Below are 124055 nucleotides of genomic sequence, written 5' to 3'. Positions count from 1 at the left end.
TTAATCTCTCGTAGTCTTCTTGTCCTGCCGTATCCCATAATGCGACATTATATTCCTGGTCATCCACCTTGATAACTTCCGCGTAATTTTCAAATCTGAAAGTTAGCCACTATACCTACACTTGGTGCAGTTAAACGTTTTACACTTACACTGTCGGTACGTACTCTTCGGGAAATTGGTTGTCTTTGTACGAAATCAACAGACACGTTTTTCCAACCATTCCATCACCAACGACTGTAATTTTGACATGTTTTATTTGCGAACCCATTTTATAAGTACTCTAAAAAAATGCGAATAATATGGCCTTGCACACTATTTGCAGTTAAAGCACATTTTATGATTATTACGCTGGTTTAAAGAATGCGGTATGCAAAAATCACATTTTACGTTTATCTAACGGAAAGTGAAAAATGGGGCGTTTCCAGGAGTGAGTAAATTCCTTTTATCACAATTTACACTAAAAAAAATTAAATCCGCAAGTACCGTTTCGAAAAAAGCGCGCACGTAAAAATAGACTTCATGCTTGTACTTTTAAGCTGGTAATTACAGACTATCCATCCGAATGAGCCGTGATGAGAATTCAAGAGGTAATGACTATCACTCAGAGGAAATTCTTATCAGCACGTTATCTAATCTCACTTAGGACAATACTCACTGCTTTTTTAGCCCGCGATAAACGACAATTTTTGGTGTTTTTTTAAATACCATTTTATGAAAACGCTCGCACTAATTCCATTCCTCGTATGTTTTTTTGTGCCTTTTTAAATACTGCACAGTTTCCTTTGATCTTTGTGAATGGACTCGCGGTTCGTGAGTCATTACAATTATTGTATTTATTTAATGAGCGGTCATTTGCGATGTCATAATTTTAAGTGGCCGCGCTAAGCTTTGAGAATTGGGCCATTTTTCTCCCGCATAAAACGCGACTTACCTACTGAAGTAATTAAGACGGTTTTGGGTTCATTAAATTACAAGCACGCGAGAGTTTACCTTTATTCAGTATCGCGCGCGTTGCTCTTGTCGGGACCGTCATAATTAACATAATTCTGCAGTAACAATCCGGAAGTTACATGTTAAATACATATTTATAACCTCTAAGAAGAAAGAGCAACACTTTTATAAGTCTGTCTGAATTGGAATAGGCAAAGTAGCTCAAAATAAGTAATAGAACCCTATAGATAAGATCAAAGCAGAGTAGAGATAAGTACACCAACCATTTTCGCTTTGCGAGTGCCCTTTTAGAGGTTTGGCCACCAATACCCACTCGCCTTTAGTCCATCCGTCCGGATAGCTGTAGTTTGATCAAATTTTAATGGAGAAGCGGTAATCACACTTTCAAAATGGACCAGACAAGACAAAATTTAGTTTAGTAGCTGCATACTTGCCTCCTTTACCTCTCTGAGACCTCTATAGATTAAATTATTATCAAAATAAAACAATATAACAAATTCTAAATATTTCAAGAGTTAATAATAAACTAGTATAAACTGTGCACAAATCTTGTGCAAATAAAGCGCATTTTTTTTTAACCGAAATAGCTTAGTTGGGTACTTGGTACTAAGGCATTGAATTTAATAGTTATAAATTCAATGGTAGTAGCAAGCTATATTTATTCATGTTTACCTTCCTGCTAGATGATTAGGTAGTGGGGAGGTTTCTTTTACACATAAACATTCAAAGGCCGCCTAGTATATGTACATTCAAAATCTACGCCATACAGTGCGTTCGAAATGAGAGGGTTACATCTCTTTTATTTGGAGCAATAAGAAAATTTATTAAATATAATTTTATATGTGACATTATCTATCTGATCGCATATTCAAACTTCTGGTGTAACCGGAAATCGATGCAACTTTGTTTTTCAAATGAAATGCCTATATTTTTTACGATATTTCAAAAGAGCAATCAATTTGCTATACGACAAAATAAAATGTGCATTTGGTTGATATACAAAAAAATAGAGAAATTTGTTTTTCGCGAAGGATCTACGAAGCCTTAGTATAGAACACGGCATGCTAGATTTTATAAATTTTCTAAATATTGCATCACGAATTTCTCCATTTTTTTTACATTCACCATATGCATATTTTATGTTGTCATACTCTTTTTAAATATCGTAAAAAACATAGTAGCATTTGAAAAACAAAAGTTGCATCGATTTCCGTATACACCAGAAGTTTGAATATGCGATCAGATAGATCGTAATGCTACCTATAAAATTACATTTAACAAATTCTTCGTATCTCGCCAAATAAAAGGCATATTGAGGTGGCCCTCTTATCTCGAACGCACAGTATATTGCAAGATGAATGAAGAATTCCCCAAAATATTGTTTTTCCCTTTGTATGTACAGGTATACTCTCCTCCAACATTTTCGGGGTATCACAATTAACTGTTGGTAGTATACTTTTTAGAATTCCCCGTGTTATGCATGTTCGGGAATGAAAAAAAAATGTCTCCATTACCCGAATTTTGAGGGCGGTCGCCATCGAAAAATTTTTTTAATGACAACATGGGTCATTTAAATTCTTTTTCATTCCGATATATGTTTAACATGTCTCTTTAAAGTCCTCCAAAATGCAAATCAATGTGTCGAACCATGTTCCTTTACTATCAGATAATGAAAATCTAATGTTTTTCATTAAAAAAAATTCAAATGTTTACATCACTAGAAAGAGACAAGAAGACGCTTTCAAATGATGACACATGGCCCAGGTTATCACCAAACAAATGCAAAATGGCGGCCGCCCTCAAATTTCAGCAGGAGAGCCTTGTCCCATTACTTTTTACCTATACCCTGTATAGATGTGCTTATTCGAAATGATTCAATTTAAGTAAAGCACGTATTTACCCGTTTAATAGTTATGCCATGGTCATACCTCTGAATGTACATAATCAACGACACCCATTTACTCCCCTACCGACCCCCTGGAATCCTCCCGCCCCCGTGGGGAACCCGTGGACTACACCAATAGATGCGTCTCGTCCAGATGATTCATTTTGCCTCTTTGTGAGTACTTTTCCCCGTATTCGCCTTTAAAGTTTATCACCAAGGGGTATATTTCTTCCAGGCGTCCCGATCCCTTCCTTCGGCAATCCGCTTTTGAGATATAAGATCTGATCACGGTATGGGGTTGAGGAAGAGGGGTATAGTTGGTAGGAATTCATTTTTTCATCGAGACCTTTCTTTAGAGTACCATGAAGAATAAAGTCAGTGCCCCCCCCCCCATTTCCTTCAATTTTGATAAGGGGTAAGAGATAATGGCGGTAGTTAATTGAAAACAGTTACTTTCATTGAGACCTTTAATTCAAATACCGTGAAAGATAAAATGAAATTCGACCCCCCTCCCCCTCACCCACTTATCTACTTATCTCGAAAAGGTGTCGCGCAGGAACGTTATAATTTGTAGAAACCAATTTCTTTCTACGTGACCGTTCATTAGAATACCATGAAGGATAATACGTGCGCTTACCCATCGCCCCCCCCCTCCATTTTCAAAATTGTTAAAGCGCACGGCTAGGGGCATGCGTATACAAAATCTGAGACAAATTAATTGTCCCATGGCTTTACTTTCAGAAACAGAAATAATTAGGGGGGTGGCCTCCCTTAAGACAAATTTGATGGCCGTCTGGCACACCTTAAAATTATAGGCTACCAATCGCAAAAAAATTCCAGAACTCTAGAACCATTCACCTAGAAGTAGTTCAAAACGGCAGAAGTCGGACGGACAAAAACGCAATTCTTAAAAAAATGCGCTAAAAATAAGGGATGGTGTGGTTTTAGAAGTATTTTGATGTGATTGACCTCAAAACTAGTCAACAGCGACAGTTATTGGTGACGCAAGATATATGAGGTCGCGCAGACGCTGACCTATACCTGTTATCGCTTCCCCTAACAGCTCATTCGTTGGCGAAAGTTTAAGCGGTGCGTTGTGTCCATATAGCGTTGTTCCAATGGTAAAATGGGGCGAATGGCAAATGTTTTTCCTTGAAGAGACTCAACTAATAAGGTGAGTTTTTATTTTTGTTTAATTAGGATGCATGTAAACCGCAAAACCACTTCTACTCTGAACGCCAAAACGACAATTTTGATCAAATACAAAAATGTGACTAGACTATATTCAAAAAAATAAATGTGGTTTTTTGAATCCGCGTTTCTGGTCCTTTTCTAGTACCCTGATCGTAACAGCATTAGTCAATTCTACCACGTCAGAATTTGAATTTTGGTTGCTCATGAGGTGACGTAAAAACCCAAAAAAGTAATTATTCGTAAATGCGATTCTATACATTTTTCTTTATCAAAAACTTTCCAAAGTGTGTGTGTTCATTAGAGATAAGGACGTTAGTTATTAACAGATGTGCCGTTGAAGTAAACTATCTAAAATGATGACATTTTTACTAAATAAAAATAAATTTGCTTGCTTTTTATTAAGTACAGTTTCAAATTGCATATTTTTTATGTAACTGGGGGCGGATTTTCCAAAATGTTTAAAGAACGGCAAAGGTTGGCCAAAAAGAGACTGATTTCTAAGCACTATTTTTTTGTACCTACAGAAACGCTAATGGGACTTTCATAAATTAAAAACGAATACATGTCGAATAGACCAGACATTTTAAAAATTTTAATTAAAATTGGGTACTTTAAAGACTTAAAATAGTACAATTCCAAATCAGGTTTAAACTTCGTCTCGAATCGGACGAAAAATTTAGATGTGATGTTCTAAATGCCTAAAAAATGGTATACTTTTTGTGACGTGACGACATCTTCGATTTTTTCATTTTTGACTCTTTCAAACTCTTCAGCTTTCCAATTCATTTACCAGAAGCTGTGAAGCAGCCTTGATTTTTTTAGAATTCGTGGGTTTCGGTTTTTCTGGCATCTTCTGTTGCTTTTGTTGAATTCGTCACTTGTCTCTCCTTCTACCGGCGCGACATTTGTATAGATCTTCAAAATAATTCTTCCGAAGGAGAATCAATAGACAATTGATTGTGGGCCGAAGTTGGTCATTAAGACTGCAACTGCAAAAAACGATGTTACATTATATCCTTCTAACGGGCGATCAAAAATGAGTTGCTGTCGAGTCGCCTTTGGAATTTTAAGTTAAGTACGATTTGCCATGTAAACAAAAATTCCAAAAGTGACTCGACAGCAACTCATTTTTGATCGCATGGTAGTAAATAAGACAGCGATTCCTCTGATTTAGTGACAGTCTATTTAGGATAAGAACCTAGTTCACATACGTATTTTGTAGTGTCATTTTTTATTTAAGAGAACAAATGGTTTTTTTTTCCTTTAAATTATGTATTTAATAAATAATAGCTTTTTAGTTATTTATTAGACAAGATGATAAAGGGTCGTTTTAACCATCGAGTGAAAGTTATTTCACGAGGTGGTTAGTTTCGCTGTAGCTGTATAACAGAAAACTTTATAGCAAAAGCCACATGCTTCTGAAAATTCTATAGGTATTTAATTTAGACGTCCAAAATAGCTTCCGCGTCACATTTTTTTAAGAAAGCCAGATGCAATTGGAATGCACAATGTTTGTTTCATTTTATTCTTACTGTTAAATGAATAAAATATGAAGGAAACGCTTCGACTTGTAAGTTTCAATATAATTAAATAATATATAATAATACTGCAATCGGTTCTCGACTACTCGTCTTCTTTAGATGCTTAGTCAGCCGCTGTTTTTTCTGTGTCTTTTCGGCATCTTTCCCTTAGCGTTTCTTGGACATGTTGAAATATTTCAAGTTTTTCTATGTTTTTGAGAGATTGATAATTCTTGTTCCATTATCCCTAGCACTCTCATGATAGTCTTTGAGAAAAAGTGATAAATCTTCGTAAAGTACTGGGGGTATTCCAGACACCCCCGCCCCCCCTATTGGATCTCCATGCGGGTTATTCTTCACTGATATTCATTTAGAAGTAGACATAGGGGTTTGTGTGTATTCTTTTCCCTATGTCTACTTTTAAATGACAACCCCTCTTCTGAAAGACGCCTAATTTTATGCAACCAAAATAATTTGTTAAAACAAATGAAGATCTGGCTGTCATATTAATTAATATTATTGTTTTGTCTTCCGTATTTTTATTTTCGTTTGTGGGAGATGTATTCAAATGAAGAAAAAGTTGATATTGTAAATTGGTAGAGTGCCGTAAGAGATATATTCTGTGTTGATCACTTTAGTGGTTGTTTAAATGCAATTCACATAAAACACCATAAACAACCCTCAATTTTAACGGAGGATATGAAACTAAATGTTTTAATTTTTGTGGAAGAGAATCCCATATAGCAGCCGAACTTAATATCTCTTCATCATAACCTAAAAGCATATTATTTACTGTCGCTTTTATTAAAATCCAGTATGACAGTGCAGAATGCGTGCGCATGTCATTTTGGTTGCATAAAATTAGGCGTCTTTCTGAAGAGATTTTGTCATTTAAAAGTAGGCATATGAAATCGCCATATCTACTTCTAAATGAAAAACGAGGGATCGATAATTCTTTCTCCGCTATCCCTAGCAGTCTCATACGGTAGTCTTTTGGAAACAGTGATCAAATCTTCGTAATATGTTCACCCAGTCTTCAAGACTCATGTTAGTTTTTGGGAAAGGACTATCAGATCTTCCTTTTTTTACGGGGTATTTTATACTTCATAGGATTGTGGTTCAAATCTTTGTAATATGGTGCGAAATACTCCCCACCTGCCACCGGTGCTACATTTTCCCAGATAAGTGCTCACAGCCTTCAAGATTTTTGATAGTTTTTGGGAAAGGACTATCAGATCTTCTATATTCTATACTCCACACTAAACATTGTAGTACTGGGTGATCCTGGGAGTAGGGAATATTCCCCAGCAAAGCAGCGCATGATAATTCTCCATTTTACCCGGAGATTAGCGCTCTCGTGGTAGTTTTTGGGAAAGGACATTCGAAGTGTTTTTGCTACTATACAGGCTTTTTTTATAGGCACACCCTTTTTCTGACTGTTTCACAGAACTCTCCTAGGGCTGGTTCTACAATGCAGGTACCTAGCATAAACGTCCACGCGCGTCAACCAATGGGATACTTGTTGCTTTGGTAGTTATTCCAAGAATAGCGATATTCTGCAAATAGGCGGCCCAGAGGATGTCAGTATATTAAACTCTTTATCTATACTCGCTGTGTAGGCTAGTCAAAATAGGTGGTTAAGGTAGAAAAAATTAGTAACAAAGTGATCTCTGCGGAAATGAGTACCCAATAGGGTCCCTTATTAACCCCTCAAAAATCGCACTTTGTCGCATTGGTGGAACTTGGAAAAAAATGGCCGCCATCTTGATTTTTTCGAATTTATTAAATATTTCGTAAAGTATACATTATATCAAAAAAACTCAAGAGACTTTTTTTATGGAGAATCAAAAGTTAAAATACGCAATAATTGGGTAATTATTCACATCTGTGTCGAGACATAGATGTATTTCAAAAACTTAATGCAGATATAGCAGTTTTAATTAAATCAGGACTTAAAATTATTTTAAATCTTTGCCTTGAAGTCATTCGCATATACAGGGTTGTGACTTGCGTAACACATCATAGGGATTTAAATGTAAAATTCATAACATGCGATTATTGGTTCCCCAAATTATTTTAGAGCAAAAATGTATTAAGGTTTTTTTTAGAAACGCCAATCAACAGTAGGTATTGGTTTTCAATTTTTTTCATATAGACGGAAAATTGGAAAAATAAAACCCGCAACTTTTTCAATAATCTGCATTGCCATGGAATTTTCTAAAACAAAAAGATATCCAGTTATCAATTAGCAGCAGATCGAAATGGATCTTATGATCGACTTGGTTACTGTCTTGCAGTTAATGGTGACTTATTCGAACATTTATTGTAAATTGTTATATTAGGAAACCGTTTTTAGTAATTTGGTCTTTCTTTATGTTGAATTCGCTGTTCTAATAAATGTAATACTTTTTGAGAATTTGATTTGTTTTATAGTAGACATTCCATGGCTTGACGGATATTGGCGTAGTTTTTCTATTATAAAATTCCATGGCATCACAGATTATTGAAAAAGATGGGGGTTTTAATTTTCCAATTTTCCGTCTTTATTATGCAAAAAATTGAAAACTAATACGGTTGATTGCCGTAAAAAAATTTTTCCTACAAAAAAACTTAATACATTTTTGCTCTAAAATAATTTGGGGAGCCAATAATCGCATGTTGTGAATTTTACATTGAAATCCCTATGATGCGTTACGCAAGTCACCACCCTGTATAGTGTGTGACGTAACTGGTTAATATCATGAATCTTCTTTGGACACCGGTACAGATTTAAAATAATGTTAAGTCCTGATTTAATTAAAACTGCTATATCTGCATTAAGTTCTTGAAAATACATCTAAGTCTCGACACAGATGTGATAATTACCCAAATCATATAAATTTCAATAACTTTTTTGTTTTTTGATCAATAGACTTAAACTTTTTTTATACAGGTAACTTTTGATTCTCCATAAAAAAAAGTCTCTTGAGTTTTTTTGATATAATGTATACTTTACGAAATATTTAATAAATTCGAAAAAAATCAAGATGGCGGCCATTTTTTTCCAAGTTCCACCAATGCAACAAAGTGCGATTTTTGAGGGGTTAATAAGGACCCTATTGAGTACTCATTTCCGCAGAGATCACTTTGTTACTAATTTTTTCTACCTCACTTGTATAAACCTGCTTAGATTCACCAGCCTAGTGGCAGGGGGCGAGTGTCTTTGAGGGCAAAGCTCTTTGAGTTCGAATTTCCCTGGCGGGGAATGGTACTTACGATGGGAGAAATAGTAATTTATTATTTTTAAAATTCCCTAAGCCGTCCCTGTACCTGACCAAGTGACTTCTCCAAGGATATAATAAGAAAAGGTGGGCCCATTGATAATTTATACGTTCATGACGTTCATTTGAATTTATAAGCGCACAAATGTCATTCCTAATCAATTCAATTACAACAAAGTACGCTTACTAAGCAAATATTCGATTCATACGCAACTTTTAATGATGCGTCGAGCATATAACCTACAGCTTGACCTTTTGTAGATTCGTATCATTCCATGGTTTGTTATGAACCTTTAATCAGCACCATGCTTTCAAATTAACTGTTAACAACAGCAGGAGGATTAACAGCTTTAGATTACTTTTAAAAACCGTATTTTTGCCGTATACTAGTCAAGTTTTATTAAAAGACACACACAAAAATTCAGATTTATTACAATTTTAAATTAATTCCTAAACGTACGTGACTTTCACCAATTTGAACATGGCTGGTAAGTACTTACACTAATTTTTTCCAGAATTGTAAAAATTGACGATTCATTCTAACCTAGAACCAAATCCCTACGATTACCTACTCAAAAAGGTCATTATTAGCGGAAAGGAGTATAATTACTACGACATAGCCTCCTTGGGTGAGAAATACAGTAAGTCCACTCGACTTTTACGGACCCTACTACACCCAAATTTTTCTAGAACGACTACCCTATTCGATACGTATCCTCTTAGAGTCGGCCGTACGTAACTGTGATAACTTTCAAGTAACGCAAAAGGATGTTGAGAGTATCCTCAACTGGGAACACAACCAACGGGACGAAAATGGTATCGAGGTCGCGTTTAAACCGGCTCGTGTTATTTTACAGGTGAGTCTTTTACAGTGAGATTGCTTGGCAATGACGTTTTTTGTAGGATTTCACGGGCGTACCTGCGGTCGTCGATTTTGCGGCGATGCGAGATGCGGTCAAGAGACTGGGGGGTGATCCCCAAAAAATTAATCCCATCTGTCCGGCCGATTTAGTTATTGATCATTCGGTGCAGGTCGATTTTGTGCGATCGTAAGTCTTGCTCGATAAAAAAATTGAGAAGCAGGTTAACTCATAAGATTTTTTGAAAGTTGCGTAAGGTTATTACATTTCGTTTGGTTAGTTTGATGGTTTTTAACGTTTAGCCTCCTCTTAAGGAATGATAGCCCTAATGAATAGTGAGCGACTTCATGCTCATTACAACTTTTTGCTCGTTCAAGATCTAGAAACTTAGATAAAAACGAAAAGAGTAGAATATGTTAAAAGGACTTGATTAATGGTTAATTGTTAAATTTTAATTGTGCAGTGTTTTCTTTGTTAAAAGAAATAGGTAGGTCCCTATGGTCCTATCACCGACATTTTGTTTACAATCGCCTTTTTTTATTGTGTTATCCTTTGTCATTTTTTTTGTGCCTGACCCTTGTGAGAATGAAGTTAGGGTTGTGTTAAGTATCGTTGGAATATTGTAAAAGGTGAAAAATAGCCAAAAGAAATTTGATTCGGCTCAAAGAAACACCAATATACAGGGTCATTCTTGACCAGCGTCAGTTAGAAACATATGGAGAACCTTTCAAAATGTCTTAAGGGTTTTGGCATATGATGAATTGAACTAAAATATCTTCAAGATGGCGCCACTTCCGTAAATACCGGAAGTAGACATCAACTTTGTTATTTTAAATAGGGACCCCCTATTTTTTCTTCATTTTCGGATTCTACGTCGAATTTGGAGTACAACGATATCCCGTAGTTAACCTTTTACTCCAAAGGCTTCGTCGATATTCAAGTTTTTATGTCAAAAATTGAATTTGCAGGGGTAATTAAAAAAATTTGTTAATCGAAAACGGTGAGAGATATTGCAAAACAGTTTTCACTGCTTTATAATAATAGTTTATTTACCCAACAGGCTGGAGCGGACTGGGTACTTACGGGCCAGGTGCAATTGCATAGGTTACGAGCCATTAAAGTATTAGTGTAATGAAGAGGTGGGGGAGGGGGGGAGCGGGAGCTCTGTTGCACCATACAATTTTTTGCTTCATTTTAAAGTATTCCTTTCTCGAAAATCAAATAGAATAGTTTTTTTAAATTGCAGCTATAACTGTGTTTCAACGGCAAAAAATGATGAATGCATTTAAAAAATTATAAATTATAATTATAAATTTCCAACGGGCCATTACGACCTACAGGCCAGGTGGTAATCGCCACCTGCCTCCACCCCCCCGGGCCAGTCCGCCCCTGCCAATAGCAACAACCAATGACAGTGTAATTTTACATCTTCTAGCATACTTTAATACATACAGGGTGGGCCATTAGTGTGTGGGTGGACGATTGTGGGTTTATTAACGCGCATATTTAAAATTCATTGTGGGGGAATGTTGAAGGACCCTTAATGCTACAACCTAAAAATATTTTCACAGAAATTGCAATTGTTATAAAGGGTGATTTATATCAAAGTTGCATTTTTTAATGGAGCCCCCTGTATATTATTACATATTTTGATTTGGTCAATTTTAGTGTGAGTTTATGACACATGATATCTAATATAAGTCGTTTAGCCGCAATTCGTCGTTTTTTCAAAAAGTAGATGTCCAGTAAAAATTGAATATCGCAGTTATCATAAAACTTAGAAGGCTGTGACTTTGCAGTGGTACTAAACATGTTAAAAATCACTCCGTCAATTTTCAAAATTTCGATTAAAGGTAACTTGGTTTTTTTAAATAGAACCACCAAGTTTTTTTACCGCATCAAATGTTGGATTTTATTACCTTTTTAACGATATAAGCATGTCAATATTACATATTTTTTGTAATTCAACATTTTCTAATAATTCACAGTGTCTTTCAATTTTCAAAGCCTCTCAGTAATTAGAAGGCCGTTAAAAATTATAAACAATTGAATTTATAAAAAATTTACTCCACATAAAACAAAACAAAATCTAAAAAATCGAAATAAAAAGTTTAAATAAGAGAAAAATACTTATTTCAATAAATGTTCAAGACCACACATTTGTCGATGGGTTTAGAAAATCATTCTTTGACACGACGAAGCGCCTCTGGCGTTATGGATGTGAAAGCATTACGAATGCTCTTTTGTTATTGGGACTTCTTTGCGTACAGTTCCTTGCACGTATCCCCATCAGAAGAAGTCCAGTGGTGTAAGGTCTGGAGAGCGCGTTGGTCAATTGTTGAATCAGCCATTCTTTAACGTTTATAGCAAAATGAGGTAGGGCACCCTCGTGCTGAAACCACATTTCTTCTACGATGTGCACCAGAACATTGTGTAGAAGAGCAAAAAATTGAATACTTAAAAATTTAAGTCAAGAGCACCGTTTAAAATATGTTATTCTAATTCCATTTTTCTAACAAATTAACTTAACTAATCAACAACATAATTGTAAATGCCAATGAACTAAACTTTTACTTACTTTTTGAAAAAACAACGAATTCCGGCTAACCGACGCATTTTAGATATCATGTGTAATAAAAAAAGTCACTAAAATGGACCAAGGAATCGAAATATGTAATACATATCTACTAGATCAAAAGTGACAGCCCTTTGAATTTTTTGTCCATAACTTTTGATTGAGACGTCTAATCGAAAAAGTACGAATCGTTTTGGATTCTACGCGCCAAAATTAATAAGAAACAGTTTTTTCCCGAGAAATTTTGGTGCAGTCGATTTTTGGTAAAAAAGGAAGGTTACACTGCCTTTTTTTGACTCGAAGAAAAAAATTGTCTCAGATCGACCGGAAAAGAATATTTTCTTATAGAATGTAGCCTGTAGAATCCATAATTTCAAACAGTTCCAAGATCGGGCTACTAGATCAAAAGTTACAGCCCTTTGAATTTTTTGTCGAAATTCGTTTTTTGCCCATAACTTTTGATTGAGACGTCTAATCGAAAAAGTACGAATCGTTTTGGATTCTACGCACCAAAATTAATTAGAAAAAGTTTTTTCCCGAGAAATTTTGGTGCAGTCGATTTTTGGTATAAATGGAAGGCCATTTTTTTGGCTCGAAGGAAAAAATTGTCTCAGATCGACCGAAAAAAAATATTTTCTTATAGAATGTGGCCTGTAGATTGTATATACAGGGAGTTCCATTTAAGAATGCAACTTTGATATAAATCACCCTGTATAACAATTGCAATTTTGTTGAAAATATTTTTAGGTTGCAGCCTTAAGGGTCCTTCAACATTCCCTCACAATGAATTTTAAATATACACTCGTTAATAAACTCATAATCTTTCACCCACACACTTATGGCACACCCTGTATAAGTTGGTATGGGGAATCGAAAACGTCCTATTTAGGTTTTGATCTGTAACCAACTTCGGCTGTTGAGGGTGTCAACGGGGCTACATGATATGACGTCATAATTGATAATGACCACTTCACCACTTTTATGACGTTGGCTCCCAAACGTTGGGCCCTCAATTTAATTGGAAAAAGTGCTTGTTTTGATACCCTCTACCATCCAATTTTTTACATACATATATGTATGTAACACCCTGTATATGCGACGAAACTAGTCAATTTTATAACGTTTGTATACTACGACGCCGTTTCAATTTGTCGAATAACACATTATTTAAAAAATTTTTATTTTCACCGGGAGCTACAGCGACTACACCCAATCCAATGATGTTAACGAATTTTTTTGATCTTCTAGTTTTTTTTTGCCAACGAAATCCATGTAGCGACTTCTTTGGAACATCCTGTATACACCTAGGAAGTCGAATTTTTTTCCATAATTTGGGTAGTGAGGAAAAAATTTTGAAATTTTTTAAAACAATCTATTTTACTTGGGAGGCTTCAACTTTATTAGTACTAAACAGCTTCTGATAAAAATAACGCATTTTTACCCTCCACCCGGGGCTGTTAGAGTGACCCCCAATTTCTTATTGCGGAATTTACATTTTTTTCTTAAGTCTAACCCTTTAGGCTCCACAAGGCGTTAAAGTTCACAAACCGACACATTTTTTCAGAATCGATGCGAACTTGCTTCAAAAAGATCTCGAGATCGAATCATTTTTAACGAAATTAAAAATACAATTTGAGTAAACAGTTGACTTTACTATACAATAATATTTGCTTCTCAATTTTTTTTATCTTCGAGGCCAACTTCAGAGTTGTAAGTACAAGGATTTTTTTTAGGGCGGATGCGTTACAGAAAAATCAGGATTTGGAGTTTGAACGCAACAAAGAGAGGTTTATGTTTTTGAAGGTTTGTTTGCTTTAAGCCTTGTTGACTAACTGTAATTGCATATGTTCTAGTGGGGAGCGAAGGCGTTCGACAATATGTTAATCGTCCCGCCCGGCAGCGGAATAGTCCACCAGGTCAATTTGGAATATCTCGCTCGCGTCGTATTTTCCGACAAAAACTCGATGTTGTACCCCGATACCGTCGTCGGCACAGACTCCCACACGACCATGATTAACGGATTGGGAGTACTCGGATGGGGGGTCGGTGGAATTGAAGCTGAAGCCGTTATGCTCGGGCAGGCCATCAGTATGCTCTTGCCTCAGGTCGTCGGTTACTACTTGCACGGGTCGTTAGGCCCGTACGTCACATCAACGGATCTAGTCTTAACAATCACAAAGGTACCAAGTGCTTTGGACTTCTCGATTCTACTCGTGTTTTTTTGTAGAATTTGCGTCAATTGGGAGTCGTGGGGAAGTTTGTCGAATTTTACGGGCCAGGTGTCGCAGCTCTGTCCATAGCGGATCGTGCGACAATTGCCAACATGTGTCCGGAGTATGGTGCTACAGTCGGCTTTTTCCCAGTTGACACGTATTCGTTAGATTATTTAATACAAACAAGTAAGCGTCAAGTTTAGCAGTCGACTGTTAATAAATTACTACATTTTTGCAGATCGTTCCAATCAACAGATCGAAATGATCAAAACATATCTAAGTGCTACCGGTCAATTGCGCGACTACGAATCTGGAGAGGAACCTGTATTCAGCGAAAGCGTGTCCTTGGATTTGGCAACGGTGGTGTCATCTGTGAGTGGACCGAAACGACCAAACGATCGGGTTTCGGTAACCGACATGAAAGTCGATTTCGCAAACTGTTTAAGAAATAAGGTAAGTATTTTCATATCGGAGTTATCTTGAGGAATCGCTTTCTGCGATTTATCAGTTACATTTTGGAAATGTGCCGCGAAAATATACAGGGTGAAACAATAAAAACAAAATACATTGGTTTCTTTGGCAAGTTGCCAACCGGTTATTTTCACATTTCTTAACAAGCAATGAAAAACTAATATAATATCAATATGTGAAATTTCTCATGTTTCATTTGTTTGTATTTTTTTGACAGTTCCTGATCCACACAGCATCCTGTTCCTTTTGACCTAGATGCCTGAAAACCAATCCTATAAAGAACCAAATTCCAAGCGATTCACCACTTCTTCCAATGTTTATTGTGCACACCGATGGGCAGACACACAACAGTGCTAAACCATAGAGAAACCTTAATAAAGAAAATCTGGTCAATAGGTGGTCTAGGAATCGAATTGTTATTCATGAAGTTGAAAGTGCAATCTTTAATTTGATTTACTGTAATTTTGTACTGAGCAATACAAATTTTGTGCTAGTATTTGATTTTGATGTAAAATTGAAAGTGGTTGTGTTACTTAATCTGCTATTTTTTGTTGTAAATGTTGTAATACTGGTACGGTTTTTGAACCAGGCTCCAACTTCGTACCTTCATTTGATATTTGGAAATTGGAATTCGTTTTTTATCTTAATATTAACTCATTTTGTGCTACTTTTTGGAATTTTGAGTTACTTGAGTGGTTCTTCAAGTAACACGTGTCATTAAAATCCTCTCTCTCCATTTTTGTTACTACATCATACAAGTTTTACACAATATTTTTTCTGAAACTACAATCAAAATTAAAAAATTATCGTATGCAAAAATGAAGGTTGACACACAGCAATGCGGGTTATGTTTCAATTTTAAATGTCATGATTAAGATTAACGCAGCAATTGTTTTTTACGAGGTTTTTTTACTTTCCTCACTAGAGAGGAAAATCACATTTTCTTTTCTTCACCCTTTTTAGAGACGAAAGTAGGTGTTTCGAAAGTAGTTTCAGGAAAAAATTTTATTATTTCTCGAATCTTGAAAGAGTTGAGAATTATTTTCAGATTCCAAAAAAATTAAGAATCTTTTCTTTATCGACACATGAAAACAAATTTTATAAATACTTCATAATGAGTATTGAAAGTGAAGTACAGAGTGGTCCAAATTGGACACTTTCTTATGATAACATCCTTTATTTTAAGAGAGAGAAAATGGACCTAATCTGGAGTTCAATTTTAAAGAGAAAATCACGGGCACAAACAGAATTCAGCTCTAATTGTTAGGCCGCGAGGGGGCGTTTCTCTAATTTAGTCGATTTCTTTAATGCCCCATAACTTCCTTATTATCAAAGATAATTGATTTTGGCAAAACGTTTCTTACAGCACTTTTTATGTAGAATCCATCGCGATACACAGTTTTTATACGGAGTGCTTGGTTTTTTATACGACTCTAAACTACATTTTTTCATACGGACCACGCTATATATTCGAAAACAGCGTAAAATTTACTTAAAAACATGATTTATCAATTGTTATTTTTATATTAAATTCCATGGCTAACACAAGATGGCAGGATTGTTTAAAACGACAATTTCTTGGTTATCTGTATTATTTATGTATACAGGGTTAAGAAAAATTTCGAGAACGTTCGATTATTTCAATATATACAGGTGTTATCAAAAAACGTTTTATATAAAAGTTGTAGAGCTGTTAAAAATCTGCACAACTGTGATAAATTGAAATATAGGGTCGCCCACAAAGTTGTGGAGAATGGTAGTTATATTTTTTACAACTTTTATAGAAGACATTTTTTGATAACGCTTGTGTATTTTGAAATAATCGACTGTTTTGGTAATCTTTCCCTTTTACACTGTATATTATATGACTTATTTGTTTTATTCACAAAAGTTTTCACGTTTTTTGTGTGTTATTTTAAATAAAAAATATTTGGAACTAACAATTAAAGTCACTAAATATAGAAAGTACCGCAATCCATTGGGCTCGTGTGTTAGAGAGAGAACGCATGATTTTTGCCCAAAAATGGCGGAAGTTACCAGATTCTAGTAACTTTAATGTTAGGGATTTTCCACTTGTTTGGAGATATCTGTATATATTTTTATAAAACATGACAGTACTATGAAGTTAGGTTATAAAAAATGACAGCTATTCAGATTTTATTTGTCAATTTTTTTAAGTTGGCAACAAATTTGCCCAAAAATGGCGGATGATTGCGGTACTTTCTATAGGAGCGGATAAACATCATAACAAATACCAACGTTGCCAAATTTAACCATCTGATTAATGATATGTTAGATAGATTTGTGGTTATGTTTCTTCGTCTTTATCAGCTTGATGTTTAAGTCTCGTAAGTCTCGTTTTGTGTGGTTTAATATCTAGTGACTTTACTAACAATTAAACGATCCTGCCATCTTTTGTTCGCCATGGAAACCTAGATGTCTGCAATAAAAAATATATTCTAATAGGTAAAATGCAATATTGCAAATAATATTTAATATAAATATAACAAGTTAGGAAATATTACGCTATTTTCAAAAGCCTTGAGAAACGCCCATAAAAATTGAGCTCTATTCTATTCATTCTTAAATCAAAGGACATGAAGCCATCGAGCGAGCGAACGTCTTCTTTTAAGCCCTTTGTTAGGACCTCTCTCAAGAGGCGTAGTGTCTCGATATCTGACGGTACCGAGGAACCTTCACCTGAAACCAAACAGTGGTTAAGGATGACTCAAAACAACGCTCTTTGTTTAGTTAGAACATGTAAATGCTCTGAAGGGTAAATGGTGAGGCACAATGGGCCTCTGGTGTGCCTAAGTGCTGCCCGGTCGGGCTCCCATGCGCATGGGGCGAGCGTGAAAGATGTAAGCTTGTAGCCGCTATCCTCGTCTAGAGGGCCAGAGATAAAACAAAATGCTTTGGTATATAGTGACCTTACTCTGATGTATAAACATGTAATTAATTAATAAGAAAAAAACTTGAATAACCTAAAAATTATGAACTTTAAGCACAGGACACCTCGTATAAAAATTGAAGAGAACACAAAACACAATCGAAAATTTGAAAAATAATAGTTATGGTACTTTGAATAAATGACATTGAAACAAGTACAAATATTCAGGATGTTCTATTTAAAAAATCATTTATTTATTGACACCGTAAAAATGGGACACCCTGTACATTCAAAAATAATTTCTGTAGATCCCTAACCATCTATAGTTGACATTTGTACACAAGTTTTAAAAATCTTTTTTACCGGGTATAATCTAGGAAACACGGACGCACTGTTGCAGGACCCTGTATATGACCAAATACTAATAGCGTTTTCGATTGGCAAAACTCGTGCTGCACGAGTGCAATTTTTACGTTCCATTGGTAACTTTAGGGCAATTTTCTGTGTTCCATTGGCAAATGTGATGCAACAATTACGCACTCAGTGCAAATTTCGACGCACGAGGTCCGAGAGATCGTGCAGCTAATCTTCAAAACAAAAATGTGCGACAATTTGAATTTGTTTCTTCCCTTGGAGAGTTTTTTGTCGTCATCTAGCACTAGCGAAGATTATGAACTAGCCATAACTTCTATTTTACAAAAAGTTGCACTTACTCATTAAACTGAACGCCAAAAATTGGTCCTTTACAGGAATTTCAAATTTATATTCCTCATCGTTTATCATAAATATACTGAAATCGTTTCAGTCATTTTTTAGAATAGAGATTTGTCGATTACCGAAATCTAAATGAGGTTATGGACAAATGACAACAAATATTTATGTTCCATTGAGAGCAATTTTCACATGAATTTTTTCAATTTCTCGTGCAACACTCGTGCAGTACGAGTTTTGCCAATCGAAAACGCTATAAGTATTGTATTGATTCGAAAATTTTTAGTGGCTTTTTAAAAACTGGGAAATTTTGCAAATTGTAACTTTTGGCTCTTCCGTTTCAATAGGTTGCTGACCCCTGCTCTATGGCAAATATAAAAAAATGTCCGTCATTTTTTTTTAAATTTTTATATAATACACTGTAGTTTCGACTAAAATAGGATACACTGTACTGTATGGGTACACTAAATTCTTGTTGTAGGGCCTAGAATTTTGTGTTGTTGTGCCTACATCGAAACACTTATCCCATGCCTGCTTCGAATTATAAACGACACCAAAAAATGGCAAAGAACACTCACACATAGAATCTAATGGTGTAGAAACAATTTTTTTGAGAATTAGTAAGGGGCTATCAAAAATGAGTTGCTGTCGTCGCCTTTGGAAGTTCAAGTTAAGTAATTTCCCATGTAAACAAAAATTCCAAAGGTGACTCGACAGCAACGCGATTTGTGGCTATGTGATTTAATTCCACTTGACACAGTTCTTCACATATAACCGATACTGTAAAAGATTCCAAGATCCACGCAACAACCCTATTTCATACAGGGTGGTGCCCTGCATCACGCATCATAGGGATTTCAATGTAAAATTCATAACATGCGATTATTGGCTCCCCAAATTATTTTAGAGCAAAAATGTATTAAGGTGTTTTGTAGAAAAAAATTTTTTACGTCAATCAACCGTTTTAGTTTTCAATTGTTCGCATAATAAAGACGGAAAATTGGAAAAATAAAACCCGCATCTTTTTCAATAATCTGTGATGCCATGGAATTTTATAATATAAAAACTACGTCAATNGGAAATTTTTACGTGTAATTAGTATGCTTGACCTTTAGGACTGTTTAACTATCAAATACGAATTACTCTAGAGAAGTAATCACTTGTAAGGTAAAGAGCTCGTTACTACGATTAACTTCAACACCTCAAGCTACCGATTATAGTACATCATTTCAGTACCGGCTAAAATATTTGAAAAAATTGTATATCAACACATTTTTTATAAGGTTAAAAATTCTATCTGTATACAACAACACGGATTCACCGAAAATAGGTCAACCGAAACTAATTTGGCAACATTTCTGGATTACGTAGCAAATGCTCTAGACAAAGGTATACAAGTAGATGTCATATATACCGACTTTGTTAAAGCATTTGATAAAGTTCACCATGGAATTTTAATTAAAAAATTAGAACATTTCGGATTTTCATTCAATTTACTTACATTCTTTAAGTCATATCTGCAAAATAGACTACAATATGTATGTATACATGCTAAGGTGTCTGATCCGTTTCGTGCTGTATCAGGAGTACCCCAAGGAAGCAATTTGGGCCCGCTACTGTTTCTACTTTTCATTAATGACCTTCCTTTAAATATCAAATACTCACGCTGTTTAATGTTTGCAGATGATTTAAAGATATTTAAAGAAATTAAGAATGTTGATGATGTGCAACTACTTCAAACTGATGTTGACAGTGTCGTGGCTTGGAGTAATAGAAACAAACTTTACTTTAATATCAATAAATGCAAAAGCATGACGTACACTACAGCGAAGAAGGGGTATACCGAAGCAGATTACTCTATGCACCAACAAAAACTGCAAACTGTAAAAGTAATTAGGGATTTAGGAGTAGAATTTACAATTACCTTAAAATGAGACGAGCATATAAATAACGTTGTTAATTCAGCACTAAAAAATTTAGGGTTTCTAATACGTAATACCTCCGAATTTCAAAATATCGTTTCCATAAAAATTCTCTACAACTCCCTGGTACGATCTAAATTAGAGTACGGCAGTAGAGTTTGGAATTCCGGTCTACAAATCCATAAAAAAAATAGAGACAGTTCAAAATAAATTCTTAAAATATCTACATTTTAAGAGGTACTTACCCCCAATATGATCAATATCGGGAAGTTAGAGAGGAAAATCATATCATGCCGTTAAAATATAGGAGAGAAGTTGCTGATATTTGTTTCATGTACATACAAATTGATAAATAATAGAATTGACTGTCCTAATTTGCTATCACTTGTGAATCTGTATGTTCCAGCTCATAAAACCAGACCAAAAAGTATATTTTATGTGCCTACGTGTCGAACCGGTCACAAATTAAAATCGCCAATGATAAGGGTAGCCATAACCACCAATGCATATATTCACCAGACCAATTCTAATATATATTTAATGTAAACTTAACATTATTTAAAAAAGGAGTTATTGCATATTATTATGATAAAATCTAATAGGTCACGAGCCAGGAAACTTGAACGAGTGTCCGTAATGTCTTGTTACATCTTTGATATTGCATATATGGTATTTGTTTTTTTTTTTTTTAGTATTGTTGTTTTGTTACTTTTGTTTGTTTAAGTTGTTAAAGCCAAAACCGTTGACTGCTGACAATGTAAAAGGGCAAGTCCCGTTTTGTTAGTAAATAAAATAAATAAATAAATTTACCCACCATTAATAAGGTCACCGTCGCCGGCTCCTCCACTTCTGCCAGCTGGAGATCAGCATGTATAGTAAGTTTATTGAAATGTTTGTTAAATCGGTAATGTCATATCTCTCTTTTCTTGTGTGTAGTACCACCACAACAACTATGGCGGTGCTTCCAAGGGGTGGAAAAAACCTGGACCAAATGCTTCAGCTCTATGGATTTGGTGGAGGAGACCCATGCGGCGGCAACTGGAATGGGAGCCCATCAACGCCGAAACAGGTTGCGGAGGCGACCTACGCGAGCCTCCTTAAAATGGCTCCCGAGTATGAAAAAAAGCTGCTTGATGCCCGGGCCAAGGTGTCCAAATTGGTCCTCGACCTCGAAGAAGCGCGGGAGGAAGAAAGCGCCATAGATCAAGATGTAAAATATCTCAACAATTTTATGTCATTTTTAACGCACAATTTGTAAAAATAATGTAATAAAAAAATAACTGAATCGTAATTATTGACATGAAACCAACACACAATTGCCCAATAGCTTGATGAGTAACTTGCCCTGAAGCGTATGTTACAAAAGGTGCTCATGTTAGAAAAGTTGTCTAACCATAAGGTGTAAAGCAGTTGTAATTATTGTTAATGAGTATGTATTAATGAAATACATACGTCAAATGAATAAGAAAGAGTAAAAATACGAGTGTGGGTGATAAATCGGAGCACCCAAGGGTGGGTGGGTAAGGGGGAGATAGGAGGCAAAAGCAACGCCTTTTAGTGTGCATGATCCTAGCGACAATGATACGGGTTTAGAATCTGAACAAGATAATGATGAGTGTCAATTGCGCGAGTCTTTTACGGATATGCTGAAAACCCCAGATGCGGCGGTCGTCAAAGCCACCAAATCTGTTCGAAAACCTGCCATTAATAGCAGGGCACTCTTGCAAGTTATAAAAGAACGAAACATCCGGCAGATTGGGAAAACTATAAATCAATACGAAACTTCGTCACATCCGAAGTAAGAAAAGAGCAAATATCATATTATAAAACACGCTGCAATGATAATATTACTAACATGTGGAAAGACTTTCAACATCTAAAGACGCGTACTAAGTCTGAAATTCCACAACACTTAGCAAATGTTAATGAATTAAACAAATATTTTGTAGAATCGGTACCTGTCTCTAACGTCAATATGACAACTGCTAAAGGATTCTATGAAAGTCACGTGGCTAAAACTGTCAAATCAGAGCTGGAATTTACTACAGTATCGGAGGAAGAGGTATTTAAAATAATTTTATCCATCAAATCCAAAGCGAGTGGGGTGGATGGTATTAATATCAGTGTTATAAGATTATGTGTGCCGTACTTGCTTACAGTCATAACGCATTTAGTTAATTACTGTATTTTACATTCGGTCTTTCCTATGTGCTGGAAGCAGACACGGGTAACACCTTTAGCAAAAACAGCCACACCCACCAGCCATAAAGATTTACGGCCAATTAGCATATTGCCAGCCTTATCCAAGGTTGTTGAAAAAGTCATCTGTGTGCCAACTATAGTCAGGTCGGGTAACAATTGAGTATAAATAAACAGTGCATCATGGTACAAGTTAAGTAATTGTCGTATTTAATTATCATGCTAGCAATATTTTCACATGCTAAATACGCCGATATGGTATTCATTTACGGTTTCTGATATGGAAGTGCCAATGGGAGCCATTGCCGAGTATCCCCATAAATTTCGAAATAATAATTATTATAATAATTAGACCAGTTAACAAGAAATGTCAGCCAAAATACAAAGGCTATAAACGATCTCAGACATATAGAACAGCATAATACATCGCTAAGTATTACAAATCAATTGAAAACTCTCTCTCTTCAAATAGCAGAAATCAAAACAACAAATGAAAATTTAGCAAAAATAAAATCTGTCATATATAAAAGGTGTATGTTTTCGTGTTCTATACAATTCGAAGAATATATCGACTGCTCCAACGAAAACTGTCGTAACTCCGAAATTGTCGCTATTTGAGTTACCACTGTAACCGAACTTAAAAAGTCCGCTTCTTTTCCTACGAAAACTGTCGTAACTAAATGTCGCTCCGTGACTGCGCAAACGCGGTGTCTTAAATGTCGTAACTCAACTGCTGGAGAATTGTGCGACGAAAATAGTCGTATCTTGAGTTACGACTATTTTCGTAGGAATCATACACGCCAGTTTGCTGGAGTGCTTGACTTACGACTCTTTCGTAAGAATCATGAACGCGAGTTGTGTGGTGGGGCGAGTTACTCACTACTCAGTCATTAGCGGAAAAGCACAGTGACGGTTATTTTGTTGCATTGTTTATTATTATAATTGAAAATGTCGTTGAGAAGTAAGCGAATTGTAGAATTAGCTTCTAAAATTACGTGCCTGGACAATAGTGACGATAATGCAAGAACCTCCCAACAGGCCTCCACTTCTGGTAAAATGAAACATTAATTTCTTTATTAAACTATTAGCGAATTTAACTGATTTGTAGCAACTGGAACTAAAATTCTTTCTACAGAATGTACCTTGGATGATCATAACAAGGAAAATGACGGATCTAATAATTTGGATAATGAAGATGGTTGTCTGGAAAATGAAAGTGGTAAGTCATTCTATTTACAAAGGTATAATAAGGCATTTCAAAGCACCAAAATCATAATCTTAGTCGTATCTGTAGCTAAAATTTTGTTTTGTCGCATCAAAAAAAGTTTTGACATTCTTTGGGTGGCGGTACACTTGTGTCTATAAATTTTGCTCGGAAAATTTGCGAAACTAATGCACAATAGGGTTTCTAAAATCGTATGACTATTTTCAATCATTTTCTCTTTAAGACATTGAAGAAACCGAAGTACTTTCTGGACGCGACTATTCTGAATGTTCAGATGATGATCCTACCTACATACCCGAAGAATACACAGACAGGGACAATATATTAAGTGAAAACGTTCAGGTTATTATAGAAGATAAAGAAAATAATATACTCGTAGAAAAGAAAAAGCGCAGATCATCAGCTAAGGTAAAAAAGTTAAGTAGGAAACGTATAAGGAATACTGACCAGTGGGTAGATACTCTGGCCAAAAAAGGGTTAGATTCGGGAATAGAACATGAAAACAGGAAGGGCAAGTTAATTAAAGCTAGGAAAATAGGCAAAGGGGGCGCAAGTTCATGTAGATTTAAGTGCCGAGATTTGTTGGTTGCAGAAAAGCAAGAGTCAATATTCAAAGACTTTTGGGAACTAGGTTCGCACACACGACAGTGGGATTTCGTATCTCATTGTGTAAAACAAGTTAATAAGAAACAGGTCACTGTTGCCCAGAACTCTCAATCACGCCGAAAATTTTCTCGAGAATACTACTTTAAAATTGAGAATCAAGAAAAACGAGTATGCAAAACAATGTTTCTGCATACCCTAGGAATTTCGGAGAGATGGGTATCTACAGCATTATCCAAAGTAAAAGATAGCGGTGCAGTTGAAGAGGATAACCGTGGTAAACATCAATCACGACCTAACAAAATTAATGAAGATGTGAAGGAGATTGTTAGGGAACACATAAAACTGTTTCCGGTAGTACCATCCCATTACACAAGAAAAAATACGCAGAAATTGTATCTTGAAGATGGACTGAATATCCAGCGTATGTACCGATTATACTTGGAGTTTGCAAAAACGATGGATGTAACGAATGTTGCTTCTTCCAGACAGTATCGTGATATATTTAACGGGGAGTTTAATCTAAGTTTTTTTAAACCGAAGAAGGATCAGTGTGATCTCTGTATACGGTATACTGATACTGATAAAGGAAACCCCGAACTCCAAGAAAAGTATGACAGTCATATCACTAACAAGAATAGTGCACGTTCGTTAAAGGATCAAGATAAACTAATAGCACTAAACAATAAATCGATTATTGTTGCGTGTTTTGATCTACAGAAAGTTTTGGTAACCCCAAAATCAGAGGTCAGTATTTTTTACTACAAAAGTAAGTACGCAACCTACAATTTTACTGTATACGATATCGGCAACCATAAAGGTTACTGTTATGTTTGGCATGAATCTGTTGCTAAACGTGGAGCTAACGAAATAGGTAGCTGCTTATGGAAGTTTTTAGATACTGCTGCAAATAACAAAAACATTCAAGAAGTAATCTTCTATTCGGACAATTGCGGAGGTCAAAATCGCAATCGCTTTATATTTTCCATGTTCCAGTTAGCAGCATGTGTTTTCAATAAAAAAATTACGCATCGATTTTTTGAAAAGGGCCATACGCAAAACGAGGGCGATAGCATGCACGCCGTCATCGAAAATGCTAAAAACAGACAACAAGTTGTGTACACCCCTGAACAATGGGTAACCCTAATTCGAATGGCAAAAGTAACAGGTACCCCCTACGACGTGACTGAAATGTCGCAAAAAGACTTTTATAATTTAAAAAAATTGGTGATCGGTCAAAATTGGAAAACAGACGAGGATGGTCAGCAACTAAAAATTAGTAAGGTCAGGGAAATAGTGCTTCTAGGAAACCCAGACGGAAGAGTTGATTTTAAATATGAATATACTGATGCTCCAAAATCGTTAAACATTTACAAAAAACGAAGAGGGCGCCCAAGTTGCTGTTCAAGAGCTGATCTCCAACAGCTTTATGATAAACCACTACCAGTGGACAAAAAGAAACTGGATGGGTTATTGGAACTTTGCAATAAACGTGATATTCCCGAGATGTACCACGGATTTTATAGATCATTATCATATAATAAGGCCAAGAATACTACCGAGGAAACTGTTAACAATGAAGAAACTTCCACTGAAGAACAGTCAGAATAACATTATTTTGAGGCGTTTGGTAATAATGTAATATTGTTAGATTTATCTGTGTATAGAGCTGTAGTTGCAAAAGGCAACTTTCGAAACTCATTAAAATTACCTTTTATATTTTATAAACAATAATAACTCTGCAATTTTATGTAGATGGTGTGTTCAATAAACTTACGACAAACACTACATGTTTTATTTCTAAGGTACATTCCGATGAAGACTGTCGTAACTCATTGTAAACACATAAAAAATAAGAAATTTTGAAAATTGTATTTCAATGTTCATTTTTCATCCAATTGTATACCATTACACAAAAATTCAGTTTCTTGTACAATTATGCCGATTTTATGTGAGCTCTGAAACTTAAAATGCTATTTTTCGCAAATGCGCAAAAACTGAGTTACGACACTCTTCATTGGAGCAGTCGATATATAATAATACGGCGTTATTAAACATAGCGGATGATATTATGCGCGCAACAGACAAGGGTAAAGTAACGGTATTGGTGTTGTTGGACTTTTCGAAGGCATTTGATACGATCAACCATGGTTTACTTCAATCTATGTTAAAGTATATTGGTCTTCGTCCTACAGCTGTAAGCTTAATTGCTAATTACCTTTGTAATAGGACACAAATAGTTTCAGTAGGCGGTAATATTTCACAATCGTTACTTGTGAAGAGCGGTGTTCCGCAGGGGTCTGTATTGGGTCCCATATTATTCACCATATACATATCGACATTTCCTGGCGTTCTTCATTCTTGTTTGTCTCATTTTTACGCTGATGACACTCAAATATATTACTCTTTTTTACCCAATGAGGTGCACAAAGCGTGCGTAACAATGAGCGATGAGTTGGAGCGCATGTCAGGAGTGTCGGCCGCGCACGGCCTCCTATTGAACCCTGATAAATCGAAAATGGTACTTTTCGGTAGTCGTCAAAATAGGTTTAAAGTTATGGATAGAATAAATATAACGATAAATAATAGGCCGTTGACGTTGGAGGATAGGGTGAATAATTTGGGGCTTACCATGGATTCAGACTTGCGTTTTGATCATCATGTTTCAAAGTGTTTGCGAAGCGGTTATGCAAGTCTAAAACTTATTTATCAAAACCGACACCTATTTGGCACACAGCATAAGAAACTTCTTTGTAACACTTTGGTACTATCAGGCTCAACTACTGTGACTCTCTGTATGGTCCATGCCTTGGTTCGGTTAATATAAACAGAATTCAGAAGCTACAGAACTCGTGCTTAAGGCTAATATTTGGAATAAGAAGGCGAGAACGTATTAGCCATAAATTGGTTGAACTCGGATGGTTGAATATGAAAAATCGTCGCCTCTTGCATGCCACAGTCTTATTCCACAGTATCATAATAAATAAAACACCGACTTACTTGTACGAGAAAATTAATTTTCGAACGGACGTGCACAATCTTAATTTGAGGTTCAAGGGATTGTTAACGCCTCCGATTCATACAACACAAGCGTTCAAAAAATCTTACACCTATTATATTACACATGCGTATAATGAACTACCCATGAACCTTAAATCGCTTTCCCTAAAAACCTTCAAATCCATTATTCATAAAGATCTGCTTAGGGTACAAACAAATACAGTTTAAGTAAGTGCTCCATTTCTAAATTTTCACATATTTATACCGGTAAGATTATAGTACACCTAAATTGATGCAATTTATATTTATCTCTTTTTTTTTTCTTCTTCTTTTCTTATGTAATTCTTTTTTAATGTAATTTTTCGTCTTTTTCGCCGATCGGAATTCAAATAGCAAGGTTAAGTGTAAGAACAGATGGCATTATTTTACTGCTAATCTGAACTTCGCCTTGTACTAACTTTATTTGTTGTTATTTTTCTTGGTTTTTTTTTTAAATAAAGGCAATATTATTATTATTATTATTATTGTGAAAAAAGATTTGTTTGACAAACAGGAGAAACCAATTACACCTAAAATTCATAAAACGACATCTTTGAATAAAAGATCACTGAAGAAACAGTCTCTTGATCTTAGTGAAAATTCTGGGTCTAGCTCAAAAATCACTCCCAAGGCACCACCAAAGTCTAGACAAGCAAAAATCAAGGAATCGTGGTATTGCAAGTTATGCCAGGAAGATAGAGTTGCCGATATGAGGGTATGCGTCGCTTGCAACGTGTATATGCATGAAGAATGTCTTGGCCTTACAGCTAAAGATAAAATACCAAATTTTCTTTGGCCTGAATGTGACCAAAATACCTAATAAAAATTCGTTTGTTTGAGATTTTTTGCTTTTTGTTAGGAAAATATCGTCTATAATGTGATATAGCATACGAATTAGACCATGGCCATATTGCCAACACCCTGTCGGTAATATGACCAAGTGCAATTTTTTTTTCAGAATTGTTAAACTTTTTTGTAATGAGCTTTATGTGTGTGGTTATTTTTTTATTCTGAGCTTGAAGATCTGTTTTAGTTAAAAAAAAAACTTGAGTTGATTTAACGATCTGTACCTAAGAAAATAGTAAATGACCTTAGATGGCCATATTACCTTCACTTACCTTACAGATTACGGGAAATGTAACCTTGCAAAAGTTGGCGAGTGTACTTTTCCATCCCGAAATTAGGGCTATTGCTCAATTTACACAACGTATTTTTCGCACACATCGAATCGATTAAACGAGAATAAAGTGCAAATATTTAATTAAACTTATTTGACAAGGTGCACATTTATTCGTTTGTAATTTAACTGCGCCACTTCGAATAGAATCAATAGATAGACTTGTTGCCGAAGAAAAAATATAAAATTTTTTTTATTTAAGGTCAGTTTACTACAACACCAATTTGGGTTTTTAGCGTAACACAACGAAGTTGAGGTAACGCTTATGTGCTCGGTTTTCAGTCGTCCGTCTGTTCCATCGAGATCTCGGCCCCTGGGCCACCAAGAGACTTCGGTTTTTCGCTAATTGATAATAATAATAATAATATTTAATTGACTGTAAAATATGCTTACAAACAATATAAATAAACATAAGAAACAGTAAACGTCAACAAACTTCACACAAATGTACCGAATTGCATGTTTAAATACTCGGCCACAGAATAAGGTTCGAGATCGTAGAGCAGATCAGTGATAGCTCTTTTAAAAGCGTTTTTAGATGTAACAACTTTTACCTTTGTGGGGAGTTTGTTAAACATCTTCATTCCAGCATAGTAACAACTCTTCTCTGTACTAGTTAACCTATGGATAGGCATGTTATAATTTACTAGATTCATACGTGTGTCGTAAGCATGACGTGTTTTAGCGCCAGAGAACAGATACTTGTGTTTGAATATAAACATAAGTAGCTCGTAAATATAAACTGAAACCAACGTGAATATGTTATGCTGTCTAAAATAGACTCTACAGGATTGATGACGTAATAGTTCAAACATAGTTCTTACAGCACATTTCTGGGTAACAAAGACTTTTATGACTACAAGCCCTTTGGCCCCAGAATATTATGCCGAAACGTAAGCGACTTTCAAAATTAGCACGGTAGATTGCTTTAAGCGTATCTGAACCTACGTATCTTCTCATCACCCTCAATGAATAAATCAGAGTTTAGCTTCATGCACACGCGATGGATATGTTCCGTCCACTTCAGATCCGCTTGCAAGGTTACACCCAAAAAGTCAGTTTTATACGCGAGAGGCAGGTCCATACCGTCTACTTTAATGGTGTCCATGGTTGAGGGTGGCACTTTCATCGCGAAAAGAACACAATTTGTCTTCTTCTTGTTCAGCAGGAGTTTATTCGTATGGAAATATAACTTTAAGCAGCTGCTGTGATCTATATTTACTGATCATTTACAGTTGTGTTACGCGACAACACCCACGAGTGGGTTTTGAAACATTTTTTTATTGCTACAAATCATTTCTTCAAAAAAAGTTTCAGATATTGGAACTACTTAAAACATGTTGTTTTGTTTGTATTTAAGATAATATTACAACAATACCACATCTCAAAGAGTGAAAGCATTAAAATTTTAAGTTTGTTTAACAAATTCAACTGCTTCGTTTTCTGTGCTAGTGAGGATATTTATTAGTGTAATTTATTATTGATGTCTTGTTAATGTTTGAGTACAGCTACCTTACGTTTGAATTTTTTTCATGTTTTAAAACTAGTGACTTGTCCTTGATTTTCCTAAAAATAAGTAATCTTACAAAATAATGAACAAACGAATTAATATGGTCTTTACTTTCCCACTTATCGAGTTCAGGATCTATTAACTCTTTTAAACGTTGAACTATTATCTTACAAATATTTATTTCACTTTTATGCACCTCAAATACTTCGTGAAAGTTTACCAACATTTCCTAATTATGCTATTTTGAAGGTCTTTTTAAAAATGAAATGTTTTCAGCACCAAAATCTCTTAACAAAATTTGAATTACAGTAGAATCTATTAATTCATCTTCCGATTTTATTAGTAGACTTTTGCATATCTCGCATTTTAATAATTTTAAAAGCCTGTAAGCAATAAAACCCGCCACATAAGTATTATTGCAACTTTCCAAAGAAACTTGCGGTGGACTATCGCAAGCACTTGAAGTTTGCGGAACATCCCGAATTTCCTTTTCATCTTCTGTTACTTGGCCCATCTGATGTGTGAAAGTGGGAATTCCATCGGGAGATTCAAGTGAAGCGGCTTCCAATTCAATTACTTCTCCAAAGTCTTCTTCACAGTTGCTAGACGAATTTACTTCTTTTTGCAGCCGAATAAATAGCTATTTGTATAACAAGGGAGGAAAGTTAAAGATTCCCTCCCGCGTGTGAAGTTTAATGCCCGACGCGAAGCGGAGGGCAGTAATCACACAAGGGAGGAATATGTACTTTCCTCCAGAGTTATACATATGATTTTTTCTACTACCTCAACTTTAATTTAGCAAAGATTTTTACGGTAAGATGACTGCTTGCCATCTAGTTACACTAAACAATTTAGGATGTATCCATGGTGAAGTTATGTTGCCATGGTAGCGGTATAAACAGTAGTTTGTGTACTGGTCGTTTCTGTAATTTTTCATCAGAAAATATGGAAATAGAAAGTGATTTAGAGGAAAATATTCCCTCAGACATTTTAGAAGAAGCTAATCAGGCATCGCTTGATCTACTGCCTGCAAAATCTAGGGACAGATACGAAAAAGAATATAATGCTTTCAAAAATTGGATAATGGGGAGAAAAGTCAAGAAAATTGCTGAAGAGGTAATCATTCTAAAACGCTTAAACCATCGACGATGTGGAGTAAATATTCAATGTTACGTACCACATTACTTATAAACGACAACGTTGACATTAAGTATGCAAAAGTCATAGCTTTGCTTAAACGTCAAGGAAATGGGTATAAACCAAAGAAAGCTAAAATTTTCTGTAGGAATGACCTAAACAGATTTCTTTCGGAGGCGGCCGATGACTATTACTTGCAAATGAAGGTAATTATGAGATGATTTGAATTTGATACATTATGAGCGCTATATTTTGTTCGTAGGTTGCTTTAATTATTGGACTTTCCGGAGCTTGCCGTTGCGATGAGCTAATTAAATTGACATTGCATGATATTCGGGATAATGGAGACATATTAGTTGTGAAAATACCCGATAGCAAAACAAAAATGCAAAGAACATTTGTAATCACTAACGAAACCATTAATGGAACAAGTGTACATGGAATTTATAGAAAATATGTTTCATTACGCTCTGTTAAAACTGAACATACAAGATTTTTTGTTAATTACATAAAAGGGAAGCGCACCATCCAAGTCATAGGGAAAAATACAATTGCCAAAATACCATATAAAATTGCAAGTACCTCGAGCTACCAGATGCAGAAGGTTACACTGGGCATAGTTTTCGGCGCACCTCCGCGTCTTTGTTGGTTGATGCTGGAGGAGATTTATTGAGTTTAAAGAGACACGGAGGATGGCGCTCTACCAACGTAGCCGAGGGCTATTTAGAAGAATCAATCGTAAAAAAAGTAAAGTTTCTAACCAAATTATATGCGGAATGCCCTCCACAAAGGTTTCTGGAGAACATCAAATGAACTCTACAAACATTGAAAGTACAGGTTTCAATGTTAATCAATCTTCCTCACCTTTTTCTGGTAACATTACTTTCAACAATGTTAGTAATTGCACCTTTAATTTCGGTTCTTCTACTAGCACTGAGAATAACAAGTACATTAAATAAAGTTAGTTGTAATTGAAGGGTATTTTGTTTACTTATAAGCTTAGGTACGTTATATGGAGTTGAGGGAGGAAACACTTTTTTCCTCCCTTAGGGAGGAAAAGTGCAGCTTTCGACCCTCAAAATGGGGCGAGAAATGATATTTTCTAAAGAGGTAGTAGGAAAAATATTTAGTTGCATCGATTTTCTAAAATTTTGTACTGTCGGATATGGATTGTATCCCCCACGATGACGAGCAACAGAAAAAAATTTTCGAGAAGATCTTGATTTAAGAAGCCCGTTCCCAATATATAATAATAGATTTTTAAATCTTCAGATCTCAAATCTTCCCACAATAATAAAATTGCGTTAATTCTCATTCCAAACCCATCAATACAATAAATGTTATGTCTTCTCTTTATACTCGTATATCTTCAAACATGTCCTTACCACGCCCGACTTTTAATCCAATTAAGAATTTGGTTCTTTTGTTCCCTTATATGCCTTACGATTGTTACAAAATCTAATAATACAAAATTGATGTTTACATAATACAGCACAATAATTGCTTAGTATTACCTGAATTGGGAGTGTTCTATGTGAGAGTCAGAGAACATGGGAGTGTTTGTCCTTGAACTGTAAAGCAGTGAAGAGGCTGATGATGGTGTAGAAAAATTGTTGTGTAAGCGAGAACTTGTTGGAGTTATCGGGGTAGGCAAATTAATAACTTGCAGGTCAGAAAATTGTCTTTCTGAAACAAAATAATGTAAACAATAGGATAAGAGACGCACATTCACACAAGATACAATGCAATCAAAAATGAGTGGCAGTGGAGTCCCTTTGGAATTTTTGTTTACATTGCAGGGCATACTTAACCTTCCTAACACCGAGTGATTTTTAAAACACCAAGCACCGGATGGGGTCCGCGCGGACCCCAATCTTATTTTCATTACAAACGGACATTATCCTGGAAATCATTCTTCAGTGCCTGTTTTGTTATGTAGAAGAATTGATCTTACATGAAAAAGAAGGTGGTAGAATAGTTTATAAACGTATATTTGTGAAAAAAAGTATGGAAATAGCTCAGAAAATATATACACATATTTACATTTAATTTTCGCATTCATTACACACAGTAATTGTTTTTCCATGTAATGGACACACATTTCTCTTGCATTGGGAACATGTGCTTTAACCTTTCGGTCTTTGCCCCTCGAGCACATGACATCTTCCTTTTTTTTTGTTGGGCCGTTTCCTGTTGCTCCTTGTTTTCTCGTACCTCATTTTCCATTGTTTCTAGTACGGCAGTGATGCTACTTTTCGTTGATTTAGACAACCTGGACCCTGTAATAGGGTCGATTATCCTATGACGCATATAAGGGGCTAATATTGGTTGTTCCACTCCGGATGAAGTTTTATCCATACAACGAAAGCATTTATGGCTGCAATATCAATTAGATTCATAAACAGCACAGCTGGCCACCGTTTCAATTGTCTATTGCAACTATACTCTGCGACCATTTTGCCTAGGGTATCCACAGCACCCTTGGTGGCGTTGTAGTGCAGTATAATCTCCGGTTTCTTATTTTCTTCTGCAATGGTCGCATCGTGATGTTCGGTAGAAAGAAGTATGACACTTTTGCTTAGTTTTGGTACATGTGAGACTATGGTGACTTCCGGTTGAAATGCAAAAGATGACTGTATAGGTCGGTCTCGAGACGACAGAAACTCTCTAGGGATACAAGCCTTATTTCTTCTTAGAGTTCCGCATAAGGTCAACTTCTTGTCAACTAATTCCTTTGCCAGCTCTAAAGATGTCAAGAAGTTGTCTGCTGTGATACCATGACCTGGATTCAATCTGGAAACTAAGTCTAACACAACCGTTTTCCCTTGGTCGCGTTCCGGAGTATTGCCAATTTTTCCAAGATATACTTGTAAATTTCTGCAGTATGCGGTTTCCACGTCGGCGAGCACCCATATTTTCATACCATATTTGGCACGCTTACTCTTCATATATACCTTGAAGGGACACCTGCCACAAAATGGTACGAGCTGTTCGTGCACAGTAAGATAAGAATTTGGATTGTACAATTTATGGCAATTTTATTGCAAATTTTTCAAATACGTCACGTATTGGGGCCAATTTATCCTTTTCTTTCCTTTCTTGTCTCGTGTCGACGTCATCGAATCGCATCCAACTGGATATTTGGGTAAAACAATTTCGAGACATTGTTGCAGAATATATGGGTCGTTTGAAGCCGAAATCGTCTTGCCATAACATCTTTCCTGGTTCACGATTGGCTTTTAGTGCTCCGGAAAAAATCAGCAAACCTATGAAAGCGTGAATTTCTTTATCATCAACATTTTTCCACGTTGTTTTGTTTTCAGCAGTATTACGGTTATCAATTTCTCGTGAGCTCCTTTGATTGGTATACGTCAGAATGTCTTCCACTATGTCACGAGAAATGAACAACTTGAAGACATCTGACTTGCTGCTGGATTTCACAATTGATCGATGCGGACCTGGTGGGAATCTTATTATATTCTCGTCACGATCTCTTCTATGGACGAGAGGTTCTTTCAGCCAAATGGTCTCATCTTTTCCATAGAATATGCCATCGTAATCAACTTCCATAGGGTCCTCTTCATCGTCCGAATGGTTGGTAATCTCATCATCTTCTTCCACAATTTCCTCCAGGATATCTTCTGTATATGATATGTCGTCTCGCGTTTCTTCATTATCAAGGACACAGCCTTCAAATTCTTCATCTGCAGATAACAATAATGTTAGAATATAGTACATACAAAACTGATCAAATTTTACTCACCGGAATTAGAAGCAACCGACAATTTCAAAATTTTTGCGAAGGGGTAACAAGCGCCAGCGCTAACGTATCAGAAAATGATATAAGAAAATGGTTTTCAGAGATAGACTTATACATTAAAGAAAAAAAGTTAGAGGATGTTATCAAAGATCCATCCAGAGTTTATAACGGCGATGAAACGGGTTTTCAAATCTGCCCCAAAATTCAAAAGAAACAAATAAAGGTAATGTTTTCTTTTTCCGCAAACGGAACCATATGCTGCCCTATGCTAATATATTCTTAAACGAATTCCTGAAAAGATTGCACTGACTGTGAATTCTTCTTGGGGTCGCAGCGACAATGGCTGGATGACAGCAGAAACATTCTATGAATATATTGCGAATGTGCTGCATCCACATTTAGTAGAAAAGAATATTCAGAGGTCTTAGTGATCTTGCACGGTTTAAAGCAACGGAATTCAGAACTTTCCTATTATATTTAGGCCGAAATCTACACCACTACTACTAGATCTTTTAGCGATCTCACGAATTTCATAATTACAACCGCCGCAACGGAGTTTGCAGCACCGTCTCAATTTGTTCAAGAAATAAATAATGAAAAAGATGACTTTTTTGACTTCGATGATAATGTAGGTGATAATATAGAACGTTCGGATAATAATAATAATATAATAATAATTGTATTTATTGTTCAACAGAAAATATTTCCAATAACAGAACAATATAAAAATTTAGTATAAACTGCAGTGTAAGAAATATCAAAATATCACACAAGAGAAAAAAACATAATAAAATAATAGTATAAAACATTATAGAAAAAAAAGAATGAAGAGACAGAATATGTTAATTAAATTAATAATTTGCAGATGCCATGAGTGGAAGAAAACCTAGAAATCAAGGGAAATGAGTAAGTGATTGGAATTATTTATTCACAAGTAAAACTTAGTATAGTAGGAAGCGGGCTTGAGTTGATATCGCAGCGGTGACAGATGTTATTGAAGTTTTGTGACATGTTAATCGTTGGACATTTATAAAACAAATTAGTACGGGGAATTGGATAGGAAAAAGTAAGTGGGGATCTCGAAATTCTGGTAGGAACATTGAAACAAAGTTGGGACGTTAAGTAGGGACAATCTACTTGATTGTGAAGAAGACCATATAACAACTTTAAACTATTGTTAATACGCCTTCTTTCGATAGATACCATTTGAAATCTCGCCAGCAATTCAGTATGGTCAAAACCTCTTTCTGGATACACACCGTCTATTCTGAAAGAGATATACTTTAAGAATTTACGCTGGATGCGTTCAATTGTATTTTTATGCCTATCATAAGTAGGTTAATAAGGTAAAAGTAATTCGCTACCTTAACGATGCTTCAGTCACTATTGATAGCTTGGAGAATTACTCTGTGATTAAATATGTTTATTAAATACAATACATATCTCCCGTCGAGTGCCCCAGTTGAAAGAATGTTTTCTTTCGCCTCCATAAGTAACAGTCCTAAGAGACATGCATTATCCGACAAACATTTTGAGAACTTAGTGTTATTAAAAGCAAACAAGTGTTACCTTTAATCGAGCCTTTAACTTTGTATTTTGTGATTTGGCTATGCTTTATCCTTTGCTATATTTGAAATAAGTATTACTCTTAAGTCTTAACCCTTATCTCTGTATTACTTTGATTATAAGGAATTGTTATCTTTTATTGTCCGTAGGGGACGAAGACTCCTAATGATTTACGGTGCAGCGAAGATTGGAGAAACAAGATAGGCAAAAAAGCACAACCAACGTACCTTACACAGTTTCCTGCGCTAAACGCTACCGTGCACGCCAGTCAATTAAAGGAACCTTCCTTGGTGTTACTAAAAAATGGGAATTGTTGTATTTGTAGGTTTAGTTGCTGCTTACATAGAACTAAAAGCATATCGACAGTTTGCTAATCTACAAAGTGATATTTGATGTTTTAAAACGGCGAAAAGTTTAGTCCCTGTAGGAACTATAAAGGCAACTTAGGAATACCGGGCTGAAGCACTTCGCCAAAATACTTCAACCAAATATTGTGCTCGTCCAATCAATTGTAAATCGTTAGGACTACAGTTCCAGCTGGGTCAAGACCGCTAACAGAATACATCACGAGTGTACAAGTAACACTAACTACCCATAGCCACATATTAGTCGATACACATTTTATTGGCACACAGCTTCCATTCAAAAATCAATGAAACAATATTCCTTTGAGTTTGAATCAAATTCCAAAAACAATCAAAATATCTGAGTGTACTCATCAACTGCTTGGAGTTGGTATCTTTTCGCCCGGGGCTACAATTACTGCAATCTAAGACTTGCGGGCCATTCTTGGGACCTTCACGTACTACAATCGCAGACTTGCGAATGATTCTTGGGACCTACACGATGTACTAGTGAATAAAGTGTGTAAAAACCTATCTGGTACAGAAAAAGATTGTGCCACTCTTTTAGATTTAATTACTATTTCTGCAGTACTGTTATGTTTTTTGTTGTGAGGATTTGTTCTAATTTAAAAGCCATTATGCATCGTTATGACCGTTACTGGCGAAACCTGATCAACCCTATCAAATGCCCGAAGACACCGATTTAAACAAACCTTAGCTGTGGCTAAACAAACTTTTCAAGGAGTGCTGTCATTGGTATTCAATACGAGTTATATTTAGGAAGAATATAATAAATAAAACTTATTCTTCAAAAGTTTCTCTTGGATTCTTTTAGCTACCGAGTTCTACTATGTCCACAATTTCTTCAATGACCATTGAGCTTGATGTTTTTTAAGTCGCAAAACTCCATGAATTTCTTCCACTGCAATTGCTGATTTATAATTGTTTTTCGCGTTTTTTTGCCATTAACTCGCGTATGATACCCTCTGTCAAATATCCCCATCGATTCGACATCTTATTTTTTCAGCCATTTCACTACGTAGACTCGAGATACTAGTACCCAAACACTATCCTTCCACTTAAACGGCAAAATGCGAAATGATCATAAATGCAGTGATTCAGCTAATTGCCCATACCAATTTAATTGAGAAACCAATGTACATAATCGACAACTGGCATTGTATTAAACGCTAAATTGTCAAAAGAGCAGTTGCGTGAGATTTATTTAAAAAATATAGTTAACAGCAAGAGGGTTTTAGATTTGATCATCTGTTTTGATCAAGAAAAACCAGCTTTCAATTTTTTGAAATAGTTTTTAAGGGAGGATTAAGATTCTGAACTGGTGCAGACATGATCACATGTGATGGCATAGTCGTTGACTTCACCGATATGAAAAAGACCAACATCATATTTTGTTGCATTTACAAGAATAATTTTCAAACATTACTTTTCCTGGTTCTCGTTAAAAACTTTATTCCATGCTCGATAGCCCATAGTAACCAAAACATTTCCTCCATCCTCACCGTGTGCTTCTTTTTTCTTTTTAAACCTTGTTAAAGACACGTGACATAATTCATATTTTTTTGCTGCTACACGAATGGACAATGTGCCATTTTTACTTCGGTGTAGGCCTCTTCATATATTGATATGTCTTTGGTGCCTCTGTCAGTTCTTCTGACCTTCGTACGAGGCATTCTGGAATTTAGAACCCTTATTAAAAAAACGAATATTTTAAAAAATCGTTAAGTCGGGGTCGGTTGTAACGTTACAATCGCCCCTGACCGTACTTGTGGTTATGTGTCTGTGGTTATAGAAAACGAACTCCTACAAACTACAAGGACTGCTTATTCTATCTCAGTTTCCATTCACTAATAGGTACTTATACTCGCACTGAATACCTGACTTTGTTTGAAACTGCACCAAATCCTTTATTTCCCATCTATTAGAGTGAGCGAGATCAGATATTACCATGAGTGTCGTAGTGTCCGTGCAAAGTGATGGAGAGTAATCGAAAACGAAAATCTGGATGGGAGAGAGATTACAAGAAAAATCAAAAAAGACTTTAGCTGCAGGGGAAAATAGTAACCAAAGTTATGAACGTATAAACTTGTTTCTTTCTCGCAAATTAAAGCTAGATCGTTATATCTCATTTGACTCAAATAATAATAAAGGATTCTATTTCGGCGGCTCCTTCCGCAGATTTCAAAGTTGATTCCACACGCAACTGCGTACACGCCTTTCGCTTTTAAAACGCACTTAACTTGAATCTTCCACTGTTTGAAGTTCTTTCCATCAAACTTAATGTCAAACCAAAGATTTGGGAGCAAGTAAAGACCAACACCAAGGCTCATGTAATCGTAAGAATTTTTAATGATGATGGTTATGTTTTAGATTCCCACTCGATGTTGGTGTTTCAACAAGTAACACTGAAGGATCTCAATTGGCAGCGACAACTTCACCACAGAAAAAGAAAAGGGTAGGAGGATAAAGAAAACAAAAATAAAATGTGTTTGTAAAGTTACAGAAAATCACGGTGTTCCATCCCAATATCGGTGCGTAGTACACCATCTCCATATACCAGTAAAACAAAAAAGAAAAACGAAATATAGTTTGGAACGAAGACACAGGAAAAAGATGGAGCGGCAAGATCGCTTTCTAAATATACTCGAAAGACTTGCCGATAACTTATGTGGTGAAAGCAAACCACAAAACAGCAATATCTGATGACCTTAGTCTTTGTGATTGAATTGCGTCTTTTATGTAACTATATCAGTTTCACATTGTTAAGAATTCTTTTAAGTTGGTTTTTATTGAAATAACTCATATTATAAGTAGTCGAAGTATTTGTAGATTATTTTTGAGGTGCTGCTCCACTCATGCTAATTACGCTCGTGGTATTAAAAAGCGTAACTAGCATGCGTGGAGCAGCACCTCAAAAATAATCTACAAATACTTCGACTAGATATGGTATTCGAAGGACTATTCAATGAATCAAGAAAAAGTTTATACAATACGTGGGGGTAGAAACTAGAATAAATTAATCCGGGTCAAAAATACATACAATATACTCGCCTTCTACATACCGTAAGTATCTCGAAAAGAAGTTACTGCAATATCTGCTTCCAGAATATGTGTTGCCGAAGAGGTTGGGTTGGTTAGTATTATTCAGATCGTCATGTGCTTTTGAATGCTTTCAAATTTTTATAAACGATAGGATCATTGAAATGATAACAAACTGCACAAACATTTGTATAAATAAAAATTATCAACGTGAAAGAGATGCAAAACTACCAGACAGGGATGAAATTAGTTCCAGCTTGGCATGTTTTATCTTCTTGGTGCGTGTAAGTCGGGACGACAAAATCTAAAAGACGTTTCGAGAACTGATGGCACTGGAATTGACGCAATTTATTGTACGAGGTCTTACAATCGATTTCGATTCCTCATTCGATGATTACGATTTGACGATATAAATTCACGTGAAGACCGAAGAGAAATTGACAAGAGTAGTTATATAGGGCCGATCCTAACGCAAAAAGTCACCAGAAAAGTTACTAAAAAGGTAGTAATGCCGATCCTAATGCAAAAAGTCACCAGAAAAGTTACTAGGCTTGATCTTAACGCAAAAAAGTCCCTAGAAAGCCGATCCTAACGCAAACAGTTACAACAAAAGTTACCTACTAAAAAAAGTAGTAATGCCGATCCTAATGCAAAAAGTCACCAGAAACGTTACTAAAAAGTAGTAATGCTGATCTTAATGCAAAAAGGCACCAGAATAGTTACTAAAACGTTAGTAATGCCAATCCTAGTGCAAAAGTCACCAGAAAAGTTACTTACAAAGTAGTGGGGGTGGCACTGGGATTATATAAGTGTAAAATTACCAGCAAAAGGTAGATAAAAAATTTAACATGTCGTGGATAGCATATGCCGAGAAATCGTGGGTTAAAGCCTCTGACTTTGAAACGGCAGTTCAACGCCTTAGACAGCAGTTCTCGGCATTAATATTCGATGCCGAACATGAAACTGTATATGGAAACGGCGAATATAGTGAACAAGAGTGTCATGATATTGCGAAAAGGTATGAGGTGGGTGAGAAGTTGTGTGATGAGTATTTAAAGTATGAGATATGTGACGCGTGTCTTATGCGAAAATTGAAGGATGCTAAATTGGAGGAATTTAGCAGCCAGCTAATGGAATGGATAAAAACTGATGACTCTTCATTCTCCTCCTCATCCTGCGATGAAAATGAAGAAAGTCAAATTTGCTGAATCTCAGAACAAGACATATGTAATGGTAGCATGACATTTCGCTTATTGGGAGGCCAGGAAAGGTCCATGGGAAACTGTAGCACTCGATAGAGTTCGTTTCCAGCGGAAGATCGAGCACATGCATGCAATCCTATCTCCTGTATTGGAAGTGAATCATCGTACGAAAGTCTATCGGTGCAGATTTCAAGGTCACCAGTTGGAAATATAAGGTACAGCCGCAAAAGTGCGTTCAATCAGTCTGATAGTGTTATTGAAACAGTTAACATGGATCTTAACACATTAAACAACAGAACATTCTGCAAGGCATTCAAAAATGTGAAAGATATGGAAGTAGGAGAAAAATTTAAAATTCTTAACATCGATACCATAAATACAAAATATGGTGATAGAATAGTGTTAGAAACCGAAAATTTCAAATGCGTGCTGCCATTACGATTTTATGAATACTTCAAACAAGATGATCGACTCAACCTTTTCAAGGAGTCTTTAACAAATAAGGACGTGTTTGTTACAAGCACCGGAATGGCGGGAAAGACCACTAATTTAAAATTTATGTAAATAACTAAGTAAATATGATTGTAAATAAATATGATATACATAAGAGTGTCTTTCATTTCTAAATAAAATGGACGTGTTTCATCAACACTGGTTCAGTCGTGCGATTGTCGCAGTGTGGTCCACTCTCACGAATCGATTAAAAAATCTATACATGTCTGCTAAAAATAGCTGCAATAGCAACTATTTCTCATGCACGTGTTGGTGTTGTAATGATAACGGAGATAGTTCTACACCTTCCCCCCAGTTGAAACAATGCACAGCAAAGCTATTGAAGAACGTTTAATTGATTGTACTGTGTACACTCTTTTCGACAGTCAAAATAATTCAAAATACTTAGAAATTGGTTATAGTACACACCTTCACCTTTCGCCAATTTTACGGATAGTGTGCGGGAACGTTTTATTAATGGAAAGAAAAGATTGGGAGACGCTTCTAAAGTGTCAAACTTACCTTGAAATGAAGTTTTTGAGATCACAAGAGATTGAAAGATCGATTGATTGGTCAAATGTTAAGGAAGATGAAGATATTGAGTATGAACAAAATTGGGAATCGCTTAATAGCAAAATCAAGATTTGTTATCACTGGGAGTCCGTAAAGGATAACGAGAAAATATTAAAGAGTGTAACAGTACAATGTGGTAATTGGTACTACACGATGAATAAGAACGATATTGAAGAATTGTTTAATTTGAAGGATATAATCAACTATCGACTGGAGCTATTGGAATCATACGAGCTGCCCAGTTTCTATCAAAATATTATCGAGCAGGTGAATAACTAACCGCTACTTTCGTAAAATGGAGTTTGGTGACGATAATCCCGATGATGATAATATCTACCGTGATATTGAAGACGTACTAATACAGTTTGTATAATGGAAATTTTATACCATCGACCAACTTATTTAATGTATCACATATATCAACCTCAATAAAAACGTTTATGCATAATTAAAAAATTTTCATTTGATTTGATGAGTGGTTTCCTATAAATATCCAAACTCACCACTGCGTACCACAATGTTCATTAGGAAGCGTAAGAGTACAGGTGGGAGCGGCTTGGTTAATACTCTTATAAACAAACTTCCAATTGAGCTACATATTCCTGGATATCAGTACTGCGGACCTGGTACTAAATTAAATAAAAGATTAAAACGAGGTGATCCGGGCATAAACCCGCTGGATATTCAGTGCAAAGAGCACGATATCAGCTACAGGGATAACCAAAACTTAGAAAGTCGACATCAGGCAGACCGCGTTTTAGAGCGCAAAGCTTGGGAACGCCTAAAATCTTCTAACGCAAAGCTAGAGGAACGAGCAGCGGCTCTTGCAGTCGGCACCATCATGAAGGTGAAACGAAAGTTGGGGATGGGAGTTAAGGGGAAGAAGGCGAAAAGTAGTTTATTAAATTTGCGTAGAACTATTGCTAAGAAAATGAGGAAAAGTGGAAATACCGCGGACCTAATAAAATCAGCTGCTACGGCAGCTAATTTGGCTGTTAGGAGATTAGGGGGAAGACGAAATGTGAGCGTACCCAGAATTATTCCCATACCAAAACAGGGCGGGTTTTTACCATTTCTGATACCCATATTCGCAGGCCTTTCAGCAGTCGGGGCATTGGCAGGTGGCGCAGCAGGCATTGCTAAAGCAGTTAATGCATCGCGTGATGCACGTAAAATGCTGGATGAAACTTCGCGTCATAACCGCACGATGGAATCGATCGCTATTGGAAATAAAAGTGGTGGCGCGATGTACTTGAAGCCATACAAATCTGGAGGAAGTTTAGCGTTACATTTGAAAAAAAAAAATTAAAAAATTGCCAAACCGACCGTTGACAGATGTAGATTTACGTAAACATGCAGCGGGTGTACCATTCTTTAGGGATGTGTTTATGCGTGATAATATGCCTATAACGTCATGGAAAAATGAAGCCGGTGTTATTAATTTAGATAGCAAAAGAGGGCCAGGCACTCATTGGGTCTCATATAAGAAACGTGGTGAACGGGTTTGGTACTATGATAGCTTCGGTAATATTCCACCGCCACGAGAAGTGATCAAATATTTTAGCAATTGTAAAATATACTATAATTACACGCAAGAGCAAGAATTCGGGACAACGAATTGCGGGCATCTATGTTTAAAGTTTCTGTATAAATAACACGTGCGACTATTTAGTGACCTTAGTCATGTCGATCACATTCAGCATAGAGGGTATTGGAAATATAGCCAGTCATGATTTCTATCCACCCATCGAACTTCCTTCGGGAAGAACATATGTAATCGGGGTAGTAGGTTTCTATAGCTGTAATAGCATAAGACATATCCACTATGGAAACGACAAATTTTATTATAGGAAAAAGGGTGACATCGTCTCGCACGAAATCATAATTCCGCACGGCGCATACGAGTTGGACGAGCTAAGCGCGTATATAAAAGCTAACATACCCACTCGTCGCTTTAGTTTACGTGCCAATAACAATACGCTTCCCTAGTGGAAATGCAAATTGGCTAGAACTTGGTGGAACATTGGCCCAATATTTGAGTATAGGGCCAATATTTGCAATGCCATGCCGATATTGTATACAGACGAAAATGCAATATTGCCGGGGTATTGTAATCTATATTGGCGCTATTTCGTTTTACCATTGGAAAGCAATATTGGAGTAGTCAATGTTGGGGCTATATTGTATTACAATAGTTAACCAATTTGTCGACCACCTCTTATTAATAATAATGTGTATATAATATGACGATTTACATGTAATGCGTTTCGAAACAAATTTTATGGTTTATTTACTAAAAAACCAACGAATTATTTCCAAAATGCCGGGTTCGTATAGGTTTGATTTTTTGGATGTAACTTTTCCTGCCGCAATGGCAACTCCGCACGCATCAATCGAGCGCTATAGTTGGCAACCGCGCGAGTAACAACTTCAGTGTGATTATTCTTGAGACTCACTTCATGTTGGACCGGCGACTTGCGTTTATTTTACGTTTAAAACGTGGTGTACTTTTGTGTTTTAGTTGTGTGATTCATAATAAATCGACTAATAAATTGAATTTAAGGTTTTATTTTGGTTGATTTATATAGCGGACGAGATTACAATCTTCTAACGCCATGTAAGTTTAGTTTCCATAAATATTCATAACCTAGAAACTTGCTTTCATTTTAGATCCAAGTGATATCGCCGCTGTTAATAATTGGTATAGCATTCCATTGAAAACATTCACGCACCAGGAAATTTGTTCAGATCACCAACACTGTTGCCGACTTGGTGTTCGATTCACTGGCCCATCGCTGTCATCGACATCAATTGGTCTCTGGGCTACTGAGCAGCGATGTGAGTATTCTTTGATCATATTCATGTCCATTGTCTGCATGCACATGGTATAGCCAAGGAAGGGAAAGCTTGCGTACGAAAAAAATTGCGCAATTTTTCTCGAAATACTTTAATCGTTCTACTCGTGCACGGAATATCAATTATTTTCATGTAGTTAGCAGGATATTTTCCCCGATCAATTTCGCATGAAGCAGTATTACTTTAAAACTCTCAAGTTTCAATGTATGTAAATGTTTACATACAACCGTAGATTCACAATCGATTCCGATAGAAACATTACGTATGTTGTGTTCCGTTTGTAGTCGGACAAGTCCAGACCAGAATAACGTAATGAGATATTCAAAGGTTTGTTCACAATTCTGGATTTGTTTTAGACGTTGATACAAAATTTAACGGAATGGCATCCAGTAACAGATCCAAAAAATGTATGCGAATTGCAAGACAGACTAGGAGAGATATGATGAAAATTTCAATGAATGAAAACGGTACTTATAATTCCGATAACTCTGAACTCTCTGATATCGAAATGTCATCTGGTTCTACCAATGATTCAGATGGGTGTAACGAGCCAAGTACCTTTGAGTACTACTGTACAAACGACAATGCAAGTGATCCAGAAAGTCACGATTTAATAAATAGTAAAGTTGCGAGTAATGAGAATCCCGAAGAAGTAGATCCTTATGCAGATCCAAATTCATTATCCAATAAATTGAGAACTTGGGCTATACGTGCTCATGTATCTCACTCTCAAATCAATATGCTACTTCCAATTTTGAAGGAATATCACCCTGATTTACCACTATCTTCAAAAACACTTCTTAAGGTTGTTAAAAACTATAACATAGTTGATATGCTAAGTGCAAAAGATGACGCTGGTGAATATGTTTACTTCGGAATTACACAAAACTTGAAGTACGAGTTCCGTCGAGGGCTTCACCATATATTACAAAAATACGATAAGACACAAATTGATTTGATTTGTAACATTGACGGTGCGAAAATCCATGTCAGCACATTGCTGAATTTTTGGCCAATTCTGGGAATGATATATATCAAAGGTATCAAGTTCTCGCCCTTTCCTATTGCTATATATAATGGCAAGGGCAAACCAAAGCATGTAACAGAGTATCTTAAAGATTTTGTTGATGAAATCAACCACATGCACACTTATGGTTTCAGTTACGGAGGTAAAAAGTATGAAATACGCCTGAAAGCTATTATTTGCGATGCACCTGCCAGAGCATTTATCAAGTGTATAAAGGGCCATGGAGGATTTTTTGGTTGTGAGAAATGTACTCAACGTGGGTTTCGAATCAATAATAAAGTGATATTCCCAGAAATAGATAATGTAATATTACGAAATGACAATTCATTCATCCGAGAATGTAGGTCTCGCGTGACAGAACATGTTACTGGTCTTTCACCTCTCTTAGACGTGAGTTATTTCGGATTAGTTTCTGGATTTCCCCTAGATTATATGCACATGGCATGTTTGGGTGTCATGAAGCGTGTGCTAGGCCATTGGCTCCAAGGAGCGGCAGAACATCGATTAGCACCTTCTAAAAGGCAAATAGCTTCAAGGCGCATTCTGGATGTGGCACACCATGTGAGTTTGATCGTAAACCACGTTCTCTCACAGAAGTTGATTATTGGAAAGCTAAAGAGTTCAGAACGTTTATGAACTATTATGGTCCATATATCATGGAAGATTTAATTTCGAATAAACAATTCAAGCATTTCTTACTCCTTCACATTTCTATGAGGATATTATGCTCAGGAAACTACAGAGATGGTTTAGGAGAAATTGCGAAAGAAAAAATGAAGCAATTCTCTGCTCGGGTTCAGTATATTTATGGCGAAGATGCTATAATTTATAATATGCATTCTATTTTCCACATGGCCAAAGAAGCTGTAGATGGACATTACAGTCTGGACGAAATGAGTTGTTTCCCTTTTGAAAGCTACTTAGGTAAATTGGTGAAAATGATAAGAACGCCAAACAAGCCATTGGCTCAAGTGTGCGTGAGATTAGCTGAGCAGTCCAATTTTCTTGAAGAGTATCCTTTAAATAGATGTAATACAGTAAATGAGAATAAAACTATACTCAACCATCATCATGGCTATAAAATTAACATTACAAGTGACAAGGATTCATTCATATTATTGAAGAATAAAAGGGTTATGAAGGTTGTGGAATTAATAGAAACCAATAATATTTTGACAATCAAGGGAAGAATATTTGGGAGGCAATATGAAGCATATACCGAACCAGTTTCATCAAAGGTGATCAATGTATACAAAGTACAAGAACTGAACAATTTCTTGTTCGAAGAACCTGTCGGGAATATAGAATGCAAATGTTTTGTTATCCCCATGGACAATCATTTCCTTGTAATGGGAATGTTGCATAACGAACTGTGTGAGTATATTATAGATGCTTCCATAAATCTGTTTTAAAACTAGATTTCGTGCCATTTAGAAAGTCTCCTTTTTGACATAAAGCACACTCCTTTAAGTTTATTTACAATTTTTATTGTGTCATGCATATAATCGATTTTTTTTTCAGAGAATGTCTTGGGACGTGGTTTATTGGTCTGATGGCGGATGTGATTACGTTCCTTCAAGTTGGGCTCTCGATGATACAAAGAGCAAATATTTATGGCCCAAATGTGCACTATCAAAGAGAATTGTTCTTATTGATGCATGCCAACCTCCAAAGACAAGCTATGAATACAGTGAATGTGATGCCCGGTTCATAAAAACTGCCACCAATTTAGTGCTTGTTAAAAAAATAACGCAACAAGCATTATACACTTCGAACATCGACACTGATGATGCAGATGAAAGAGAAAGTGACGATGAACAGGAATGCGAGGTTCATAGTGGCAGTAACAATAGCAATAAATCGGATTATGAAGAATTTGAACCATTAAAACTCAAGAACACTGCCCATAATAAAAGGTTTGAACATGCCAAAAACACCCCCTTTTTAAAAAGTAATATGTCTGGTAATATTTCTGCTGCGAAAAAGAAACTGGGAACTTATTCAGGTAGTGTACGTGGAACAGAAGAGACATGCTTGACATCAACCCCCAGGAAGAGTAAGCAGGTCATAACCCCAAAACATAAACATGAGGAAACGCAACACACACCATCTCTCGGTAGGACATGTAACGCTCCATCTGATATGAATACTAAAATAATCAAAGAGCTCCATACATTGAAGTATGAAATTACAGAACTCCGCAAGGAAAACTTTCGGATGCTCACCATTCTGGAAAAACATTTTGGAGCGATGTCCGTAACAGCGGAGGCAGTGAGTAAATTTACGTTGCCAGTTCAAACTGATGAGGATTTGGTGACACTGGATGACAGTCTGAATTCTGAGCAAATCAGAGCTGAGATGGTAATATAATTATTATCAAACACTATATAAAATGATTCTCTGATCACATTCTTTCTAGATACTTCAAATGTCCCTGGTTGGAGGTGACCATCTACGTCAGATGGTTAGCAACATTCTGAAATTTTTTCGAAAGAAATGGCACTGAAGTTTTCTTGTTATGGGCGACAATCCAAGCGGTCATTCATCAAACTCAAGCTGTCATCTGCTTTAACAGGTACGGTACTTTTTAGTGCTCTAATAGCTTATTAATCTTTTGTTAGATTGACACGTGGGACGTGGGTATTTTGTGCTATAGTTTATAAATGTAGTAGTCTCCTAAAATTAATCTTTACATATGTTGTGAGGTGAACATTTTCTTAAACATTTACGTTCCTTTACAGATGCAGTTCGTCGCAAATTTCCCAATGTGACTGACAAAGAAATCAACAAACACATTGGAAACTGCCTTGCTACGTCAGGTGACCGCGAAGGAGGACGAAAAGACAGAACAAAAATAACTGACAAGGTTGACGCGGGTGCATTAAATGCACAGGAATTATAGTCTTTTTATTTTTATATAGCTCCACTCATGTAAGAATCTTTTTTTTTATGCAATAAATAAATTTCATCTACTTTCTGTTTTTATTGGACATAAAATTATTGGCGAGAGATAGTAAGTCTATTTGGAGACAATATTGCATGCAAGTGAGACTGCATTGTCTGTGCCAATACTGACTGCCGATTGGGGAACCATTCAGAGCCAATATTGTATACAAATTATTTTGTATATTTAACCAATATTGCTTTGCAATATTGTCCACAAATTGGAAAATGTTCACAATTCCATCTTGGACCAATATTGGTTTTCAATTGCTCGCAATATTACGCAATGTCTAGCCAACCTAGGTCCAATATTGCATTTCCACTAGGGTCAAGGGTGAACTTAGTTGCGAATTTGCTATAGATTTCACTCCAAGAGACTGCATAGGGCGCATGCTCGGTTTCGAATCGAAGATATTGGAAGCCAACGTTATACATAAATCAGCTTTAGATATACAAATAATTAAGCATAGTAATATTCACATAGAGTGCAATCTCATTACGGGATCCTATCGTAACGGAAATCCTGCTAAAGTCCTTTATGAAATAGACGTCTCCGTTCCACCAGGTTACCGCTTAGACAAAATTCCAAACAATACTCAATATCTGGAAGTAAATATCAGCAGAATTAGCAACATAACCATAAAGTTGACGAATCAAAAAGGTGAACCAATAGATTTCGGGGACAGTGAGCCATTTACAGTTCGATTAGAGTTAAAAGAATATGGGGTTACGTATTAATCAAGGCCCACCGCCATCCTTCCTTAGCAGCACTATAAATAAACGATGTAAGCGTAAATCCAGCTATTCTACAGCGAGTCGAGACCAGGACACGTTAACCCCAACAGAAAAATACTTCCTGGAATCCATTGGTTTGAAAGTGCAAAATGGCAGTGGCGGCAGACTCGTTAAACATCTTTCAAAACGTACACTTTGACGAAACTATAATCAAGTCAGATGTCCATACTTATCTTCCGTACGGAGGGTCTTCGAACTATGGGCTTTCCAGTGAAATCCGTATATTAATTCAAAATCAAGACCTGGTGACTGCCACATACGACAGCTTTCTATACATAGAAGGAAAAATTGAATGGAATCAGCCTCAAGAAGAGGGTGCGATCGCAAAGACATGCAACCTAACGAACAATTTTGCGGCATTTCTTTTCGAAGAAATACGCTACGAGTTGGGGGGTCAGAAAGTAGATGTATGTAGGAATCCGGGTATTACATCCTCACTCAAGGGATACGTATCGTATACAGCTACTGAAAGCAAAGGTCTCAAACATTTGGGATGGTCGCCCATGGATGAGTCCCTTCAAGTAGACTACGTCAAGAGCAACAAGGAGAAGCATTTCACCGTTTGCATTCCGTTAAAGCACATATTTGGAAGTATGGAAGACTATCGTCAAGTTATCGTAAACATGCGCCAAGAATTGGTACTGATTCGTGCTAGAAGCGATGCCGATTGTTACATGGGCACAGCGAACGATGCAACAATAACATTAACAAAAATTCAATGGAAAGTTCCTCACGTGACAGTTAGCGACAGTGCCAAAATTGGGCTATATGAGCGCATTAACAAGGATGCAATAATTACAATGCCGTTTCGTCAATGGGAACTGTACGAATTGCCCGCTTTGAAACAGGCACAGTCGGATATATGGCCAATCAAAACGTCAACCCAATTAGAGAAACCTCGATGGGTAATCGTAGCATTTCAACGTAGTGGAAAAAGGTTTTCGCATGAGGCGAGAGCGACCAATTTCGATAACGTCAATATCCGCAATCTAAAGCTTCATCTCAATTCTGAAAGTTATCCGTACGAAGCGATGCATTTAGATTTTAGTGCCAACAAATATATAACCGCATATCAAAACTACGTAAACTTTCGTAGAGATTATTACATCAAGGACGAGCAAGACGCTTTGTTTGATTATTCTTATTTTAAAAGTTGTCCAATCTTTGTAATGGATTGTTCAAAACAAAACGAATCTCTGAAGCATTCAACGGTAGATGTTAGATTGGAAATGGAATCGATGGAGGCCTTCGAGGCGGGAACCGTTGCTTATTGTCTGATCTTGCACGACGCCCTAGTTCAATACAATCCTTTGACTGGAGAAGTGAAGAAACTATAGTTCATATTTTTTGAAAATGTATTTTCTAGTATAAATAAAATGTATTGACCAAAATGTGCCTAGTTTAATTTTAACCATCAAAAATGAAGGTAGTTGTGCACGAGCAAAAACTTCCCATTCAAAATCTTGATACTTTTATAACACCAAATGTGGGGTCTAAAAGACATGGAGAGTTACTTCCAAACAGCGTAAGATGTCTAATTTGTGGACCGTCGAATTGCGGCAAAACGAATACGATGCTGAGTCTACTAACTGAATCTAATGGTCTACGCTTCAAAAATGTGTATGTCTATTCCAAATCACTAAATCAGGGTACGTATAGGCTCTTGGGAGAAATTCTGAGTCCTATGAAGGACATAGGCTTCTTCACCTTCAGCGATAACACAGATATTATGGAGCCCAGCGTTGCAAAACCTAATTCAGTTTTTATTTTTGATGACATTGCTTGTGAAAAACAGGATCACATTAGAGCATACTTTTCAATGGGCAGACATAACGCTATCGATTGCTTCTACTTAGGCCAAACGTACTCTAAAATTCCCAAACAACTTATACGAGACAACGCCAACTTAATTGTTCTGTTCGAACAGGACGATTTGAATTTGCGACACATTTACGAAGACCATGTCACCCCCCTAATAAGTATGCAGCTGTTTCGAGAGATGTGTTCTGAAAGCTGGCAGACCCCATATGGGTTTATGGTGATTAATAAGGATGCCGAAGTACGAAACGGTCGTTTTAGGAAAGGTTTCGATCATTATATAATACCGTAAACATTTATGTATGGATCAGTTGCAAATAGACAGCTAACAGCTAACTGCTTTCACATAAACGGATTATTAATAAACAGGTCTGTTTACTTATTTACCTGTTCGCCTGTTTACCTGTTCGCCTGTTTACCGGTTCGTCTGTTTAACTGTTCGTCTGTTTATCTGTTCGTCTGTTTACCTGTTCGTCGGTTTACCTGTTCGTCTGTTTACCTAGGTTGGTCTGTTTACCTGTTCCCCTGTTTTTATTGTCTGTGTACCTATTCTATCCATTTGACAATCCGCATCATGGATAACAAGGAGATGGCATTGAAACGACGAATAATTCAAGCCCATAAAGCGATACAACAAAAGTATAATCGTCTTAAGGAGGATCGGTTTAGTAGAGAACTAGAATTTGTGCAAACCTACAAGCCCCTAATCCAACCACTATCTCAGATCGTAAAGAAAATCGAACCGCCATCGATGCAGATGGTAACGAAAAAGGAGGAGCCGGAGGACGAAGTATTTACGAACGCTTCACCTCCCAAACGTCAATCTTCTGCAAAAGGCAAGTCATCACCACAACGTACGACCCCTGCGATACCTTATTACTTGCGAGTGAGACGAAGGCCCTCTTCCCTTACCGAGATCAGTCCGCTGGCTAGACTTCCCTACTTTCAAAAATATCCTCCAACTGATATTAGTCCTATGGTTAGGCCATTTCATCCCACGGCTACTCCATCATTGAGACGGCCGCCATCATTTCTACAGAGTACAGTGATAGGAGAGCATCAACCGGAGGAAGAAGAAGAAGAGCCTCCTATCGCATCATCATCATCTGCTTTATTACTTGATATGCAAGGTTCGCGAGACTTTTTGGAACAATACAAACACCTACCACGTATATACGTTGAGCGCATGATAAGAGATACGAGTAATGCAATTGACACCACCTTTGGAATTCATTATAATGTCGAAACGGATAAGTGGAGAATGGGCAAGACAGAGGTGACGATAGATAACGAAGATTTGGTTATTAACGGGATCCGGTACAAAGGTACTGCAGGGCTATACGAACTTATCATCATGAATGAACCGGATGAATCGCTAGTATCCAAGCAGGATAGAAGTAACTATAAGCAGATAATAATAGCAACTCATGTCGCACGGCGCAATTACGACTCCACCGAACAGATTCGTGGCAATAAGAGCAAAAAGTATACGCTTATAATAAAGCCTCTACTGAAGGAGGAGGAAGCGGCGAATAGGGGGCGTGCGAAATCGGGAAGCGGCATTACTCTATTCAAGAACTCGACCGACGATCGAATACAAATACTGGAATAGCGTGCCATGAATTGATAGGGAGTTAGAGGTTTTATGGGGTGAAAAATGGCAGGCAACACTGGTGTAAAAAATGATATAATATCAATTATGGAAGAGTTATATGAAGAGGGCTACATACACAAAAGCCTACGCAGCGATTTTTACGTCACTAGTATAAATACCCATTTCCGCCTTCTTTCTTACATTCATCATGGATAAATTCGGACGTTCACATACCCATGCTCAATTTGGAAAGGCTGTTGAAAACAACTTTTTCCATTACCAGACGATACTATAAACGTGGAAAACAAGAAGATTGAAGTAATTGTTTGCCGATCCTATGAACAGTCAGGATGCCCTAACGCTTACACCACTATCTAGCCTACAAGACTAAATCTAAACGAAAACGGCTTGCCAATGTGGCTTATGCATAGATGATAGCGATGCTAATAAATAAGGCTACTCTAAGGTTTATATGCAAATCGTTGAAAGCATCTTTCGACGTCTTCGCCATTTGTGGAACATTTAGAGAAAGCTTTGAACGCTGTCAAAGAAGCTTGAGTAGATTAATAGAGAATGCAGAAGTGGTAAATGACTTACACAAAGCGGCAACGTAAGAATTCACACGTAGACGTACTGTTATTGAAAGGGTTTCCGATGATCTTTGGCAGGCAGATTTAGCTGAAATTTATACCTTACGCTAAAAAATAATAAAGGCTCAAATACATATTGGTAGTTATGACTGTTTTTCCTAAATATCTGTGGACGAGAGTATTGAGAATAGAAACAGGCGAAGAGGTGACAAAAGCATGCAAAGTATATAAGAATACCGGAGCAGACCGAAAATTTAGAAACCGATGGCAGGAAAGGAATTCTATAACAAATCATTTTGATAAGGTGTGAAACACAACAGCAACATATTAATCAACTAATCTACGCAGTATTAAAAAAGGCTGGCATGGCCGAAAAGAGTTATTAGAACTATCAATGGTCAACTTTAAAAAATTTTAGCCTACGTGGAAAGTATGTATGGATCCGATGTAATTGATCAATCCAAGCGACTATAATATATCGTAAACATCCGAACGACTGGGATGAAACCGGTTGAAGTGAAGGCAACACACATTTTAACTGCCTATTAACCACATAAAAGCTGTTACAAGTAGGAAATGTCGGTTAATGTTGGCGAGTAGTTCGAATCAGCAAATTCAAGAGTCATTTTTTCTAAGGGCTACACATATTGGGTCTAGTGAACTTTTTTAAAACTATGATAATACGGAATGACAAACCCAGTAACATAATCTGTTAAAAGACATGAAAGAAAACCGATTAGGTGGATTTATGAACAGAATTGCAGAAAGCCAAGCATTTCAGATGTATATTTTGATGAGAAAAGGTATTGCGGCGTAAGAAAAAACAAAGTATAACGTCAAATGGTGGGGATTGGGATGAAAATCGTGCATATAATCAGAAGACATAATTTTATAGCTTTAGTTTTTTAATTTGTAAAATATATCTATAATCTTAACGTGGGTATATGCTGCTAGTGTTTGCACTTTTCTTCTACATCTCTTTTAGACGAAAAATTCTCTTACATCTTGAAACTTTTTTAAATGGTATTATATATAATATATATATATAATATATATATATATATATATATATATATATATATATATAATCTTAAAACGTGGGGTATATGCTGCTAGTGTTATAGGCACTTTTCCTTCTACAATCTCTTTAGACGAAATTTCCTCTTAAATCTTGAAACCTTTTTTAAATGTGTATATATATATATATATTATATATATATATATATATATATATACACATCTATCACACACCGTAAAACGGGGCGACTTTGCAAACGCTTTGGTACTACATTTTTTAACTACATTCAATTTTTGAATCGACCGCGACAATTACATTATGCGCAGATTTCCACCAGCGCAGGAAGTGTATCCTGGTTCGCTAATAGACATACTTAGCTAGTGCGTATGACGCATTCACAAATTTTCATTTTACGGCGTGCTCCAGTCGCATGAAGAATTCGTGTTATTATTGTTATTTTATTAAGTGCTTCACAACTTTGGTTACATCAAGGTAGGCGTTCATCACGCAATCGCTATTATAGTTAGTTATGCTGATGCAACATCTTCTTTCTTTATTTTGATCTCAAGCCCAATCATAACCCGAACTGTGTGCATATTATTTAAGAAAACGTGTCGTGGGCGGTTTGATAGCAGCCATGGGGCGAAATTGATAGCTTATCAAAGACGCCCCTGAGCACGAATTATTAGCATTTATCAATCACTGCTTCATTTTTCATTTATTTCTTTCTTCTTAGATGGTGCGCCAATATAAAAGAACCCTCGGAACTCGTGCGTACGGAGATTACAACGAAAGTAGTTTGAACGAGGCTCTCGAAGACGTTGTCACTGGCCAAAAGAGCATACTAGCGGCAAGTAAACATTACAAGATACCATATGGTACGCTTTACAATAAATACAGCGGTAGGCATATTAAAAAAGCTGGAGGGCAAACTGTTTTTGGGGAAAACGAGGAAAGGGCGATTTTGAAATCTGCGTTAAAATGTTCCGATTGGGGCTTTCCATTGGATTTATTAGAGCTCAGAATGTTGGCAAAATCATATTTAGACCGACAAGGGCGTACGGTAAATGCATTTACAAATAACCTTCCCGGCAAGGACTGGGCTGTCAGTCTTCTTGAACGGCACAAAAATAATGTCGCTCAAAGAGTATCAAGAAACATTAACAAAGCGAGAGCGAAAATATCTAGGGAAACATTAACAAATTTCTTTGTTGAATTAGAGCAAACTATAAAAGATGTGTCCCCTGAAAATATATTCAATTACGACGAAACCAATGTTGCAGACGATCCGGGATGTAAAAAACTGATATACCGCAGAGGAGTGAAATACCCTGACAATATCGTCAACCACTCAAAAAGTTGCACTACAATCATGATGTGTGGATCGGTTGACGGAACACTTTTGCCACCTTACGTTGTTTATAAAAGTCAGCACTTGTATAATACGTGGAAGGAAGGAGGAATTCGTGGAGAACCATGCTGTCCTATGCCGTGCTGTTCTCAAGGTTGTAGATACAATCGCACATCCCACGGCTGGATGGATGTAAACACCTTTGAAGACTGGTTCGTGAGCAGTTTTTTGCCGCATGCAAAGAGAATCGAAGGAAGAAAAGTGTTGCTGGGTGACAATTTGGCATCGCACTTTAATGACAATGTTCTGGCCTTATGTGAAGAACATAATATTGTGTTTGTTTGTTTAGTACCCCATTCAACACATCTATGTCAACCAATCGACGTGGCTTTCTTTAAGCCATTTAAAGTAGCTTGGCGGAGCGTTCTTTCCAGTTTCAAAATGAGGCATCACAATACCAGCGGCATTCCGAAAGAATCATTCCCATCTTCGTTAAAGCAGACCTTAGAAAAAATGGATTTGGTAGAAACGAAGAACAGTACAAAACCGGGTGGCGACGAACTTAAACGTAAAACGCAATTTAATCAACGGATTTTTTGCAACAGGAATCGTTCCGCTAAACCGGAGTAAAGTTCTTGATAAAATCCCTGACCTAGATAAAAGTCCGACTTCAGCAGTTAACGATTGTTTGACAGAGTTCCTACGTGACAGGCGATACGGTGGCACTATAGAAAGAGTAAGGAGGAAAAAACACAGATTAAATATAATACCTGGTAAGAGCATCGGAACGAATGCGGTCGAAAGTGACGAAGATGAAGAAGAAACTCAGAGAATAGCAGAAGATATCGAGGCAACGAGTGACGAAGAAGAGGCAGGAACAGAGGTAGAAGTGGACTATATTGAGCCCAACTTAGGCTGGAGCGAAATTTTTTTTTCATAATTCCCTAAAGCCTATGTGTAGAAAAGTTGCCTTTTACTACCAGTATTCACCAAAAAAAATCTCAGGTCAATCAACTTAAAACTTCTACTGCCCAAACCGCTTTGAAAATTAGAATTTTCCCTATATTTAAAAATATATATATAATATCTTATTATTGTCACTAATATCTTATGAATAATTATTACTGGATAATTACGTAAAGAAGGTATTACAAAACATTCCTAGAACCAAATAGCAACTCAATATAATGACCTTGAAACAATACTACATGCTCTTTGACACCGCGTTGCGCCGGCTTAGCGCCAACGAGGCTAACGTACAGGATTCCACGAACTCCGTCGCAATAAATCGGTTGTGGTCGTAGACCTACGTATCGTCTGCCCCCGCTGATTTATGTTGTTGAAATATTTTAGTTGTTTGGCAGCATTAGAGCAGTTAACGTATGTAAAAAATGTCTTTTACGCGACGTGATTCATTGTGCCCTGTGTTTGGTGTACCAAAACCATTTAAGAACAATGTGTTGCCTACGTACGCGGATATTATTAAATATTACTTATATCTTCGACAAGAAATTGTACAACAAAGTAAACAAAGACCTAGTTTCGCTGATGATGTATGTTCCCGTTTAATAAAAGACTTGAAAAACTTGTGGCAGAAAAGTTCCATTTGTGTTGTATCAGACCAACAAATATTACATAAAATTCGAGAATACCACGGTAAATATCGTAACATAATGAAACGGCTAAAAAAGGACGGTAAACTTAATAATTCAAAACAGGTTGTTTTATTTAGACAATTCAACTCATGTATAAAAAATCGCATAAGCCGCAGTGAAATTGTCACTTTGACAGCGGCAAAAGTTACCTGCAACTTTTCCAGCGACAAATGCACTAGTGGTTTTTTCACTTATTCATTTTCGAACCAATTATCGCATTATCCTTTCCCATATGACTAGTTTGACGTCTGTCAGTAATTGATTAGTTATGTGAATTTCTTGTTCGTTAAATTGTCCTGCCGAATTACACTCGAGGTTTGTATTTAAACCGAGTAAATTTGTGTTGTTGCAATTCAAATCTGTTGCCTTTTAGCAATTGAACTCGAAAAACTGTCAACCTAAAAATGCTCCACCTACGGTGTCGCATTTTTATTAGTTGACAGTTTTTCTCGTCTAATTGCTAGGCAACAGATTTTCATTACCTAAACAACCCAAATTTACTCGGTAAAATACAAACCTCTTGTGCAATTATAAGTGAGAATTGGCCGAGAAGAAACTCTTTGATATATCTTTATGCAAATGTAAAGACTTTTTAAGCTGTTCTTGTACAATAAAAGTGCCTGTACTTGAACGTGAATTTCTAACCGACCAAAGAACTTCGCGTAAAATGGTAATCGGTATAGTTGATCAAAAAACTACAAAAGTACTCGAAAAGAGATGGAAGCGTAAAAGTAAAACCGAGGAAAGGAGAATCAGGCATGATGAATATGACGATCAATACAAAAAATCTTTAATTGGCAGAGCATACCAGTCAGTGTCATCTAATCTAGAAGAAGAGACTTCAAACAGCAGTTCATCAGAAGAAAATGTCATTAAATTAGAAGACAGGGTCGATACTCCTTCAACTTCTCAGATGAGAATAAAACTACCAAGTGTAGCACAGGCATGTGACAGAACGGGTGTTTCAGATAGGACGGCAGCAATTCTTGTTAGTGCAGCGTTAAAAGATATAGGAATAATTACTACAGAAGATTCATCAAAAATTGTCGACCGCAGCAAAATTCGTAGAGAAAGGGCAAAAGCTCGATTTGAGCTCAAGAGAATAGATAAAGAAGACGGTTCTGAATTGGTATATGGAATATATTTTGATGGAAGAAAAGACCAAACGTTAGTTCAAACTAGTGAAGAAGGAATTTTGTCCAAGAAAACGAAGATTGAGGAACATATAGTCCTAGTTTCAGAACCAGGATCCAAATATATTGGTCATTTGACTCGCAAAGTATAAAGAAGAGCATTCTAGAATTTTTGGAGCATAATTTTGACGTTTCAAATTTGCAGGCTATAGGTTGTGATGGTACAGCAGTAAATACTGGTAATAAGAATGGAATTATTAGACAGCTTGAGCTTTCGCTGAATCGATCCCTACAATGGTTTGTTTGCCTATTGCACGCAAACGAACTACCTTTAAGACATTTGCTGCAACATTTGGACGGGAAAACGACTGGCCCAAAAGGATTTCGTGGCGAGATAGGAAAGCAATTAGAAAAATGTGAAACCTTACAACCTACAGATTTTAAAAGGATAGAAATTACTTTGCCTGAAATTAGTGCTGATCAACTTAGCACCGACCAACAATACTTATATGAAATTTGTAATGCCATTTCAAAAGGTAACATCTCTTTGAACTTGTCGAAAAGGAACCCCGGGAAAATGGCTCATTCCAGATGGCTTACGACCGCAAACCGGATTTTACGATTATATGTCTCCACAGCGAAACCATCACAAAATCTAACTATTCTAACAGAATATGTCATGAAAGTATATGCCACCACATGGTTTGCAATCAAAATGCAACCATCATGTCGACACGGGAGCAAGCATCTATTTGGTATGATTGAAAAATCAAGATTTTTACCAGAAGATTTGAGAAAAATGATAGACCCAGTAATTCAAAGGAATGGCTATTTCGGTCATCCTGAAAATGTATTATTGGCTATGTTGGCTGACAGTCGCAAAACAGTGAGAGAATTAGGCCTTAGAAGATTATTGAAGTGTAGGAAAACAGCAAACCAAGAAGAAATACGGGAATTCAAATTGCCATCTTTAAATTTTTATGCTGAAGACTACATTGATATGATTGACTGGCAGTCGACAACAATAACAGAACCTCCTCTGACAAAATGTATTTCCAATGAAGAACTAGAAGAAATGATTTTAGATGTTCCAGCTGAAATTGAAATTCTAAAATATCCATGCCACACGCAAGCAGTGGAAAGGTGCATCAAATTAGTAACAGAAGCGTCAGTTGCTGTATGTGGAAATACAGCAAGGGATGGATTTATAAGGGCACGAATTGCTTCTAGAGCTAGTTTGCCAGTATTCGAGACAAAAAGTCAATATCTTCAAGTTTTTAATGAAAATTAATCACAAAAGTACAAATAAGGGTGGGAGGGCGGTGGAACTCGATATGCAGCTACCTCCACGTGGTGAGTTCTGGGTTATTTCCATCAAAAATTACGAATTTTTTATGGAAATAAGCGAAGAGCTGCATCGCGGCTTTAAAAAATATTTATCTTTAATTTTTTAAATTTTAAGGCCAAATGGGCAGTAGAAGATGACAATATTTTAAGCCACTTTTTTTTTCTAGAATAGACCATTATATTAGGCAACTTTTCCACATATAGGTCAATTGATTTAAGGAATTTTTTTTTCGAGCCAGTTTTCACTCCACCCTACCCAACATATCAAAACTCAATTAATTGAACTCCCTTAAGATAACACGAGCAATTTTATTATAAGGGAGTTGTCTGTAGGTTCTATACATTGTTTTAAAATAATTTCTTGTAGTGGCCGTTAGGTTAAACCCCAAAATCACATGTGCTCTAGAACTAGACATTATCAAAGTTCATAGTTGCTATGTGCCAAGGAGAGGCATGTGAACTATCAAAAGTAAGGAGCTACTTATAACAAATACTTACATGTAGTTGCACTGCAAATGCGGAATCAAAAAATTTAATTTTTCAAGAAATAACCTTTCGAAAATTGTTTGTTAGGGTCTTGGCAAGCTTCATGCAAAACTTGATGCGTGTAGTAATTGTTAGTTCTGAGATGGCGAGTCGTTTGTATGCGCAGTGGTCGGCACGCGGCGGTATATTTGAATTTCTTGGGGAAAAAAAGCAGGAGTAGCCGGAGATTATAACAAAACAACGGTATTACCTCCAACCGACAGGCTTACAAAGTGAGTAAGCATATGCTCAAGATTCCACTAGATGGTAGCGTAGCAGGCAATCAAAATTATTAGGGATCCGGAAGGTTCGCCCCCAACGTTTCGCCCCTCACATTTCGCCCCTCGCATTTCGCCCCTCACATTTCGCCCCCAGGTGCATTTCGCCCCCGGTACTTTCGCCCCTCGGAAGTTTCTCCTCCACACATTTCACCCCCGAATGTTTCGCCCCCCAAATCTCAATATCTAAGTTCATATTAGGTTGGTTATGGGTATGAAGGTAAGAAAGCATAATCCATGATCATTCCCCGAGATATGTAAAACCAATAGAAATGATACGTTATAAACTTAAAGTTAAGCGTTTTATCCGTTTAAAATTTCGTGGAAGAGTATGGTAAACATACTTTTATTTATCACTTTATATATTATATTTATTATTTTATACTTTTAAGGAGTTATCCGCATGTTGGAATTGCATCCTGAAATAATATTTCCAAACCTTGATTAATTATCTATGTGAGGTAAACGGCCAGTTGGAACTATTTTTAGTAAGCTGAAGGGTCACAATAATAGAAGAAAAGCATTGCCATTAAACAGGTACCTACCCACCTAGAGGTGATTACAATAACAAAATGACCTGTAGGATTAAAAGATCTTGTTTGTGTAAACAGGTATCTAGGTAATATTCATTATTGATGGCTACGAAGATGGGTATTCTGCATTGCAAAGAATCTGCTTTGCCAGTTCAAATCAGTTAGTTAACGGTGAAGTTCTGCTAGTGCCTCCGTTTAAATATGAATTCAGTTATTTCTAAGCGTGGGAAACAGAAGTTAGTTTACGAAAACCATCTCTATTTATTTTCTAAAAAGACGAGGGACAACATTAATGCAATTTGGGTTTGCGAAAAGCGGTCAACATGCAAAGGACGCGTATGGACTGAAGGAATGAATGGTGAAGTCATCAAAGTGGTGAATCTTCATAATCATGCAGCGCAGGCTGCAAGACCCGAAGCAGTCCGACTAGTCAATGAAGTGTGCACCAGAGCAAGGACGACCCAGGAGACGCACAACAAATACTCGCTGAGGTCGTTTCAGAGGCCCACGCCAACGTTGCTGCACTATTACCTAGGAAAGATTCCTTGAAGAGGTCCATTCGTGCGATGAGAAAAGTTGGTAACATGCCAAGACTACCTCAAACCATTGACCAACTAAACATTCCACAGGAGTTTCGGGAGATCAATATTGACGGCACTTTGCATCAATTTCTTCTGTGGGACTCGGGTAAGTTCTCTTTCAATTTTTATAAAAAAATATGTTTTGGCTAAATACCTAATATGGCTCTGTTTCCTGAAATATCCGATATAGTGTACCTCAAAAAAATAAGGGATGGAAAAAACTCGTGGGTTATTCTGTATCCTTACGCGGTTTTAGTTTTCTTTTTGCACAAATATCTCGAGAACAAAGCATCAAACAGTTCTGAATTAACCTATATATACAGGGTGTTTTAGCCCACCTGTGCCAGCCGTTTTTCTTCGATATAGTACACGGAAGGAATATTAATAACTAAAAGCTATATGGAGAAACTAATTTTGAAATTTTCGGTTTCCGGAAGTTAACGGAAATAGCCATAGTCGACTTTGTAATTTTATATGGTAAGGGAGGTCAATTGGGTTGTCGCTAAAAAGGTGTTTTTAAAATAAACAACTTTTGCTTGAAACGTTTTCGTGTATTTTTTTATCGCTTATGAACAATATACCTTTAAAGATTTTCGAAATGTCTTCCTGACTTAAAATGAAGCATGACCTACAAGAAATTCTTTTGTTCATGGGCACATTACCTACCGGAGAACGTCGGTCAGACGCGTTAAACTTGCAAATGTTCATAAACGATAAAAAATATACGAAAACGTTTCAAGCAAAAGTTGTTTCTTTTAAAAAGATCTTTCTAAGGACACTCCACTTGATCCCCCTTTCCATTTAAAATTACAAAGTTGGCACCGGAAAGGGCTGTTTCCAGCAACTTCCGGAAACCGGGAGTATCAAAATTGGTTTCTCCATGTAGCTTTTAGTTATTACTAAACTTCCGTGTACAATATCGCTGAAAATCCTTTGCAGTAGATATTTTTTGACATTCTGTACTTCAATTATTGATGCCGCCTTTTTTCAGGGATTGAAGCCAACCGAATATTGATGTTTGGAACAAGACAAAATCTCCACTTATTATCTAGAAGTGAGGAATGGTTCGCCGACGGCACGTTTTCTTCTGCGCCAGCTTTATTCCAGCAACTCTACACAATTCACGTAGTGCACGGCGGCCTCGTTATTCCGGCGCTGTACGCCTTGCTGCCAAACAAGACCAAAGCGACATATCAACGAATGCTACAGCATATTAAGGTTTTACAGCCAGGTCTTCAGCCACGAAGATTAATGACTGATTTCGAGCAGGCTGCGATTCAGGCGTTTGATGAGGAATTTCCAAACATCGAAAAGACGGGCTGCTTCTTCCACCTATCACAGTCTGTTTGGCGAAAAGTTCAAAATGAAGGACTAAAAGCGCGCTATCAGAATGACCACGAATTTTCCCGTTGGATTCGAATGATACCCTCTCTTGCTTTTCTTCCCCCTGACAGGGTTACACAATCATTTGAAGATCTCTTGGACGATCCGGACTTTCCTCAGGAAGCACTACCCATTGCCAACTATTTCGAGGACACTTACATTGGTCGAATTAACCGAAGAGGACGCCAGACCCCCTTGTTTCCAATTCAATTTTGGAACGTTTATCAACGGACACTGAATGGTCAACATCGCACCAACAATGACGTCGAGGGTTGGCACCGTAGCTTTCAAGAGACCTGTGGTTCATTTTTTCCTAACATCTACCGCTTCATTAACTGCCTGAAACGACAGCAAGGTCTCCACAACTTTGAAATGGTGCAAATCTTGGCCGGAAATGCCCCCACTGCGCGAAACAAGAAATAAACGGTTATTTCAGCAAGGGTACTGCGTATTGTGGAGGACTTAGGCAATCGAAATTTGATAGATTACCTCAGGGGTATAGCGTACAATTTTGAATTTTAATCACCATCCGTGGATGTCTTGCACAGGTCCATATTCAATCTTATTGTATTATGTTCTTAATTATACATTATTAACGTTATTCATTGTATCATTCACAAACTTATTCAATCCTACCTAACATCCTAACATTGTGTTTCTTTTGATTTACTTAGGTACCTACATCATGCTTAAAAAATAAAAATAAATGTGCAAAATTCTTGACAGAACAGCTTCCTAACTCCAAAAATCGCGGTTCGTGCTAAATTATATTTATTTCGCATTATTGCTAGTCAGCAATACTTATTCCAGGAACTTACATTATATTTCTGTTGACTCTTTTTATAGAAGGGTCGTTTTCTGCCCGATTTAGGGGTATCTATAGGCATTCCGTGACGTCACCACATGTCTAATTTTGCCGAAAACGAATTTTTGAAATTTGACATTTTTTTCTCAGTTTTTTTTTGTAATAAAACCTAGCACAATTTTTATAGGGTTTACACAGAAAAATAGATCTTTCGAATAACTTAATAAAAATTTTAGGTTTCTATTTTCTATGTTCAATGCCGTTGTGGCGCTCCAAAATTTTTTTTCGAAAATCCGGCTCGTAATTTTTCGTTTCCGTATGCCTAATATACGCTACATATCCAAAATTTGAACAAAATCTGTCGAAAATCGCCAACGTACGTACATACTTAGATACAACACACGGACAAAATTTTATTCTTTAAAAGTTGCTTAAAATGATTTAAAACGTCTACATTTGGTAAAATTTTTATGTCCAAAAAATGGCGATCGCAATAGCCACCTAACTCGAGCCAGGAAGCTAAAAAAGTTCGATTAAAATTACTATTTTTAAATTTATTATGAGCAAGTAACAAGTAGGGGTGAAACATTCCGGGGCTAAATGCGTGGGGGCGAAATTTCCCGGGGGTCAACTGTGCGAGGGCAAAACTGATGGGGGCGAATCATACCCGGGGGCGAAATACTGGGGGCGAAATGTGAGGGGCAAAATGTTGGGGGCGAATTGTTGGGAGCGAAACTTCCGTAAACCGCTATAACATGCCTTTAGAACGGCTTCGCGCAGTTGTGGTATTATTACCTATTAGTATAGTAGCTACTTCCATGTACTTTATTCTTTAATGTACAATGTTCACAATTCTTGAATTGTGACCTGGACAGCCAGCTTAATTGTTGGTAGGTACCATAAACCAACCCTTTCTGCGAAACATACGTTGTCTAGAAAATCCTTTAAGGAAGTTTATTGCAGAATTTGTAAATAATGGTGAGCAGTTAAAGTTCCATCGAAGATTACCGGTCCAATTACATGACTTCCCATTATGTCATAAAGTAGGTACATTAATTTAAAACCTTACTTGATTTCGGCGTCAAACGACAACATATGGGTTTCCCTGTGACGAGTACTGTTAATTATGTCGATTTGAACACTCCGCAGTTAGAAAAATAGACTCATTAGTCCATATACTCGGACTGGTAAAACTGCAGGTAGATATTCTTAAGGATAAACCACCTACAAAATGTGACCTGGGACAACGCATCAATGGTAATACATTGTGTAAAGTAAATCGAAGTGTCTTGAAATGTGTTTAACTGGATAATGGCATGGCATTTTTTCGAGGGGATAGTTTGTAGTTATACCAGCATTTTGTAGGTATGTAAGTATGGATAATATGATAGTCAATATGTAACGCCATAAAAGTCAAAATTTGTCTACGCCTACTTACATAAAATTTTGGAGGGACTTGTAACGCCGAACCCCCCCCCCCATGAGTGCGCCCCTGCTATTTTAAACATCTGATGTAATTACTTTCATCTATTTGTTGCCTCGAATAGATTTTGTTTTGTTTTTTTTTAAATTCATCATAGCCTATTGATTAAAATATAAAAACCGTTGATATAACTGGTATCTTATTTTCAATTTTATGCTATGATAGCTCGTTGAAAAGAGAATTAAAAAATCTATCAAATAATCTAAAAATCCAATATGGCGCCTATTTAACTTTAGGAAGTTGGTAAATGTTCCTCAAAGGTAGCCATCTTGAATTTTATTTTGACATCAATTCTAAATTACGCGTATCAGAAGCAGTAACTTTTATATAAAACTTTTTTTTATATCTCTTATACTTTCGATGATATAAGTCATTAAAGGAAATGACCAATTTTAGTTTTTTTTAATTTACGTCGGACCTATTCGACATTTTGAATTTCCACAAGGAAATTTTAAATAAGCATCTAAAACTGCAAAACATTGTTCATTTAACCAATTCTCTATCTTTAATAATAAGAAAGTTACCCATGCAATCCCACCCGATCTGGGACACACTGTATATCGTTGAAAAATACATGTAACTGTTATTCCAGAGTTTGTTAAGCCTACCAATTAAATAGATATGTAATTGATCAAAATTCGATTCATAAATGGCCGAGATGACAAAGATTATCAAAGTCCTCATGTCAGATCGAAGGGATTTCACGCATTTTTGTGTGGCAGATCAGTATTCTATTGGACAGTTTTGACTCCACCACCAGTAATTATAAACCCTCCGAAAAATAGTAATCCTCACCAACGCACTAATACTACGGCAGACCGTGCCAGCCAGTACGCCCTAGGCGTATCGCGACCACTATACACGGAAACCACACGAACAGACTGCCTCCTGTGCCCCAACACGGTCGACATAAACACTTGACCTGCCGCCCACATTCGGCGTGGTCAATAGAAAGACCCAGAAACCCAAAACTCAGCGTCCGACTTTAGGCATCACCGATTTGCTACACTGGGCGGACAAGGGCTACTACCCCAGGGTGTGACGAGGAACCACAGCTATAGTGCCCCAACAAGAACAAGCGACGATATTGAAGGAGTTCCATGATGCCCCAACGGCCCAACCGCAGGACAAACGACCCAAAAATACGGAGGGAAACATACAAAGGAAAAACTTCCCCATCCAGATGGAGAATACATGCTTAGAATTCTAAATAAGGTATGAACATTTCTTTTATCTTACTCAAAAACCGAGGCAAAGCCATTAGCTCTAGCCGTTCATGTGTTGTATGGTAGCGGAGGAAAAAATTAAAAAGAAACAGATAAAACATAAATTTTAGAACATTTAGGGGTGTATAGCTATCAAACAAATCTGTAAAAAATGCTTGTTTTGAGAATTTTTATGAAGAACCGTGTATATTGTATTGTGTTATATACGTAAACTTTCTCGAAATTAATAAGGTGTTAAAAAAAATTATTAACCTTGGAGTACGATGTGTAGTTAGCTTCCATTGTGAGATCATAAGCTTGGTTGGTTTTTGAAATTCGTTCGATCTGGGACCTTCACTAAAAAAGCAGGTAAAAATGCAGCATAGATTTGTTCTAATTGACATTGAAGCCAGGTGTTTACAATGGGGCTTGGTCAATCCAACTGTAATGTAATAGCGGTCGAACCTCGTGTATACTGCTTAGACCAAGCATTTTTGTCACAAGGCATGTTGTTCGTTCCAAAACTTAGGCTAATTAAACTTATTGAGGTGATGGATATAGTACTCTCGAAGGTTAGATCTTTAAATTCGATAAAAACAGATGTAGGAATGTGAAAAAAGCACTCCTCTCTGGAAGGTCAATTCTGTTCGCAGGAGTTCCACTATGCAAAAATGCGATGATTTTTTTAATCGCAACCTTAGCCTCTCAATTTTTAAATCTACTTGTGTGTGTTTGCAGGTTTGCTATTAATCTACATGATCTATGAGACGCGGAAACAACAGTGGTCAGAAATGCATCACGCAATGCGAATGCAGACAAAAAACCCTCAGAATCATCCCCGTTATATGCAAGCTCTGAAATACAAAAATCTACTTAATCTTATTAAGTCATATGGTAAAAATGGTAGTGGAACGTTTTGTGACATGCACGAAATATCTTATATCTGCTAACATTGTTTCACTAATAGGCATTTATAGCCCAATTAGACCGACAATCTACAATAATTATAGTTATGATATATGGATAACGTAATTAATACGATTGTGTTCTGGTGTTTGTGGATTGAATGAAATGTCGTTGTATAATTAAGTAGTAAATTGAGAAAAAAAAATGGTAGCCACAAAAGGCGAAATAATTGTCCCATCTACAAATTCGTGCACTACGAAATGCTAGGTGCAAAATAATTGCTTCTATATAACTGCCCAGAAATGTCTATTAGTCGGCGAGGTGAAAACGTATAAAAAATAGGTACTTGTTAATTATAGTGTTAATGAACAATAGAACAAAATGCTCATTTCTAACTGGCCGGGAGGTATGATAGCCTGCTGTTGTCAATAATTAGAGCCAGTACCAGTGACACCACTATTGCTGCCTACATATGCCGCGTATATAGATTGAAGTTACTGGGGGAAGGAGGTGGAGGACTTCTTCATCTGAACCGAGTGAAAGGTCAAGGATTGAATCCCATATACCTAATATAACACCTCGTTCTCACAGTTAAGAGCTGCCGTACGCCGTATTCCCTTCTTATTACTGCCGTACGTCTGCAATTTGTACCAAAGAATTTCTAATTTATCTACGTCACATTTTTATAAGTAAACAAATTACTTTAATAGTCTAATTAATAAGACCCGCGATACTAACGATTTCTGCATATTTGTACTGCAGTAAGCGAATCTTGTGAAACAAAACAAAAATAAGGCGCACGCCTAATATGGTATGTTCGTACGTATAGGGAAACGTAGCCTATACTTTTAGTAATTTTAGTTGCATTTACATGGCATTTCATTGCGTGGTTTTAACATCGGTAATCTTGTTTTCCAAATCAAAATGAAAGAGAATGTGTGTTATGATAATTTTCCAAATTTTTCAGGAGATTCAAAATTATAGCACACTGGTGCGCTAGTGATAACTAATTTTATCTCTCCTAAGCTCTTTGCCAGTGTATAATTAAACCTTGTGCAGGTGAAAATTAATAAATACAGTAACAAAATCGAGGTGCTAGGATTCAAATGTAATTGAATGTAGTCGCCAATTACGCCCCCTTTGGGAATACTTTCTATGGGCCGCTTTTATACAAACAACAATTGAATTTTTGAGATTGTGCAACAATTTAACTAGTGGGCACAATCACAATTTAAGTTACTAGTTCGTGTTTCATTATAAGTTTAATAATCGCTCTCCATGTGATTTTAAAGTACTTAGGTTTGCTAATTGTAAATAATTGCATCACATATTAAATTATTTATTTAGAAATTAGAAATCACTAATTATTTTATTTATATGTCGCATTGTAATGAGTGTGAATACTTTCAATTTCACATAATGCGTTTTGGCCTGGGCGTAAAGGTATAAAATTTTGTAATTTACTGTGTATAATGTATATTAGGTTTTGTAAACGTATCATTTGTTGTAAGTTTAAATTTAGAATAGAGGGAATATACTTTGACCGGAGAACGGTGTATAATATACACCGGGAAAGAAAGACGGTAAATTTTGATCAGTGTGAGAAAAGTCATTGTGGAACTCGCATTGTAAGCGCAAGTTTTTAACGTTGCAAAATATTTAAAAGGCGCTATTGTCGTTTAGGGCAATAATACCCAATCAAAGTGTAAATTTACTACCAACAAATCGGATCGCTCACCGCGAAAGAAATTGTATCACGTGCATTATACCGTAGTGGAAAATTCCCTAAAAAGTGAAATCAGAGTAACGCGTAACCTACTGCCCTATGTTGGTTTGCAATTTTTTTTAATTTAAATTATTGCTTGCGCTTCGTTCTCACACCCACTCAGATTGACCAACTTTTAGGGGAGGAGTATTGAAGACCTCACATGTTTTTAAAAAGGTGTACCCTTCCAAATTTTGCTGCCCCCCAAGAATTATATCCTAAGACGCCTTTTTGGAAAGTAAAACATGCATCAGTCAACCTACCATAATATGTTAAACGGCCTCAGGTGGAAATTCATTGATTGCTCCATTGGACGCGTTCCCGGGTGGCGATTAGGGGGATTCCCAGACAGACACCAGAATGATCGTAAAGTGACTCGTGTTTCGGTGGACTCTGGACTGGTTGGAGAGGTTAGGCCCTGGGATGGCGCGTCCTAAAAGTGCAGAGGCACGTTCCTAAGGTAACCAAGGTGATGGCTGTGTTGTATGGGCTCCCGGATGACACGGCTACCATCCGGAAGCGCATCCAGAAGAAAAATCTTAGTTTCAGGACGAGCCTATGGAGGCGCCAGGTAAGGGAGAGCGTTCAATCCCTCGCTAGTGACCTCCACGGGACGTAGCGATTACTACGGACGCCCTTAGAGGCCGAGGAAGATGGCGATGAGCCCGCGAACTTGGAAGATCTCAAGACCGCTCAGCGCAGGTATAAGGATCATATTCGAAGGTCCAAACGAGGATCATGGGAGGACCTTCTGTGGTAACATGCATACATAAGGAAGGGAACTGGTCCTTAGACAGCCTTCTGTGTAGGATGGAGCGGGCGAATGTCTGCTGTGGAGGACCCTTTATTGAGAGGAACTGGCTCTGAACCAGGTTGGGAAGGAAAGAGGGCAGGCATAATGGGCCTTAGATGTGCCTAAGTGCTGCTTGGTCGGGCTCCCCTTATAAATAGAATGGAATAGATTGGTTTTTGTTGTGTATCTCATTATGAACCCATCCATTTGAGTCATATGAATAGCAGTTATTTCATTTTTTTTAAGGTCGACCCTTTGAGGTCAAACTTTCCTGGACGTGAATATTCCTTTCAGCTAGTTTCTGGCGAGAGAGTATACTCCATAGCCGAAATTTTTTGAGGGAATATTTTGGGGGCGAATCTTTTTGAAATGTACCTTCTCGAAGCAAAACATCTTGGTGTGAAGGAGGATGGAGGGTTTGTAGTAGGTAGACAGGTTAGTGAATTAACCTAATGTAGGGTACCAACTTGGAGTAACGATGCAGGGTTGGACTGGAGAACAACCGAGGTTTTATACGCGCACAATGCGAATTTCGCCGAATTTTCATTGTGCGCCCCGTGCTCCTATTCCAAGCAGCTCAGGGTTTCCTGACCCTCTTCAGCCAGAGAACGAAAATGTAAGGATGGGTAAAGTTAAGGATGGGAACGGAAGGATAGGGGTGCAACATTACGGTAAGAATTGTGCTTATATAGCTCGAACATAGATTGTGTTCAACGGTATAGACAGTCGTTCGTACAGGGTGTAGTATATAGGCAGGGGTGGCAAATATCATGATATTTATATAAATATCAAAATGTGGGATATATGTATAACCGATAGCTATCCGAAACCTTATTTTAATGCTAATAATTAACTTTATTTTAAATCGATTTAAATTTTATAGAGACACAAGATGTCGAACATGAAATATATTTCTGAATAAAGAGAAACAAAACAAACTTAACGCTTCACTCGCATCTGATTCTTCAGTTTCATTGTTTTCTCCATCTCCACCTTCACTTGACCAGATCCAGTCCAAATTACCCTTTTGGGCTGATCTTTCAAATCTTTTTCCAGTGTAGGTATGCCATATTTCTACAGAAATTCCGATTATTTAATCACGTTGCAAAATCTAGTGCTGTTTTCATAATGTTGGTATCATTAACTATTTTGACAATGTCTTTTTCAATAACGTGAGGTGCTCTTAACATAACTGTACCTACTAAAGTACAATTTGATTGCATCACTCCAACGAACCTCTAGTGGTACAATTAATTTTTTTCTCCCGCTTATCCTTGTAGAGATGGAGAGAGGCTGGTCAGGTGTTTGTTTCGAACTTCAAAAATATGTTCAGCAACTCCAGGAATTTTTAAATCCTAGGCAAGTTGAGGATATGGACAGAACATCCATTATAAATGATATCGGCATCTGCAATGCGCATTTTGGATACATAGGTATATATCACCTGTTTCATCTGTAACAAAACTTTTTACTTTTACACCAAAAGTTTCCTCTGTGTTTTTAATCGCAATTGCCACTTCTTTTAAGTATTTTGAATTGTACGCAGGGCCTGATGTATCGATAGTAGACACTAAATATTTGGAGTCATAATTGGACAAGACACGATGGACTCGTTGTGAATGTTACTCCAGCCATCCACATATAGACATTAATATTTTTTAAAAATGAATTGATAGGTATCATCCAAAATTTTCACGCCAAGCTGCCGTCTAGATAGTGGTTTATATCCGGATCTCCATTACACTACACAGTTTTTTATACTCTGCATGATCTGCTTGTTGAAAAGGTGTTAGTAGCATAAAATAGCCGTAAAAGCCTGTGTTTTTAGCCATGGTCAAGCACCAAATTCCTTGATTCGGTTTTTTTTAAATTTAGGACTGGTTAGCGTTTTGTTGTCTACCTTTTGTATTTCGGTATTTTTGACGTTTCTGTAGAGGTTGTAGCATCAGGTACAATATCAGATTTTTCTGAAATAAATCTACTAGTCCGGTTTTCAATTTTATGAGTGATTTGGATTCTACAATCCAAAATTTAAAATAAACGCTTATGTAGGTGAATAACGGATAAGCACATCAAAAGTTATAGGCAAAAAAAAACTTATTGCAAAGAAAAGAAAACAGAAAGCGCTATAGTGCAGGAGTTAAGAGCCAAAATAGGGTTCGACCTTGCATTTTGTGATAACTTTATGAAACTTTCAGAGGATTTTCTAGACACCCTAAGGTTCTATGTCAGCTATGCCGCCACCCCCGCAACCCCGGACAGTACTTGCCTTAGCGGACAATGCCTCGTGGCGCAACAGCAACTTCCGGATCCATGCGATTGGGGTTGGAGAAACTCGAGTGAAGATCAAGAATAGGAGCCTGACTCGACTTTAAAACCTCCAGTTCAAGAAGCTCTTGTAATCTTAGTAAAATGTGGATGTAAGAAAGGTTGCACACAAAGTCCGATATGACCTGCACCGAATTGTGCAACTGGAGAGGCGAGTGTTCTCAAGGTAGGGTTCAATAATTTTAGTGCCAATAGAGCAGCCAAAAGAAGTCTCCGTCACGATTTTACTGTCCGCATTGTTAAAATCGCCTTAAAAATAGGTAAACCCCGTAAAATACCCTACATAAATTCTCCCTGGGTATTTGACAATTCCCTTCAACCTTCCTAGATGTAAGAAAGTACAAAACAAACCCTGGACATACATTTTTGACCCATTTTATGGGCGGGTATTGAAATGCTTCCTTGCGCTTAAGAAACCCGCTATAGCAACTGCCGTCCGGAGTTGCGGGGGTGAACCTTAAGGTGTCTAGAACATCCTCTGAAGGTTTCATAAAGTTATCACAAAATGCAAGGTTGAAACCTATAACCCCCGCACTACTATAACTGTTGATCTACTAGTCCGATTTCAGTCCACAAGTCTAGACCTAATTAAAATGATCTGCTGTTTGTTTGTTGCGAGCAATAATTTATTTTGATTTCTGTCTGTTTATTTGTTGATATTAGTATCTTAACCTCCGCATCACTCAAATTCTCCTCTGACTCATTTTTACGCAGTTCCACATGCTTTGTTATTCTCGAAGGAATACCCTGCTTTTCTTTTTTGAATTTTTTATATATAGCTCATTTCCGGTGTTGCCGTCTTTTGACCGGCACTCAAAGTGGATCCACACAGGTTGCTTGCTTTTCAACATATGTCACGCAATATTACTTGCGTAAATAGTGCTTACTAAAAATAAGCTAAACACCTAACAAGCATTAACCTCATCAAAAGTCGTGGACTGAATTGGCGAATCATAGGATGATTCACGCGTCTGCCGCCGTGCAACGTATTTTCATTGATAGATTTTACCACGATAAATATCTGCCAACCCTGCATATAAGTATGTAAAAAAATTGGTTGGTGGTGGGAACGACACCAAACCAAACCTAACAAAATTAGGAGTGCATCTCACAATTTTAGATTTCTGATAAAAGAAGTCACGGCAAGCGCATCACTTTTACAATACTCGTTTTTTAGGGAAATTTTTCGCTTCCCTTACGCGATGGTTTTGTCCGTCCGTCCGTCTGTTCTTCAGAGACAGCAATGTCACACCTTCGCCAATCGGTTTCTCCGAGTTCAAGGATCAGTCCTATTGAATAATTTCCCTACTGAAAATCGTATGCGATTATACCTACGTATCCTGTTTTTGGTTGGCCCAGGGCGAGCCAAAGTGGAGTCGAGCAATATTTTGGGTTGTCTGGAATTTGACGATACAAAAAGCAAGTTCACAAATTACATAAGATGGATGGTATCCAGCAGCAAAATTAGATAGTCCTTTGGTTCACCCGACTCGTTGTGATTACTTGTCGCCAATAGGGAACGGTCTCTTGAAAAAGTTACGTAGATCAGGACATAGATATTATTACACGAATGAAGAATTTGTTATTGGGTGCCTGATCGTGCATGAAATCCTTCGCAAAAATGAAATATGACAAAATAATAAGTTGCTCGGTATTTATTCGAAATTGAAGTATGAGTGCTTTGCTTTCGTTGAACGACGGCACTCGTATATCTCTTCGTACAGTACGGCACAGAGGATATATAAATCCCGTATACGATTAGAAAATTAAAATGACTATTTTTTTAATTACAAATCTTGGAAAATCCGTTACGTATAAAGTGACTCTCATAACACTTATCTGGGGGGTTGCTTGGCAACGATATATCAGAACGAACGTAGTGAGCAACGAAGCATCCCAGATTGGATTTAAAACCATGAGTCTTGTCAATAAGTTAACTTTGATTGAACCACGTATTTTTCCGGTTCCTTCCCCACAACAACATGCGATAAAGTAATTCTCTAGCATTACTAAATCAAACACATTTCAATGCTACTGCTGCAATTGCTTCCCTTTCACGTTTCATAATTATTCTTTTCAAAGGGATTAAATAAAACATCGACTCTGTCATGACATGATTCAGCTGATAAACTTTACATCTGGCCTGTAACTATAAGTCACAACGATTTTTACCGTTAGATGGTCAGGAACAATGACTTCCACATCTTAATTTTTTATAATAATTGATACCTCGCCCTGATTTTTATTCAGACCACGATATGTAAAAAACGATTTCAGTAGTATGCACCCAAAAGATTTATATCAACACCGAAGAGTGCAAGAGAAATGTACCTGGAGACCTTACGTTGTGGTCGCAAAGAAGTGGAACAATAAACCATCCTTTTATGTTTAGATGTTGTGGGTCTACCAATTATGACGCATTGTGGTTTTCGCATTTACAATAATTAAGATAAATAGTTATAGTGGGTGAAATGTATAGGTACTTCCTTAATTAAAACGAAATTATTTTAGAAGCAATGGACCTCCGTGAAAATAGCCCCGAAATTCCGACTGAACTTGCACAACTAAAGGATATAACAATTCAATTGTTGTAACGGGCGATCAATAAAGGATTGACGTCGAGTCGCCTTTGGAAGTTCAAGTGAAATATGATTTCCCACGTAAACAAAAATTCCAAAGGTCACTCGACAGCAACTCTATTTTGATCGCATGGTACTAATAAAAATCGCTGGCGTTTGAATTGATTAATCCTAAAGCATTCAAAAAGATCATGAGCACATTCGTACTTGGCTATACCAAACTGCGTCGGATAAAATCAACCCCTAAAACATTTAAAATTTCATAAGCAAAGGTCTGGATCAGAAAAGAACTTGGGTAAAAATTTTTTACTTTAACGCAAAACGACAATTCTCACTGACCCAGCTTATAATAGGCATCTTAACTGTGTTAGTTTGAAGAGTACTTCAATGCAACGATTTTTGCCGCATATCTTGTTCCAAAATTGTGAAAGTGCAAACTTTTGATAATGAGAACACTATCCATTACTAACCTAAGAGATACTAAGTAACATAATAGTAGTTAATTTTGTTAGTGGAGTTATAGCCAAAGTATGCTGTACGAGTTCAAGTAAATAGAAAAATGCACAGTCCACTTTAACATATATAAAAAAAATGCGTTTTAGTATATCAGTGGGTTTTGAGGAAGACGTGACAAAATCCTCATTTGAATTCATTTTGATGCCAAAAAAGTGAATTTTATACATTTTTTATCACTATACAAATTTTTGACAAGAAACGTAAACGCATCCAATTTGGTTAGAAACATTTCCAAACGCGTGTATTTCGGACAAGAGGTGCCAACAAGTTTTGCAGTATATAATAGTTTCTAGCTCTTTCTAATAGCTTGTATTTAATTTTTTGACAGATCAGATACGTTTGATGAGAGCTTAATTTTCAGGTGATTTCATGATAGTATGGAATCGCTTGTTACGTCATTTAGAGTCAATCTGTAACGCTTTAGAGGTTGATTTCACCTCAACAGTCCGTTTACAGACCCCACGTGTTGGTGCAAACATTTTTATAACAAAGTATGTGCTCTTTTGAGCTGCTATGAGCTTTGATGAATACTTTGGGGTCGATTTCAACAGGAGAACTCCACTGCAGTTCGATGAGACTCCACGTTGCTGTTTCGCTTTAAAGTAAGGAATTTTATTTTTTGGCACTAGTGAAATGAGAACGGACCAAAAATTTTAATATGTGTTATTCGCAACGAAATCTTACATAGATATAAATACATTTAGTTCAGGATCTATGGAGAAGGCACAAAAAGCGTACATTTTTGTTTTGGGTGTTTCCCTAACCCATATAGATCATTTTTATCAAGGGTACGTGTTCCTGCCGTGGGGAGATTTTTTCTACAATGGCCACCGCCATTATCCGCCACAATTACATTAGGGAAATGCATATTTCTCTTAAACTAGTCGCTATAGCAAATTATTTTAAAGGAAAAATGAAACGCGGAGTACGAAATAAAATAGGGCTCAGAACATGGAAACAACATGAGCCAAGCTTACTACTTTTGACGTCTCAATTAAATTTAGAATTTTCGGATAATGATTATATGACTTCTGCTATAAAATAAGGTTTTGACATGGCCATAAAGGGAAGCTAACCATCTTGTGAAAGTTAATTCACTCGTGGCTGCGCCACTCATAAATTAACATCTTTTACTCGATTGTTACAACATCGCTTTAGCGTCTTGTACAATAAATACCCATTAATAGCATATGCTTTTCAATTTTACAAGTTGTACCGACAATAAATGATCAGAACAATATTTTTTTAAATTAGATACATGTATTTGAGTACTCAACAGTATTTTTACAACCGGTCAATACAAAATTTAGAACATGAGATAGAGTGAAATGCGCAAGTCTTGCAAGAGCATGGGTGCGGAAAATCTGTGCTCAATAATATTTGGCATCCACCCTGATTCACATTCTTCATAGCTATAGTAGTCCAATCATTCTTTGCCATAAAACGGCAAATAGAAAAAATAATTCGTGTAGTTTTTCGGCAATGTGTGGTTAAACGTCCCCTGATGACTGAGTAATAAAGTCCCGAGCGATTTCGGTGCCGCCTGGGGGTGGGGAGAGGGTTAAAAGTACAGTATCTATCTGCTAGGATTGGTAGAGAGTTAAACCAGCTCCCTTGACATTTGGCATAGGCAATGGTGTAAAGTGTGCCAGCCTTCTTGCAGCCACAGCTAGTCCTGCAGTTGGTAGTAGAACAACGACCAACGACTTGTAAAATTTCCAAATTCAGCAGTGATTGGAGAAAGACCCCCTTCCAGAACAATGAGGTTGGAAAAGAGGTGACGATGGACACCTTCCCCCAGTAAGGAACACAGCTCCGCCCGCCCAGAGGGAATTTTACAAGCAATTTTTTGCCGTTGTTTTTCATTGATGAAATTCATAATTTGACCAATCAGCTGGTTGTTCTTTTTTGTTATAGACTCAGAAAATGCGTGATGTAGGTCATACTTTCATTTTACGTCGTTCCACGAAAACATATTCATAAAATAGGTTTCGTACTTTACTATGTCCTGGAATGCTACCGCATCTTTTCTTCTGCTCATACCAATAATACCACCTTGGCCTATTGCCGGCTTATTGTAGCACACATCTTGCTTCCATGTTGAACCACAAATTCACCTTTCATAAATTCTGCATAATACCTATGCTAGTTTGAAACGGGCTTCAAAATAAACTGATCCCTACTCGCGTAATTGACTCTACCAAAATAAAAAAATATGGGAAGTGCTCTTTTAAATGCAGACATGTGCAGCTCCTAGTTTCCTTCTGTCAACTCTTAGTATACCCTTTGTGTGGAGGAAGAGGTTGCAGTAAGAACACCCCTGCCATAATGAACCTAGCAAAGGCGGCAATGAATCGCCGCCGAAGAACATCTGTTTCTACCAGAGCTTTTGAACCCCTTGTAATATTGGAACCTGAATTACGGCTTCAAAGTGTCGGTTAGTCTTTTTCCATGAAATGTTTTTTTCACATATAACACAAAGTTCAGATATACCGTCTACTTTTCTCTTCTTCGAGGCTAAGATAAGTTGTAATTTCTTCATTATTGGGCAATACCGAAATTCCAAGGTTTAGTGAAAATCTATATAAAACATATTGTTTTATTAGGAGTAAAAGTGATACTTTTGTGATGAGTCAGTAGGTACTACTGAAGAATCACACTAAGTAGCTTTTGCTCCGAAAGACATACTATTTTTTGTATAATTTCGCAAATAAATTGAATGCTATAAGCTATTATATATGTATATTATATATATTCACTTGGAAAAATCTCCCCCTGTCATCAGAAATGCGTACCCAAACTAAAAGTGATCTATAGTTTCACCCTGCAAACAAATTTGCTGTATCCATCTTTTGTCTTCTATGCAGTCCCTAGACTAATTAGTTTAATTTTTGACAAATAAATACAACAAATATGGTGTATACTTTGGAATGCAAGGAAAAATGGGTGTAAGTTACGTAATGTAAAGAATGTGTATATGTAAAGTGATGGAATTTAAATCATCAGTTTATGTACAATATATTTTTATGGAATCGGCGATCTAACAGATTTATGTTAAAAGCAACCCATAAAAATATTTATACGGTAACTTTACAAGAAATTGCTCATCCACACCACTACACTAAAACATTGCACTTAATGTGTGCCTAGAAAGGCTTAAAGTGTTTATTATTAGTAGTGTAATAATAGTTTAAACTTTTCTCACTTTCGAATGATATTTTTATTTATCATACATAAAGCTAACTACAATAATCTAGACAGACAAATACCTTCATAAAATGCAGATATGTCTATGTCTCCCACATGCCATTAACTTATTCCTGAGTGTCGTTTATTAATCAATCTAACATTATGAAACGCGCGTATCTTAATAAAGTACCGCATTAAAACGTAAGTACACAATTAAACCAAACGAATACTTATGACTATCTACTAAATTATTTATATAATAAGTGCTGTACAAAACCTTACATTCAACTTTTCTGTATGAAAGAGTGTTAATATTTCTTATATGTTGTATTGGTATAGCAAGCAATTTATTATCCTTTTCAATGATGACAGTTTCTTACAGAACGTCAAAATAGTTTCGGGGTCGATACATTTGGTCACTTTTGCCAGATTTAATATCGATATATATTTAGCATACCTATACACACTCGCGCCCGACTGCTATGTTGACACTTCATTTGTAATAATTAGTAAACATTCTTCATGGGATTTGGATTAAGATGTAGCGTGGCGACCTTCCATATATTATAAAGGCAATTAAATTATAAACGTAGATTTTCGATTTGTTGTATTGTTACCTCGTCTTATTGTGTGCACTGGTGACATTATTATTATTCTCAGATTTAGTAATGAGTATGTCAGTTCTCATGTTAACAGTACAGTCCGAGGTATAGTCTTCGGTGTACCAAGTTATGGAGAAAGAAACGAATGAGATATTTATTTAATAATTTCAATTGCAATATAATGTATATAATTTATCCGATTTTTGGAGCATCTAGTCCGATAAAATGGTGTACGATAGCAAAAGTCGAGAGTTCATTTATAATGTGCTTCAGTTTATGAAAGAAGAGTCTACGAATGGGGTGACACTTCCGCACCGTTTTCACTCAACGCTTCCACTCTTGTGTAAAAACAATAAAACCTATATACAGGAGGCGACAGATTCAAATTTCAATCGAAAATTATCAATCGCCTTGTGTGAGTAACATGTAAAAATCCACATTATGTATATTTTGGCTTTAAGGTACCCTTAAAAAATAATTACGTTCGATTTTTTCGTCGCACTTCGCTAAAAAATTTCATGAATAAAGAATGTAACACATTAGAACAGAGATCAGGTATAAAACGCAAATAAGATGAAATCTTTTATAGGGTGGTATAAATAATTCTGATATGACGAGATGCGCGATACTAAAAATTGATTTATTTGTAATACAGTGGTTGACGCTCGTATCAGAATTAAAAGCTAAATGCAACAATATTTCGGGAATCTTTCATAATCCTAATATTTTAAAATACCCAATAAATATGGTAATTGGTTGTTGCGTGCTACTTTAAATAAATAATTGATCTAGAGATGGTCTCCATTTAATACTGGACAGGGGTTGAATTGTGACAGATATTGTTAATTAGCTGTAATAAATAAAACTGCGCAATTAAATTTAAGTTATACCTACTCTTTTTAAATATAAAGTTGTCCGTTTTGCGAGGGCTATGGCAAGAGAGTAGGGGGTGTTTTTCTGTTACTCTTTGCTTCTAAATTGTCCAAAAAGGTAAATAGGCAAATTAATGCTTTGATTTTTGCATTACTTCGCTACTCCTCAGTTCGTTTTACAACCGCCGTTCTCCATGACAGACCTTTTTTGCCCCCTCTCAAACATTCCTTACCCACTCAAATTTTTCCCTGTGCAGATACATTTATTTCTTAGCCTCCTTATATTTTTGTGTCAATTTTGCTTTATTGCCAATTTTAGGGTGACAGCGTTTAGTGTGTGATACAGAATGACGAGATCTTTCAAAGATAAAAAATACAGATCGCTTTTAAATAGTAAAGTCTTAAACCCTTACACATAGAACAAGCCGGGAGTGAATCCGAGAGCCTTTGGAACCGTGTCGTGAGAGGGTGTTTTTTTATTGTATGTGATGGTGGAAGGAGTTTACCAGGAGTGGTGAAAATCCTGGCATCGAGTAGAATTGGTAGTTGTAACAGTATAGTATGGTGATTCGCCATCTTTTCAGCACTTTGTACGTACGCCTTACACTTAGTGTAGAAAACGTATACTTACCATATGAAAAAAATCATATTACAAGCGATACGAAAACGGTTTTATTAAGACAAAGTCCGTTGCACTAATAAAGCAATTAGAGATGGAAGCATGTAATATAAAATAAAATAATAGATTTTTTTTTAATATTCCAGAGCGTTTAAAAATAAACAGGGAACATTTAAATATTTAAAGTAACCATGAATTATTAAATCTCTAACGAATTTATTTGGTGGGGGCCACTTAAAAAGTTATTCAAATGAATTCCAACTTTGAAGCTTTAAATGAGCTTGAACGACTGCCAACCAAAATTATTTTATAATTTATGTTATTTTTTAAATGTTTATGAAAATGTATGGTATAAAAGCAGACTCCGAAGAGTGTAAAGGTGAACAGAGGCCGGTAAGACATCCCGCTGAATTAAGTAATATGCAATTCACATCAATCAACTTTAGATTAGTTTTAATATTATTGGCTCGGCAAGTTGATGGGTTAAAACCTTCATCAATACGCGAGACCATAAATTAAGCTCAAATGGAAGTCGAATTATTTTGCAGAAAACCGTACCTACATTAATAATATCATTATACGAGCCCCCGTCGCCTATTGTGGTAAGTATTAATATAAATTATGTAAGGAAATGATAAAGGAAGTGCATGTTGATGGATTTAGTGCTGGAATAAGAGACGACATTAGAGGCTTCCTAATACACGTGGCGCGATACATTGATGCGTCGTTCAAAGTCACGCTATTAGCTTCTGGAATATACGTTAAATTTCATCTAATTAACCCGACTATTTAAGACACTAAAACGGTCTTAATGACAGAATACCACATAAATCCATTCTAAAACTTTCAATTACGTTTATTTATGCACATGCCAATTTTAGAGGTGATCGAAGAGTGGTGCGCTGGTATCCAGATACGTATTATAGGTAGGCAGGTAGGAACCTATACGCTTTAGGGTAAATCATATTAACCCACTTTCTAACATTTTTATAAATTGCACCCAACAATCTATTCCGTGAGTAGGAAGTAGCAAAAAACCTTTCGCTTTGTTAGGTCGTTAAGTGTATCTAATTAATGCAAGCATTTACAACCCCCATCGCGCCTACAGTCTATACGACCTGGAGGTACTGTTTATGTTAACTACGCATTTAAATTTAGAAAACGAATCGTTACGTCTTTATTAAAAATTTCTGTAAAACTTTTGCTTTCCAATACTAGGGGGAGAAAATCGCCCTAATACCTCTCAAATCCACTCAAGAACGTTCTTGTGCAACATCTCAAAAACTCTTGAACCGTTTACAAGGAACAAAAAGATTATTTTAACGATCTTTTACCATAATCGATAGGTTAATACTCCGCTTTCGATGAGACTTTCCATGCGGGTGAGGGCACAAGGGAGAGTGTCAACATGTCGCAAGTCGTTTGTAACAATGGCCCCTTTGCTTTAAAAAATCAACTCCAAATAAAATTAAAATGCGGGCGTTTTAGGGACACCCTGTATGTGCGCTGCAATTATTTTTAAATGTGATTGCTTTTTAGAAAATGAACGCAATGTTTGTATCGGAATTGTTCATTGTTGATTTAGTTTGAATAGTTGTTTGTTCAATTTTATTGTAAAAAGTTGCTCTCCGGTCGTTGGGAAAAGAGTCGTTATCGCTGCGTACGCTAATTAAATTTCGCAATAAGGACGTTATCACGTTTTAGAGTTAGTTGAGTGCTACGAGTATTTAGAGATTGAAGTCGTCGTGTTAAAAGTGAACGTTAAATCGGATTATGCGGAAGCGTACTTTTTTCGTTAAGAGTAGGTTTTCAAGTTATAATTAAAGGGAGTTTTGTCTAGCACTCAAGGGCCAATTTTACATCAGTAATTACATCGAACTCAGTGTCAAGAAGTGAAGTTCCGCAATATCATCGGTTGGTCTTTGTGCGTTAATTGGTTTTGTGATTAATCGAGTCCCAATTACATCCTTGATAAGAGTTCCATGGTAGTCTTCTTTGATGTACCTTAATAGTTGGGCTTCCTCGCATTTATTTTTATGAGTTACCATATTACTTCCGCCGACAAGTCCTTACTCTGAACCAGGCACGTCTTGGTAGCGGCAAATTAACCTTTTAGCTTAGTCCTTTTGACTGGTTGTCAAATTCTTGCATAAGGGTGTGATCATAGCTTGAAGCCTGTCCGGGCACTTCGAAGTGCCATCACTCTTGGCTAGATTTACACAACGCACGACTGCAGCTATTGCGGCACACGTTCCAATCTCAGTGCCCTTCTTTAACTTGATCGGGAATGAGTTCAAATTCATTCAGGCGTTAATTGTGTGCTATTTACCTTGCCCATTAAAATTCCTCGACCCATATTGGTATAATTATACCAGGGTTCCATCACTCCCAAGTAGTTTTCCCGGAGACTTCCATACATGTGAGTCATCACAACTTTCTTGTAACACTTCGGCAGGGTGGTTATTGGTTGCTGAGCTATCGGGGCAATTTCTTCTAATGTGTCCGTTTTTACCACAACCCCAGTCCTTGTCGATTTCTAGACCTCTGTGATTTTCCATCGAAAGTCGGTTACTTTCACATTGTTCGGAGGTTTCTTTGTGGGATGATTGTGGAACAGCGAGTAAATCCGTCTTTTCCCGTTCTTCAGTCAATACCGTAAGTGGTTTTCGTAGTTTTGGTTCTCTATCATATGAATTTGATCTTGGACACCCTGATATCTGATATCTTAAATCATGCCTTTCACTTCTTATTGATGTGCTTCTGTGGCTTCTATTTTAGCCTCATTTGATTGTTGACCAGCTTCCAATTTAGATTCCATGGCGCCTCGATGTCTATCGAAATTTCGGGAATGTTCGGTACATGAATAAGCTTTACGTCAATATCGAGATATTCGTCAGAGTGAAGGCTGGACGTGCCTTAGTAAAATTATAGTTGTTTCTTTTGAAGGTTCGGTGAGTTGAGATAAAATCTAACATGCAAGTTGTAGTGACCCGGTCAACAGGGCGCTTCGAAATTAGCATTGCGCTGAGTAGGATTGTCAAAAATACATATTTTTTATAAATGTATGTAAAGGTACCCAAGTGGGTGCTACAAAGAAAATTGTTTTGAAAGCTATCCTGAGGTGTTGATTTAGCAAATGGTCGAAGTCGTGTTTTTCACGCATCACGATGGTTAACGGGGGTTGTAAAAGATTAAGTGAAATTCCATTTCGTGCAATTCAAAATATAAAAAAGTTTTAATACAAACAGTAAGTTGAAGGTAAGACTAACTTCCGAATATGGTGGCGTTCTGTCAAAAAAATGTTTGCACTAATTCTGCTCCACAAGTGGACACGGAATGCCTTTGGTTTAATCAAACTTTGCCAAAAGTTCAAGTAGGTGAAGACTAATGAGTTTTCAGGCCTCATTCGAGGCATACATGAGATGAGCGATGTAATTATCATCACAATAGAAGAATATTTTAGTATCCTATAACGAACTCATTATAATCTGCTATTTTCATAACTAACTACTCATGTTTAATAAATAATATTTCCAGTCAACTGCCGCCAAGATAGTGTGTCTTTTGTTCGGAAAATTAAAAATGTTTCTATCGTCTAGATATCGCATCTTGCATTCAAACCTGCTTTCTGAATTGAATATTTACAACTCCTTTATACGATTTATTCAAAAACCAACCACATCATACATCTAAAGCAACTTTCAGTTATTTTTGAAGTAGCAGATTCGTACAAAGAATGTACGCATTTAACTTAAAAAATCACTTTTCGTGTTGACAACTTTAATCGAGTGGTTAATTCTGTACCTTTCATCTACCCTATTAACGCAATGAGTACTTCAATTAATAAAACTTCGCTATTAATAGAAAAATCGTAAAACAAAACACGCCGCTATGTGCAGGTGATTCATGATATGTGTGGGCAAAATCGTTAATTTAATTGACCATATATCATACGGATATTAGTTTATTTGCAGCGTTTCATGAACTACCATTTTTACCAGGAACATACCTACATCATTATCTCACTAGCACGGTTGCTAAATATCTGCACCAATGAGCAGTTTTGGCACTATTTTTTGCTTCAAAAAATTAATAACCGCAGGGTATAAAGTTCCTCAATTGTGCGAAAGGTGTATACGGTACTGATAAGTAAAACATTGTTCGGGACTCGATTCAGGACTACTGAAGATCAGGAAAACCCGTTGAGGCAAGAACGGAGGCAATCAAAGATCATTTGATCGACGGCGCAAGACTCTCCATGCCTTTATCACCAACCACACTACAACCCAGATTTAGCACCATGCGACTTCTTTTTGCTCAAACATCAGGGGCTGGCAATTTTCCTCAGATCATGCTCTGAAAAGCGCAGTAGGTTTTTACGAAATGAAGGAGGTGAAGAAAAATCGCCCTGTTATGGCAATAGGTAGCCGTGCCCAACGAGAATACCTTTCTAGCTATTTGTTGAATCTTAAATAAATCCAGTAGAATACTTGCTGTATTCGTAATGTAGAAGTGGAATCAATTTAATTAAATACGTCACGTTGCTTGGACCTTTGGCCCTACATCAGTACATAATTTAATTGGTTATTTTATTAAACACCTCCTCTTCAGTTAGAAGGACAATGAATAAATAATAAACGTAATTAATATTTCATTCTTTTCACGCACCCGCACAGAAACGGGGTCAAGATCCATGAAGTGTAAAATGTGGATTTGATTAGCAAACTACAACATTATAAAAGCAAAATGTATAGATAAAAACAAAACCAAAAAGGAATACCGAGTGAAGGCAAAATAAAAGGAGATGGTGGTTGAATCTAACTCGATAGGGCAATATGGGATATCACATGTCAAACGCAAAACATTATATTGTTCTTATAGCAACAATAGATCAAATCGAAACCCTCAATTTCATTATTAGCTACTGACGTGACATTCGCGATTTGTAATTCAAGCAATAGGACGAGAAAAGCATATCCGTAAAGGTAAATTTTAGCTTTTCTCTAAGACGTTAAATTGGCGTGTCTACAAAATAACTAAATTGCAATGACAATATTGTTTATCATCTGCATCTACAAACCGGTAACAAGTTATGGCAAGACAGTTTGATACAAGAGATAATTCTAAATTGTCTCATACGGTGCTAACGTGGAAGCTATAAATCGTGTCAATGTGTGTAAGTGAACATTTTAATAAATGATTTTGCTTACGGCTAGTTATAGACAACGATCGACTTAATTACCATATCATTTGATATAATTAAAGATTGCACGAATTCCACCAATTTTTAAATGCGCCCAAAAACTAAACCGGACGTTACAGACCGAAACGTACATGATTTCCATTGATTTCGTGTTGGGTGCGTGATTCGTGATTGATAGTTTCACCTGAATAACCTTTCTATTTTGACCATTCAAACCATGTGGTATGTTTTTACTGCCAGGAGAAAGAATAAGAAGAAAAACTGCCATCTTAATACAGTTCTGAATTCCGAGGGCGTAAATGCAAAATGAACGAGATTGTCTCTTGAAATGAGCTAAACGAAATACAATTATAGAATTGCGTGGATGACTTTGAAAAATAAACACCTAAAATACCTCTTCGTAATGCTTCCTGTTTCGAAAACATTGTTAACGTTATTCACAAGGTTAGTTTCCATTCTCTTTAGAATACAATAAATATAAACTTAAATGAAGTAAAAGTGATCAATGATTCGCGTTGGAGATTAATTGAAAATATTTAATGTTAGTCAATAAATAACGAAGGCCGCCATTATTCTTTTGTTTATACCGACAATTTTTCATTGCACAAAAATACCTCAATTATAGGTACCTATAGTAAATTGTATCTGTCCCAACAGTATACCTATAATTTTGAATTTCCCGCTGGGATGCAACTGCATAATACACCAGATTCTACGATTGTGTCTGATGTCATGAGACAATTTCCTCAAGGAATCCAATCTTTTTGGGCTGTGGCGGACCAGGAGGCTGTTGTTGGTAAACATTCTAGGTTTCCTAAGGTCGATAAAGTTGGCATCCTCACTTTCATTATATTAGAATATGTACCCGCTTAGTTCCACCGGAAAACGGTTTTTTAAAGTAGAGGTGCTAACTTGAAAACGAGTTATCACCCCCTCTTTTTCCGATTGCCCTTTTCCAATTTAAAAAAAAATTCAAGGGGTGTCGCCCAATCTTCAAACTGTTTAAAGTTATGGATTCTACAGGAGAAAATCTATAAAAAAAGTTTTTTTCTCAGGTTTTTTCCCGATCGGTTTCAGACAGGGTTTCAGACAATTAATTTTTTCGGCCCAAAATATAGACCAGTGTAAAGCATTAGTACGACTCGTTTTGGATTCTAAGCACCAAAATTAATAAGAAAAAGTGTTTTCCAGAGAAATTTTGGCGTAGTCGATTTTTGGTAAAAAAGGAAGGTTATACACTCCCTTTTTTTGAGGTCCCAAAAAAAAATTGTCTCAGATCGAACCGGAAAAAAAATTTTCTTATAGAATGTGAAACAGTTCCAAGATTGGGCTACTAGTTCAAAAGTTACAGCCCTTTGAATTTTCTTTCGAAATTAGTTCTATAACTTTTGATTGAGAAGTCTGATCGAAAAAGTACGAATTGTATTGGATTCTACGCACCAAAATTAATAAGAAAAAGTGTTTTCCCGAGAAATTTTGGTGCAGTCGATTTTTGGGAAAAAGGAAGGTTAAACACTGCCTTTTTTTGAGGCCCTCAAAAAAAATGGTCTCAGATCGACCCGGAAAAAAAATTTTCTTATAGAATGTGGCCTGTAGAATCCATAATTTCAAACAGTTCCAAGATTGGGCAACTAGTTCAAAAGTTACAGCCCTTTGAATTTTCTTTCGAAATTGGTTTCTAGTCTATAACTTTTGATTGAGAAGTCTAATCGAAAAAGTACGAATTGGTTTGGATTCTACGCACCAAAATTAATAAGAAAAAGTGTTTTCCCGAGAAATTTTGGTGCAGTCGATTTTTGGTAAAAAAGGAAGGTTTATACACTGCCTTTTTTTGAGGCCCCAAAAAAAAATTGGCTCAGATCGACCCGGAAAAAAAATTTCTTATAGAATGTGGCCTGTAGAATCCAGAATTTCAAACAGTTCCAAGATTGGGCTACTAGTTCAAAAGTTTTTGAATTTTCTTTCGAAATTGGTTTCTAGTTATAACTTTTGATTGATAGGTGACAATTCATTATTTTCGTAGCAGATTGTCTCGGTTAATTTCAGTATTGCGTTGGCAGTTGACTGTCCCTCCCTATGTCCGTATTGACTTATACAGAATACAGCAAATAAGTTATGCACTTCAAAGTAATTTAATTCCTCTATACCTCTAATTAAACATTTTGCCAATACAACATTTATTTGTTTTCAAAGTTCTAAGGACTTTTTAAATAGGAAGTGGCGATAGAAATAATACAAAGGAATTAAGCCTTCCAAAAGTAAATAAAACACTATTTAAACACTCTTTTCAATATTTAGGACCAAAATACATTAACCAACTGCCTGTCAATTTCAAGAAATGCTCTACCCTAAAACACTTCTGCAAACACGCAATTATTTGGCTTTATTCAATTCAAAATATAAATAGGTAGGTACATTAAATATAGTGCTTTGTTAACTTTTTCCAATAAATCTCATAATTACTAATCAATATAATCTGTAATAACTGTAACTTAGCCTTAATTTTAGATTCAAAATATTGCGAGGCCTACTCACAATATTATTTATAAAAATTCTCTTTCTGTTTTCTTCCTTTTTGACAAGTACTTGTTTATTGTGAAACACAGATACAACATTTGTCATTTGGTGACTGTTTTCTATGTAATGCTAGACGTCCTAGTTATACAATACTCGATACCGCGACCAGTAATTTTCAAGTTTATCTTTTGTAATTTTTTGAAATTTCAGTATTTCACTTCGAAATAGGATGTGAACTATTTGGATGCTTAGTTTCCAAATCGTTGGCTTGGCCGAGAAGGTCCTGTTCGTTGTCGCGCTGAGTTAGACTTTTTCTGTAAAACCATTTCGTTACTGGATCAACTTTCGACGTCAGAAAGTACACCAAATCGTATGTATGAGGGCGAAAACGTTTATAGGGCTTCGGGCGGTAATCTAGATTAATACGCCCATCGTAAGGTTTGGTCAATTTTTGCATGCGTTATTTTTGGAAATACGTATTTTCGACTATGGCAATTAGTCCTTGTTTTCTATGGAGTATGTCAGAAGCGACCCCTATCTTAATGGTTTATCTTAAAGTGATGTCAGGTGTGGTTTAACCTGCAGTCAGGAACATCATCGCCAAGTTTTAGACGATAAATTCACCAGTAAGATCTGATATCGGATTCAACGATATGACTTTTATGTACTTATTCTTGAGTTGTTTCATTCAAGTTTCAAACCATATTAAGATTTCGTTTTAGTTTTATATCCGCTTACAGCGATTACAATAAAGTGAAGTTACAAGCCGCTTTTCAACAGTTAATGTTGGGTATATAAACGAAATAAAATAATCTTGCCGTAATTCTTTAGGTACAATGGGGTAAGCCATCATCTGATAGGCGGCTTTAGATGCGCGTTAACTCTCACGGCATCGTGTAAATTAAAAAGTCGGGTTATTTACATGGCGGAAACAATAAATCGCCGTAGAGTCTACTTTTGTTGTTTTGTGCGTGTTCCCTACTATCGTAGACACCACGCCCTCTTTAGTCCAGAAACGGGCCCCTAATGCATTTAGGACGATAACGAAATATAAGGTCCGCGAGGTATCAAACCAGTAATTAAAATCTCGTCCATTAATTTCCTAATTAAAACGTACATTTGTTGGTTACAAAGTGTAAATGCTCTCTATTTTGGAACTGTGAAAGCCAAATCTTTTTTGTTTGTTAGAAGTTCATCGACCGCCATTTAAACAATACTGCACACCATCATGCAGTCGGTACTGCAGTCCACTATGAAAGTCGAGTCTATACATTCTTGAACGACTTGTCAAGAATTCAAGGTGTGCGGTTCGACACTGCTGCAGACTCAATTGGATATCACACGTTTGTGAACATGATCTAATTAGTCACACCAAAGCGAACTTCCACCCTTAGAGGATAACACCTGCATCTCCAACTTCACGTCTCTGGTGGAAATTTAATGCAAAAAACTCGTGACGAAAACCTTCGTCGTGCACGATACGAAGGACCACACGTTCTGCTTCTTATTATATCAACAGGATTTGAATACTCATCTGCGGTAGATTTATTGTTTCAGAAAAAGGCACAAAACTATTACCTAATTATATCTAGGAGACGTTTTTGTGTTAATGACAACACAGTGACGACATTAAGTGCGGTAATAATTTACACAAGTTCGAATGGAGACATCACGCTTTAAGCACATTTACCTACAAAACTTAAGAGGTTTTCTTCTTAACGACTACTATTTTAAGCTCTACTCTAACTTAGAGTAACGTCTGGAAATGCATTAAAACTAAAATACGTTACATTTTTAATGTATTCGTTTACTATACTGGAATTTTACACTTATACGAAGCAATTGTGTAGTTAATATCTATTCATTACACATTTTGGATAGTTGTACAATGGTGGGCTAACGTAGCACTGTATTTTAGACATAAACTGACCAATAAAACAACTGCAGATGTTTTAGTATTAAAAGCCTTTGTAACTTATTTACACTTTGAAAACACTAAATTAATTGGGTACAAGACGTCGTTTATAAAAGTCTCCACCAATTTTCGGACTCTCTCATTCATTCGCACTTAGCAATCATTCATCTCGTGCATTCTTTTTAATGAGAAACTGTTGAATCATTTCAAGTGGCCGTAGTCTTTGGGCCGTTCCATTATATTCTCCCATCATTAATCAACTGCGCTAATCAAGAAGGGTAATAGTCATAAATGCAACAGCTACAAAAATCTCCTGCATCATCTCTCGTGTTTATTGTTTTCATCGTTTCAACACACTGTCTGTGATAATAGCTCTTATTTGCACCCCCGGAGTAGTAGCGCTAGAGTTCAAGACCTGTTTTAATAACAGTCCGAATGGCGCATGTACTTCTCACGGCAATGCAATTTTCGTTTTTCCTCCATTTGCATCCACAGTATTACTACATTTCTAATTAGATTTTGAAAAAGGTTTCGCAACATTCAGATAGACTGTGGCAAAAATTTAAGTTTTCAAAATTACAATTTCTCATAAAAGCCCATCATAAAGTTTTAAATCGAATGGATTCGAGAATTGTCCTGAAAACTCGACTGCATTGGAAAGCCTTGAATTGAATACCAAACCGAGAGGATTTTCTTCCATTAAATGCAAAATCAGTTGAACATTCACAAAGTGTTACAGTTCAAGCTGACCCATACCCATATCAGGAATTTTTAATTACAACCTATCACTTCCAGTTGGAAGGGGAGGGGAGGGTAACTGTCCTTGCCTTATCACACTTCGCTTTTCATTCAGATACCGCCACACATTAACCCGGTAACAAAAACCCGGTGATAACAGGGGTGCTACAAATGGAAGCACTACAAGCAATTCCAAAGAAAGCGTACATCTTTGTATCTCGCCTGCAACCGAACACATCGGCTATGCAGATCACCGATCACTTAAAGAAGATGTTCCCAGAAATCGCTGCTGAGAAACTTGAATCAAAAAATCCCGAGATATACTCGTCGTTCAAAGTAACGGTCGATCTAGATAACTGCAGTCGCGCCATGGAAGCCAATATATGGCCTCGTGGAGCGCTTGTATGCCGGTTTTTTCATCCGCGCAGGGTACAAGCCATCCCAAAATAGCCAGCACTGGTAGAAGGTCTAGAGCCTACTCCCGAAATGCGATCCATGAAGAGCTTCCAAATGAAGACTACCATTCCAAATGCATCAACCTTGAATTGTCTATTTTATGTATTTAATGTTTGTTATAGTTTATTGTCTTATCAATTGTTTGTCATATACTTATACTTACCATGACGCTTCCTATACAATGTCATTAATTGTCCAAAGGAATAAATTAAATCAAATCAAATCAAATTAAACGAATTTACTTATAACTGTATAATATAAGAAATGGTTAAAAAGATACCCAGTAGTCTATTCTAAAGAATACGTAGCTAAAAAACAATCTGACCTCTCTTGTATCAATTTTCAAAGCGATCGGACGTTATCGTACACACGGACAGACAAACAGCAATACAAAATTATAAACGATCTCGAGGAACGTTAATAATTAACAACTCTGTAGCATTTATATTATAATCATTTTCTTATATTTTTTCGATTTAGGGGTCCAATAATGATAGGTCCGAGGATAGGTCTAATCGAAAAAGTACGAATCGTTTTGAATTCTACACAGTTTTCGCGAGAAATTTTGGAGTAGTCGATTTTTGGTAAAAAACGAAGGTTATACACTGCCTTTTTTGAGATCTTATAGAATGTGGCCTGTAGAATCCATAACTTCAAACAGTTCCAAGATTGGGCTACTAGTTCAAAAATTACAGCCCTTTAAATTTTCTTTCGAAATTGGTTTAAGTCTATAACTTTTGATTGAGAAGTCTGATCGAAAAAGTACGAATTGTTTTGGATTCTACGAACCAAAATTAATAAGAAAAAGTGTTTTCCCGAGAAATTTTGGTGCAGTCGATTTTTGGTAAAAAGGAAGGTTATACACTGCCTTTTTTTGAGGCCCCAACAAAAAATTGTCTCAGATTGACCCGGAAAAAAAATTTTCTTATAGAATGTGGCCTGTAGAATCCATAATTTCAAACAGTTGGAAGATTATTCAATTCAATTGTGCATTGCCAACTTCTTCACAAATGCATTTGATTATTGTGTTGATCATGTAATTTTATTAAATAAACTTGCCAGATACAATTTCACTCAAAATTATTACGTTATTGAAATCATATTTCAGTGATCGTGCTCAATATGTGGATTTCAATATTGCTTAAAATCTCAACTTAAAAATATTATGTGTGGAGTGCCGCAGGGCTCAGTTCTCGGCCCGATACTGAACAGAAGAACGCCCGTAATAGCGCACATTTTTTTAATGCGCTAAAAATATTAAAAATTTAGACTTACGTATTTGAAGTTGGCCAGATTCGTGAATCTCGGTTAATGTACTTAGTAAATTTTTGGTCATTTTGAGCTCTCTTTTAAAATGTAAAAACAGCAAAACATTGATATCTTTTAAGTCAAACTAGAAATACAATACGATCCTACTTTTTACGTAAGAAATAAAAAATTCGTAAGGGTTGTCAATAGATGTTCCATGCAAAAAAAACCTATCGACATACACAAAAGAAGAATAAGAATTTTTTTATTTTTGCTCAAGTACAGCAGCAGAGTAGTTGAATTAACACAAAATAAAATTAACATTAATCAACAATCTGATTGACAAACTAACTAATATATATATATATTTTTTTCTTGCTATACTAGAGAAAAAACTTAGGGCCTCTAAGGCAAGCCTGTGTAGAGGACACCCTCACGCACTTAAACTAAAAATGAAAACAGTAAGCCTGCGGTCAGAATAAAACCAGACCATTGAACAAAACATAATTTTAACCAAAGTACTAGAATTAAGAATTATTTATTAAGTAAGTTACATTTCTTCTTTACACCTCTTTAATGGAATACAATGTATATACCGGGTGAATATTCCAAAATCCCACAGGCAATTCACATAGTGAGTGAAAAAGTTTGGCCCCCCATTCAGAATTGTTGATCCGGTTTTATGACCTCATCAATTTTGAATTTCAAGTACTTATTTGGAATTAGTGGAGGAACCGTTAAAGATACAGTATTCTTTTATATGACATGAAATATAGCGCCCTTTTTAACGAGTCTTTTAACGAGAACTTACCCGCATACTACATTCATTATAATAACTATGAAATAATCGGATCGGCGCACTCTTCTTCCTTTACTGTTTCCTTTGGAAGAATACCTTTTTCACCTTGGAACATTGTCTTTTTTACGAAACTTTAATCTGAAACTCATCAATCGACGTAAAACTGTGTGGGAAGTCGAGCTTTCCCGATGCTCCATGTACGCTAGAAAAATTCTCTTTGCACACCCTCATCTTTTAGTCCTCTTAGGTGGAATAGAAATGCTGCATATCCATGGCAAGATCCTTTAGGGATGGATTCTCAAAGTTTTCACGGGAACGACCTAGAATAGTTAAACCTAAGCTTTAAGTTGTTCTTTCTGACAGTTAACAGGAATCCATCTTTCAAGACGTCAAACTTCCTTTGCCTTGACATGTCCCTACGAGATATCAGGACCGCTGGATCTTCTTCAAGAACCTTGGTAAATGGTAATTTTTCGTATAGAAGTCATTTCAGAGTTCATCTGGTTTTGACAAAGAAGCTTCAAAACGGAGGATAAATCGGCGAGTTCCACCTTTTGAAATGGATGAAGAACACTTGATGTCTTTCTCCCAGCTGCTTGTCATGTCCGACTGTCCCCACGCATTACACGAATATTGTTACATCTGAGACGGACCCCACTATTTCTTATTTATTATAATAAATGTAATATCTCGGTAACTTATTTCTTCTCCTTATTCTTGATTCGTTAAAAAGGGTAGAAAACGCATTACATTTCATTTCATATAAATTATTACTACCCCCGCTAAGTATATGAAATTCACCTTCTCGGTACGGTTTCTTACCCATATCTCGGTAACAGTGATCTTTAACGTAAATGAGTGGTTTGATATAATATATTCCGTTTGTTGTTATCATTCCAATGAGCCTAAGACGACAAGAATCGGACAAGTAGGTATGGATATACGACACTATTCTCGTGACACGAAAGCTTCGACCTAGATGATGTCATAAAACCGGAAGCTACGGACGGAAAGTTTGGCCCTCTTTCGGAACTAATTAAAAAAATTACAGTTAAAAAAATTCAAATCTAAATTTATAGAGATTACAATGTAATTCAAAAATATTGCATGTATTGCGAAAAACATTTTTGTCGTAAATGTAAGTAAATATGAAATTAACACGTTAACAGTTGATGAGTACTCCAAATTTCATTGAAACCGACCCCACTGATTTCGAGAATTTACAGTAAACGGATATAAACAAAGGAAGAATTGATAAAATTTGGGAAAACGGTACAGCGGGATCTTACCGACAATTGGGAACACCCTGAAATAATGACTTCCACAGACAGAAGTTGCCCGATACAATACAATGAATAGATAAAATGCCTTTGAAGGTAAGTACCTTTACGACGTACTGCACCTATCTGCCATTATATACACAACAGGAAATCAATTTTATTACGAGTTCTACGATTGTGTCTGGTTTATTACATATAAAACAGGAAACTAAGACAAGTCATGTACCAATTTATAAACAATTTATTCATTAAATTAAGATATAATGATACAATAAATCGATCTTGCACCAACTCATTGAAATGAATGTGCATAACATACTAACACGCGGTAATCAACTAAACGTTATTCCAACAAACTCAACAGCTTTCTTTATGCCTGTGAACTGATGAAAATTGTGCTCTTTTTGTTAGTCTACTCTGACGATTTGTGCGCCAACTAACGAAGGTTTCCAATACTGAACAAAAATGTTTAAACTCGATCATTTAATTGATGGTTGTAAATGAATGTTGTGTATCATGATGGTTGCTTTGAGCATATCGTAACGGTACGCCGCATTAGTCCGTGTGGTGTGAAATCTTATCTTGAAATTGAATTGATTAAATACGAATTCTTTTCGCATGGCGTTTGAAGCAAGTTAATCATTGTCGTAATAATATTATTTTCTAAACAATCTCTTATTAATTGTGGGGTGCTGTTTTTAGTTGGGTTTTAGTTTCCAGATTTAATTTTCATTTTGAGTTTCTGGCGCAGTTCCAAGTTTTAATCAACAATTGTATTATTTCCCCATCAGTTTACTTGATCAGCCAGATAGCTGATGTAGAATACGTACGCGAATGCAGGGTCAACCTCTCATTGGGACTAACCTGTAACAGCTGGAAATGAAGATAAGAAATTGGGTCAGTTAGAATAGTTTATTATTTTGGAATTTACCATATTCGTAATTAGTGAATAATTCCTCTTCAAGGGTGCTACCAACGTTAATTTTGAGTTGAACGTCATTTGTTAGTGTGCAGTATGTGCCACAAGCCACAGGCCAGTAGGAAAGAAGAAAACACCAGGGTGTATAGCGTTATACGGACCCCGAGCTACAATCATGAAATTAATACAAATGGTTTCTCAAGCGTTTTCAATAACAAAAAATTGCGGAAAAAGCCCTAAATTTTCCATAATCTTAATAAAACATCACTTACTGTCATCGAATTGTGAGGTTATGTTACTTCATATTTCCTACAAATTCGTAACGGTTTATTATTCTTGAGCTGGCAAAACTGAAAAAATTGGTAATTTTCAGAAGTGACATCTTAATTTTTCGTGGCCCACCCCTGACTGTCATAAAAAGTCAGTGACTGAGACTGGAGTAATAAATACACCAAAAGCCGTTACACTAGTTACGCATTCCACTCAATTACTTGCAATTACAAATTGTCACCAAATCGCGCAGGCGAATTTGAAATTAAATAAAGCGTACGTTCGAAAATAATACAAAAATTGAACTGTGCAACGCATAATTTAGATTGTATATAGGGTGAAAATTCCTCTCGCGTATGGAATTCTAATTATTTGTTTTGATCGTGAAATACCGTTTGTTAAATTTTCCGAGAAATAATGTATAATATTCGTGCGAAAAATTCTTATGTGTTCATTACTATCTGACGTTGGAAAGTGAAACTGTTCTCGACATGCTCGAAACTAACGTAATGATTAATTAAGTGAAAACCCGATTTAAATTTGGTAGAGGGTAGAACTATATATTTCTCAGTCTAAGTTTTCCTCCTTTCGCTTGGTTTTATGCGATGTAGTTTAATTGGTGGTATCAAAATTCACTTTTCGGCAGTAGTTTCATTATGGCGAAATAGATACCAGAAATTGAATAACCAAATGCCGATAATTACAATATAATTAAACCTTGGAGGTTCGTTTTCTTTCAGTTGTGTCAAATAAAAGAATTGAACACGTGCGGAACCTACAAAATATAGTTCAAAGTAAAATGTTTGTCGCTTTTCAGCGGTTACGTACAGAAGTTTAAGCTTAAAAATACCTTATATGACATATGGTATAGTTTTTATGACTACTTTGATCTAAGACGCGGCAATATCATCGTGTACAAGAGAATTGTTTTAGATATTTTGGTGAAATGAAATCACTGATGGCAAATTACATTTCCTTTGGATTTTATACGATACGCTTGAACTTCTCCGAAAAAACAACACGTGGAGTGTTTACAGCGGGTCGTTTTTTTTACCTCGTCTCGTGCCAACTTGAACAAAAAATGTAAATGTTATGAATGTGCCCGTAAATAAAAATCTTCCAGTGAAAAGTACGTCCCGTCTCTCAATTAGAAAACAGGCATTCAGTTAGGATTTTTTAAGAATAGACGATTAAGACATTCGGAGTACCTAATTTCATGTTCCTTATATTGTTTTTTCTCCAAAATTTCTAAAATCAATGTATACATCTCTTCCCTTACATTTTTAACGAGCATATTTTGGTACTGGTTACGATATGTATAAAAAAGTCCATAAAAGTTCATTCTCTTTTCCTTTTTGGCATATTGTACAGAATTATTTTTTATTTCTTTTTCTAATGCTTTCTCTCTCGTTTCATGGTAGTACCTACCGAAGAATGTGCTCGGCGACTTTGGGCTTTTCGGAATTTCTAACAAGTAGGTGTCCATGCGTTATATGTGTGTGTTCGATCCTGCTAATGACCACTTCGTCTCTTCTATGCAGCTCCTGCCAGGGTACATACGCTAAGTTGTTCCCAGTATCATTTCGTTATAGGCTTCGTTGTAAAGTTTGGAAAATGGGCTCGTTCTGAAGGCCCCCAGTATCACCCTCATAGCTTGGTTGGCGAGTTTTTCAATTGGCATAAGAGTTGTTCGTCGCGCCATATTTTATTCTGGCCATTAGGGTTGCAACAGTTATTCTTCTTATGCACCCCATGTATGATGCGCTATGGTTCCGATTACCTGGAGCGTTTTCTTAGATTTTTATAGATTTCTTAAACGTGCGCCTTTCAGTTAAGCTTCGAGTCCCATATCACTCCCAAAAACTTAACCTTGTTCTGATATTTGACTTGTGACGTAAACTTCTTTTTCAGGTTCTTCTACTTTCCACCTTCTGACCCATTTAATCTCATCTTGCCGAATCGACCTGGAAATGCATACTGGAAAATGATCACTTTGATACATATAGCTCCATTCCGACCACAACAATCCACTACAATTTTTATTTTGAAAAGGAGCATACGATACATAGCAAATAATTACCACCCGTGCCTAATCCACAGCTGCATTCGCTTTGGTTGCCACTACGTACATTAACATCTGTAGTAAAGAACAAAAGGTCACACTGTATGTCCATCGAGGAGACCGTTTCGACAGTAAAATGTTATTTCCAAGAAGAAGAAAAACAGTGTAGATGATTCTGCTTAATTAGGTAACAACGTGCACCGTACAATGCTTGCGGAAGAACAGATGAAATCTCATTAAACAAGTACATTTTTAGGACCGAAGTCAAAAAGTGGTATAGTAACTGGTAATTTTATGAAGGGCGTTGTAAGAAAAACCGTTTCCAGTTTCCACTATCAAAGGACATGAATGTCTATATTTTCCGCAAAATTGTAGAACTACATAAAAAATCGGCAAAAGAATCCATTCGAAGATTGGGGAACTGCAAGTGCTCAATATCTGGACTCCATTCAGTGATAGACGTAGGTAGAGAAATGGATGAGAATGTATTTTTTTTTGACCCGATGAAATTGAACGATATTTGCGAACCAGCTTCCACCATTGTCGAGGAGTCATCATCAAATAAATGGGTACAAAGGAGGAATCAAACGACGTTCTGGAGCTGGGCAAGAGATTAGGTATCGGCAACGAAAACGGTTTTTTAACGGGAAGATTAGGCGAACTACCATGACGAAATGCATAAATAGCATTTTGAGGAGTGGCTACGATATGCTACACAAGTAAAATTGCTTTGTATTGTTTAGAGGTGCATTTGAGGCGCATTATATATAAAGTACAACTTACGCCTTACGGGATGCTGTTCGTTGTAAATCCGGAAAAGCTTAACATTGCCGTCGCTGTTAGATTTAAATAGAACATTGAATTGGTGAAGCGAAGCCCAAAAATAAATATATTATATTTTCCCAAGCTGTTTTATTATTCTAGCTTTACTGCTACATAGTATGAATATTATGTTACCCCTTCCTGCGAACGCTTCTTGTGATATATGTGCACAGTACACATAACGCATTTTACTAAATTTCGGGTAGAGAAATAGCGCTCAAACAAAGCGCGTGCATTTAAATAGCTATTGAAAGGGCTCATACTTATAATTACTTGCATTATTTAATCTCATTAATTTCGACATGGCATTTATAACCGATTTGGATAAGCATAGTTGTATGAATTTACGCCTACCGTGGACATTAAGTAAACAGGGGCCAGTTGAATTTTTTACCAAATGGGAAGGTATCGCCGATCGCAGAAAAAAGTGTTACGTAATAAATAATTAATTAAAACATATGTTAGTGTCAGAAGTAAGTCATCAACATGTTACCAGTTCTTAAATTAATGACGTATAATATTGTTACTACCAGATTATCTACGTGTCAATTATTTGTGCTCGAGAAATTTCAAAGATCTGCGGCCAATTACTCAAATATATTTAGTCACCTAATTAGCCGGTTTTCTCTTTGAATCGTTCACGGCAAATAAGTTATTTTAGGTATTTCAAGCTTAGATACAGTGAAAATTAAAGTTTGTTTCAAAGGGTGCGTTCCCTTTACATTTACTGTCATTGTATCCCGTGCGAATTTTCCTATCTAAAAAAAACGAATTCTTTGGAAATTTTCCTATTTGCACCCATAATAGTTCTACAATGCATTTTAGTCAAAGTTGCCTTCATTTACTTCAAATAATTGCAGCATAAGAAATAAGGTGACAAACTTCTCACGTCGTGTTTTTAAAACTCACTTTTGTTGCGATTCCATTTGTAGCCACAATAGTTCTATCATATATAAAGTGACCCGAATTCGAATTGTCAATTGAGGCTTTATGTGTCCTGCTGTCCTGCATAAAATTCAGAATTCTTACATCGAAGAAGAAAGGTAGAGGGTCTTCCAACACCCCTACTATTCCAAAAACATCTCCAATTATCAGAGTGAGCGAAATATCCAGGAATCACACTTGACAGAAAGCTGAATTGAAGCAAAGATATCACGCTGAAATCCAAAAAAGCAAATTGGGCTTTCTGGTAAAGTCGACGCGCAATTGAGAGACTTTAGGGACCATTTGCGGATTTATATAATTATGCGTCTTCGGGCGTTTTCTTTCAACTGCTAATTGTAAGTATATTCCTTGCCATTGGTTACCACCCAATTGTTCACTTTCGGTCAATCATCCCCTTCAGGGTTGTTCATCCTTAATTTGTTTACGACTTTTTCCCCTTTAGAGTTTTTGTACCTTCATTTTAAGCTTTTTATGGAATTCGACTTTGTACCTTGCCTTGGTCGGTCGATCCTTTTGTTGTAAGTTTCGTCGTCATAGGTTAATTCAAGTTTGTTACATTACATTTTAGGGCCTGATGATGACATTTGCCGAAACACGTCGCCTTTAATAACCCATATCTTTACTTAATAAATTGAAATTTATGGGGAAGGTTTGGTATTTTGGGTCTGCCTCCACTAGATTCTGCGTAAGAGGGCAGGCCAGTCTGGCCTCCTTGTGTCTTAAAAATAAGGGGTTGTTGAATAGCAGAGGTATTGAGGTGGGCCACTCTCGAATTCTGGGCGAGGCGATGAAGCGATTACCTATCCTAGAAGGGCGATCGGAGTCACTCACTCCTCAATTCATATTAGGGAAAACTATCACATCTTTCCTGATGGAGATGTGGCATCCCAACGAGACATATTCATTTTAACGGATGGATCTAAAGTAATGGAAAGAACATGCACTGGTATTTACTGAACTCCCTATCCAACCACTAGGCAAACTTCCTACTGTATTCCAATCAGAGTTGGGAGGGCTAATGGTCAGTGCAATAAAAGTTCTTAAGTATAACATAAAGAGCAAAACTATCACAAGAAGACTGCCCTGCAAACACTCGGTCACTGTAAAATTAGCTTTAGGTTGGTGTACGAGTGTCACCATGCGCTAGAGCAGCTAGCAAGCAGTAACACGGGTCAAAGGACCTGCCGGAACGAAAAGTAATGAGAAAGCCGACGAGTTAGCCCAACTTGGGCTCAAAGTAGGAGTTTTATGGTCCAGGGCCGGCTCTTCCACTTAAAGTTATAAATGTAAACATCTTATTACACGCATACATACCCAACACAGGGTTGTCTGCAAAGGGCCCTTTCGTAGCGTGGCGCGTTTTTGCACAAAGCTATCAAGAGGTTACTCGTGGGCATACTTTCTGCGAACTAAAGAAACACATGCACCGCATGGGTGATGGGTTTGCTAGAATCACCATATTGTAGAGGATGTTACACAGGGTATGAGAGGGCCCACCACATACTTTCTGAATGTCCCGCCTAGTCCAACTGAAACGGTCCATTTTGGGGGTATTCTGTCCAGATATGCCTACGAATAGAGGCGCCTCCCCTTCAAGCATCCTTAGGTTCATCTCACGTGTGGGAGGCTTAAGTGACGGGTGAGGGATCAGACGGATCTAGTCAGGGACAGGGAGGTAGGACAAAGGATCCATCCTCCTATCGTAATCCATAATCCAGAGAATCCCTGTAAACAGAATCAATCCGGAAAGTTCGAACACTCGCATAGCACTTATGACATACAGTGGTATTTATTAAGAGGTGGGATTTACTGCGCTGTTTTTCCCTATGTCTACTTTTAAATGGCAAAGTTTCTTCTGAAAGACAGCTGATTTTAAGCAACCAAAATAACTTCTTAAAACAAATAAAGATCTTGCTGTCAGTTGATATTGTCAATGCCGGTAACAGTGTAAGAAGCGTAAGATATTTATTTTCGGTGAACAATATTCAAATTAATTATTAATATGACAGCCAGATCCTAATTTGTTTTAAGAAGTGGTTGCATAAAATTATGCGCCCTTCTGATGAGATTTTTTCATTTAAAAGTAGACATAGGGAAAAACAATACACGTAAATCCCTATGTCCACTTCTTAATAAATCACTGTTTAAGTTTTTACAACAGATCGATGAAAGTCTGTAAATTACGTCGCATCAATCAATACACCGTGCATAAATGACTAGTTTGGAAAGCATCATTCGAATGTTAGTGAAAGATGCATGTGGATAATCCTGAAATAATGTTCGTCACTTCAAATCATAAATGAGATATGGCGTTCGAAGACAAAAGCGATGATATAAAACTAAACGTGTTTCAATGAAATTTAAAAAAAGTAACACAAAAATGGACACGTTACCTATCCGCGAACGTCATTTAAAATATTCAAACTGAGATGGTGACAAGTTCTAGTATGACCAGAACTGAATGAGCCATTAATTATTTCACCAAGCTTTTAAAGGGGGCCAACTCAAATAGACGATTCACCTGATTGTGTACAACAAAAGTAACTGTAACTGTAGATGTAGTTTTGCTGGTGTTGCTACGACGGGGAATTACCTACAGCAAAAAACCTTCTATAGAATGATGCTGGAAAGCAAGGCAGAAGTAAAAACAACATTTTCCCTACGTCTTCTTTAAAAACTATATTTTTTTAAAATCACTGGATTGTAGCAATATATATACTATTGCGATCTGTAGTTTTGTCTAGTCTAATTTTTCAGTTCCAGCCTTAATTACCAGGATCGAAAAAGTACCAGGTTTGTTCTGTTGTTAATGCTATACCAGAAGTTTTAATACTAAAAGATACCATGTAAATCTCGTTGCGTGCAATAAGGAAAGTTTTAATTGCTTGTGAATAATCATGCTAATTAGTTATTTGTTCTATTACGGGTATCTTTTCTATTTTTGTATACCACTGACCTATAGCTAGTAGAAGTGATTTCTTACTTCAGATTAGATAAGATATACTTGTAAACAATTATTGGAATCTTGAGCAGCAGTGCCGTTTCAGAAAGAAGAAAATATAAATAATTGGTCTTACCGCGTAATCGCATACGTAATCAATTTACCCCTTCGTACTGACATGGGAAGTTTACGAGCGTGGCCAATGTCCCAATGATCGCGCTCGATTCCTTTTTTTAATAGGGGTGGATGGAGTGAATGCCGTTCAACTTACCTGAAATAAAAAAGAAAAACATACAGAACATAATTTAACTGTAAAATGCGGTGTGCAATCACGGTTATATTCAATTATTTATGTTATATAGGAACATCATGATTTACGATCACTGGTAGCGATGGTACACCACAAATGCCACAAGTGCCTGTAATGGTAAAAATGGCTAAATTTTCTTGCACATTTATCGACAAACCTCCTTTCTCTATTAATAACGATTACAGTTAGTACAACACAATAGAGACGTTGTGGGTGAAGCTGTGCGACCAGGAAAAAATACGTCCCACTACAGGTGTAGGAAGCAGATTCCTTGGTTCTAAATTGTACAGCAACATGACAAGTCTATTAGTGAGCAAATACAATTAATAAGGATATAGATACGGGAAACTGGAGAATCATTAACGTCGCAGCAACTTATTTGCATAGCGATAGACAATAACTGGGCCAGATTTAAAAGTTCAGATAGTTTGGTACACATTTCTTGTAAAGGTTCGTTTGTTAGCGTTTGCATTATACCGAAAATTATTTGGCAATTCTAACCTTCTGATTATAATCACACCATTGTCAATAATAATATGACGTTAACAGTGATGGATTAGTGGATAGACGAATGGTTTAGAGAATTTAACATTGACACATCCCAAAATTGTTTTTTCAGGACCCACAATGGACTTTCCCTGGGTTTTTGTAAAATTATTTCCAAAGATGATTGAGGTGCGAAAAATTCGCTATTTGGCGGTTTTCCAACACGAAAATAGCGATTCCTAAATTTGGAAGTAAAATTCGACCCCCTACGTGAACATACACGAGGCATTCTTCACTATAGAGATGTTGTACGTACTGGTGACCAGCAGGGCTTTAATGCGCTGAATAAAACACTTTTGTTGCACATATTAAAACCGCGTGGTATTTTGTACCTTTTATATGGAAATATTCATTAATTGAGTGTCCCTCTAACGAATTTTAGTTACAGTGCTGCTGTTACACTTTGGCTTGTCAATGAGTATTCGCTTTGCATTAGTTTTATCCAAGTGTTAATGGTAACTGACGACTGACCTACACAGTGGTCGCATTATAACTTCGCTTTTCATTGCGAAATAGTATAAAATCGGAAATGTATAAATGATTATGTGTTTCTTTTCAAATGTTAGGGACAAAAAACTTGAAACCCGATTTTGTCCCGCATTGCTATTTTAAAAAGTTGGCCGCCTTATTTATACTAAAGAATCAAGAATGTATGTATTATCAGTTGATAAACACCGATTTTGAGATTTCAGCGTTTTTAACGTGGGCGAACTAGACATTTTACTCCGATTAGTTCAAATGATGGTGTCTTAAAAAATCATGATTCGCGTGGGTGATTTAGCATTGTGTAAGAAAAGATATATTACATCTGAGAGATATCTCAGACGGTGGGTGTCCCTTTTCTAAAATAGACACTTGTGAGAAATCACCGTAGATAAGGAGCACAGGTAATACATTGGTACAATTTCATAAAGAGGACAAATCTGCGAAGGTAAGTATTTTTATTAGTCATCGGTTACATTGTACTGGGACTTAATTGATTGAAATAAATTAAAGATAGGCTCTTCTCCTTATATGCTTTTGATCTTCAAACTGGACAACTACAATAAAGTGCCTAGTCATTATGTTTGAAATTGGATTTTGCTGCCTTTTGCAGCATCTGCTCGCATATATAGTGCGATATTGACACATAAAAGACTATTTTTTAAGTATTCACCCAATTACCTTCAAAATTACATCGGGGATGTCAACAATAATGGCATTTTGTGGTTTAAACGTTTAAAGCGTTATATCTCAGGTAATATGTTTGTAACTTGCAAATAGGTGTACCAAGTTCGACTCCCACGGAGCCAAACTTGTTTTATCGGATCCTTTTAATTAAATATCTGCTTTTTTCGGTGTCGACCTAATTAACGACATTGATTAATTTGCTATGACATCGCTGTTTGGACTAAGTTTTATACATTCTAATAGTTTGAGTTAATCATAGATTATTTAAATCGACTAAAACTAAATTGAGACATTGGACGCAGCAGCTTTATTAAGTTAAAATATGTGTAAGTAATTTATCACCATAGGAAATTATAGCCATATTCCCCTAACTTACATGAGAATTTTTACGGGCTGTTGACAAATGAAAAAAGAAGAAAGATAAAATATGCATAGCTAACGAAATTTTAATGTATTCAAAACAGGAGTCCTGTGTATCAAGATAACGCCATTTTAATATTCTGACAAACCTTTTGACAAGTGAAGCAATGCGTACTTATGAGTGCCAGACCACCAATATTTATCGGGATATCTCTCCGAAAAATTAAAATATTTTGTTTAAAAACCTTGCGCTTAAAACAATGAAGTATTCGTTGCACAATTTCCGTTTCAAGGCGCGACTATATCAACAACTTTTATGCAAAAAACTCCAACAATGAATTTATTGGACGAATTCTCGCATTCACCCCACACTCCGGAGAATCATGACATTAATTTACAGAAATCTCTCTGTAATCCATGAAACCCCAAATTCAACAAGTCCTACCCCTTCTTCCGCGGTTGACATGTGATGGCTATCGCGGTTAGCAATCAGTTTTCAGCAGCCGAAGACACCCAAACGTACAATGACACAGCTGATATTATTAGAAATGTAGTAAACATTTGCTTTGATTACACGAAATGTTAATGCGTGAGACAAATATCTTTTGATCAATATTTTTGTATAACATTCAATAATGTAAAAAAAATGTATACTTACCTTACTACAAGGAACCAACCGATAAGTTTATCCTAAACTTGGTTGGACCTCTAACATTTGGAATTAATCATGAATAAACATTTCAAACATTTACAAAGTGTGGCAAATATTTCTGAAATCACCGAAGGATATTAGGATTACAATCAAACCCCAATTAAAATTAAGGAAATTGGGGTGCTAACCAAATCCGCGTAAGAAGTTAAAGACTAAACTGAAAGGGTTATCTCTAGTAATACGAAAAAATATGCCTTCATTTAGCGACCGTAAGAACTTAAGGAGGGGTGAAACCCGTCTCTAAAGGCCTTATTAGATGATGCAATTTTATTGCACGAAAAATTGGTACCAATATATGTTTAGAATGATATAAAAAAATTGCTAAATAAATTGCATAGTGTAATCACTACATCTTTTTACAATAATTGCTGCAAGAATTGCAATAAAAATTGCATTATATCATATGGCCTTGACACACCTACCTAAAAATCATTTAACATCAACGAAAAAAAATGTTTCGAATTCTCATGTTTTTAAAACATTTCACATTTAGCACTACCAAACCAAGTTGTAAATCAGCGTATGCATGATGAAAGCGCATTTTTGGTAATGCAGATCAGTATTTCATTAGCAAAGTTTAAAATTATCGATCTCACGAGTAATCTACTCAAAATAGACTAGAGCCTGCACATCTGCACTATAACACGAAGTTTTTAATGAAAATTTAAAGTCTCTAGCAATTGTAATTGCTGAAATCTCAGCCGGACAGCCAGCCAACGAGCCATAATGAATATAATAGCGTATATTTTTTCAAAAATGTGCTAATAATTAAGTTGTTATACTGGTAGCGCTATCTAACAGTAAAATTATAGCACCTCCGAAAACTATATCGAAATTATTGTCTTCAACTATCGATCTCACAAGTAATCTTAACTCAAATAGAGCCTGCACATCTACACTGTATCAGAAAGCTTTTAGTGAAAATTTGAAGTCTCTAGCTATTGTAATTGCTAAGATCTCAGTGGGACAGCTAGCCCGATAACGAATATAATAGCAGAATTTGAAACATTCTTTTTGTGAGTGATAAACGAGTTTTTCTGAATCCTACTTTAGAGGCGGATGTCACAAACCCGGAATGTCATTAAATGAGGGTCAATTTTCTCAATAGTACATACTAAAGGTGAATATTCATTTTTGATCCTACTAAGGATAGATATTAACGCTTTAACACCCATGAGAATTTGGCACCTTCTATTCGTGGATGTTAACAATTTTTTGTTGTACTTTAGAGGCACATTTTACCCCTAAGACGGTCGCCAAGCGAATTCCAATTTTTGGGTCGTACTAAAGATGGATATTAACGCTTTAGCGCCCATGAGAATTTGACACCTTCTTTTCGTGGGTATTTAACAAATTATTTTTGTACTTTAGAGGCGGATTTCACCCTCTCGGATGGTCGCCAAATGAATGCCAATTTTTTTGATAGTTCTGTAGCGAACATTCCAAAATTTCGATACACATCGAGGCACCATGAAAGATTAGTCATCGGTGATAACGAACGAAGGCGAAAGTGATGTAATCTTACCGAGAAATATGAAGTGTTTGTTACGAGAACGTTGTAGAATAGTCGGATGACTTCGGAAGCGTTCTTTGGAATACGCTACAGCACTTGAAACGACAATTACCGATTCATGGTGTTACAAAGCTTGCAATTCCGAAGATCGGATGTGGTCTCGGTTGGACTGGCGCATCGTGCGCAATATCCTGGAGTCTATTGGTCACAAAAATAAATAATCTTTACAGTTGACAAATATTAAATAAACAGACGTACAACCACACGAGAAAAATAAAAATGCAAAGGTGGCAACTATTTTGCAACAGGCGCCTCTATATCCTTTTTTAAACCCACAATTTAGATAAATTATGCTCTGGTGGGCAGAATTATAACAATTCAGAATCCAAAACCAGAATTATAACAAAAATTAAAGAATGATATATCGCAGACATGACGTCTGATTAATTCGTGGATTTTCAAAATAATTGTCTTAACGATGACGATTTAATAAAAATAAACAATTCCCCGATTTTGCTGGGTTATCGGTCTGTGACGTGATTCAATCTTATCGATAAACCAATATTAGCTATGATTCTGTGTACCTTCAGATTTTCCGAAATTGCAGTAGTCATACAATACTATATAAACGTACACAACTACAGCTGATACTGATACTCTTTGTCTGTACTTCAAATAAACCTTGCAATCAAGCTGTAAAGGTTATCTTAGTGATAGCTTCTCAAATATTGTTTCTTCATACTGCAGTAGTTGTTAGCCGAGACTAATTTCCAGTTGTTTTTTGAACGGTGAGTTAAAATTGGATAAATTGCTTGTTAAAATAGCAATCCTGGTTTATTTCAGAAAGGAAAATGCGTAAGCTCGTGTTGGTACTGTGGATAATAAACGGCATATGGGCACAATGCGTTGTTAACGAAGACAACGAGATGGAATGTTCAAAGGCAATCGACACCATACAAGTTCCCTCTGGAGACTTAAGGGCAGTGACTGTGGTAACCATCACAAATAGTAAGTTTAAATCTTTAAACAAAGAAGTTCTCAAACCGTTAACGTCGATGGAATACGTTTACTTTATCGGAAACAACATAGGAGATATAGAGCCAGATACATTTTCGGAATTTACACAGATAAAGGAACTACTATTTACTCAAAACACGATTAGTCGAATAGATTTTGGTGGTGAATTAAAAACTGTAGATCTGTTCATCTTTGAAGACAACATTATTACCAACAAGGCAACTCTGGTTGGCAAGAAACTACGAAATGTAAAGCGGTTACATTTGGGCAACAACGATATGAAAAAGTTAGATTGGATGCAAGGAGATTTCGCCAGGCTGATCGTTTTGAACGTCCCTAATAATCGTTTACGAACCTTGCCCTCCGATTTCAGTTCCCGCGTAAAACTACTGCAGTATTTGGATTTGCAAGACAATCTCTTCACATCAATAGACAATACCATGTTTAAAGGACTTTATAATTTGATTGATTTACGACTGGCCAATAACAATATATCTCACATCGCAGATTTCGCATTTGCCGATTTATCCAATTTAATTTCTTTAACTTTGCGCAATAACAGCATCACATCCATAACCAAAGACACCTTCAAAGGACTGCACAGTTTGGAGAGCCTAAGCCTAACTGAAAATAGACTCGACGATATCTCGAAAGATGCTTTCCAGAACGTGCCCGCCATTAAGGAGCTTCACCTCCACGAAAACACGATTACATCATTAGAGGTGGGAACATTTAGAAATCTTAACAAATTAGTCGGTCTTGATATTAGCAACAACTACAACACCGAATGGAAACCGGGCATGTTTAAAAATTTACAGAACATAATCCGGATCAAATTAAGAAGAAACGACGTAGAGGAAATAAAAACCGGAACCTTCGTCAATTTGCCAGCTTTAGAACTAATTGACATCGCCTACAATCAAATAAAAACAATACAAGACGACGCATTTGACACAATTACTTATTTAAAGGAGCTAAATTTAATGCATAATGAGATCAGCGTATGGAACCCGAAGGCATTTAAAAATGTAGAAAAGATCGGCAAAATCAATTTAGAAGGAAATCAGGTAAAAATACTACAATCACAAGCATTTCATAATCTAAATATAAAATCTATCGATTTCAAAGATAATTTAATCACGAGAATTGAGGTTGATGGTTTTGAAGGATTAGACTCCTTGGAATATTTGGGATTATCGGGAAACAATATAGAAGAACTTTCACAGGATACATTTCGCCATTTAATACATTTAAAGTGTATTGACTTTATAAACAATAAAGTGCAAAGAACCGACCTGTTAGAACAACTACCGAAAGTGCAATTTGTTTTCACTGAAAGTAATGAAAAAACGTGTCTCAGCGAAGCCAGTCCATAAAACAAGTAACTAAGTCAATTGACCCGCCTATCAGTACAAAACTTGTAATGTAAAAATAAAATTGACGATGTGGATTCTGACTTTGTACTTACCCTTCTTTTGCCTTCCAAATATAACATTCTCTTTTAGAAATCGCCTATGACATGGACCACAGAGCTACATAAACATGACCACATTGTGTAGATACAAAACACAAAAGTGAAAAATAAGTCTTTCACAAAGAAAATTTGAAACAGAATTCTCGAGAAGTTAAATGGTAGATGTCCACAATGTGTATGTATAGACGAAAACCCCGTCTGTTATAAAGTAAATCATTGCCGATATGGGTAGTGACAAATGAAATTACTTATTTACTTCATGTAAATGTCGGAGAACAATTTTAGACAGAAAGTAATTACTTAGGGTCCCGAACCGTACGTTTTAACCTACTTTAGTGCATTGTGTTTAAGCGTAACAGTACACTAACCTACAATCTCGTCAAAATCAAATAAATGCGATGCTTTAAAAACGTGTAAAGGGGGTATGTAACCTTATAAACCAAAAATAAACATTCTTGTGTGATAAAAAAAGTAATCCTCAGAAATTCAAAGATACGATACAAAATTAACTTGAGACGGATTCATGAGGCTTTAGAAACGCTCTGTATCAGAACAAAACCTTTACAATTACTCCTGTATCTACTCCCTCGAGGAACGTTTACATAAAACGTATATAAATTGGATGCTGTAAAACCTACTTAATGACTTTATAAAATGTTTATGAGCCCATAGACACTCTTGTTTATAACGATACCTTAGTTGATAGATATGAAGTCCCTTTACTTAAAATTTAACCGATTAGAGTATATAATTAGTTGATAATGATACAGTAAAATTTTATAATGCTCTTAAAAGATACCACACACTGTGATTGTTGTTTTATATATAAATTTTCTAGAATGAGGGGTTGTTAGCAGTGTATAAAAATGTACTTAATTTAATTATTTAATTTGTAACCCGCGCATTATAATATATTTTAGTGGAGTTTAATAACCAACATTGCCTGCACCATCGACATTTTTGGTGTTCTCTACCAAATTTAATGGGATGATTTTTTAATCTGAGCCAATCGAATTTCTGAATTTTGGTCGAGATCGATCAATGTGGCTGCAGCCCAGAGATCCATGACCATAACCATCTCCCTCTTTTATCTCTCGGCACCCTTATATCTCGGTATTTTTTAAGGCATGACACAGTTCCAATCGAGATTTTCGTTTCCTCAGTCTCATTCCTAATAATTTTAACGTCCTCCTGGATAGTTCACCTCCAACACTCCAGTATTTCTTCAAATTTCTCCCGACTTTCCTTCCGACGCCTGTCTAGGCCTACGAAGATGATGGAAAGCTCCTTTCCTTTCCCTTTCTGTCACGCTTCTCCAACATTCAAAGGCGTCTGAGACCTACCGTTAGATATTGATGACTCAACCCTTATTCTGATAATGTTGATAGTATCATTTCTACTGGCCAAGTCCCCCGGTGACAAAATCCCGCCGCCCTTGCATTATCTGCAATTCTCTTGGATCCTAAAGGCATTTATAAAATTGAGTTTGCTGTTATTAAAAAATCAAGTTTCCGACACCCATTGCGCCGGATTATCTAAGGCGCGATCTTAAGGTTATTCGATGGTGGAATGTAATTGTTATTTTCATTAACTACATTGACGCAGTCACGTTCTGCTAAAAACCCGCGTAAAGATTATGCACCTTGAACAATGTCGTTAAGTTCCCAATCTATAAATATAAAGACATGTTTGCAAAACAAACGTTTTACTTTAAGATTATGACCATTTTTGTACATAGTAAGCTGCCATCAAAGGAACATTTTAATTACTGCAAATATTATGCATAACTTAAGCGTAATTACATAAATTTAATTGAAGTTTAAATTAAAACCGGCATTATGTAATCAAGTGGTTACACTATTGGTATGCCCGTGTTGAATGTAATTACTTTAGTATTATAATAATTTAAGAATTTATTAGTCCCACAAGGTTGTTTAAGTACTTGGAAGTATAGGCCAATTTGGAAACCATATCTAATTATAACAGTAAAACTTTACACGAGTTTTGAACTCGCATATGTACTATGTAATAATGTGTAGTTGCGATTCCCATTCACAAAAACGTTTGTTTTATTAACAGTATGCTTATTACCGATTTGGAACTAATATCGTTTTTATTCTTCTTGCGCGAGTAACTTTTGAAATACCATGCGAAGCGTAATCTTTAAATGCCGGTTTCCTAAACGCGTTTCGCTATGAGTAATTACTTGTGTCATCGGTTCATAATAAAAAATTTAAAAAAATTATGGTTGATACCACCAATTTTTTCCCTTCTTCGCAGCCTAAATCTTCACAACACAGTGAGGTGTACGTTTGAGGTCTCCGCGATCAAATCTATGAAATCGAGTTGATAAACCTGGAAGTTTTTTTTAATTTGTCCAAACATGTAATAGTGACTACTTTTACTTTCTCAAAAAACTTGTTGTTTGCCAAAAATTTGATCGCCCGAAGCACCCACCCCACGATCAAATCCAAAAAATTATTGGAATCACCCTTGTTCGTGGTTAATATCAACTCGTTCAAAGTCACAGGGCAACCCTTATTTTTACAAATGATAGGAGAACTTCGCCCCAATTACAAAGCTCACACAGACTTGGGAGGAAAGTTGTTAGTTGAAATAAGTGATAAAATCGATCACGAACTGACTGACTGAAGACTTAGTATTGTCGGGGGTCCAAAAATGACCCCATAATAGCCGCCAATATTCACACTTTCTGCTACTGATTGTGGATCAGAGAAAAAAACTGCAGAATATTGCACACAGTTAGCCATAGAATTGATCGAAAGGTGTCGGAAGTCTTCGTTGTCACAGATAATGAAAAAGATACTAACACATGTTGTGAAGGCGCAGACCTACTTCAAGAACCACCATCAGCCCCATACATGATTACGTTAAAAAATCCCTTCCGGCTTGGCCGATCAGGTGTAGGTAGATTTCTTTGGCCGAGTCTGACCGAGATATTTATGAGTTACACCAACCCTTAAAGTTTGGCCGAAATCGGTTCATAATTACGAAAGTGAGTGTGAAAGAGTGTCTCTTACCCCTGTGGTGGGTGGAAGTGCCGCAAAATAAGGCTTCGGGTTTGTCGAGGTTTTTATAAAGGCTTGGTATATACCAGGTTCAAGTTTGCTCCTTCCTACAAAAAAAAGTTGCTCTCCTGCATCAGCTACCATGTCCTATGTTGCTGTGGGACCACAGAACGCTTTATAGATGTATGTGAATTGTAAATAGCGGAGGTGGTGTTAACACGTAAACGAATGTGACAACAGAATGGTCTTCGCAAATGGAAACGTTTAGAGATTGATCTCAACATTTCCAAAATTTGGTAATTAAAAGGCCATATTTTAACGAAAATTCTCCAAAAATCGAAATATTAGGTGAAAATGTGTATTAGATCCTGTGCTATGTTTGAGGGAATTCAGACGACGTTTAAATGCTCAAAAACATTTTGAACTGTATTTAGGATATTCATTTAGACGATTAAATTGACAATAATACTTTCTTTATTCATCATCCTCACCTGTCCCATTCATGCACTTCGCTTTACATTTGCATTTACTTTGTGCAAGCGACCCAGGGCTCTTTCTTGCACCCAAACTGTTTAGTGTTGCAGAATCCTTTGCACCCACAAACAGTAAACTTTCTTGGGAGCGACCCTTGTAACGGAAGCTTGTTCTAGAATAGTGAATTGTTCGGAAAGTATTAATCAGTGAGTAACTGCAGTTTAGTTTAACGTGCGATTGAAAGACTTCCGTTCAGAAATTATATAAAGTACGAAAAGCGCGCTAAGAAATTGTTGTTCAATATATTACATTTTTCGTTGGACAGGTTAGTTTTTTAGGGTATTTGTCATAAACATATTCATAGGTTACTAATCATCCCAATTCACGAAAATATACCCCCTTTATTTTAAAATGTTCGAAAACGTATAAAAACAAATTTAGGCAAAAAAAAATGTTCTTTTCTGTGGATTTTTGTTAATGCTAATGTAATGTCAGTAAATGTTTAATCAGCTTCAATATGTCTGAATGCTAGAGGAGAGAGGAGCTAGCGGGCGACAGGGCGCTTGAAAACTCCCAGAACACCCAAAAAACCAGGACATGTGACGGTTGGCCACTGACACTATTTGAGGTTAACCTGGTGATCAAATATCAATGTAAAAATCAGTTTAAATAAATTTAAACGTGAGCACGTCTGACCCTTCCAAATTGTAAATTTGAAATGATTTTTTCGCTATTCACAAAATATAAAATTTTCAGGATCTAGGATCTATTCGCTAGTTGTAAAGCATTATTGTTACTTTGGGTGTCCCTACTTAAATCACGGTAATTTTAATTGCTTCCAGGAGGTGCAACGGCAAACTGAATCGATTACTACCTGCAAAATTTTCAGTTAACATATTTTCAATTTTAGACGACCTTCGCTTTCATCGGATGTATTTTAAATGGTTATACTCGAACTTCATTTTATAAATTTACGCGAAGTGTGGACTACATTTGATACATTTTTTGGAAATGATAGCTACTCCTTCAGTAAATAAATTGCCTTTTATAAAGCAAACATAAAACAGATCCATTATTTTCTGGATTTGCTTAAATAAGGAATCGGCCTTACTTAATAATATGTAATAACAGTTCAAAAAGTTTATGCAGAGTGTTCAGGTGTTCATGGCAAATTTAGCAGAGTCGAAATTGCGAATTTTGGTGCATTTTCCAGCCCATGTTGGATGGCGTTACTATGGCCATTTTATCCGTCCGTCCGTCCGAGGCCTGATCTACTCCTTCAGTTTTGAAGATATTTAGTTCGTTCTTTTTGCATTCGAATGCATGGAATATGCGCTAAAGTTACTCACCTTAGAGCGAAAACCTTTTTTATTTTTAATGAAACCCCCTCTCCCCCCAGCCACGGATTGTATGATCTGTATAATTCTATTACATCAATTCCATGACAATAGGATAGTATTTGTTTCTTGACGGTTCTGTTAATTCAAAGACAAGTGATAATTAAAAATCCTACAATAGCTGTACAAATTTTCCATTTACTTCCCTTTATACAAAAAAACTGTTCATTTAAACTACCCTTATTTTTCAGAGTGGAATCCACTGGTCAACAAAGGATAGGGGTTTTCATTTAAAAAAAAGGTTTTCCCATTTTAAGTACGAAATTAGGTATGACTTTCTGAACACTTTGTACACATTTTTTAGTGAATTTTTACAAATAAGGCAAGTGCTACTTTGAAACATGCATTTGTGTTGTAATATATATGGTATATTTTAATGTGTGCAGTACCACAAAAATAGATGAGAAAGAGAAAGCGTTCAGAACGTATATCTACCTTTAGTCCCTTACACAAGACTTTTGTTCATTCGTTAAATATGTCATTTTAATTATGTTTTAATACACCACATTTATTTTTAAGTATTTAATCGTGTTCTACGCCCCCGAAAACATAGGACTAGACACCTGGATCGCATACATATGACTAAAAGCAGAAAAACTCTTAAATTTGACGCTATTTTGGACGCCATTTCGAATAACTCACTTCCGGTTGGAATTTCGAGTTGGCATTTTCGGATTCAGCGGGGTCGAATTAGGGGGGGGGGGGGGGGCAACGGTTTTTAACTCAATTTTTACATGAAAGCTTCTTGCATTGAAACGGGAAAGCTTCTCTCAGATTTTAGCCCCGACCCAACACAACTCCCAAACGTTACTTTAATATAAAGATCGGTATACACACGATCCGGCAGGCCTGTCAGTTCGGCCTGAAAGCAGGTCGCCTGAAGGTGTATCCCCTCTGGTCATCTGTCAGTTAAAACTGTTCAGGCGATCGGAGAATAATCAAAAGGATGTTCGTTCGTCCGGCCGGCCTGACGTAAGTTGGAACGTGTGTATGGTACGGTCGTCGTCGAGCTGTCAGTTTCCATTTTCTTTTGGGTTTCTTTTTGCCCAAAAAAACTACCACCTACTAGACCTAAAAGTGCTAACGTGTCGTCATCAGTAAAGGTCATGGATAATTATGAAAAATTTGTCAGATTCGCCTGAACGTTTGGAGGGTCGTCAGGCCATCCGGCGATCGGCTTTCAGGCGGACAGTAACAGGACTGCGGGACCGTGTTTAGCCGAGTCAGTCCATCCGGCGATCGGCTTTCAGGCGGACTGTTCAGTTCGAACTGACAGGCATGCCGGAGCGTGTGTAGCCGGCCCTGTTCATTGATTGGGACAGCAGGAGCAACAGAGACTAAAATCTCCCATTGTTTATTTGCAAAGTCATATAACCATGGCGAGTAAGTACTGCAGATTTGACACCTGTCATATGACACCTGAATACTTCTGGTTGTAAGATTTGACAATTATGCACGAATTTATTTATGTTTTATTATGCTCCAAACTGATCGTTGTGTATTAATAGCAAAACTGTGTGGGTTGTTTTAGTATAAGAACACTCAAAATAAATTGGCATTTAACAGAAGTTGTTTTATTAGTTAGTACTTCATTATGCGTACAGCACGTATAAATAAATGTTGATGAAGTTGTTATTTCCGGAAACGTATCTGAATATTATTTTCGAATTTTTTAACACCAGTATAATTTAAACATTGCGTGTAGTACATCCGGTAAGGTAATGGGTCTCTCATTGACCTACACTAATCGAGTTTTGGAATGCACCGAAGGCACGTCAATTTTCTCAGGCATTGTCGCGTAGGCACTAAACGGCTTTTTTGTTTTTCCTTTAATGCGCGAAAAATAAATTTCGTATATAATAAATACGATGTAGTGTGCACTGCTGTCAGGAGTTGCAAGTCTCGCTGAGATAGCGGATAATGTTGGCTACATCGGAATGTCTGACCGCGAGGCTCGGGTTAGCTGTGTTTGTCAATGAACTTGCCAGTTGCATTGCATTGCAGGTACCTATCTATTTGGGTACAAAAGAAAATGCGTTTCAACACAAAAAAAATAATAGTTTGAACGACGTTAGTTTTTTAAACGTGTCTCGTCTCTTCCTATCGTACGATACTTTAGTTGAATACAGTTAAAAGCTTTGTAATGTCTTAATTTAATCAAATTTGCACATATTTATAGATAAACTTAAGTACTTTATTATGTTAAGTATTAATGATTTTGATTTTATGGGACCGATCCCACATTTAGAATATTAAATGTTTTGTGTACCTACCTCGCTGCTCTCCTATACCTATATCCTTGACCCGACCTTCTGTTACATACAGGTATTTCAACAATATGTCACTTACCCAGCGCAGCATTTTGTTAATGACCATTGTGATACAGCGTATCAAATATATGCTAGTGTTTTTTTCCAAATTACCCTCAAAATATACTTATACAGCGGACGATTCATCCCAGACGGTTCATCGCCGGGCAGTTTATATTAGAACTCCGTCCATCTCTAGGACTTCAGCCAGCGAATAAAAAAACGAAAATCATACCCAAAGGATCAAATTTAGTCAAAATTGCGGTTGGTAAATTAATTATGCCAACTACTAACTATCGGAGTAAAATCTTCAAGTAAATGATGTCGCCACACAATTTCCTTTTGTAACTTCATTTTTTGCCAAGGTGTCAGCATAAAAATTAGCATTTGTTCAAAATGTATACACAACTTGAAATATTCCTGCATCTTTTGAACTGCCAATAACAAACTACGCAAATATCCATTACACGAGCATCTTATCTTATACTGTTTCGTACGAGAAATTTATGGAGGCAGACGGTTTAAGTAAAGTTATAAATTAGGGTTCCATAATATTAAAATCTCCTTACATCTTTGTAAAATTTATAGTGTTCAAATGATGTGCGATAAAATTAACAATGCATGCAGTCTGAGTCGAGGTTCTCCTAGTATTTGACAGGGAAATGGCATTCTTCATCGGAATGGAATATTTTAAGGCTTCTAAATATTACATTGTATGAATTACGAACCCTAAAAAATATGTCCTATAACAATAAAAGTCATAAAAGCTCAAGATCTATGCTGATACGACAATTACAACTATATACGAATGCCCATAAATTTATTACGACACATAAAAGGGTAATTTCTATGTTATCACATTAAGGCAAAGGAAATTGATTATAATTCGCTAGGCAGTTTATATATCAATTTGAATAACTACTTTCTTTTTAAAATCCTGAAACAAAGCAACCCAAACTGGGTTCAATGTAATTCCTTTCTCAGGTAAAAATGCCGTCACCAAACCAAACAATGTAAAGATGACCGATGCATCGTCAATTTCCTGTACGAATTAGCCCCCGCTCCCCTTCACAACCAAGTAGTGTCCAGTGTTATAAAAAGAATTACAGCCAATAAACATAATTGGAGGTGTAATCACTTACAAAATATTACGAACAAACATGCAGCAACATTATGGGATTAATCTATTCCTAATTGCCTTCAAAGAACGTTTATAAATGCTAATACGCTCCTTTAAATTCAAAGTTATTCACAATTACGTATCACGTATAAATATATTGTTTCCTTATGGAACGAATCTGCTTAATTTTGTAAAGGCAAACGCTTTAATGGTAGCATTCAGTTGAAAGCAAAACCTACTGCCAACTACTTACTTATAAATATTTATAATTGTTCAATTCTTCGCCCTTGCATCTTTTCTTCGGTATTTATAATACAGAGCAATCAAGCGACCATACAGTATAATTACGTAAACTTTACGTTTTTACCAAAGAGTGAATGTGATTTTGTTAGCTGAGCACTCCCATAATCTACCTACACTAAATAAAGTGCGACAAAAGCATTTGCCTGCAGCAATTTCAGTCTTCCAAAGGACACGAAGGAATAATTAAATTAGAGCCCTACTCAAAGAGTGAAAATTATTGTGAGAAAGCCAGTGTGGTGTAAACCCGAGTGTAAACCAAAGTCTCGAAGTGTATATATGTAAGATAAATTATCACACTAAAACTGTTGTTAGCCCTTAACTACTATCGCGGGGTTCAATATAGACCCAGAGGAAGAAGAAGTAGTACTCGCACTGTTATCGTGTATACGCTCTTCCTGCTATTCTTGTAAAAGTTGACGTTGGTCAGTGTGATTCAGCTTATATTCGTGGTAGATTCCCAATGGGGTCAAACGTGACTCCCATAGTAATTTTTTTTAAAATTTCAGAAATCAATTATTAATGGGCAGTGTCTAACTGACGAACAAGTGATGGATTACTTGAGGGATATTGAAGACGATCCGATTGGTGACATTGAACCTGTGATCCGCGAAACCGATTCAGATATTCACAAAATGAACACAGTCTTCACAATACCGACTCAGAAATAGAATTAGTTTTGTAAAATGAAGAAAACCATGATTCCAGTAATTAGATTTACGGAAAAAATCGCTTCACGTGGTCCAAATCTTCACCATAGTATAATACATGTGTTATATTATGGCTCCACCGACCAGTTCCGGAACAAGGAAACAAAATATAGTCCTCCATCTTCCTGATGATTTAAAGGGTCCACCTTTGCTCAAGCATGGTCATTACCAATAACAGAAAAAACTGTTGCAAGAGATAGTAGATATCTAGATGAGTTTTTAAGAAAAACTCGGCTAGATTAAACTTGAGACAAACAAAGTAACCAGCTCCACATTTGGAACTTCGTAGATCGACAAAGCGTCACCGTTGCAACTTTTGCCCTCGAAGTAGTGGTAATAAATATTCTCAAGTGTGTTCAAAATGCTCGAAAAGTATGCGTAAAGGGCATTCTAAAGAAAAAATAATTTGTCTACTCATCTTTTTTGATTACGTTACAATAGAACCATGTACCTACACTTACTTTAAAAGATGTGGGTCGTAAATGACCCCATAGTAGTTAAGTTAATGGGGTAATTACGTTGTCAAATGTTACTATTATTTAAATAATAAATCTAAATAAATTTGCTTGACTTTAATCCATTAGACAATTCTCTGTTTATTTCTACTCGTTTTTAAGACTACAGTGTGCATTACTACTGTATTTAGTGTATGGTACAGAAGATCAATAGTAAAAGGAATCAAATTAAAAAAATAGCTTGGAGTCACTCCTCCACTTCTTGCTCCACCAATGCCAATAACAGGTATATTGCAACAACCATCATGTTTAAGGCTTCTGCACTCCCAAGAATTTTTTTCACCTTTTAAAGTCCCCCTTTCTCTACTTCGTGCACAACCAATACCAAAAATGGGTATGTTTTAATCTCCACTCATTTTAGATCATTTTTAACGATCTGCACCCTCAAAAAAAATTTTTTTCCACTTTTTAAAGTCACTCCTCCACTTCTTGTTCCACCAATGCCAAGAATAGGTATGTTTCAACAACCTTCTATTAATTTTGCACGATGTTTAACGGTTCTGCACCCTCGACAATTTTTTTTCACCTTTTTAAGTCACCCCTTCTCTACTTCTTGTTCCACCAATGCCAAAAATAGATATATTTCAATAACCCTCTACTAATCTTCCATGATGTTTAACGCGTCAGCCCCCTCAAGAATTTTTCACCTTTTAAAGTCCACTATATCTCCACTTGTTGCGCCATCAATGCCAAGAGTAGGTATGCTTTAACAACCCTCTAATCATTTTCCATAATTTTTAGCGCTTCTCCGCCCTCAACAATTTTTTTTCATCTTTTATAGGCCCCTCTTTTTACTTCTTGCTCCACCAATGCCAATAATAGGTATATTTCAACAACCCTCTACAACATTTCCATGTTGTTTAACGCGTCTGCGCCCTCAAGAATTTTTTCACCCTTTAAAGTCTACTATATCTCCACTTATTGCGCCACCAATGCCAAAAATGGAGATATTTTAACAACCCTTTACTCATTTTAGATAATTTTTAACGATTCTGTGCCCTCAACAACGCTTTTTTTACCTTTTAAAGTCCCCCTTCTCTACTTCTTTCTCCACGAATGCCAACAATAGGTACCTATATTTCAACAACCCTCTACAACATTTCCATGATGTTTAACGCTCTGCGCCCCCAAGAATTTTTTTAATCTTTTAAAGTTCCATTTCTCCACCAATTTCAAGATATATTGCAACAATAATTTTCGAGTTCGTGAGAAGTTTTAAACCACTTTATCTGCTTTCAGAAAAATAATAACTCGAGTGCGAGTTGGCCTAGCCGTTTATTGTTTATTTATTATTATATTTAATAATTACATTTAACAAAGGAAGTTCGTGTCATCAAGATTAAGTGTAATAGAAAAAAAGTGAAGTTTTTGAAGCTGTCAGCGAGTGTTTGTGGATTATTAAGAACTATAAGTAATTAAAGAATTGTCTACCGATCGCTGGCATGCGTTGTATCTGTAAACTGGCCCTGAAGGCTAAAAGTGTGTAGCCCGAATAATATTTATGAACAAATTTGTGTTTAATGGAACGCTAAATTTTAGATTTTACATACAGATTTCGATTGCAGTCCCGTACCTCCCCTAGCTTGAAAAGGTTGATCTAAACAGATATGGTCACCCTTTGGGAATCGGTTTAACTCGCTTATTGATTTTCATAATTAAAGCACACTTAGATCTACTGAAGGCTGAACTCATACCTGTTACGTCATAGCTCATGTGGAAGGTTCAGGCACAGTACCCTTACAAGGAGGATTTTTGAGTTGTACTACCATTCCAATAATTATAACGACGCGACAGGTTCTTTGTTCGTCTGTCTGCGCGTGCGTAGGTGCGATAACCCTTGAAGGCCGTTTGTGTCGTTTACTCCCCTTTCCATTTAGTCGATAGACGTATATTATATGGATAAAAAGGTAGAAAAAGGTAGGTGTTAGGTAAGTAAATAACATGCGATATTTCATTTGCATGTCTCTGTGAAACAAAGTTATGCGCTTTATTTTTAGTGCTCATGTGCGCTCCCAGGACAATTGTGTTTAAAATTTAATTATTATATTTCGTTTTAATTGAATTACGATGTAAGTAGAAAGTTTGCATTGCGATATGTGGAGTATGTGCTCTTATCCGTTACCGTCGTTACTAAATAGATAAATTAAATGATCTTATAGTATGGCTATAACTTTCAATGGAAATGCAAACAGCGCAAGTGTTTAATATAAGAACTGCCTGCAATAGCTGCTCTCTAAAAAAATTACGCAGTTCATAGTACCTTATGCGGAACTAATTTGGCTCGTTAAATCGGCATATTTTAAATATCAGTAATGAATTTTCCTTTTTTGTTCATTATTTTTAGGCCCATAATTCACAAAAGCCTACAATGCATCAGAAGTAATTTTACTAAAATCCATTGCGTGATTATTTTAGACAAGTGCATACCAGAATCTTCAGGTGAAATAGTTTCCGTTAATAATTCACTACGGTAAAAGCCAATAATATGCCAGAGCATGGAATAGGTCATTAAGGAACGATAATGTAATTATCATGTGCATTAATTCATTAAAATCTACAGTGTATATAGATTAGTATAATTTACATACAACCAAGTTAAATGTTTAATATTTGATAAGGTGTACTCGTGCACTGCAAAAGTCAAATTCAATAAAAGCTAATTTAGTAGCAAAGTGAGAGACCAAAATGTTTTATTTCTGACACAAATGGCAGAGTACGTTATAAATGGGAACAATTAATAACACAGTTAATTCATTACACTACTCACCCACCCAATAATGTTTCATCGACATTACTTTGTAACGAAGTTACTTATTTTCCGCCTTGAAGTTCATACCACACCGTATATTTGTGGAGTCGACCAGCTTTGCTGAACACCCGGTATCTAGACTCGTTTCAAGTTGGGAGCCTCGTTACTAAGTGTTTGAATTTACTTATATTTGCTCTGGGAAACGAGCGAGGGAGCTTTGTGTGTTTTCATTTTGTTTAATTGTTTGTCTTAGCGTCGATAACGCACGTAACTTTTATAGTGAATTTATCCGTTTGGAACTGTTCCTGTAGGAATTAAATTGTTTTTACCGCCACCGAAAGATCTCTTGGGGAAGAAGAGAGAGAATCAATATTATTCAGTTTGAGGTCCGTTAATTACCGATTAATTGAGTTTAGTTTTCTATTGGTGTACGAAAACCCAGGATTGCGGTGCAGTTTCAGGAAAATATCAACGTGATAACAATTTGCCCAGCTTGACCTCACATTCCAAGGAACAGAAGGCCATCGCTGGATTTCCGAATTTGGAGATTTGATTCAGACTATTTGGATTGGATTTAACCGTAAATAGAATGGGTTGCAGATAACAACCGTCGATTAAGTCGAGATTACATCCGTTAGGTGCGCTCTTAAAAAACTTGAAATTTGACACCAATCCTATATTTTTAGGCGTAATTGATTAAAAACAGTTTAATTTGTTTGAACATATCGAGACGGGAATTTCAGTTCGTCCCTACTCGTTTAGAGCGATTGAGCGAATAGAGAACCGAAGCCACCTATTGTTTGTTGC

General features: G+C 36.4%; 8 protein-coding genes and 2 long non-coding RNA genes across 11 annotated transcripts; 7 read left to right on the top strand and 3 right to left on the bottom strand.

Moving 5' to 3' along the window:
• Positions 1 to 44: 44 nt before the first annotated feature.
• Positions 45 to 607, bottom strand: LOC116165875. Its single transcript, XR_004144209.1, has 3 exons — positions 484 to 607; positions 150 to 234; positions 45 to 95 (listed from the first exon to the last, which is right to left on the bottom strand). It is a non-coding gene; the product is annotated as an uncharacterized LOC116165875 (long non-coding RNA).
• Positions 608 to 8982: 8375 nt separating this feature from the next.
• On the top strand, positions 8983 to 15204 carry LOC116165874 (cytoplasmic aconitate hydratase-like). The gene is made up of 9 exons (XM_031480602.1): positions 8983 to 9298; positions 9359 to 9451; positions 9501 to 9667; positions 9714 to 9859; positions 13979 to 14048; positions 14099 to 14425; positions 14473 to 14644; positions 14697 to 14911; positions 15147 to 15204. The coding sequence occupies exons 1-9, from the start codon at positions 9292 to 9294 to the stop codon at positions 15177 to 15179; spliced, it is 1230 nt and encodes a 409-aa protein (XP_031336462.1). The 5' UTR covers positions 8983 to 9291; the 3' UTR covers positions 15180 to 15204.
• An 8021-nt stretch (positions 15205 to 23225) lies between these two features.
• LOC116166233 lies at positions 23226 to 26496 on the top strand. The gene is made up of 3 exons (XM_031481100.1): positions 23226 to 23702; positions 23760 to 23870; positions 24100 to 26496. The coding sequence occupies exons 1-3, from the start codon at positions 23600 to 23602 to the stop codon at positions 26088 to 26090; spliced, it is 2205 nt and encodes a 734-aa protein (XP_031336960.1). The 5' UTR covers positions 23226 to 23599; the 3' UTR covers positions 26091 to 26496.
• Positions 26497 to 30982: 4486 nt separating this feature from the next.
• On the top strand, positions 30983 to 32724 carry LOC116166017. The gene is made up of 2 exons (XM_031480825.1): positions 30983 to 31548; positions 31605 to 32724. Exons 1-2 carry the CDS (start codon positions 31354 to 31356, stop codon positions 32013 to 32015), a joined length of 606 nt encoding a protein of 201 aa, XP_031336685.1. The 5' UTR covers positions 30983 to 31353; the 3' UTR covers positions 32016 to 32724.
• Positions 32725 to 33660: 936 nt separating this feature from the next.
• On the bottom strand, positions 33661 to 34290 carry LOC116165744 (piggyBac transposable element-derived protein 4-like). The gene has a single exon (XM_031480410.1). It carries the CDS (start codon positions 34288 to 34290, stop codon positions 33661 to 33663), a length of 630 nt encoding a protein of 209 aa, XP_031336270.1.
• Positions 34291 to 44406: 10116 nt separating this feature from the next.
• Positions 44407 to 49194, top strand: LOC116165743. The gene is made up of 8 exons (XM_031480409.1): positions 44407 to 44956; positions 45010 to 45177; positions 45552 to 46760; positions 46817 to 47596; positions 48228 to 48338; positions 48417 to 48583; positions 48642 to 48797; positions 48964 to 49194. The coding sequence occupies exons 3-7, from the start codon at positions 45575 to 45577 to the stop codon at positions 48726 to 48728; spliced, it is 2331 nt and encodes a 776-aa protein (XP_031336269.1). The 5' UTR covers positions 44407 to 44956; positions 45010 to 45177; positions 45552 to 45574; the 3' UTR covers positions 48729 to 48797; positions 48964 to 49194.
• An 855-nt stretch (positions 49195 to 50049) lies between these two features.
• On the top strand, positions 50050 to 51297 carry LOC116165742. The gene has a single exon (XM_031480408.1). The coding sequence runs from the start codon at positions 50050 to 50052 to the stop codon at positions 51295 to 51297; it is 1248 nt and encodes a 415-aa protein (XP_031336268.1).
• A 10946-nt stretch (positions 51298 to 62243) lies between these two features.
• Positions 62244 to 64189, top strand: LOC116165741. The gene is made up of 3 exons (XM_031480407.1): positions 62244 to 62377; positions 62432 to 62489; positions 63375 to 64189. The coding sequence occupies exons 1-3, from the start codon at positions 62369 to 62371 to the stop codon at positions 64187 to 64189; spliced, it is 882 nt and encodes a 293-aa protein (XP_031336267.1). The 5' UTR covers positions 62244 to 62368.
• A 39496-nt stretch (positions 64190 to 103685) lies between these two features.
• Positions 103686 to 108843, bottom strand: LOC116165936. Its single transcript, XR_004144217.1, has 3 exons — positions 108739 to 108843; positions 108167 to 108352; positions 103686 to 103814 (listed from the first exon to the last, which is right to left on the bottom strand). It is a non-coding gene; the product is annotated as an uncharacterized LOC116165936 (long non-coding RNA).
• Positions 108793 to 110621, top strand: LOC116165935 (leucine-rich repeat-containing G-protein coupled receptor 4-like). 2 transcript variants are annotated; one of them, XM_031480706.1, is made up of 3 exons: positions 108793 to 108942; positions 108998 to 110238; positions 110300 to 110439. In XM_031480706.1, exons 2-3 carry the CDS (start codon positions 109006 to 109008, stop codon positions 110306 to 110308), a joined length of 1242 nt encoding a protein of 413 aa, XP_031336566.1. In that variant the 5' UTR covers positions 108793 to 108942; positions 108998 to 109005; the 3' UTR covers positions 110309 to 110439. The 2 variants fall into 2 exon arrangements, with proteins under 2 accessions (XP_031336566.1, XP_031336565.1); XM_031480705.1 differs by having other exon boundaries at positions 108998 to 110621.
• Positions 110622 to 124055: the final 13434 nt, after the last annotated feature.

The sequence above is a fragment of the Photinus pyralis genome, unplaced genomic scaffold (genome assembly GCF_008802855.1).
Source record: "Photinus pyralis isolate 1611_PpyrPB1 unplaced genomic scaffold, Ppyr1.3 Ppyr1.4_LG3a, whole genome shotgun sequence".
NCBI classification, from domain to species: Eukaryota; Metazoa; Arthropoda; class Insecta; order Coleoptera; family Lampyridae; genus Photinus; species Photinus pyralis.
Note: the sequence above shows the minus strand (reverse complement) of the source record. Positions and strands in the feature narration are given on the sequence as shown.

Excerpts from the sequence above, each read along its gene's own strand:
- LOC116165742 (XM_031480408.1), top strand. The coding sequence starts at position 50,050 with ATGGCAGTGGCGGCAGACTCGTTAAACATCTTTCAAAACGTACACTTT.
- LOC116165741 (XM_031480407.1), top strand. Across the intron at positions 62,490-63,374 it reads ATTTCTTCTGTGGGACTCGG|GGATTGAAGCCAACCGAATA; the intron begins GTAAGTTCTCTT and ends GCCTTTTTTCAG.
- LOC116165744 (XM_031480410.1), bottom strand. The coding sequence starts at position 34,290 with ATGAAGAGTAAGCGTGCCAAATATGGTATGAAAATATGGGTGCTCGCC.
- LOC116165743 (XM_031480409.1), top strand. The coding sequence starts at position 45,575 with ATGGCATCCAGTAACAGATCCAAAAAATGTATGCGAATTGCAAGACAG. Across the intron at positions 46,761-46,816 it reads AAGGCAAATAGCTTCAAGGC|AAGTTGATTATTGGAAAGCT; the intron begins GCATTCTGGATG and ends GTTCTCTCACAG. Across the intron at positions 48,584-48,641 it reads AGCAAATCAGAGCTGAGATG|ATACTTCAAATGTCCCTGGT; the intron begins GTAATATAATTA and ends CATTCTTTCTAG.
- LOC116165935 (XM_031480705.1), top strand. The coding sequence starts at position 109,006 with ATGCGTAAGCTCGTGTTGGTACTGTGGATAATAAACGGCATATGGGCA.
- LOC116166017 (XM_031480825.1), top strand. The coding sequence starts at position 31,354 with ATGTGGAGTAAATATTCAATGTTACGTACCACATTACTTATAAACGAC. Across the intron at positions 31,549-31,604 it reads ACTATTACTTGCAAATGAAG|GTTGCTTTAATTATTGGACT; the intron begins GTAATTATGAGA and ends TTTTGTTCGTAG.
- LOC116166233 (XM_031481100.1), top strand. The coding sequence starts at position 23,600 with ATGTCGTTGAGAAGTAAGCGAATTGTAGAATTAGCTTCTAAAATTACG. Across the intron at positions 23,703-23,759 it reads CCAACAGGCCTCCACTTCTG|CAACTGGAACTAAAATTCTT; the intron begins GTAAAATGAAAC and ends ACTGATTTGTAG. Across the intron at positions 23,871-24,099 it reads TTGTCTGGAAAATGAAAGTG|ACATTGAAGAAACCGAAGTA; the intron begins GTAAGTCATTCT and ends TTTCTCTTTAAG.
- LOC116165874 (XM_031480602.1), top strand. Across the intron at positions 14,049-14,098 it reads AGAGGTTTATGTTTTTGAAG|TGGGGAGCGAAGGCGTTCGA; the intron begins GTTTGTTTGCTT and ends CATATGTTCTAG. Across the intron at positions 14,426-14,472 it reads TAGTCTTAACAATCACAAAG|AATTTGCGTCAATTGGGAGT; the intron begins GTACCAAGTGCT and ends GTTTTTTTGTAG.